Source organism: Argiope bruennichi, chromosome 4 (genome assembly GCF_947563725.1).
Source record: "Argiope bruennichi chromosome 4, qqArgBrue1.1, whole genome shotgun sequence".
NCBI classification, from domain to species: domain Eukaryota; kingdom Metazoa; phylum Arthropoda; class Arachnida; order Araneae; family Araneidae; genus Argiope; species Argiope bruennichi.
The window spans coordinates 57,070,085-57,195,135 of NC_079154.1; the positions used below are offsets into that span (position 1 = coordinate 57,070,085).

General features: G+C 27.1%; 3 protein-coding genes across 3 annotated transcripts; 1 reads left to right on the forward strand and 2 right to left on the reverse strand.

The window, feature by feature from the left end:
* Positions 1-30,437: 30,437 nt before the first annotated feature.
* LOC129966161 (peroxisomal acyl-coenzyme A oxidase 3-like) lies at positions 30,438-56,209 on the forward strand. Its single transcript, XM_056080557.1, has 15 exons — positions 30,438-30,840; positions 33,605-33,838; positions 34,383-34,457; positions 36,000-36,089; positions 37,330-37,562; positions 39,619-39,715; positions 43,977-44,159; positions 44,303-44,425; positions 45,913-46,033; positions 47,540-47,662; positions 48,769-48,879; positions 52,048-52,199; positions 52,426-52,558; positions 53,675-53,829; positions 55,378-56,209. Exons 1-15 carry the CDS (start codon positions 30,703-30,705, stop codon positions 55,492-55,494), a joined length of 2,085 nt encoding a protein of 694 aa, XP_055936532.1. The 5' UTR covers positions 30,438-30,702; the 3' UTR covers positions 55,495-56,209.
* Positions 56,210-58,530: 2,321 nt separating this feature from the next.
* Positions 58,531-87,065, reverse strand: LOC129966655 (dynein axonemal intermediate chain 3-like). Its single transcript, XM_056081155.1, has 19 exons — positions 87,060-87,065; positions 80,423-80,587; positions 78,800-78,997; positions 76,678-76,835; positions 75,054-75,162; positions 74,895-74,976; positions 73,778-73,902; positions 73,528-73,686; positions 68,754-68,861; positions 68,577-68,647; positions 67,148-67,253; positions 66,025-66,109; positions 65,883-65,941; positions 64,221-64,281; positions 62,271-62,401; positions 61,707-61,908; positions 59,727-59,818; positions 59,457-59,582; positions 58,531-58,921 (listed from the first exon to the last, which is right to left on the reverse strand). Exons 2-19 carry the CDS (start codon positions 80,582-80,584, stop codon positions 58,769-58,771), a joined length of 2,187 nt encoding a protein of 728 aa, XP_055937130.1. The 5' UTR covers positions 80,585-80,587; positions 87,060-87,065; the 3' UTR covers positions 58,531-58,768.
* Positions 84,264-87,029, reverse strand: LOC129966654 (lysine-specific histone demethylase 2-like). Its single transcript, XM_056081154.1, has one exon. It carries the CDS (start codon positions 86,656-86,658, stop codon positions 84,373-84,375), a length of 2,286 nt encoding a protein of 761 aa, XP_055937129.1. The 5' UTR covers positions 86,659-87,029; the 3' UTR covers positions 84,264-84,372.
* Positions 87,066-125,051: the final 37,986 nt, after the last annotated feature.

A 125,051-nucleotide genomic window follows, 5' to 3' on the forward strand; every position in this document is an offset into this window, starting at 1 on the left:
ATTATGCTATGGTTATGTGAAACTAATAATTATACAAAACTTCAGAACTCTAGTACATGAGACAATAAGTGAAAAACTGATCACAACTCTATCCTTACAATATGAAATATGCTACGTAGAAGCGTTTAATAAGACGCAGGATCTGTATGTCTTGACATTAGAAATTGATATAATAAAAAGAAGAAAAAGGTCATTTTACATCAGACAATGCAAGATTATGCCATCCTTATCACGAAATGTTTAAAAAATTGCTTTTATCACTGTCTGTAGTAAAAATCACTCATTTTTGTATTTTTAAAGAGATAGTTGAATCATGTATCTTGTTATTAAGAAGAAATATACGTCCTTTCATTTAGCATTTATTACATTTTCCCTTTCAGTTACAATAATATTTAAACTTATACATACTTTTTAATATGAGCGGAACGTGATTTTGACGTGGGAGCAATGTATTGATTATGTAATCCTGTAGTTGCAACGTCACCAATTTAGATAGATCATAAACAGTTTAGTCATTAAATTTTTGCGTCATTATAAGAAAATTAGCTTCGTTCTCACCCTTTCCGTGCAAAAATTACCTTCCATTTTTATTTGTTTATTATCGATTTTTAATGCCTTTCTTAACTTCTAGATTCAACGAGTTTATAATGATGTTGGTCATGTACACATCTGTTAATACATTCCAAGTACTATTTGACTATCAATTTTAGATAACATATCCATTTTGAAGGTATTATACCAAATGTTTTGTTGAGTTATTGATGATGTTGACAGAATTTTCATTGATTCATTGAACTAATAGAAATGGGTATAACAATAAATAACAGAATGCATCCTGTATCCTCCATAAAGGTTTTTTAAATTAGAATAGCTAATGATTGAGGAAAGGAATGTTCGAAAGTAATTAAGGGCTTATTTTCACTTTTAATGCAAATGGCAGATAATTTAGGAAAAAACACTAATGATTATCTAACTAAATTATCCGATAATGAATTCGAAACTATTTATTTGTAGGCTGCAATAAGACTATTTTGACTAACATTTGGATAAATATAATTGCAGTTTAAATATATGTGCATAGTGACCGATCAAGAATGCTTTTTTTTTTTTGAAAAAAGTGAAGAGTGGATCTTTTATATCTAAATACAAAGAAACTCCACCTATTTTAGTGATCACTATTCGTTTGTACTGATTATTATATCAACCATTTAAATATTTTTATAAATGCCCTTTAATTGTAAAAAAAAAAAAAAAAAAAATATTATTTCAAATTCTCTGAAGATATTATAGAAATAATTTTTTCACTTTTTTTTATTTCATATAAAATTTAAAAAAGTGGAGATAACTCTTTTTCGAACCGATCGATTCAAAGTACTAAAAAAGCGTTTACTTACAAATGCTTTAGGAATCGAATGCTAATATTAGATTCTACTTTCTCGCAAGTGACGCATAATTAAAATTTTGCTCGAAAGCACTAGAACATAAGAAAGATTTTAATAAAGCATTTGTGATAATTAATTAAATCGCACATTTTCAATTAGTGAAAAACGTGAAAATTTCACACCGAGCAACGCTAGTTATATCAACTAGTATGGGAAAAAATCTTGTGAAAGGAATCTTAGTTTGGAAATAAATTTTACAAGTATAGCGAGAAAAAAAAAAAAAAGCCCAAGTTTTTATCACTATAAATAACACATTAAGTTTCACATTTATGTAAAGAAAAATCTAAGCAATTTTAAATATACTATCAAATGTCCACAAGCCCTAAACGCCCCAAATTTTGCTAAAATAACCATAAGAAAATATGTGAAATATTAAAATGAAATTACAGTTAGGAAAGAAAGGCGACTTTTACAATAATAACCAATTATGTATCTAGAGAAGACTTAATACAGGCTACTTAAATATCTCAACGTCATAATTTAATATATATATGCGCTCTAAATATTGAAATCCAATTTTCATCCAGCAAATGCGGATGAATTTCGGTGATTAAGAACTTTTAAGGAGAAAAAAGTCCCATTTTTACAAATTTATTTTAATCCTCACAAATACAAGGTGCCCCCCCCAAAAAAAAATAAAATAAAACAGGCATTTATTTTCCTAAATATTGTCATAGTCACATTCTTCCAATTATAAAGCTTCCTTACATAATAGAGGCAATTGCATGAAGCTGCTCTGGCTTCTGTGGGAATTGACAATAACAAATTAAAAAATTGAATTTTTATACGATCCTCGTAGTGAAAAAGTGTCATTAAATAAAATATACATTTTATATTCATCTATGCTCACACGAAATTTCACGCTTCTATCTATAAAACTTGCAGACACGACCTTATTTTAAAATTTAGAAGACAGAAGCATTTGTGGAGATGCGAATTTATTTAAAAATGAATTTATTTATGTCTATTTTTGACATAAATAAACATGTATCACCACTGGATAATAACTGATGTACATTCAAGCATACTATAATTAAGTAATTTTAGCATTGCAAATATATATAAAATTTAAAGGTTTCGAATTTCCATGCACATATTTTCAAATGTTTTTTAAAAATAAAAATATAAAAATAATTGTTAATTATAATAATATATTATAATTTTAAAAGTAAAAAAAAAAACATTTATGGACATTTCGAAAAGCATTTGAAATCCTTTTGCATTAACTTTTAAAGCATAAAAGTACTTTAAAAAATATAAAATTATCACTTGTTTCTTCCCTTTCTTTTGTAATGCGACTTCTTGTGATTTATTTGAAAACCAGAAGATTTGCTGAAAAAACATATTGGACTTTTAAAAGAAATGTTAACGTTAGAAACAATCCAATTTCAAAAACCAGAAGCTGAAATCGGTTTTGAATTCATCTCATTTTAACTTTCTAAATAAAGCGGGATTAATGAATAACAAAATCTATTAAATTCACCCAAACATTAAACTAAAACATAAAGGCTATGTATCCAATCTCATTCAATTCAGTAATTTGAAACAAAATGTTTTGCTTCTCTTCATTCTCATGAGCAAAATTTGCGAATCAATTCATACAGGGTCACGTTCATAGGTATAGCATCTTTGTGTTTTTTTAGATACAACAGAAATCATATATTATAAGTAAAAATCCGTAAATGTGACGCTATTCTATTGAAATGGAAACAAGTTATTTAAATTTAGAAGACCAAGTACATGTACGGTACTTTTACCATCTGCTTGGCGCAGCAAAGCCAAACATGGCTCTTGCGCCAAAAAAACTGAACAACTAACCAACCAACATGTACGGTACAATACTTTTTCAAAAATTCATACACAGGTTTGAAATACTTTTTTTAACCTTGAAAGACCATACAAAAAATAAAAATAAAAAGTTTTCAATTTTCTTACCGTTTGAGTTCATCTAACGAAGGTGAAGCGACAAATTGCCTCCAGACTAACTATTTCTTTGTCCTTGACCCTTTTTTATCACATTTTCTAGAATTCGAAGCTTTATCGCCCGTGGGTATAACCTTCCACAGACCCAACAATATATACTGGTCACCTTTAGGAACGAATAATGGTAGCTAAGATTTTTTATTAAATATTTTATGTCATTTGGTATTTATAACTTCTTCAGCAATATATTTTTAAGTTTTAAATGGCGAGCTTTGATAGTCATATAACTCACAATATTTTAAAACCTTACGTCGTTTGATTCATTTCACTATGCATTTTTACTTCCTCGCATACGAAGTATAGAGAAAGTATATTAATCGTCAAACATTCGAAATCGAGATTTCGGCGAATCTTCCCGCTTTAGACCTCCTTGAGTTCAAAAAACACATTTCTGGAAAATGTCCATCTGTCTGTCTGTGACAAAAATAACTCAAAAAACGCTTAAAGATGAGTGAGTCTGAGATGAGTTAATTTTTTTCATATTTGAACTTGATGGATGAAATTTGGAATACATGTTTAAAAACAAATTCGTAGATTTCTATCAAATTTTGAGCAAAATACATTCAGGGGAAGTCTGTCTATCCGTTTGTTCGAATATGTGTTAGCTCAATGGTTATAAGACGAAGAGAGCTACATAAATAAAATTTAGTACGCAGATTAAGGATCTTTAGATATACGCCTGTCAAATTTTGAACGAAATTCAACAAGGGATTGACCGTCTGTCGATCTCTGCTTTCAGAAACATGTAAACGCAATAACTCAAAAACGCAGTGACTTAAATATATCAAATTTAGTACTTGATTTTGAGACTTTAAGTGTAGTTTTATTTCGAGTTTTTGTTGTAATAAGATGGGAAGTCAACCATCTAACTCTCCGACCCGCCCGAAGGCACACGGATTTAAACCATAAAACTGAATGACCGGACCGCCGCAACAGCAACATTGGCGGGAACTGTGGTTGAGTCCAAAGGGCCGTCACCGGCCACAGTACAACCCTCCCCGAAGGAAGTCATCGTTGGGAGGAGCCAGATCCCACACCTATTAGTGTACCTTCCAGGGTGGCGAGATCCAACCACCATGCCGGAAGCATCTCATCCTCATTTCGAGGTGCCCCCCCCCCGGGGGGAGTAATAAGATGGGAAGAACGCCTGAAATCCACATTCGACTTAAGCATACTTTTGACCGCATCCTGGGAATTAATCACCAAACACTCGCCAAGGATCACACAATAGATACAGTAAAAATGCTAAATTCATGCCAAAAGTTAATATTTCGTAACTATTGCCAGTGCTATGCAAGGCTTTCACTGAGATAAAATCTTTACTGCAGTGTATACGAGAAAGTTTCGAGGAGACCATTGCTGCTTGTTCTACTTTTTGTCATCTGCCCTAAAATTTGAACTTAATTTGAAATGAAAGTGATTAAACTTCAATTAACACATTTTTTTTATGAAACCAAACATAATTTTTTAGAATTATGATTGTAGAAAATATAATCATTTTCACCAACGAAGTCTATTGTCTACCATAGATGATATTTCTCGAAAGCTTACAATTTCTATACGATTATCTATAAATTTCTCTTACTCATCGCACAATTCAATTTTTTTCAATTATGTTTTCAAAAGGATTTAAACAACGTAAATAACAATAATTCATTTTATTTCAGTCAATAAATATACTTTTGAAAAAATATGAGAATTAAATTTTATATACTAGTTCATCGTTCTATGAATCAAATTTAGTAATATAATTTTGGAACACTAGCTTTTAAGTAAAAAAAGTAAAGTATTTCCGTCTTCTGCGTCCAAATCTGACCAAGTTATGAGTAATATCGTTATTTTAGAAAAATCAACAATTTTATAATTTTAGATCTATGAGGTTTGGGAAAACTCCAGGCACTGATTAGAGTATTTTCTTCATGACAGTCAATGGATTGATATAAAATCGCACGTTTTTATAAAGTAGTGATATTCAAATTTTCATAACTCAAATCAGTCGTTGTTGCAAAGGAATAAAACTTTTTTTTTTTATTAGAATTAATCGTAATATGACTCAAAAGATAATCATAATAAAATTGAAATTCTGTCATTCATCAGAACATTTATTAACTCAAATTATATAAAGTAACATTCTTTTCTTCATTTAGATAATATTTCTTACTATATGTATATCCCTATTACTAATGGTTCAGAAATTGACTGTTCAACCCTGATTAATGGATATCCTCTATATATTATTCTGTTGTTTTGGTGGAAATCGCCCTCTTGAATCAATGCTATCTGAAGTTCCAGAATAGGCTTAGAGGGGATGACGATGTACTCCTTCCGTAGTCCGAGAATATAAAACGAAAAAGGCTGTCTACTACCAATAGGTGATATTTTTCAGGTTTCAGGTATTCATTCACAATGACCACGCGGCAAGGAATTAAAATTTACACCCATTACATCTCTGAACAAACGAACATGTTATTACAAAAGGACATGTTCCGCATGCCATTGTTCTACTTTGAACAAAGAGATCTGTTCGAGAATTGAGGATGATGACATCACAGCATTACTGCAACGGTGGCTCTTAATGGCATTTTTTAATTATTATAACGGGTTCCTGATACTTTTCATACGACTAATATGACATGAGGGAAATTGCCAAGAAAATCTAGATTCTTTAAAAAAGAATAGACATGTCCAAAATTTCTGCATTCAGTTAATATTTTCTTTATATCATGCTAAATGGCACCGGTTGTCAGCGGCTTGATGCACGTCTGACAAGCCTGATGGCATGTAGATTACACTTTCCCAACAGGGTTTATCTCGAATCTGTGGTGTTTGTGTATGCCAATAGCTCCCGTGACATGATTGCTGCAATACTTCATCTGTTTCTTTTGGAAGTTACTCCTAAATACCGGCTGGCTTAAGGAATTGTATTTAGAAGCAATCGGTGTTTATGTGTCTTCTTACTTTTCCATCTTCTTGGAGTTGCTTCCACAACCTAATTAAGACACTCTGTGAAATATCTTGGATAATTGTGAAGATATTTCCATCTGCCTTCAGTCTCATTCTAACCAACTACTATTTTATCATGTAAAAAATAATCCACGTGGCTTCTTTGACATTACTCATTTGTTACATTCTCAGATTCTCATAGTTTTGAATTTCCTCTTATGATAGCAGTGATTGCTACTATATACGTTTAGAATTCCCTGAATTCGAAAAGCGCATTTTTTGCCCTATTTTTGTCTGTCTCTCCAAGAACACGATAACTGAAAAACACTTTGAGCTTGACGGATGAAATTTGGTGTATGGACATAGACCAAATGTGTGGATTTTTTTCAAATTTTGAACAAAATTTAATCATAATTTGTCTGACCTTTGATTGCAAGTATACTTGATAACTCGAAAATACAAAGAGTTGGGTTTATAAAATTTAGCACAGAGAATTGGCATCTAAAACATTATTATTATTAAATTTTGAACCATATCTGTCAAAGGATTGATACTCTGTCGCTCAGTACTTTTGCATGCATTCATAGGTAGTAACTCATAAACGGAACTCCATAATTCAATGAAATTCGGTATGTCATCTTGTGACTACAACTGCAGTTCCTCGTTAAATTTTGGTTGTATTCGATGGGAAAAAAGGCGTTCAAAATACGTTCTCGCATGATAGGTTTATTAAAAATGGTAGATTTACGTCAAAGATCTATATTTCGTAACTATTGTTCACAAATCCCATGCAAGGTATTTGCGACCTTACACAAGATTCATAATTTTAACAAGAGGAAAGGATAAGACTTCTTTCGGAGAGCATGCAAGAAAATTTCGGGGAGATAACCTCCACTGGTTTAACATTATTATTATTATTTTACTAATTTCCAACTATAGATTATATTGTTACCCTGAAATTCAAATTATTTTATTGATTCATCAAATATTTAAGCATGTGATTTTTTTATTATTATTTTTGGATTCTGTTTAATATTTGTGTTGTTTATAAAACGAATCGAAAATGAAGTAACAGTAGCGCGAAAGCTAGAAAATCTACGCTTTTAATATGTGACATCTACGCTTTTAATATGTGATATCTCATCAGACCAACATTCAAAATTAACGAAGCTTGTCCTAGACAGGTCCTACCAATATTTCGAAACGAACTGTAATTATAGATAATTCGAATTTCAAATAAATCAAAATAAATTTGTATATTTCTGTTTTTTATTCCTACAGTGTAGAGGCAAAAATAAAAATTAAAAAAAAATCTAAAATGAACTTAATGTAATGTAGAATGTAAATATTCTAAATGTACATAAAGCAAAAATAACTTTTGTATTTGGGAATTTGAAATCAATGCTCATTAAGTAACGTGAACTGCCTAAAATCGATAAAAAATTCTATGAGAAACTTAAAATATCAAAGAGAGATATAATTTTTTTTAAGGATTTCAATATGCTGTCAATAAAATCAAATACAAATTATCAAGTACGCAATAGTAGTATACTTGAGTAGTAGTAGTAGTAGTACAATAATAATTATCAAGTTTTAGGACCCTTCTTTAGTTCACAAACAACGTGATTACAGTGTTGAAAAATCTTATCAACTCACCAAAGCATTATAACGTGCCAATACAAGTTTTCTATCATAGTTCGCAGCTGTTATTTAGACGAAAAAAGAACGAACTTCTCAAACTGATGACTGATACTCTGGAATTTTTACTGAAATGATAAAAATGTTTCTTTTGATTCCCATGTGTGGTGAAAAGCGTTCTTTGCTTCTCTCCGACGTGGTCCGATAGGTTGTCGACCTTACATGCTATGATTCATCATCATCATAAAAAAAAAGAAAGAAAGAGGGGACGCGACGTATTTTATGAAAACGCACGAGCGTACAGCGGAAACTTAGCCTATAAAATATTGTTGTTTCAGAGCTCATTTATTTTTGTATTTGAGCTTTTTCTCTTCAAAAAGACATGCGATCGAATAAATTTCACGAACACGGAGGAAATACACTGAGATATTTTATGGCTTTGTAGAATACCTCCCCCCACCCCCACCCCGAAAGACATGGATATTAAAATCGAGCAAAATTTGAATTCCCATTTCATTTTTAAAATAAATATGTAATAATTTTTAAAAAAATCTGATGAAATAGTGCGTTTATTTTTAAGTAAATTAATTTTAAAGCGTTTTAAATCATCCTCTTTGGTTGAAATAAAACTTCAAATTTGATTCTTTAAGATCAATCCAGTTTGCTTATGAATGAGGTGGTGGGAAGGATGGGAAAACAGTTAGGTGTTAGATAAAATAAAAATAAGAATCGATAGAAAAAAGGTTATTAAAAAAATCCCAAAATGAATGTAGAAAACTTTATTCTTTTTTATTGCTTATTAGCTGGTTTACCGAAGATATTGGTTATATTAAGTTTCAGTTATATCTTTTAGATATTTCATGTCCATGATAATGTTAAATTGCCAGACATTAAAATTGTGTTATTTTAACTGTCTTACATATATTTTCTGCTCATTATATGCATAAACTTTTCTAATGGAGATACCGCTATTTTATAGTTCTATTAGGAGCGTATAAGTCAGGTTCATCGATTTTCTAGCTTCCGTATTACTGTAACTTCACTTTTCTATTGGTCTTGTAAACTACAGATGTTAAACAGAATCCAAAAATAAAAGTATATCATTTGTTTAAATATTTGATGAATCAATAAAATGGTTTGAATTTCAGGACAACAATGTAATCTATTGTTGGAATTAGTAAAATAATGATAATTTTAAACTAATGGGAGTCTCTCCGAAACTTTCTTACATATTATACAATAAAGGTCTTACATTTTTAACTTTAGTGGGATTTAAAGCAAAAAAATGTGAATAAGTGACTTAGGTTAAACCCCCAATTTTCTATTCTCAGTACCGCTGTTTCTATTATATAACTGGAAGAATAAAATCAAAGATACGCTTGAATGAAGACGCGATCGATTATTATCAAAATCGTTCTCTTTTTTAAAAATTATAATTACTACAGCTATTCCAAAATAATAATCTATTTTCTATATCACAAAAAAAGAAATGAACGAGCAGGAACGGGATTTTTGTTTGTTGATAGCTTTTCGAGAATGATAATGAAATGAAAAACATTATTTTGTTCGGTAAAATGTTTTATTCATGATGAGATAAATTATTTCACTGCTTGAATTTCAATTGTTCAAGGAAATGAAGGAAATGAGTTGCACTGAAATATAAAGTTTTGTTTTCTGTTTTATGCTGGGAAATTTCCTCCTTCCTTAGATTTCGTAAGAATTTAAAAAGGCGCAAGAGTTAAAGGTGAAATCAGGGTCAGGCTTTCTCTAAGATGGATACATATATGTATATGGATGTATTTCCTAGGAAGATTCGATATCACAATTGAATAGTATTATATTTGAATAGCATGTGTTAAGATCTCGAACTAGTTTCGGTGGAATTTAAAAACAAACAAATATTTTAATGTTTATACTATGTGTTTTTGCTAATATAAGAATAAAATGATGAACAAAACTGAAATTATTTAACTGTATATGTAGCTTTTGAAGAAAAAGCATATTGTGGTGTAAATTTAATCATTTATTTACAAAAACTAGAATTGCTTTAGGAAAATAAATTGTTGCAGTTTTTCGTTTTTCTTCATAATATTACATATGTAATATATCTTAGAATGTAACTAACTGTTAACTAAGAATTATATTCAAAAATAAAATTTGTTTTGTATTTATATAAAATTATCGGCGAAATTTTGGAATTTTTTTCAATAATATTTACATTACAATCATAAATATACTTCTAAAGCATTCAGCCTTACATACATAGTTCATTACATTCTGCATAACATAACGAGCACTAATTAAAAATTTCATTAACATATCGGGATTATTTTTTGTGATATGTATGTGCTCGTACAGTAGAATTACGAAAAAAACTCGTTCTTCTGAAAATGTATTTAAAGTTATTAAATGATTATAAATAAGCATCACTTACCCGTCAATAGTTTATTAATAACTTGTCTTCTAATTGACGTAGAGACAAAACAAAACTATCACTGGAAACAGAAGCGAACCTGTTTTTTAAAGCTGTAAAAAAATAAGAATGCGAGTTTTCATCCAAATTCATGTTTTTAACCTAGTCGGATACCCCAATAATAGTATTAAAATATGATATTGAATGTTTTTAAATGTTACCTTTTTATTTTATTTTATTGTCATTAAAACCACTTACTGTCATTAACGTGTTTTGCTACGTCTACATTGTTCACATTTTGTATTTTCTGTAGAAAATAGCTTTTTCTACTTTCTAATATATGAAATATACAAGAGAAAGTAGTATAATTTTTAAAAAATTCGAATCTCTCCCTTTCAAATCATCCTGAGTATGAACATATTTTTGAAATTATATCTAGCTTTCTGTCGCTCTGTGAATACGATAATTCAAAAATGCTTAAGGATGGTCGAATCATGTGTTCGGTATGTAATTTTAACAACAAATTTGTAGCAATTCGGTTTTATAACAAAGATTATACATTACAAGAATGGTGTTGGAAAATTTAAGAAGAAACCTAATTTAGGTAAATTATCTTCAAGTTGTTTTAAATTTTGATAATTAAACAATAGTTTAAAATTTCTTATTTTTAATGTTCACGCAATAATTTAAAATTTCTTAATTTTTATTTAATTTAAAGTTAGTTAAAATTTTAAATTTCTGTCTTTAAATTCTTTTTTCAAATAAAAACTGACATAAAAATATTGCGTATTTATTCAATAACCAAATATCTTTTTTTTATAAACAACGACTGCTTCGCAAAAATTTCGTTTCGGTCATGCCTTGTTAATAAATATATTTTTATTCAATTATTATTTTTTTGAAACAGTGACAGTTCTTCCTATTCTGTTGCTATATCAAAGAAATATACATCTATCTATTCGAATTCTATCTGTCCAAATATTATTAATGAATCTGCAATTGCTTTAAAATCAAAATTTTCTTGAAACTACCAAGAATATTTATACTCTGATTGATTTATAATTATTCAGAACATGTTTTTTGTGATTTGATTATTCGAATTACAAAAGATTGAAAAGGATCTATATTTCAAAGTGAAGAAATCTAGATTGACATTACTTTTTTTTAAAGTTATATAAGTTCTAACTCGCAGGAATCATTTGTGTTTAATCAGTTCACTTGTCAGATTTAAGATCGGCTTAGTTTGAAAACCAGTTTCTTGAAAGAAAACTGAGATAACACATAGAGATAAAATTAAGTTGATTTTACAGTAAGCAAAATTTACAGTAAGCAAGCGACAAAGAACATAAAAGAAAATCGTCTTTTATTTGCGGATCCGAAAATGTTATCTCAATGAAGTGAAGGGGTTAACGATCAAGTTTTCTGATTTCTTTCAAACCGTTTTTGCTGCTATTGACCTTCATAGTGTTCGAAGGAGGAAATAATTTCCGTTTCCTCGGAAGTTTGATTAATCTGCACATCCGACAATGTTTCCGAGAAATATTTTTTTTTCAGATTTCATGTGCGAGGGGAAAAATATTAATCATTAAAAAAAAAACTGACATGTAACATTCACGTGACTGCCTCTCGTGAATATGCACGCGCAGATCTTTAATGGTGGCAATTTATACGACGTCACAATTATACGAAAAAATGTGAATCTTTTAATACCAGAAGGCATTACATTTAACTAAATTGCCTTAAAATGGTGTTCTTTTTTCTTGTTCACGTACTTGCAGTACTAATGGCAGTAGTAATTTAATTTTTAAATCTATTAAATTTCTCATGCAGCTGAAAAATGAATATGACGTCACAATTTCCCAGTGATATTACGTACAATTTGAGGCTGGATGACATGCAATTATGTTTTTCATGTGATTCTGGTAACTTTATATATTTATAAAGATGAAAAAATTTCTTTTCCAGAAGTTTCAATCTGTAAATTTTCCTTCAAATTTATTCTAAAGCTTAAGTTTTTTCCCCCACGTATTTTTGATATAATATTTTATGATGGTTTTAAGTTTTAAAAATATAATTTAATTATTAAGTGGCTTAAAAACTGAAAAACCCTGCATTAAATACTTTGATATAAGTGATTCAGGAAATAAATCACCCTGTTTGTTTCGAAGAATTAATTCCTTAATTTCGACGTTTGGATATTTAAGAAATAATATTTTGGTTTGCTGAAGTGTTCTAAACAATTATATTAAAAATCTAGACATGATTTCAAATTTTGTTGTGGAATGTTAATAGTTACAAGCAGAAGTTTTAAAAATAAACTTCAAGTCGTGAAATGTTTGCTTAAATTTTTATTTTAAACCTTATGTTGAGCTGCAAATTTGTCACAGCGTTTTACAGTAATGTATCTTGGCCAACATACTAAGAAAGCATATTAATTTGAAGAATACATCAGTTTTTTTAAACCATTATCACGGATTATTTATATTCAAAAGCTTCTTCATATCTTGTAATGGGAGTTTTACGTACTTCCTTTATTACCATTCTCGAAATATTTTTCAAAATTGTCTCTTAGCAAGGTGAATAGGAAAGAGTGAAATGTTTTCGTAAATTTTCCTGACCTACACTTACAGGTTTCTTTGAAGGTAACCCTGATTCACCAGTTTGTTTTCTCGAGTTTAATGACAGGTTGAATGAATGTAAACGGTATTTTTTAAAAATAATTACTGCTCTAAGCTATATCTTGTAATCATAGTTATTCGACGTTTGTTTGGAGTTTGAAAGGCATTAAAAATAAGAAATTGAAATATAATATGCAAGGAGAATCGGAATGATTAAATAACAAGCCACTTTTTAATTAAAAAAATAACTAACGGTACTTAGGTTTAATGATTGTGAATCAGTTTAAATACTTTCGAAACGAAGTGATATGCTTTTATATATATATATATATATATATATATATATATATATATATATATATATATATATATATATATATATATATATATATATATATATATATCCTATTAAATTACAGAAAAGAGCAACAGTCTTTAAAAATGAACGGGGTTTCGTTATTATTTACACTCAAAATTAAATTTTAATTAAAAACGCAGCAAATTTTTAAAAAAGATAAAGCATATTTTAATCAGAAAACTATTTAACAAAGTATCCTTAATTATTTCCAAAGTAACAATACAAAATAAATCAGAATAAAACATTTGTAGCACCCATGAAAATTATTTGAATTTCACCCTCAAATAAGATTTGGAATTATGTTTTTATTCTAAAATATAATGTATTTTAGCATATATCAGCATATGTTTCTTCTTACCGTTGCAAGCATTGCAAGAGAAAATACAGATTTTCTTTTTGCAAAGAATAAACATTTATATATAAATTCTCCAATTTATCTTAATTGTCATTGCAATTCCCATACTATAATTATTAATCAGCCGTATTTATTAACAAAAGCTCCATATCTGATTTCCATATAAAAGATTGTTTTTTCTTACATTTTAACAAATACAGAGGACCGGGATTAATGCTAAGCGATTTATGATTTTATGCCCACGTAACTGTTAGGATTATAACGATTATCAGATACAGGGGTCCGGGGCCGCACTCTATCTTGTTTTTCACAGGATTTCATCAGTGGTTACGTTGCAGGCTTTTCGTAACCACTTTTGTACCATATAATTTTCAAAAAGGATGTCAATCTGTCTGTCAGTCTTAAAGCAATGCTTTATTTTAATATATTTTACCTTTCTTTTCACTTAACAATTTTCACATCTCCCAAAAATATTGATATTATACCAGCTTAGAAAAATCATCATGTTAAAACAGATGGAATGATCACTCCAAAATTTCCTCATGTACTCTCTATTAAAGGTGTTATCTTCTTTTTTCGCATTAAAAAAATGTGAATGTTGAGCAAGCGCGAGATGAAAGTTTCCTCACATAACGAGTTCAGAAATGTTTATTTTCAGAGTTCCATAAATGAGCGTTTTGTGCTTCTTAGTATAATGAAGAAAACTGAATAGGAATTTAGGACTTCTTTTGGTGAATGATAAAAAACTAAATTTATCACAAAATACAATTTTGGTATCAATATTACGAACCAAATTTCATTTATTTAAACTGCTGCTTTTTTTTATAGTTATCATGCTTGCATACCTGCAAATGTAGAGACAGGCAGGCGATCTACACCTCGATGGATTGTAAAGACCACGTACAAAATTTCACCCGTCTAGCTCAAAGTGTTTTTGGTTTATCATGTACATAGACAGATTTAATTCTAAAAATATGTTTGTCAGATATAGAGAGGTCTGTGATGTGCAAATTCGTCAAAATCTCGCAATCAGAATTTTTTGACGATTACAATATTTTCTCTTTGTTTATTTTGTGAATGAGAAAGTAAAAAACTAGACAAAAAAAATCAGAAAGTTAAAATTTAATCTATTTTAAAAGGTGTAGAAGTCACGTGGAAAATGTTTAAAGAATTGTAATCTTAACTCAAGAGTGATAATATTCTCAATGCAAAATCTTTATTGACATTGAGATATGCTTAGTTAGCTGCACGTTTCCGGACAGTTTTTGAAAAATGCTTTTGTGATGCATTTTATAACAACTTATGTGTCAATGTCTCCTTATCTCAATGATACATTTCTCTTCAAAATTGAACCTTCAAACACTACAAAAGTGACTTTTATGCCTTTTCTTAATATTTTTTTTATTAGAAAAAAAACCTTCGACTAAGTAAACATATATTTTTTTTGCTTACTTATCAGAATTTTACAAGAAATCTTCTGCAATGAAGACTTTGACATCAAAGATCACGTGCGGTGAGAAAAAAAAAAAAAAAATGAGGAAAAGAAACGTGGGATGAATTTGCAGAATAAGAGTTTGAGAAATGTTTCCTTAATTTTGAAATGAACTTTCTTGTATATATAACAAACGTTGTGAAAGTGCAATAAAATATCGATTATGCGTCGTTCAAGGCAAAAACGTAACTAAGACGTATAATCGAAATTTTAATAATAACTTTTCTTTTTAGAAGTTTAATGCTACTCATGCAAAGTCATCTATAAGTAATAATTTTTGGTCCAAACATATTTTTGGAATTATGCCTGTCTGTCTGTGAATATGATAAACAGAGGCATTGAGCTAAACTGAAGAAATTTGATATTTAGTCTTTACAACAAATTTCTACTAAATTTTGAATTAAATCCATTCAGAGGAAGTCTGCCTATCTTTTCGAATATACGTTAACATGATATCTACAAAATGAATAAAACTAGATGGATAAAAATTGATACACAGATTCAATATCTAAGGTATACCTATCCAGTTTTAAACCAAATCATGGGGGTGGACCATTTTTCTTCCTGTACTTTCACAAGCATATAAACGCGATCATTCAAAGACGCAATGACTTAAATATTCGAAATTTGTTTTGTGATTTTGTATCTATAACTGTAATTTTGTATGAACTCATGGTTTTAATCGGTCTGATAAGAAAGCTCCTAAAATGTATATTCGGTATTCCAGCGCTTGTGTATTAACCACATCCCGACGATTAATTGCCCAAAATCGCACACTAATATAACGTAACTATTGTTCGCAAACGGCATGCGTTTGATAAAACACTAGTACGTTTATTAGAAAGTATGCGAGAAAGTATCGGGGAGACCATCTCTTTTTGTTAAGATATTAATAATATATTGCAATATAGTATAAAAAATAATAATTGTTTTAAAATTAAATATTTATCATAAAAGTAGCATACAATATACCTTCCATTTAATACTCATCTCGTTCTCTGTTTGGGCATTTCTGTTTTATATGATTTATGTGCATGCACTTAGAAATAATTCAAAATGTCTTTAATCGTCATTTGCTTTGAATATTAATTGCAGCACTATGTTCATGAGTGTTTTTTTCTTCCTCATAGGTGTAAGAGCAAAACAGAAAGGCGAAATAGCTTCTTCTTATTCTTCATTAACATTGCTTAATCGTTACGGATAATTTTTCTGCTATTAATTCATCAATTTCTTTTAATAGCAAATGAAAAACGAGTGTCTTCAGACTTGATCGTTTGATTTAGAGCTATTTAATGTCATACAAATATAGGACGTATATTTGCGCCACAGAGCTCCATTTCAGAACTACATTTTGAAGCTTTATTTATTTCAAGTAATTAAAATTTAAGCTATATCTTTTCCACCATAACTTCCTGTCTGTTAGTTAAGTTAGTCAGTTAGTTATATCATCGCACGAAAGAGATTTTTGAACTTATCAAAAATTCCTCTAAAAATATAAATATATTTTATGATTCCAATTTAACTGTCATGAGTATATTTTAATATAACACTTTTATTAAAAAAAAAATATTATTTTACCAAAAGTAGAAAGGAAGCGAACAATCGATTCATCAGATAGATCTGTTTGGGTGTATATTAGACTGAAACTGTTTTTATATCTAACATATATGATATATTGCGTGTAACAACACGAAAGAATGAGAACTGATTTCTGAAATTTCTGAGAATTTCTGAAAATAATTATTTTAACCCTTTCTAAGGCCGTGGGAAGTATGCTTCCCACCAAATTTATCAATCTTTGTATGAAATTATGTAGGTTGGCATAAATTCTGACAAATTTTTTTAGAAAGACAGAAACTTAGATGTTTTAGTTCTTTATTTCACACAAAATGATGTGTCTTGGTTTGTCACTTAATTATTAATTAACCAAATTAATTAATTAATCAAATTAAATTTATCTAATAAGCTAAATGAATCCCTTTTCTTATTCTAACTTCAAGCCTAAAAATATTTTAACATAATATGACTAGAAAAAAATGGCCCTTTAAAGAGTTAAATTTCTGAAAATAATTATAATAAAAAGAAAAAGGGTTTTTTGAAAAGTTGCAGTGAAAAATGTTTTAATACAGCTGCTGCAATGATGGTGATAACACAGTAAAATATTATAATTGTAAAAATACAATTAAGTAAAAATATGGACGAAAAAAGAAAAAAAGATGATAAATGCACGTATGGATCAAATGCTGATATTATATTGTAATATACTTCCAATCTTAAAAATGCATAAAGTCACTTTTTACTAGTAAAGATCCCTATAAAAATTCTATTGAATAATTTCGCTCAAGCAAACCTTACATTTGGGAGTTAAACTGAGTCAACTGGTATTTTCTTATTCATTGTTCGAATGCGATTAGAGTAACCTAGTCGAACAACTTGTTTTAATTGAAAATTTTATTTATGATTCTGTATGTCATGGACATAATAATCAAAAAGAGTTTTAATCATTAGAGCTTTCTTTATTATTCTGGCTAACTTAGAGCCTAAAGCACTTTGAAACGAAAAAAAAATTTGGAGGACAGATCGATAATTTTATATTTCCAGTGAAAGGTTAAGCCTATTGGGAAGATTCTTAAAAGAAAAAAAATATCGGGAAAGATCGATAATTTTATGTTTCCAGGGAAAGGTTAGGCCTCTTGGGAAGACTTTAAAAAAAATTATTGGGAAAGATCGATAATTTTGTATTTCCAAGAGAAGGTTAAGCCTATTGGGGAGCCGTTTAAAAGAAAAAAAAAACATTATTGGGTAAGATCGATAATTTTATGTTTCAAAGGGAAGATTAAGCCTAGTAGGGAGAGGCCCTTGACATTAAAGTGCTCTGAGCCCTTTTGAAAACATTGCAAATATGATTTATAAGTTTCCATTTGTCAATTACAGTGTTTTAAAATGAGATAATGTCCCAGATTTTGAATCATACTTATATTTTTATTACTAATAATTGCCCTTTATAATTGCTCTAATGCTTAATTTTAATTGACTAATTAATAAGTTTAATTACACTTGGTCAATTATTAATATACTATAAATTTAGCAATTTTAAATTTATACTGTAATTCAGTGTATAAATATTTTGGTAAAATACTAATATTGTAATCAGGTTAGGATTCATTAGGCATAAAAAGTATCTCGCTTTTCTTTTAAACAAAATTTAATATACCTATAATAAATAACTAAATAATAATATACCTATAATAACTAACTAAATAATAATATACTTATAATAAATAACTAAATAATAATATACCTATAATAACTAACTAAATAATAATATACTTATAATAAATAACTAAATAATAATATACCTACAATAAATAACTAATTAAATATACCTATGAAATAAATAACTAAAGAATATTCAGTGAGCTATAAATCTTAAAAAGGTAATTAATTTGTAATTATATATTTAAATATGATAAAATAAGAATACCAAAAATAAAGAAATGTAACTTTTAAACTTTGATATCTGTAAAATCAATGCCTCTTTTTCATTTTCTTTAATGCTCTTATTTGGAAGGATCACAATTTATCACAAAATATTTTATCACTCCTTTTTTTACTAATTTACAAAATTTTAAAAGACCAAGTGCAAAGTAAATATGCTTTGAAAAAATTATTTGATACCATGGTTTAAAATAAATAGAAGATTTATATTCAATTCGAATCCTTCTGAAACTTGTTAGGAATTTTTTGCAGCTGAAATATTAAGGACTTGGAATTCATTGATTGGATCTACTATAATAATTAATTCATTTTCAGATACTTAAAATATCATCCTTTAAAATGTATAAGAGATATAGTTGGAATAAAGCACGTTTTAAAGAAAAACATATTAATTGCGAAATACGAAAATATAAATTTAAAATTCTTGTCCATTTTTATTAATATTCTACTTTCATTTTACAAAAATTTAAAAATTATTAATTCTAGTTGAGTTTTCTAATTAATGATACATAATGAAAGACACATATTGTCAAGTGTGAAATCTGTAGCTAAATTCTCACTTTCAGTTGCATGATAATCTCTATCTCTACTTATAGTAAAGATTAATGTGTGTGTCGTTTGACTTAGAGCTATGATGTCATGGGATTAGTATCCATTAGGAAAGTTCATATACACAACAAAAAGAACATATGTAGGTCTATTAAAATCAGACGGCTTTATTCTCTAATAGTTTGAGAGACTAATGGGCATGAACTTTTATTTAAACGATTTAAATGAAATTAAATATAACTAGTATTTTTGGCGAACCAGCTGGTCGCCAAAGATGACTCGTATCAAAATATGTAATAGCCTAAAAGATGAATTTTACGTTTCATTTACATTAAAAGAAGCTCATCTATATTATTTTATTTTGTAATTTGTCATAAGTTTTATTTTACATTTAATGATTTAATTTAAATTCTATAAAGTACAATTGTTAAATACGGCTTTATATATTATTTACAAATTAATATCAAATGTCTATTCTTAAATAATTATTTCAAAATCAAGGTGTAATTTAGGAAAATTTTAAAAAATCTTAATTTACCGCCAAAAATTTTAATTTAAAAAAAAAAAGAAATATTTATTTTAATCCGAAAGTAAAATAACTTTGCAAGAGACCAGAAAAGATAAATTCTTGAAATTCACTATGCATGGGAATGAAAGTAGAAGCCCTATTTTAGATCATATTTTCAAAATAATAAATATTGAAAAAATATTTCTTTAATTCAAATTATAGTCAGCTATTTACAATTTACAAATGTAGTGAAGATTTTAACTGGGTTATATTTTCACAAAAAATGCATTGTTTATTAAAAGAAATATCTTTATTGATTTATCAGTTTAGTTTCCTTGGAATGGCTGATTAATCTCTATTGATCTTCGGAACTAATTCAGACAACAACCTTTTCCATTGTAAAAAACTTTGCCAAGAAAAAAAAAGTAATAATGACAACAGAATGCAGATTATTATCTATTTAATATTTAGCTTTGTCTCTCCTAATAAAAAAGGAGAATGCCACTACATTGGCGCTCTACAAAGCAAGTTGCTGGACATAGAGTTACGAAGTTTAGCACATATACTCTTTCGGTAATGAGAATATGCACTTCGAAGCTATTTTTTGATATTTTAATTAGAATTCATTTTTAATGAGTAAAAGTTAAGGATTTTTTCTCGATATTTTCAGGAAATATTATTGTTGAAAGTGATTTTCTTACATCATTTTTTCAATTTTGTAAAAAATTAACTTTTTTCAGTAATATCAATATTATTGTGCATTTTTTACAGTATTTAAATTTATATTTTAATTGAAAACTTATATTTATTTCTAATTAGTCGCCTTTGGTGATCCGTTGGTTTGCCAGAATTATTGGCTTCATAAAATTTAAATTGAATCTTTTGTACATAACTTACTCTTAATGATTTCCTTAGAAAATATTTTTGTACTTCATAATTTTGATAATCATGTAACTCATACTATTTAAGGGATTTTATACCATTATTTTCATTGCGCTGTGAGGCTCCTTAATTTTCTGTCATCTCAAATAAAATTTGTACTTAAATTTCGAAAAGACAGTGATTAGCTTCACTGAATCCATCATTATGTTTGTGGGCCTGAAATATGTTCATAAAAAATATATTTATTTTTGTAATTGTGTATATTATGAGAATACATTTCATGATTTAGGTAATATATCAGAAGATTATTGAATGAAAATTTTTCTGAATTAATAATAATAATATAAAAAATATTGCTGCGATAGAGAAGCAAAGCGTTAAGCTAAAACAATAAAATTCTAAAAATGTTTTAAAATATAAAAATGTTTAAAATTTGAATATTAAAAATATTCAATTCATTGTTTATTTCTGAAATTAAACGTTAGCAGTAATTGCCAGAATATTTCAGAATTTTTTATTATAAGTGTACCTGAGACATGAAAAATAAGCTGAATCATAATAGGTTGATAATCAACAATGAAAATCAGTGGGTATGATCTCTCCGAAACTTTTTTTTATGGGCCGCGGTGGCCTGGTGGTAAAGTCTCGGCTCCGGAACCGGAGGGTATCAGGTTCGTGACCCGATTCCACCGAAGACACGTCGTGTAAGGGGGTCTATTGCACGTTAAATCCGTCATGACCAAACGTCCTCCCACTGGTGTGGTATGGTGTAGAGAGGTGGGTGCTAGTTCAGGTGTCGTCCTCGTCATCTGACCGCGGTTCAAAATTACGAGGTCCGTATCAAAATAGCCCTAGTGTTGCTTTAAACGGGACGTTAATATAACTAAACTGAACCGAACGCAAGGAGATTTAAAGCGCGGAGATTCATTGAAATCTCGAGTTGAAACTTTGTGATGACTGCTACACTTTCTCTATACTACGTATACGAGAGTGTTCAAGTAAACTGCCCGAAACTTTTTCTCATTCTATGTACTTCTGTATTACTCACCGAGCGTCATTGGAGAGCAAATAACTACGAAAAAGCCTATTAGAGTGTCATCTTTGTTGATTAATTGTTGGGATGCCGTTAATAAAAATACTACGAGACTGGATATGTATTTTGGACAACTTTCTGCCGACTGATTGAAACCCTAATTTGACATAGAAATACAATTGTAGTCACAGATTCACGTACCACAGTCGCAGATTTTATATATTTGACTCATTGCGTTTTCTTGACTTATCGCGTTCGCATGCTTATGAAAGTACTGACCAACAGACGATCAACCTCTTGATGGATTTAGTCCCAAATTCGACGCATATCTGCATTTTAAATTATCAGATTTTATCTGTGTATCAAATTTTATCCATCATTTATCGATAAACGATGGATAAAATGTGATTTTATCTTTTTGAATAACTAATTAGACCTTTCCTCTTCGTTTTATAAAGATCATGTTAAAGATCGGACAGCCGGACATACAGATTTCCTCCGAAGGGATTTTTATCAAAATTTGAAATAAATCTACAATTTTAGAGCCAAACTTCAACCGTCCAACTCAAAATGTTTTTGCTTTGTTTTTATAGACAGACATAATTCCAAATATATATATATATATATATATATATTTTTTGGACTCGGAGTTGTCTGAAACAAGGAGAAAAATCAAAATCTTGAGCTCAAATTTTTATAATACTTTTATTTATATACTTCGATTGCGAGGATGTAAAAAAATCTAGGCTGAAATATTAGTAACTAGCCGCCTTTGGCGACCAGCCTGTTCGCCAATATTACCGCTCGCCATTTTTCAATTAAATATTTTAAGTAACTGGTCTCTTAATAGATTCTCAAACAAAACATTCTTAATCTTCAAATTTTGATAGTCATACCAAACTTATACTGTTGTTTAGATTGTTTCGTTCAATTTACTATATATATTTTGCTAATTTGTTGTCATTTCAGGTAAAACTTCAACTTCAATTTAAAGTGGAAATGATGAAATTGCAATTAATATACAGATATTTTTTAATAAAACCAAGCGTTTTATTTTATTTATTTATTATTATTATTATTGAATATGAGTACTGCAAACAGTATCGCTCGGTATTTAAGACTTATGTGAACTACAAAATATTTTTCATAATTTATGTAATATCTCAAAGAATAATTCAACAAAAATTTCTCAGAATCAGCATAAAATTCAGTTTTTAGTTTTGCTTTCAAAAGGATTGAAATTAAATCAATAAAAATATTTTCTTCCGGCCTATAAATATATTTCAAAAATTATGAAGTCTAAATTTAATGCAATAAGGTATCAGATTCTGAGAAATATTCTGGACACACCAAATTTTAAATAAATGAATGAATGTTTCTATTTTCAACGATCAAGTAAGACTTATTTATGAAGTTTTGAATGTTAAAAATTTTAAAAAACTCAACATTTTTATAATCTTAGGCCAATTAATCTTGAGAAACCTGCGCGCTGATTGGCGTATTTTCTTTGAAACGATCGATGAAAATCTAAAATTATCCTTTTTTTTATTGAATAGTGATATTCAAATTTTCATCAGTCAGTTTAAGTGATTGATTTAGTTGATTGGAAATTAACTCTTTTTATTTAAAATATTAGCGTTTTAAGAACATTTTGTTGTTCGTGATTTCCACAGCAGAATCTTTATGTAAAATCAAAAATTCGTTATTTATCAGAGCATTTATTGCATCAAGTTACATAAAATATAATCATTTTCCATTTAGACCATTTTAGCAGATCTGTGTCTTACTAAAGGTTTATAAATTAGCTGTGTGGCCCTGATTTGAATGGATATCCTGTTCATATTAAACAAAATTTGCCTTAAAATAAAACTGATTTATTGGATTATTAATATAGAGAGTGTAAAAGATCATAAAATAATTTTTCTTGAATTTATTTAAAAAATAATAATAATTCATATTAATTTAGCTTTAATCAATGTGATGGCAACACTTTGAAAAAAGCTAATTTTTTCCCATGAATGCGAAACGTGCTCGTGCAGCTTAAATTTTATTTTTATTTTGTACGAAAAAAATTGTTGAAAAATATAGTTAAAATATTTATTTAAAAATTCATTAAAAATAGAAATTCAATTTTAATGTTAAAACATTGGTATCATTTAAAAGATAAATTTTTGATCTTTAACTTCATGTAAAAATCTTTTTTGTGCGGTGATATTTTCGGAAGTTATAGCAGAAACACGCCAAAATTTCGCTTAATTTTTGAATAAATAAAATTCCAATTAAAAATTCGAAAAAATAACCCCCAGGTGCACATTCCCGGCCTCCAAGGTATACACGTGCCAAATTTAGTAGCTGTAGGTTGAATGGTCTGGTCTGTAGAGCGCCAACACATACACACACACACATTGAGCTTTATTATAAGTATAGATAACAATAAAAACGATTTGAATTTCACTTCAACAATGAAACATATTGTTGCAAAATGCGTTTAAATATTTTTTCAAAAAAAATGAGTAATTAGATTTCGTCTCAAGATTAAGCGACGAAATATTGATATCATTGGAAAGATAATTTTTTAAATTGTAAGAGGATATAAAAGACACTATTGTGCTTTAATATCTTCGAAAGTTATAACAAAAAAAAAAAGGCTAAAAATTCGCATAATTTATAATTATTTAACATTTTATTCAAAAATCAAAAAACGCTTTCAGATGCACATTTCCACCTTCTAAAATATATACATGCCAAGTTATATAGCTCTTGGTAAAAATGACCTATAGGGCATCAATATAACACACACAGACGCAAGTCATCTTTATTATTATTGGAGATGAAAGAGACATCTTAACTCTGAATTAGTTTTGCTCCTCTATAATATAAAAATAGCATTCTTAAGATTTTCATATGAAATTCATAACATTTTTAGAAAAGAGCAATTTCTTTCAAATATATTTTATTATTTATTAAGTTATTATACGAAATGAATTTCACTAAAAAATAGTTCGCATCTTTCGAGGTTTCTTATACGTGAAGTTTGACATATTTCTTTCTGAAAGTTTAAAAAAATTATATGTTTCTTTTTTCGAGTGGAAAAAAATGGTATAGTTCATAATGTTTTTTTCTTTTTTAAAAACGAAGAAATATGAAAATGATTAGACTGTAAATATCAAAATTAAAACTGCGTTTTCAAATTTTTTTTGTTATTAACACACAGTTTTTATATTAAATACTTGTTTTTATTTATTACAAATATGTAAAGAGAACGTAGAGTTGATTTCTGTTTAAATCTCTTAAAAGAAATTGTCAGTATTTTGAGAGAATAAAAGTAGACTTTGCCAGAGAGGCAGACCTTTTACTTTCATATAAGGGAGCATGCAAAGAGAAAGGTATGTATTATAATTGTCAAAAATTAGTCAGAAATATTGATGAATTCTCTCATTTTAGGCCTCTCACAAATGTAAAAAACATATTTTTGGAACACTGTACCTATCAGTCGCTCTGTTTATCTGTGAACATGGTAATTCAACACACTTTGAGTTATAAAGTCGAAATTTGATATGTGATCTTTACTTGTAGATTTGCGCTTTCTCTTAAACTTTAGACGAAAATCATTGATAGAAAAAGTGTTGTCTGTTTGTTCAAGTAAAAGTGAACATGATAACAAAAAAAAAAGTGTTAGTAGATAGATAAAATTCGGGACATAGTTTTATTATTTGAAGATATTTCTCAAATTTTGAACCGAAGCCGTCAACAATCTACTGCTGTGTGATCATCTGCTAATTTGTATATTTGAGTGTAAGTAAAACCCATGATTCAAAAATGCAACTAATTAGATAAATTAAATTTGATATATAATCCTGATTCTCAAATTGTAGACCTGCATCAGATATTGATTTCAATAAAATTATAAGAGTCCAAAATGCACATTCTGTTTTCTTAATTACACTAAGTGCTTACAGATGGCAGTATGCTAAATCATCGTGTGCGAGAATCAACAAGGATAAGTTAAGTAGTTCATCTGTAATGTCGTTCTCATATTTCGAAGATAAAAAAAAATCTGATGAAACTCAAGATTTTTTGTCCAAAGACCATTGTTTATATGGGATCAGGAGGTGAATAACACCTTTATTAGGGAAAATATGGGAAAGATTTGTGAGAATCCCTTCCGTTGGATACAGACAGGGAATGAAAAAACCCCAGCTCTCCCCCTTCAAAGCAATATCATCTCTGTGGTAGAGGATTGAGGACTGATCGTCAGTAAACCACCTTTTTTTCCCTTCTCGGTTAATTTGAGTAGTTGCTACTGTTTTAATTTTATTTATTTTATGACTGTAGGGACTGTAGACTACTGATTTCTGATAAAGGTAATCAACTAAAAAATGAAACAACGGTACTGATCTGCATGAACATTTAAAAAAAGAAAATAGAATTTCCCATTGCTTTTGAACATTTCAATAATATATCTCTAAGAATTGTCGATGCTTTGAATAAAATATTACGTTCAATTATTTTTTTAAAATTTGCTGACAGATGAGGAAAACTCTGTGGGCGTACAACATCCCCTGACTCAACTTTTAGCCAAATCTTTTTAAGATGAATGTGAAAAACTAAAATTTATATATATATTTTTTATTATTATTTTGTTTTTTCATTCTTTTCTTTTTATAATTAAGATAAAATTCAAAATATTCAGTTTTTGAACCATTCTTCTGTATATGGTAAATGTAAAATACCAAGTAAAGATTAATAAGAATTACCTGTTTTCTATATCTATGTTTGCTAAGGAAATTCCATAGACTTTTTATTGCATATCTGCGATTGTTTTGTATCAGATTACCTAAATATTTAAATCCACTGAGTTTCAAATTCATAGAATTTCTTAAAGGAAAAAAAAAGGAGTGTTATGGGAAAGTTTAAAGATTATATGAAAATAAATATAACAGCAATATCCCGATGTTTTTCGAAGTGAAATCAGTGATTAAGTCTTAAAGAAACAAAATAGCAACAATCAAATTCCCAGTAATGTCACAATATTATAAAATATTTTAGAAATTTTGTATAATATTTTGAATACCGAAGAATGTCAAAGGCCATAGCAACAATATTTTAAAATATGATGAAACAATATTCAAAAGAAACCAGACTTTTAAAAAGCTTTCTTATGCAAAGTTTCTGACAAAAAATAGTTCCTTTTAGTTTAATAATTCCTTTAATTTGAGATTTTATTCCAAAAAATTCACTATAATAATTTTTTATTAAAATTGCATTATTTTATATTATAAAATGTTGTGAAATGGACATTGAGAAATCTGCATTGAACAACGTTCAATAATATACTGGAAACCATACACTAAACAACATTGAACAATATTCCAAAAACTATACATTGAAAGCATTGAACAATATTGTAAATTCTACGTTGATCAACGTGGTGATAGCAAAAACTGTAAATCGTTTGTTTCTAAATACTAATTAACGTTGTGATAACAATACTTTAGATTTTATATTTGTAACATAACAGTTTATTCTACATTTCTAATGTTGGTTTGAAGTGACCAGAGAATGCGGATGCCTTCGAAGATAGTTTATTTTGATTGTCCCTGTTTAAAAACATCCGTTTTTCTAATATGTAGATAATCCAGAAAGTAAGTTCCGATTTCCGTTTTCACCGCGGAATAGCTGCCTTCGTTAGTTCAAACATGCACATTTTTTCTACTGAACATTGACGAGCAAGGAAAGACATTTCAGATCGCTGACTTATGTGGCGTTTGTTTGGTGAGAGTTTAAAATGTTTAAAACAATAGAGTGTCTCACCACATATGAGATACGGTAGGAAATCCAATTTCTCAGTGCGAGGAAGACCGAAGCTTGTGAAATTCACTGAGAAGGAAGTGAAGTGTTTTGTTGGTGAATTTCATGGCATATGGACAAACAGCTTTATTATTTGACGTTACACTTAGAAAACTGCGTTGCTTAATACATATTAAGCGTCATGGCATGCTGTGGGAAGAAATTTTGTTCATTTATAACGATGAACAATTACATAATACGTGTAATACGCAACAATGCCTTACGAAGTTGGGAAATTTCTGACTGTGCCCTATAACCAGGATGTGGCACCAATTGATTTTCATATTTTCAAGTAACTAACGGACTTTATTTCTGGAAGTGGTTCTGGATGAGAAGAGGCCAGATCTGTTGTTACCCAATTGTTGCAATCACAGGTGGCATCTTTCTTTGACGGTATCCAAACTCTCATGTCCGGCTACAATACATAGCGATATCTTTTCGTTACTATTGTTATTTAGGCTCCTTTTTATATCTAAATAACAACAGCATCTATGTCTAAAAATACTCTGACCATTTTAGTTCATTATTTAATGTTAATTCAAAATGATTAGTTCCTTTTTTGTACTGATAAACGGAACTCACTTTCGATATTTCCCTCGAATAATATTATCTCGCCTTTATTCATTTAAAATATAATAAATTAATTTTAATTAAAAGAAGAAAAGTATGGTTCTAAAATAATTTGCATCGGAAAAATTTTCCATCCTAACTTTTACTATGTATAATCAGCGAGAGTAATCTTTCAAAAATTTTCACGCATTCTATCTAATAAAAGTGTTATTCCCCACCAAAAAATTGTTGACCTTGGGTAAGGTATAGAACATCTTACATGGTAGTAGCGTACACTAGCTACAAAATATTAACATTTGGCGTGAATTTAGCATTTTTACTCAATCTGTTATGCAATCTTTGATGAGTCTTTTTGCAATTAATCCCTAGTATGAGTTAATAGTATCCAAAATTCAAATTTGTGTTTTAAACGCGTTTTCCCTAAATAATTGAAACTAAAAAATTAAATGTAAAATTAAATATTTGACATACATTCATAATTGTAATCACAGCATCACATAATAAATCTGACATCATTTGAATCACTGCATTTTTAATACCGCGTTTACATGCTTCTGAAAGTACATACCGACAGACGAGATCAACTCTTGTTTGATTTGGCTCAAAATTTGATATGTATCTAGAGATGTTAAATCTGTGTACTGAATTTGATCCATCTAACTCTCTTCGTTTTGTAATTATCGTGTTAACTTATATTCGAAGAGCCGGTCAGACTTCCTCGAAATGGATTTTGCTCAAAATTTGATAGAAATCTACAAATTTGATGTAAAAATCATATACCAAATTTTACTCTTCCAGCTCAAAGCGGTTCTGAGTATCCTTGTCACATACAGACGGACATACAGACTGACATAAAACCAAAAATATATATTTCGAACTCGGGGAATTCTAAAAATGGAGATTCGTCAAAATCCAGGCTTCGAATTTCTTGACGATTAAAATACTTTCTCGATACTTCGTATATGAGAAATTAAAAATGTTATCTTGCTATTAAAATGTTATTTAGTATGTATATACAAACTTATAATTTCTTATATACATTTATAAGAAAATTATTTGATTTATGAAAGCAATAAAGAACTTTGAGAAGCAAACCTTATTTTACTGAGGACTTTATTTCACAATTTCTTAATATGAAAATTTTAATTTTCATAAACAAAATTAAAGTAAAAAGAAGTTAAATTATATCGATAAAATAATTTTCTTAATATCCTATATTTCAAAAGTCGTTATTTTTGAGCTTAAATTTTTAAATTTATCCCAATAATAAATCTTAGTTATGACCAAAAATCAATCCATTTTTTTGGCATAAAATCGCATTTCTTACTTAAAATTGTAAAAAAAAATAAAAAAAATAATAATAATTTAATTAAAAGAGCAATTAAAATAGAGCTTCATTAAACCGTAGTCTACGCTCGCTTTTCTTATCCCTGAAGGTAAATGGAACATACGCATATATAAAATGTGGAGTAAAGATAGTTAAAAGATACTTTGGAAACCAAGGCATTTTTTTTTTTTTATACATTCTAATGTATTGTTAGGTTTGATTTTGCTAAATTATAATCTTGAAAACTAATTTATACAGTGCCAGGAAAATACGCTGTTAATTATTTGTAACTATACTGTATAAGATTAAAAAACTCAATATTGATAAAAAAAATCTAATGTTTTATTCTGTTGCAGTGTTGTAAAACAATATTACACAATATTGTTTTTATAATTTTTCCAATTTAGTGTCTTTATTGGATACTCATCAATATTATTATAATATCATCGCAATATTGTATGGTATTTAGAAAATCAAGGACTATCTTGATGAAATCACAAAATATTTTTTTCTAATGAGCTTCGAGTAAAGTGAAATATTGTTTTAGGTTTTTTTTGTATTATTACAGTACCTTCCATGATATTTTTGTATATTTTCATATACATGTTCATTAAATGTAAAATGAAAATTCTTTTTTCTTGATGTCACCCCAATATTCGATATAATCTTAAAATTTGAATTTTTGTCAATTTTTATGCGAATTTATTATAACGATTTTGGATCTTTCTTAAGGGGAAAGTAGCGCTTTTGCGAGCCGTTCCTTCTCAGCATGGATGTTAGCAAGTGATAAACGCTTATGAAAAGGAAATTATATTTTTCAAAAGATCGGAACATTGATCATATAATATGTCGAATCTTATTAATAGACGATGTTGATTTGTAATCATACTATCTCTCTAATCATACTTCCATTACGTCATATGCAAACAGATACAGAAAGTGAAGAAAACAAACAAACAAATAAAAAATTGTGTTGACAACTGACATCGCTGTGTGTATGGGAACAGGTTGTTTGAAAACAAAGGTCGACTTCATCGATTCATCCTTGCGTGGTCAGAAGCATTCATTCTCCGGAAAAATGCTTTTAGAGAGAGGCGTTATTTTTTAATTTCTTCCTTTTACTTGTGCTATATAATATCATTTCTACAGTAGTAGAACAAACTTTTCTATTGAGATTTTGCGAGGAGTTGACGATCTGTTATTAAACAAATTTAAGACCCGGCAACTTAAATTTTACTGAAAAATGAGTCTGAAACAAAATTTGAAGGATTGCCTTCCAGATTTTAAACCTGGACCTTTAGATTATTATCGAAAAAAGTCAAAATTTAATTGGAAGGATATGAAAATTTTGTTAGAAGGTGAAGAATTATTAAATTTGCAGGTTCGTATTTTTAAAAATTTAATTTGTAAATATGACATTTATATTGTTTGTACACATATAAACCTGGTTATATTTCATGTAAAATTAATTGTTTAAAAATAAAAAAACAAATACGTTTTATTATATATCGCGTATATTTTGAATTAATTTTATAGGATTCATTATCTTTGAAAATCAACCGATTAGTTATATCTTGTTTTAGTGCAGTTGTACTTATATAAACATTATTATGGTCCCTTATGGAGGCTGTTTTTTCACTTATTTTTTTCATAATAATTTTTATGGAAGCTATTTTTTTTTTGTTTTCATTTGATGGTTTTTTTTTTTAAGTTTAGAATCCTCAATTATGCTATTAACATTAATTAATTTTTTTTATATTTTTGTTTTATGCTTATTGCATTTTCTTGCATGAATACTAGAATCTTAAATCTCAAAGTATGATTTATTCTATGGATAATGCTATTGACATTTATTTTCTATTTTTTATGATTTCAATTTCTTTTTTTATTTGCTTTTCCTAAAAACTTTTTGAAATATTAGTGATTTCACAGTACAATAACTTAGTATTAAAATCATTTAAATGCATAACAAATTAGTTTCAGCTTATATAGAAAAAAACATTAATTTAAAATTTTTGTTTTTATGCATATTTATTTTACCTTTTAAAATTCATTTTTTAATGAAGCAATATCTGTAGTAAAAATTAAGCTTATTTCATTACTTATGGTCAAAATTGTTTTTAATAAGACATTTGATATTTTTAAAGTACTAATTTGAATATTTTATGTTGTTGCCTTCCACAAAAGGTTTGTATTTTATTTTTCAAAATTAATACAAAATATTATAATAATTTTATAAAATTATTTTAACAAATGCAAGCTTTTAAATATGATACTTTAATAATTTATCTTTGCAAACTTTTTATGTTTTCTGTCTGTATATAGTTATGTTTTATGTGTATTATTTGCTTTTTTTAAAAAATCAGTTTGCATAGTAACTTTAAATGATCACATGTTTAATCAATTTAATGATTTCCATTCAGTATAATGTTTTTTCCTAGTTCAGCCCAATAGAAATGATTTTGCGAGTAATTTAAATTACTTTTCTGGTTTAAAAATTTAATACGTAACTTGAACTTGCTTTGAATAGGTAATAATTAAGCATTCTTTAATAATGGGATATATGGGATAGATAGAATAAAATAAAGGCTTTTATCCTTTATTTTACAAAAAGAATTCATGAACAGGCAGATAACAAAATTGCTGAATGTGCCATAATTTAATTCTTTTTCTTTATTATTAATTTGGTAATTTATCATTAATAAATTTAATTTTTAATTGTTACAAATGATATTAAAACAAATTGTTACAAATGATATTAAAACAAATTGTTACAAATGATATTAAACATATTCAAATAGTTGTATGATTTATATATGTTTTAAGTATTGATAAAAATTGTATATCATTATCTCATATGCTCATCTTTTCAAGGGATTTCAAACAGCTAATTGATTTTGAATATTTTAGTTCATTCATAATTTACAGTGCAAATTTTAGTTATTTGAAGCTAAGCAGAAAAATTTTACTTCATCCATGAGTTGTTAATAGCTTTATCATATAAACAAGCACGTTAAAATGTAAAATCAATAATCACAATTTTTTTAATTATATTGATTTTTTTAAAGTTTTCTTAATATATTTTTTTACAGTTATTTCGATTCATTGAAAATATAGCATTAAATTTTATTAGTCTTCTCTTTATCTATCTATAACTGCTTGTTTCTGCTTTATTTAATCTGTTGGTATTCTTCACAGCATGAAAATATATATTTTTATGCACTAAATAATATTTCTTATTTGTTTTTTTTATATTAAAGAAATATTAAGAAATATTTGCATTATGAAGTTAGAAATTTATTCTAAATATTTTTGTTAATACATAGAAATATGATTATTAAGAACTCCTGATAATGTTGTGAGCAGTATTTTTTCCTATTGTCTTGACTCATAATTTGATTATTTTTCAACTTGGCTCTGTTGTTTTAATCTCCTTTAGTAAGCTTTTCAGTTAGATGAATAAATACATGTTTTATTTTCTGGGCTGATATTCTTGCTATTAGATTAAACATTTTATAGGTAAAAAAAAAAATGAAAGGGGAAAAAAAACCCTACTTTTTTTTAAATTGATTTTCTAAGCTTTTAAGATATGATTATAAAATATTGAGAATTGACTGATTGAAATATGTTAATTGATATCTTTAGCAATGAAATTTATCTATCCCTAATTCTAAAAAGTCAGAGTTAGTACAACAATTAAAGAGGGGTCAAAGATAGTGTTTTTTTTTTTTTTTTAATATTTAAGAAGTTATTAGATAATAATATTTTCATATTTTATTCCAAAATCTCTTTATTTTGTAAAATTAAATATTTTAAGGCAGAACTAGAATCATAATTATGAGTGTATCATTTAATGAAAAGGTTTATTTGTTCTCCATGAGTGTAAAAAAAGAATTATAACATGAAAATATTTTTCTGATTTTCTCTTAAATTATTTATGTTTCTATTAAATTTAAAAAATATTTACATAGTTCTAATTAAATTAATCAAAACAGTTCAATTAAATTAAATGAAAACTGAAAGAAGCAAATCTTTATTCTTTCTCAGCTAAATTATATCATCTCTGGAAAATTATATTTGAAATAATTTTAAAATATATCAGTAATAGATTGGTTGAAAATTAAATATTATTTGGAAATTTCTAGTTGAAAGTATGGAACTCATTAGAAAAGGATCCATTATTTCAACGTTCTCCTTCTGAGGAACTATCATCTCAGCAGCACCGGCACTTATGCTTTCAGAGAATGAAGCGCCTCATGGAATATGAATTTTTCACTCAAGAGGAATTCTTTGCCAATCCTCTTTTGGCACAAGGTTTGCTGATATGCATTGGCATGTACGATTGGTCTTTGTGTACAAAAAGATCTGTGTCGTATGAGGTAAATGTTTGACTAAAACTGGTATTGTTATATTGAAATTATATGTAAATATATTTTTCTATTGATTAATTTGTAATCAATGTTAAAAATTTTTTCTACTTACTGTAAAAAAAAAAGGTCAAATAATTATTGCAAAGATATGTGATCTGATGAATTTTTCTCTTTCTCTACTATGAATTGAAATTTTTCATTGTAATAAATTAATTTTATGTTGTGTGCATTAATTAACAATAAAAGGTTTTAAAGATAGTTTATATCATAATTATATTTTATAATCCCTTAAAAAACTGTATTTGGTAGAATGTTATTTTTTAAAATTTATTACATTAATCTAGAGCACTTATGTGTATCTAGATTAATGTAATAAACTTAAAAAAGAGAGAGAAAAAAAAAATCTAGATCACTTATGCATATATCATATGTGTGGATACATAACATTACATTAAGTTATAAAAAAGTTTTATTATTTTTACTTAAATTTTTATATGTTTTACCATTTAGCAGATAAGTAATTAACAACTCATGATCTTATTAATTTCTTTAGTATTTTGTGGGAGCTTTAAGAAGTTCAGGAGTTAAAAAACACTTAGATCTGATGTCAGATTTGGAGCAATTTCAGGTATTGATATTATTTGTTCAGTTTGTATCATTTTTATTTTTTATTAATATTAATTTTTCCAAAATCATTTATAACGAAATGCACAAACCATGCAATTCTGTTAATTTTCGCTATTATATTTTAAACTTATTTATATTACTCCCATTTGATTATAAATTTGAACTGAAGATAAATAGTCAAGAAGAAGATGTATATTTGTATGAAGACATTTCTGATAAAATAACTCATATGTTGGAAAGTAGATGAAGCATTGCTTATTTCCCCCCCTCTACTATGAATTGAGAATTGAAAGTTTTACAATATCAGATAATTGAAAGTTTTACAATATCAGATAATTGAAAGTTTTACAATATCAGATAATTGAAAGTTTTACAATATCAGATAATTGAAAGTTTTATAATAATTAGTGCTAAAATTGTTACCATCTTATTCTATGTAGTGTCTTGAATGCAATGAACATGATTTAATTTCTGTTAAAAGTATACTTTAAATGCTACCAAAGACTTTGAGAAATTGTAAAATTCTTGAAATATATTTATAAAAATTAATAGAGCTATGCAATTTAGTTCTAAAAAAAGTAATTTTATAATTCCGAATAACTTTTTTTCTTTCTGACATTCAATTCTTTCCTCGAATAAATGCTGCTGATCCTTGAAAATACTAATTGGGAACCCCTGTATCTCTTTTAACCTCACATTAAAAATTCCAGTTTTCTTTATTAAATCGGCAATTTGCAAAGGTGCTATGGAAACTATCTAGGATAATAAGAATGATGGCTAAAAAGGGCCAATATGAATTTAAAATAACTTATATTCTTATATATGCACAGTTTATCTGAGGAAAAGCGTAGCCTTTTCTTATTTGCTTTTGACATTATTAGCATGCATTTTCTCTAAATTTGTCCAAAGCAGTGTATGAGAAACTGAATTGCGACAAAATTCATGAAGAAATTATAATCACATGATTAATTTAACACAGTCATTGGTTTAAAGAAATCAACTTTTTTTAAAAAAATATTTCAATTATATCTACATGTTGCTTATTCATCATGGATTCTGAAATTTTGTTTAATACTTTATAAATTACTTTTTTATGTATTGTAATAGAATATATATATATGTAACAATCTTTTTAATGAAGGGAAAAAATGAAATAATAGAATTGTGTGTGCAATAAAACATGATGTGTAATAACTTATATTTTTTATAACTTTTTTTTTTTGCTAGAACATAATCTAAGTTTATTATTTTTTTTAAGCATTATGGTATTTGTATTGATTCACCCGTCTGATTTTTTTAAAAATGTGAAAAGTTTATTTCCCACAATTTCTTTCTCTCCCTCTCTTTGTTTCCTTTTTATTAAAAAAAATTAGTCACTAGCACTATGTTTTAAAGATTCTATAATATAAATGTTATAAAATATACATAGCATTAAGTGCCCTTTATAAGATGTTTTTTTCTTTTTGATAGTATAAAATATTATATTTCTTGAATATATTTTTATTATGAATTTGTTTATTGAGTGTTTCTTTTTATTTTGTAGATGATTGGTTGTTTTGCTCTTACTGAGCTCAGTCATGGTACTAACACTAGAAAAATGAGGACAACTGCTACTTATGATCCTGCAACTCAGGTAATTAATTAACTAATTTTGAATTATATAACTATGAATTTCTTAAAAATCTCAAAAACGTCATCCTAATTCATTTGCAGTTTAAATTTTTTTCATCATTATTTATAGAGACTTGGTTGCAATAATTTTAGTAAAATTCTTTTCATGTGCTTCCTTAAAAGTATAACAATCAGTTAAAAAAAATTATTTTACATGGGTATGAATTTCACTTTTATATTAAAATTATTATTATTCATTATTAAACTAATTATTTTATCAAATATTTTCTCTAGCTATTCAAATCTTCCATGCCAGTATTCAACTTATTATTTGAAATCTAATTCATGTGTCCTGTGTCCCAAATTCCATTGTTTAAATAATCTTATCTGTCACTCTTTAAAACTTTGTATTATGTTTTGAGTTAAAATATATATTGAGTTGAAACATTTATCACTGTTTAGAAGTAAATCAATTTTTGAAAATTATTATTTAAAGTTAATTTGCCTATCATTCTGTTTATTAAGAATATTTTACCTTTATGAAAGACTTAAAGATATACTCATTTTCTTAAGGATATTGTTAAGTAATTTATTCCTTTGTTCTTTCTTAAAGGAAAAAGGCTGCTAATTTTGACTTTCCTTGTTGTTTCTTATCAAACAAGTCAGCAAGAATAATAGAACAAATATTCCTTTTTTTTATTTTCAATATGTATACTTTTTCACTTATTTGAATTTTAGAGGCATGTTATTGTATTGTTGTCATTTATAATTTATCAGATGTAAGATTTAGTTTTTTGAACTTTATGAGGAACTATGAGTACGTTGCATGACAACTATTTATAAATCATAATTATATTGGAAGTATTTGCTTAGTGATGTTAGTAATTGTTAACTCATTAGCTTATCATTAACTCATTATTTCCTTATGGTATTTTAAGAATGATTACTGCTCTTTACGAGTGCTTTTATATGCTTTGAACAAAATCTAAAATAAATGATAAAATCTGTATGGATTTCAATGAGTATAATTTTTAAGTTTGTGGAGAATGAATAATTTCTTTAGAAAGCGGGGAATTTTCAAATTCAGCATCTTTAGATGCTGTTTGAATTCCATTGCAAGGCAGATATCTAATATATATATATATATATATATATATATATATATATAAAATGAAAAAAAAAAGCTTTTAGAAGATTTAGATATGTATGAAAATTACATAAATAAATATTACTTGGCTGTTTTAATAAATTGGTTATTTTAGGAATTTGTTGTGAATACACCTGATTTAGAAGCAACCAAAGTTTGGGTTGGAAGCCTTGGTCAGACTGCCACACATGCTGTTCTTTATGCTCAGCTCTATACACCTGACAAAAAATGCCATGGATTGCATGCGTTTATTGTGCCTATTCGGGATCCCAAGACATTGCTTCCATTTCCTGGAATCACTGTTGGTGATATGGGACCTAAAATAGGGCTAAATGGTGTAGATAATGGGTATGTGATATTTTGATTTTTCTTTTCTTTGATTTTTTTCGGTTTTTCTGGTAATTTTTGAAAGTTGGCTGGAATTTCATGTTTAAAATAAAATAAAATAAATTTGTATGATGAAGCATCTAGAAAACGTTTTTATTAAAAATTTTTCAAATAAACAATATAAAAATTTGTGCTTATTTATAATTTGAATAACTTACAGTTATTCATCTCAAAATATGTTTATTTTTCTATGGCTTTTGCTCTATTACATTAAAGAATGTAATGATCAACTAACTGTTATGTAATAATATCAGTAAAATAATGTATATTATATCAGTAAAGTACATCAAAATTGCCCAGAAATTATACAAAGTAAATGTAATAAGACTAACATTTATAGATACACACACATATTTAATAGTTACATACTTTGCTGAATATAGAAAAATTAAATGTGAAAAAAAATTTAGCTTTTTTTACAAGTTTCTGAACAATATATACTTGAAAATATTTTATGTTTTTAAGTTTGAGAATTATTGCATTATACAAATTTGATTGATTAATCAAAATTTCAGGAATATTAGTAATAATACAACAATTTTGTTTTCAATAGTGCATTTTTAAAGTTATTTCACTCACTTCTGGCTGAGAACTATTATGTTCAATAGATATACAAAGATCCTTTTGATGTTTCATTATGATTAGCATTTTTAGGGTAATTTAAATATGATAATGTTTGTAAACTTGTATACTATCTGTAATTTGTAATATACATAACATTTGTAACATACATTGTTGGACCTACAGTTAACAATTCTGACAGTAGTTGCTTTTTTACTAATTAGTGCTCACTGGAAACTTTTTCAAAATTATATTAGATTTTTAATTAAAAATTAATCTAACTTTAGCTGTTTTTATTCAGTAACTGTAGAGCATATTACTGTACAACAAAAACTTTAGTATTACTGTAAAGTTTGAAAAATTACTTTATTAATAATTAATTTTATTTTCATATAATTTTTTTAAATTTCTATTTTGTTTAATTGTTGCTAACTTTTGTAATTATGTAACACTTTTCATTATTTTAGAAATGGCATTTATTTAAATACATTGCAGTGATATGAAACACATTTTTTATGTGCTGATCATTGTCATAATAATAAAAAAAATAATTTAAAAACAATATAGACAAACTAATCTTTATCATGCCAAGAGGTTTCCAGCCAAAGGTTCAAAATGCTTTTTTGAATACTGTGTCTTTGAAGTTATTTAGCATTCTTTAGGTTATTATATTATACAAATATAAAAAATAATTTTATACTTTTTATATTTCATAGTAAACACAGTTTTTTTATTGCTGAAATCCTTAGAAGAAAGTTATTTTTTGCCATATTATTATTTATTTGCTCTTTTGAAATAGTTAACATGGATATTTGGAAAAAAAAAATTAGTGAATACTAGATTTAGTGCAAAGAGGAGGGGGGGGGTGAATTATTTTTAATTGTTGTCCAGTGCTTTCTGCATGTCCATATATATTTTTCCTGCGTATATTTTTCAAAAGTAAACAGGAATTGATTTTGCATATACATACATCATTTTTAAGTATCATTGATTTGTATTTTAATACTCTTTTAAAAATTGGGTTTCTTAGAATTTAGAAAAGTAAAAACTTAATACATATTATTTTTATATCATTTATATGTGCATGTTATTTTTTCTATATTTTTGATATTTAAATGTAATATTAGTAAATATATAGATGTTCTGAAGTTGAATTTTTGTTTTCTAATGAATTAAATTTTATTCAGTTTTGTATGAAATGTTTGATTTAAATATTGTTTGAAGAAATAATACTTTAAACAATATGCATTCAATATGTTCAATCATAACAAGTATCTTTCCAAATAAAAAATACATTCATTATTGAAACCTATTGAATTGCAAATAAAAGTGTGCTGTGATTTTAATGCAATCTTATGGTCAAATCAAGGTTAATAAAGTGATTGTCTGTAATGTATATAATTTTGTTATTTATTTTATAAATTAATTGTTATATTTCTTTGCCTTTTTTCTTTAGGTTCATTTCATTTACAAATTACAGAATTCCTAGAGAAAGTTTGCTTAGCAGAACTGGTGATGTTACGCCTGATGGTCGCTATGTAACTCCTTTTAATGCAAGTGCTCTTTTATGGATCTTTACATTTTAGTATACATTTTACATCAGATTTTTTGCAATTAATATAATACATTATATTACTGACTTTAGAAATTTACATTATATGATTAACTTTAAAAATTATAATTGCTTAGGAATTTAAAATCTTTTTAGGATTATTTTTCATACTTAATAAAGTGCTTCTTGGAAAGAATTTGTTCTTCAGGGTGTGTAGCATCATGGAAAGAGCTTAAGGGTGCCGTATACCCGGCACCTACAATTTTCAAATGTAATGTTATCCTATGGAGAAATATTGTAGTGTTTTTTTCATTTGCTATTGTGGTTTCTTTTTTATGAAGTCATCTGCAATCGGTAGAAGGAATAAAAACGCAGGTTTCTACCAAAGGAATTTTTTATTGGACTTCTCAAGGTAATTTTAAAGGTTCATTAAAAGTTCACAAAATTTCAACTGCACTATTTTAACAATTCTATCATAAGTAAAATGAAAGTAGCAACTGAAAAACATCCATTTTAGTATCTTCTTTCCTATGCATATTTAAATTTTTTAAAAAAGTGTAAAAGCAGTATTTTAGACTAAAATTGGAAAAATAATGTGCACTCCCCCCCTCCCCAAATGCTCCTTTAACTCCTTCCATTCGCAGAGGAATACACTATAAACCCTCCCTTTACCCTCTGATTGATTGTGACTTTTATTATCTGGTCTTCACTGTCTTTAAATCTCCTACTCAGCATTATTTTTTTTCTGCCTTTCTTTTCTTTTTATTTTGTTTGCCATCACAGCTGTGATCATCTGCGCCTTCAAAATCCACACTTGTTTCTGCGAATGCTACCGCAACCTTAATTTTTATTTGAAAGTCCAATATTGCAGTTTATTCTTAAACTCAGGTTTTGCATACCTAACTGCATCTCCGGATGAGCTAATTGGTGATGATGGGATTGCCGAAGTAAAATGGGTGGGGTTCATTAACCCCACCAAACTCCTCGCGTGATGTACAAAGACAGTGTCGGTTTTCGAAAGACCTCTTTAAAGAGTAAGGGAAAGCATTGGGGGCAGTTCGGTGGGTCGGTTGCCCTTTCTCCTGGGGACTAGGAATTCTTTTCTGGTTGAGTTTTATTCGGCTTGTCAATCAAACCTTTTAAGTCTCTTTCGTCGTTAGTTTGGTCACGACCTTATCCTCCCCATCAATAGGAGGCGCTTTTGTCGACATCGGTTTCTTTCTCAGTATACGGCACTCTTAAAAAGTGCTTATATTTAAAAATCATTTTTACCTTAAAAATGCTTAATTTTTAATAAAGGTCCTTAAAAAGTGCTGAATTTTCTCGAGAAGTGCAAAGAAAACTTTTTGAGGTGTGCCAACACATATTAAAATAAAATTAAACAACTTTTTTCCCCATCCCCTCTTTCATCAACAATGTGTATTGTTGTTTATTGAAACATTGGGAAGTTTATCCCGAAGGGGCAATAGAAAGTGTGTACTATGTTATACTTGTTGTGACTTCGAAAAAAATTCTATCTTCAGCAGAATTCAAAGTGGGTAAAGTATTGCTTTAGTTATGCTTGATAAATGTATGCTTAACCTTTTTATATATTATTAAAGAAAAATACACAGATTTATCCAACAGACGGAAAATATGAATACAAGATGGTGCCCCAAAGAGATCTAAAAACGCTTACAGTGACGCCTGCTTAGTTCGTTACACATTTGATCATTGTTCTCGTTAATATTTCATTTTGGAGCAATTTCTTGTACAACTTATTAAAGAGATTTACTATACAATGTATATTGAATTCTTAATCATTGCGTTAGTCATTGCGTAAAATCCGAATATGGTGAGATTTTAACTTGAAGCCATAGATTTTCAATGATCGTGATTTCTTTCATGTGTTTTCTACATGTCCTCGTTCATTTGAAAATTGTTATTTTTTGGATCAATCTCGACAAATTTTAGTTTTTAAATGTATAAAAAAGTCTATTAGATCTGGTACTTAAAATTTCAAACAAGAATTTACAAGAAAAAAAGATTTTTAAAACTTTTATGCTTTAGGGTTCAGATTCTATTATATTTAACAATTTTTTTTTTGTAATTCATGCAAATGTATATATATATTGTTTCCAATTGGCTCTTAGGGGTTTAGCCTGATTGACAAATTATTGAAGTTAGGAATGTGAAATGTGGCAGGAAGTTGCTTCTGGGATATTAGAAACTCACTAAGAATATATTTTTTGAAATTTTAATTAGAAGTTTAATCAAAAAATTAAAACAGGATTTATTTCCGCCATATCACCAAAGCATATTATTGAATATAAAATATTTTTACACTGTTTTAAAGGTTTAAAAAGGTTGTTTGAATTCCAATTTCGCTTGAGTAAATGCTTCTTCTTTCTTTTTTTTATTTTTTTAAATTTTTGGAAAATTAATCTTCAACTTAATTTTAACGATGAATTTTTTAAATAAAATTCAAAATATTGTCAGTTTTTTCATTGAATTGTGCAGTCACATTAAAAGTTTAGCATTATGATTTAAAAAAAATGTTTTACTTGCTTTTCAAATTCAATTCAAAATTTTGAAACAAAATTCAAAAATTTAAAGCAATTCATTGAATAAAATTTTTCACTTGATAAGTACTGTGAAATTTTAAGTCAATGCAGTATTTATTCTCGCACTAACTTCAAAAATTACTATTTAAAAAATGCATTAACTGTTATTTTTTTAAATTTTCATTTTAATTGTAACTACCAAGCTGCTTTTTATCTTCAATTTGCTTACATTATTTATGAAAAATGAAAATTGTGAAATCATTTCCATTTCTTCCTAAAATATGTAATCACATTTTTCTTATTTTTTTAAAATTAAAATAGTTAAATTTTATTTATTTTTGCATAGAGGTTAAAAAGCAGGTTTCTCTTAAATTTTCAAAATGAGAAACACTTAAAAAAAGCCCTTTACTAAGCATCAGAAATAAAAAGTGATAAAACAATTTTTTTTTTATTATTTTCTATTATTATTTCTGCTACATCTATTATTTTATTAGTTTTTTTTCTATTAAAAAATTTTATCTGAAAAATTCATTTAGAACATTGCATTGTTCTATCATCAATTTCTGGCAGTTTTGCCAATCTTATGATGATATAGCCATCCTGGTATATTTTAGCTCTTAGCGTTATAAGGCAGCAAATAAAATGTTTTAAACTGCTAAATATGGTGAGTTAGAGCAGGAGGAAATTTTAATTTACATCCCAACCATATCAAAATTTTATTTGTTGCAGCATGTATAAAAATCAAATTCAAAATTTTCGGTCATGCTATGCATTTTTATGAATGCCAATATAAATTCAGAAATGATGCGTCCATCCATATTAACTGATAATTTGTTAATTTAAAAAAATGTTGGAAAAGAAGCCAGATTTTTATTGTTAATCTTATAAAAGAGTAAAAAATTTAACTGATTGATTAAATCTTGATTTAATTTTTTGTTCATGATGAAACTATGATCATTTTTGTTTTTGTCTAAACCAAATATGTTTTACATTAGACGCTTCTGCAGTGTTGCAGAAATAATTATAAAAATTACTATGTTATTGCAGAAATAATTTAAAATTTCAAAAATACACATTTAAAATTAATTAAAAAAATTTCAATAAAAACAAAGCTTTATTATAAAACAGAAAACATCCTATGCTTAGAAAATAATCAAGCTCATATGCATGAATGTAAAAAGGTGCTTAATCTTTTTTGGGTAAGGTTCTTAAAAAGTACTTAAAAGTGCTTAATTTTTGAAGCATTTTCTCTCTTTGCACCCTAGTTCTTATTACTATTTTCAAAACAATATTTATATTAAATGCAACAATATATAAAATCTAAAAGATTCAATTTCTGTAAAATTTAGACTATTTCATTTTCACTGACTAGTATTACTGTTTTATTGATATTGGATTCCTAATTTGTGGGACAAAACCCACCACTGTACAGTGATTTTTACATGCTCATTTTCTTGCATATTCTTCTACAGCTGATAGAAGAAAAAAATCAATAAGACTTTCTTAAACTTGCTGTATAGTTGTTTATAGTTAAATTTCTTTTTAAAATATTAAGATTTTCAAATTCCATTTTTTTCTTGTGTTGCAGTGCAATTTTGTGGATGAAATTAGGGTTATGATTTTTTTTTTTCTTCCGCAAAAGAGTCTTGATAGTAAAAATGTTAACGAAGCCCTAATTTATGTAATTTTAATTGATTCTTATTACATGTTTCTTTTTAGGACCCAAACAAACGTTTTGGAGCATCTATGGGTACTTTGTCACTTGCAAGGGTATTCATTATTAATATAGGTTTATCAAACCTTCAAAAATGTTTGCCAATCTCTATAAGATACTCTGCTGTTAGGAGGCAGTTTGGTCCTGCTGGAAAGGATGAATGGCCTGTCTTGGAGTATCAATTACAGGTAAGATTAATGCAATTAAAAAAAAATCTAAAAAGTTCTATGAGATAATTATAATACTTCAAAAAATTTCATTAGATTTTATTTGTATATTAATAAGGATGTAAAACTCTTGTATTAATGGAATTATGTTATTTTGGTTTTAGCAATGGAGGTTGTTGCCATATTTAGCTGCTACATATGTTCTGCACCATTTCTCATCATCTTTCAGTCGCGATTTCATTAATTTTCAAATGTCTGTTCTCTTTGGGGAGAAAACTCCTGAGCTAGTAAGTTTTAGTATTTTTTGATTTTTTAAAATGCACATAATATTTTTTATAATTGTAAGACTTGTTTCTAAAAATGTAAGATATAATACTTACTTCACACCCTAATGCCATTTTATTTCAATTTATGGTTATATTTTGCTTTTGGAGATTACAAAGGTTATTAATGCATTAATCAAATTTTTTCAGCTGCAGTTTATGATATAATTTTTTTTTTTTTAATTTTAGAAATAATGTTTTTGACTATACTGATACATCATATATAGTTTAATTTTACCATTAATTTTTTAGAAATAGAAAGAGAAAAGATATTAGAAGTGAAAAAATTAATAGAAGGGATGAAATAAAAATAAAATTTTCTGATAACTTTTTTATTTGAAATATGCTTTTAAAAAGTTTTAAAAAAATATTGTTAGCTAATTCTGTTTAATCTTCCTGTTTTTATTATCAATACCAAAAATTCACTAGGAAATATGGATTCAAACAAACTAGTTTTATTAATTAGAGAAAACCAGGTTTTCTACATTAATCATTAGTAAAAATATATAGATGAAATAAATGCAATGGCGAATAGTAATATTTCCATTTCTGAATCGAGGATATTCCTTTCCTTATTTTAGTCTATAAATTACTTGGTTCTTAGGTATTTAAGGTGCCATGATACAAAACCATTAAGATATGTATGTGTCTGTGAGCATTTTTTTTCCCTAATATTTAAAAAAATTATTTTTATGCATTGCATTTGCCTTTGTATTCCTTGATATTCTATGCTGCATTGCTTATTATATTTTATTGAATGTTTTAACTTCTAGGATATTGCAATACTAGTAGAAACAAATAATAGGTCTCATTATATATTTAGGTATAATAATTTTTTGAAATGCAATAATTATTAAATAAAAAGATTTTTTATTAAGTTGATAATTTCTGTTGAAATTCCAATATGCTAACTATAAAAGCACAAAATATTTGAAATTTAAAAATGCTATTTTATCAATCATGAAATCAAGTAGAAAAAAGTTTAAAATTACTGTTATATTATTACCTTAAAATTGATGAAAAAATTTCAATTAACCATTTTAACGTGATTCTTAATGCTTGCATGCTTTTATAATTCTGAACTAAAACATTAATTATTTTATTTGCTATTATTTTATTTTATTCATCAGGTTATCAGATCAGAAAATATTTAAATATATGTTTTATTTCAAGAAGCTCTATGTTCTACATAAACTTGGATGTTATTTGAAGATTATTAGTTAATCAAGTGTTTGAATTTTTATATATATTTCAAACATCTGCTGACATTCTTAACATAAATGAAAACTGATATTAATCGCTGGTACAAAACATTTATTTCCATGCTCTTTTTTTTTCTTCTCCTTCTTCTTCTTCTTTTTTTTTTCTTTTGTTATTGTGGAATTATGACAATTTTTGTTTATTTTAAAATTAATGTGCTATTGAAATATTCAACTTTTGCTGTATTTTAGTCTGAAAAAGCAGCAGAGCTTCATGCATTGTGCAGTGCAGCAAAACCCATTTCTGGGTGGCTAGCAAGAGATGCTATTCAGGAATCACGGGAAGCATGTGGAGGGCATGGTTATTTACAAGGTAATTGAGAAATATTTTTTTATATTTAATAAGATGATTTTAAGTCTCTTAAATTTTGTCTTTAGTATAGAGGGGACTGTAATTCCATTTTAATAATATTTAAAGTTAACATGTTTCATTTCATATCATGACTAATTTCAGGCAATTTATATTATGAATGTAATATACAAACATGCATTGACTTCTTTTTTTTACACTCATTAGTGAGCTAGAATTATAACTAACAAATATTGAAGTTTAATATGTGTTTCACTGCATATAATTTCATGATGTTGTATTTTTCAATTTTTCAACATTTAATTGTTTAATTTCTATAAATTATTGAATATATGTTTTTAATTCATGAATTTTGGAAAGAATTTCATTGACTCTTTTAATGCTTTCATCAACATTTAAGAAGAAGGAAATATCTTTTATTATTATTATTATTTTATTATTTCTGTTACTTGATAGTTTGAAGACTTGTTATTTTAAGATTTGTAACCTTTGACCATATTTCCTAGTCAGTACATTCTTTTCTTGTATGTGGGATGCAAAGATGCACCTCCTTGAATTTATGCAGGGCATAATTTTGACATCTTTTTCTAATTTGAAATAGTCTAAATATTTTAAATTTACATAGTCTTTAAATTATTTATTTGTTCTGAAATAAAATTTTATAAAGATAATGAGTCATTAATTAATTTAATAAATAACAATGAAATTTAGATATTCTAGATTTGGAAAATAACAAATATAGAATTTCAACTTTTCCAAAGTCTATTTAAAAAGAAACAGCTTTAAAAATGTCAATAATTCCATATAAAACCTTTTAGTGTGATTTGTTCTCTTTTCAAATATCCTATTTTTGCATCGTTTTCAACATGTTCAACAGTTGCAAGTCTTGCAGTGAACTCTCTTTTGTTTTTTTTGAAATCTTAGATTTTCAAAGCAGATTTTTTACATCGTTAGTGATTAGGGGAAAAAAAAAAAAAAAAAAAAAAAAAAAAGCAAGCCACAGGGTTACAACTGTAAAGCTATGACCTGTATTTGGATGTTCCAGTAATTTCTGTCCTATTTATAGCCTTTTCATATTTTACTTAAAGAAAGAATAAATGCAGTAATGATCTTGTTATAGTGTGGTGTATCTGTCGATTATAACTTCAAATTGTGTAAAGTACATTTTGCTAGCACATGGAGTTTAAACAATCTTGTGAAAATGTAAAGATTAATTTGCATGAAATGAATAATATTTGCGATCACTTTATTCACAAAATACTTGTTCGTTTTATGACTTATAAAACAGTGACAAAATGATTTGGTATCTTTGACGAAATTGCAAATGCAACTTTAATATACTACATCATATCATTGATGCTAGGTTGGCAGGTAGACACATTAAAATTGTACAATAAAAGTTTTTTTTTTTTTGTACAAATCTTGTAAATTTATCTTTCTTGTAATCATTCTTTTAATAAAATTTTATCTCGCTTATAAATTATTTACTGACAATAATTTTTACTGTAGCCGCTGGATTCGGTTCCTTAAGGAATGACAATGATGCAAATTGTACCTATGAAGGTGATAATAATGTTCTTCTGCAGCAAACAAGCAATTATCTATTGGGATTACTCAAAAGAAAACAACTTGGTAAATTATTTTCATTAATATTTATTCAAGCTAACTGCCTTTTCTGACAACTGGCCAAACAATTTATTAATAGTTGTGAAAAATTTTAATCAAATTTTTTAAAACATAATTCAATTTTAATGACTTCCCCAGTAAATATTTTTAAACTCCAAATTTTTATAGACCTGTGAATTTTACTGCTGTAGATACTTTATTCAATTACTTTACATCTCCTTAATTTACTGTCATTTTACTTAAAATTTGAACATTAATTTTAATTTAACATTAATAAAATTTGATAGTTAATATTAATGGGAAATAATTAAACTTCAACTAGTCTAATAGCATGCTTGTTCAATTGAAGTATATTCTTTGAAATATAAGGATATAAAATGTAATCAATCTGCACTGTTGTATGTACTATGGAACATATAACATTTCATGATTTTTCAAAATATCTCAAAGAATGATTCGATAAAAAATTCTCTAATTTAATAAAATTCAGTGAACAACAACAGCTTCAGTAACAAAAAAAAAGCCTGTAAGCTGAAAAAGGGATACTATGTTTTGATATATTCAATTATATTACAGGTTTAGAACTGTTTTTCAAAATGAATTAAAAAAAAATTTCATCATTGTGTAGTTCTGAAGTTAATTTTAACTCTATTTTCACAAAATTAAGAGAAAAAAATATGAACCTTTTTGTTAAAAGCATGCTTTAAACTCAAAACTCATAAATGTAGAGAAATGAACTGAATCTTCACATTTAGATCATCATTATTAGGGAAAAATTCCAAAATGAAATATTTGTTATGATAATGAAAATAATTTGAATTTTGTTGCCGTGATAAAATTATTTTAAAATATGCTTAAATATAACTTTAAAAATCAATTGAACAAGTAGTTTTATGAAATTAAATTGATATCATTAAAAAGGGATTCTTTTGAATTTGAATACTATAATATTTTTTGGAAGTAATATAATTCTCCTCTGATATTTTTGATATTGTTAATTTATATTTGTCAATCAAGAATATTTGCAATGAAAATCATTTCTTACTATTATTGCATTTTGCAGTAAAATTTTTATATAGTATGAATATTGTGTGAATAAATCTTTTCCTTAGAAAATGGACTGCAGTTTGAGATTCAAAGCGTCAACTTTCTTAATCATATGGATGAAATCTTGAAGTACAAATTTTCTGCCAGAAGTTTAGAGGATTTAATGAAACCAGAAGGTAAATATATATATTTGGGGAAATTGATTTAAATACAAGCTTTGCCCCAAAAATTCAGCTATTGTTGTTATATTTATGTTCTAGTTTTAGTTCAAAAACAGATAAGATCTGTTATCATTAGTTCCTCATCTAAAATTTCTTTTTACTCAGATCTGTTAATATAATTTTACATTCTAAGTTTAGGTGATATTTTGTTTTCTAAGAAATTGATATGTCAATTACAAATGAAATTACCAGGAAAATTGTTCTAGTAAAATATTTGTGATGATCAAATTCTATTTAGCTGAGTTATTAGCTATAGATTCCTTGTAATCCATATGATAATTTGTGTGCATTAATTAAAACATCATAACTTAGTTTGCAACATGATTATTGGAATGACCAAAGCTATTTTACTACTTATGGATTGGATGATTGTTGAGGATGGTTGGAGATCAAATAAACAATGATTTATGATGATGCAATAAGGAATAATAACACTTTATTTTTGCAACATAAAGGTTCATTGGTGCCATGAGTGTTAATAGGGAGTGTTCAAAAATATTTGATTTAATTTTATCAAAATGTTATTTATATCAAAAATTTGTAAAGATTTGACTCTCTATTCTAAAATTTTGACTTTTTTTTCTTTTATAATGCCTTCAACTAGAACATGAAAATTATTATATTTGATGCATTTAAAATTTTAATTATTCTTATGTTTATGTTATAAATTTTTTAATATTTTTCTTTTAATAATAATTATTTTTCTTTAATAAAAATGAAAAGTATTGTTTATCTTCAGTTAGGTTTTCTCTTCCTAAATGCTTTTTTCTTATCTCTCACTCAGTTTTTTTTAATGATTTCATTGTGTTTTGATTTATTCCACATTGTGTGATTAAATAATTAAAAAATTTATCTTTTAATTTATTGAAAATTAAATGTTTAATTAATCAACATTTTTTATCTTTAAAATTTTTTATTTTTTTAAAAACATGAACTGATAAATGTTTTATTGCTGATAATATTCTACATTGTACTTTTTTTTTCCTTGAAGATTGTTTTAGATATTTATAATTTTATGATTCTAATTTAAATATTTTTTTTTTTGTATTTTAAAACTAAATTTTTTTTTGTTGATTTTATTTTGTATATAAAAGATTATTATATCTATATAATAATTTATTGCATAAATTTTCTGTTATTTGTTCTTGATTATTAGAGTCAGCATCAGCTCATGCATTATAATCATTGAGTGTTGTAAATTTTAATCATAATCAGGCAATAATGTATATTTGCACCATTTACATATTTGCTTTTTAAAAAATTATCATGAATGACTTATAAAGTAGTTAATATAATAATGTCATTATAATATCTTTGACTTTAAATTGTAATTTTTTAATTGAGTAATATGCATTAAAAGTTTGAGTTTAAAAAATATAATTTTTTCAATTTCTTTTATCTTTATTTGCAATTTTTTAAGATTTGCATATAGCTCAACAATAACAGAGGTCTGAGGTCTGTAAGGTGAAAAAAAAAAGAAAAAAAAAGAAAAAAATGCACGAAGCAGAATTTTGTTTATAATTAGATTTTAGTAATTTTATGATCAAATTATAAATAAGCATACTAGGACATTAATAATTAATATAATTAAAAATAAAATCTATTCTTGTTTTGTTTCCAGTGAAAATAAAAAAAATTTTTGTTTTGAGGTTTGTTTGGTTATTGAATAATATTAATATTGCCATTCTAGAAAATTTAAAAGATTTTACTAGTGAAAATTTAATGAAAGAAAGTGTCCATATACAGGGTAGTTATAATTAAACTTCCCATATAAACAGCATCCCTACAATGCAAACATTTGAATGGATTGCTATGAAATTTGGTATATAGACTGTACACGAGATGCGCTGACGGAATTCCAAATTAAAAATTTTAGTTCCAAAATGTCCACTAAAGGGTGCCTTTTCTGGAAAAACATTACATTTTGTACAATAAACAACCAAAATGGAATACAGAAACAATATTAACAATCCAGAACAAGAATTATGAGTAATAAAATGTAAAACCGGAAAAAGCTGTAAGTTCTAGGGGAAAAAAAAAGAAATGTTGAGATTTGCATGCTTGCGAAGTAGAGGAAGCTTTATGAAAAATATGTTAGGGTATGAAACATTTGCAGACGTTGTCATGTTTTATGTCTGTGCGATTTCTGATTATGGGGCCACTTAAAAAGTCTGGTGTATCGTGGAGGTGTTGCAACATTGAATGACTTAAAGAATTTCATAACACTTCATGTGCGAAGCATCACAACTGATCAGTTACAATCTGCTGCTGAACACACCGTTCCCCGACTTAAAATTTTGCAGCTGAATGAGGGTGATCACATGGAGCACCTTTCCCTATATCGTCCTAGACGTGATTAACAATTGCTAATCTGCTATTGTTTCTGAACTGAACTATGTCCCCTCCCCCTTCAAATAGTGTACTGTTATTTTTTCCTTAATGTGGTTCGATGACAAAATGATCAAAAACTAGTCTATAAATGTTAATAATGTTCCTGTATTCCGTTTTGGTCGTTTATTGTATGAAAATTAATGTTTTTCCGGGAAAGGCGCCCACTAGTAAAAATTTTGGGACTAAAAATATTTTTTTTTTTTTTTTTCCAAATTCTGTGAGCGCATCTTGTATATGGTTTGTATACCAAATTTCGTTGCAATCCGGTCATCCGTTTGCATTGTAGGATGCTGTTTATAGAGGAAGTTTAATTAAAATTACCCTGTATATCATCTTATGAGGAAATTGACACCTTGGGAGATAACAATGTCTTCAGAGTTTTTGCATAACCATTCATTAAGTTGAATATCACAAGAAGAGTTTTTAATCAATTGTATTTGATTAGAGTTTATTAGATAGAAACTTTTGTACAAAAAAAAACATGGGGAACTCTTCTAATATATACATGTGCTGACTGTATTTGTAATAACATAAATAATAATATTTTGGGATAGGCTGTTATAATGTGAGGGCTATATTATGGGTTATCATAGGAAAATATTTTTTATTCACATTTACTTTGTTAGTTGTAATTTAATACTAAAATGTTATTCCTTTTATTTTGTGGCAAGGTAGCTGATTAAATATTGTTCAGTGCAGCCTGTAATGCAAATGAATATTTCTTTTCATTAGTATTGTTGACTTCATACAAGTGGCTGATATGTTATTTATTGAAAGAATCAAGTGAAAAATTGAAAAAAGAGCTACATAGTAGAGATCCATTTACATCTAGAAGTCGAAGTCAAGTGTACTACTGCCGATCTCTTGCATTAGCTTATATTGAGGTAGAAGGTCTATCTTTCGTATTGTGTTTTTGTTTTGCTGATAGAAAGTTTTATTATCAATGAAATATTAAGATTAATTTCGTATTATTGTGTAAATTAAATGTAATGCTTGACCTTTACTGAAATTTGAGATAACTTTAAATTAAAATATTTTATTGCATATATTAACATTTTTTGGCAAAACTGTTAGGATATATCATATTATGAACAAATTTTTTCTTTTCAGCATGAGCTTCTTCAGCGTTTTGCTGATTTTGTAGATGAACAATCTGATCCAGGCATTAAAGAAGTACTTTCACAACTTCTTTTGTTATATGGTTTGTGGAGCATGGACAAACATTTATCTTCATTCTATGAAGGTACGTTTAAGAAAATTATTTTTAACATCTGTATTGTATATTGAATTCTTTTATTTCTTTTCTTTTGATATTTTTATTTATTCGAATATAATTTCTGGATCTTGATTTATAAATAATCTTCATTTCATAATATTCTGCTGTTATAGTTTTTTTACTAAAATATTAAATTTTATAATTTAACTACTTGAAGTTTTAAAATTTTCAGCTTCTTCTAAGATTTTTTGTTCTTTGACAATGATTAGATGTTGAATTTGTATTTCAATATTTGTAATTTATTGTTATATATAGATTTATTTTATGCAAAATCTTATTCTTTTTATACTTTTGGAATTGAATCTTTTTATCAATTTATCAAAATGTTTGAGATAAAATTTCTAATTTCTTATATTTCCTGGTATAAACACTACAGTTTGTCTCAAATAGTAATGCATGGCCACCTTAATATAGAATGACATTGCTTATACGACTTTAACATTCTTCATTTTAGTATAATTTTTTTGGTATCGACAAATTTTTTTGTTTTGTTTATGCTTATATATATAAATGTTTTTATATTAACTTATGTATTATATTCAGTTAATTGATTTTGAAATTTTTATCAATTTTTTTTGCTATTTGATAATTATCTTCTATAATGATTGCTAATTTCAATAAAAAATAACAAAGCTCTAAAAAAGTGACAATTAAATACTCTAATTTAACAATAATAATCTAAAAACTCTATAATTAATATTCTTACAAAAAGTTTTTGGAATCTTAAAATTATTGAAATTGCTGTCACTGATTTTTCATAAAATTTTCACATTAGCATAAGCCTATCATAAAAGTGGAACAATTGTAACACATTCAATATTATTATATCTTGTTACCATCTATATTCTATTGTCTTTAGCTTCTAAATGTAATATTTTATATTTTGAAAATTTTAATGTATTAGCTTACAGATTTCAACCAAAATTTACTTTGCTTTCATTATTTGGATCTTAACTTTTCGAAATATATCTTTCTTGTAAAAAAATTGTTATTGTACATGAGGAGTATAATTTTATCTCTTAAAAATATTAAATGTATTTGTTATTTAATATTGTACTATTTACTATTTTTAATATTTTGCAGGCAGCTATTTCACAAGTCCATTAACAAGTAAATTGATTAAAGAAGGTATCCTACAGTTATGTGAAGATATTAAAGATCAGGCAGTTTCATTGGCTGATGCAATATCTCCTCCAGATTTCATACTTAACTCAGCTTTAGGACATTCTGATGGTCAGGTAAGTGAAAATTGTAGTCCAGTGTATGTATTATTCATTATAATCAGAGAGGTGATTCTTGTGCTGTTTTCCACTTTTTAAATATTTTTTTTTTGAAGTTTAACCTAAAATAGTTATTTTCCTACAAAAACAGTATTTGCAGGAGAATGTATTAAAAGGCTTTCCACTTCAACATTAAAGTCAAGATAGGATGAACTGCAGAAATTCAAAAAATGTGTATTGAATGCACATGTTGAATATTCTTGAAAATTACAGAAGGAGATGTCCTTGGTTAATTTGCTGTTGCAATCTGCATTAGCAATTGATCCTGTTTGCCAGAAGCATTCTCTTTCTTTGACAGTAATGGAAGGTTCTTCCTGATCTGGTGACTAATGTCATTAGTGTTTCAAAAAGAAGTGCTTATGACTTGGAGGTATACAAGCATCCTACTAGCAGTTTACAGCAACCACAGTAAGAGAAGTCAGTGAATAACTGATGAAAAATTAAGTAAAAAAATTCTAGACAGTATCACTGACATCAGAAAAGGCATTATCATGCTCACCTATTTTCATGGAACTAAAATTGAATCAAATTTTAGTATCATGTGCTCGATTGTCACTTCTGAAACTAAGGGACTAAATGCTGAATTATTTGATGACATTCAGATTGTGAAATATGCATATATTTCGAAAGAAATATATAATTCAATTATATATAAAGAAGGACTGTTTAATATACACAGGAGAGCATGTTCGGGATAACTGATGAAATACGTCTGTTTGTACCAAGTTATATGCGAAAAGTGTGAGAAGTGTTTTCCGTAACACTTTTACTAGGAGATTTTTTTTAGGGATTTCTTTGTCATGTGTTGATTTATGAAAGGGAATTTTAGGTATCTTTAAAGAAATGTTGTGGGTGTTAGGTGCTTTTTTCCCTTCTCTTGCAATAAGGGAGTTACAGATTTGGTAATTTTTTAGAGTACATACAAGAAATAATTAAATAAAAAAGTGGAAAACTTTCCTGTTCAACCTCTATTTGAAGTGCTAATAACTTTGAGTCTGAATATTTGATACACTTTCATCAATAAAATAGTATCTTTATTAGTAAATAGTAATTTAATAGTAAAATTATTTAAGAATATCTGCTGTTATTTGGTATGTAATTCTAAATAATTCAGAAGATATTATTTAGAATTACATATCAATTCCATTTTTAAATGATAAAAATCAAATATAGCAGAAATGAAATATATTTTTTTAAAATTTCATCATATATATGTTTATAAATTTTCATAGTGTCATTTTGTGTTTACAATTAATTGTTCTTAAAGGGAAGGTAGTGAAAGATTTTGTCTCATTTATGTATATATATATCTATATAAAAAATGTTGACTTCATAAATATTCCGATTTACAGCTCTTGTTTATTGTAAAAAAATTTAATTTAAAAAATATAGTAATCAAATGTAGTATTTTTATATTGGAAATCAAACGTTTGTAGTCACATGAGCATTTATTAAGGTTTTTTTTTTAATTAAATGACAGTATAATTAAAAAAAACTTTGTTTCAGGTTTATAAGAATTTGTATGAATGTATCTTGAATACACCCGCTGCCTTAGACCGTCCTGCTTGGTGGAGAGAGTTCTTAGACAAGCCTAATGTGTTGTCAATAAAAGCAAAGTTGTGATCAAAGTATTAGATAAACTTTTTAAAAAAGAGTAATACTTTTTGAAGAGCTGGTCTGTAAATCAAAAGTTTCAAATTTTGTGCATGATATGCTATATATATGTGTGCTTCACTGCATTATTATATGTATTATTTTAAATATTTTATGACACACAATTGGCTTAAATTCAGTTAATTGTAAAATTATATTTTTTAATGATATATCTATATATAATCTCTTTTAGAATGGATAGTTCAATTAAATTATTTATTATATTTTAAATGTATTTAAACAAGTTTTAAAAGGTGTTATAGTTATTTTTTGAGAACATTAAAGATTTTTAATCTGTCAATATATTTAAAGGTAATTTTAAAAATTTATAAATGTTTCCTATGTTTTTTTTAAAACATTATATTTGATAATAATTTCACTGATTTATTTGAATATTTTTACCCACAGTTGTATATGTTGGTAAATTTTCTAACAAAGGTATTGTAAAGGAAATAGAATTTTGACATTCAGATTGAATGCAATTCTTCAAAAATTAAAATATTCAATGGATGAATATACAGTGTAATATTTTTGAAATTATTTAAGTGAATTTGCCACTTAGTGGCTATAACATTCATAATCAAGTATTACTTGATATTGATAATAAATATAGAACAATTATATAAATGTTTGTTATTTTTTTAAAAGTATTTTTGATAATTTATTCACCTATATTATGATATGTTTAATAGTAGAGATTTTTAACACATCAGAAAAATAATTTTCTAAAGCAGATGGTATTAAATACAGTCTGAGTTTTTTTTCTTATATCACTGATATATAATTTCTGGTTTGAGATATGTTTTGTTTTAAATATTTTCAAATGTATTAATATTTCAATTTATTTTTACCAATTTGAATATACTTAAATATAATTAATTATATTATTTGTTAAAAAATTTGGAAATAAAAATACTTTTCAAAATTTTAATTAAAATATTTTGAGGGAATATTAATGTTAATTAATATATATTGTGTGAATTTAAAAGAAAATTAGTTTCTAGTTACTAAATATATTTTAATTTTTTTTATTAATAATTTCAGCTATTTGTAATTGTTCTTAAAGACGTTCTTTAAGGTTCTTTTTATTATATGTTATGTACATCTATATTAAGTTTGGTTTTAATCATTGATGATTATATTCATCATTACTAGTCAAAAGATGATTTTTTTTCTCAATAAAAAAATGACTGACATTTATTGAAAACCTTGGATTAAAAATTGTTAATTTCAATCTTGTATGAATATGAATCTTATATATTAGTTTATGAATAATTTAAAATATTATTTATCACATTCATACTATTGCAAAAACTTTTTTTATTTAGTTGTTCTTTTATAACTATGTATAATATATAATTTATTCTGGAAAATTTTAAAGTAGAATCTCTATTTTTTTTCTCAGTATTTACAGATATTATTTTTTGAATGAAATGTGTTATTTACTGTGCATTTCATTATTACTAAAAAGTGCACATTTTCAGTATTTTTTCACTCAGGCCAACATATGTAGTAACTATTTAATCATAACTTGATAAAAATAATTACTCAAATTTGTTAAAGTCTATTTAAAATTTTTGACCATTATGCATTTTATTTTGTTAAGTTTTTTTTTGTATATTTAATCCTTTAATCATATCTCTGTATACATATATTTATATATATGAAACTGATAATTATAACTTTTCTTAAAAGATAATTTACCATCTATTTCTCATATCACTCCTTTAAATTTCAATTTGATTTCTAACTAGAACAGGTAAAATATTAGTTTTTTTCTCACCTCCATTTGTAATTAGGGCATTAAATAGAGACAGTCAGATTCATCATTTTGTGCTGATGATAATTTTCACCTATTCTTGGTGTACTTTTAAATTAAGTATTTTTATAACTGCTTGTATAGGAGTGAGAGAATAAAAAAATGTGACCATTTTATTTAATGAATTTTATTATTCTGATTATTGAGGATTTGAATTTCAAAGACTGTTAGTTACCAGATAGTTCATAGGATACAGCATGACAACACTGTTGAAATAGAAAGTAAATTTTCATTTCAGTTATAATTGATTGTGATTAGAACTTAGGAGAAAGAGTTTGCATTTTAGTGATATTTCTTTTGTTGCTTAATTATGTACCTGTATTACTGCTCGTTCAAAGAAAAAAAAAGTACCAATGGGAAAAATATTATCACACACCAAAAAAACCAAATTCTGTAGATTATGAATGAATTTGCTATTTTTGTTTTCATATATAAAATATTGAAGTACTTACAGATTTTTGTGCATATTTAAGAAATTAGTGTTTATAAATAATGCTTTCTACCACTTCCACTTTATAAAAAATTAATTATTAAAATATTTATCTCCTTTCACTTAAAAACAACTTTAATTTCGAATTTTTTTTTGTCTTATTTAATTTTGGAGAAAAAGAACATTCTAGCATATTGTGTGTCATGCTGTAAAATATTTTATTTTTAGAATTGAAAAAAAATTATGTTTGGCATTATATAATTAAAAGAAAGTTGGGGAATACTGAATTATATTTTAAGCTGTTTTCAAATTCTTTTATGTATTTATAAATTTACAAACAAGATACACAAATATAAACTATTATTGATTGAAAATTTAAAGTGTACATTTCAAAGATTACTGTCTTAATATTTATACTGCATATATATTGTGAATGGAAAAAAAAAGTTATGATTTATCTTGCAAATATCTTTCAATAAAATATCTTATTTCTTGTATTCAGCCTTATTTGTTCTAGTGCCACCAAAGATCTGGCATTTTATTCTGCAATGAATCCAGCCATACTGTAAAATGTTATAAGTAAAAACCTATCAATTACCAGAAATAATAAGCCTTGATATCAAATTGGCATTTAATGATATGTTTGATATTTAATTATTTCAGATTTTAAAATGGAAAAGATAAATTTCCAGCTCATTGAAACTTTTTATTAGAACTTAAATTATAATCAGAAGATACATAAGAAATGTATTGCTTTCATTGTAAAACAAAAGTATAAAAATAATGAAGAAAATTGCAAAGGCCCCAACAACAATAATAAGACTTTATCTCTAATTTCTTTTTAAAATTAGAATAATCTATTAATGTACTCATATTTTGTCATGAATTTATAAGTAATATTCATTTATTAATATATCAAAATGTTCTTTGGACAAAAACAGCTCAATATGTTGAATTCATATACATAATAATTTATAAAATATTGCATTAAGATATTATTCATTTTCTTCATTACTTAGCAGAGCTTCATCTTCTTGTAAATTTAATGTCACATTCTTTAATTCTTGTTCTTGTAATGTTAAGAATTCTTCATAACTGTTAGCTAAAATAATTTCGTCAGTCACTTCATGTTTCATAGAGTCGTCAGGCTGAATTTGAGAGTAAATAAATAAATAATACTTCATTATATTTATTATAAGAAAGAAATATCAAATATATCCAAAGATTAAAGGACATTTATTATGACAGAATTTTATTTGGTATTTCCTTTTTTAATTTGCTATACAGCAGAACTACAACTATTGAGATTGGATCAAATAGAAAAATTTGATAAAGCTAATTTTTTTTTTTAAAGAGAGATAGAATTTTTTAAAAATAATCATGAAGTTCAGATATACTTTAATTGTAATTGTGAATACTTTATTATTAAGATTATTAAAAAAAGAACCTACAAAATATGTATATACACGATTTGAGTGCAGTTCCACATTATTTTCACAATTTCGATATTTCTTTTTCCTATCCAAAATCTATTAAGATAATTTGAGTGTTTTTCTATAGCCTTCTTTCATAATTTGCAATTTTTTCTGAAGGAATTTTAGATTTCAGTAATTATTTGTGAAAGTAAAGAAATAAAATAAATATCAATTTAAAAATTACTAAATTATTCATTTTTTTTCTTACTATTTTAGATGTTTCTTTTAGATGTTCTGGAATTTTCTCAGAAATCTTTGATTCCTCGAAAAGTGGTTGAATTCCTTTGAGTATTCTATTGGCTTCCTTTTCTATCATCTGTTGAACTTTTAATAACTGAAATAAATAAATCTGTACATTACATAACTTTATAGATGTAAGGTAAATTTAAGTTGTTAAGATTTTGAATGATATAGAAAAGGTATTTTATATAATAAAAGAAATATATCTTATTATAAAAATATATCTTTTTCACTGTACCTCATTTTCTTTAAGAATCCAGAAACGAGGTAATAAATTCATTGAGTAAACTACCCCTTTAGAATCTCCTGCTACTACTATATGCTCATTTCCTGAAAAAATAAGACATTTTTGAATTAGAAATAAAGCTTAAAGGGGAAAAAATTAGTTCAGCAGATAAATATAAGTACAAAGAGCTTTTTTATATTTATTGAATAATCAATCAGAAATGTGTTTATAAATATGATATATTTTTGACTATCTATTTCAAATTTTAAGTATTAAGTATCTATTTCAAATTTTAATATGTTTAGTAAAGATGTATCCTACAAGAGGCTATAACTGCGACTAATATATTAGGAATACAACTTGTATACAGAAAAATGACCACCATTTGTTTTGCACTATTGATGAATTTTCATACAATCACAAAATCTGCAAAGTAAATTTTTGTCAAACTGAATATTATTCTACAAGTTTTCTACAAAGCACTAATTAAATAGCAATTAGTAAATTTGAATGTAACTCCATTATCTAGCAGAATAAATATATTTTTCCTGCCTTGACTACTAGATCACTCATATAATTGTGAATATCTTGTGAATTATGATAAGCTCTAAACAAATTAATATTAAATAAAATGCTTTCTGCTCTGAATTCTGCCATATTAAATGATGTTTTTTAGTTCCAAATATATTATTGTACACAATTAATTTTGGAAAAATGCAATATTTTCACAACATGTATCAGTTATACATTTATTGATTTTTTTTTTTTATAGAAAGCCATTCAGTGGAGAAATGTATACAAATAAAATAAGATAGTAGAAATCTCTGATTGTTAGGTTCATAAAAGTCACATTATCTGAGATAGCTAGTTCATAAAGGAGTTTCAAATAATAATGTTTATTTTGTCACATAAGTACCAAGCTAAAAGGTTTTTCTGCTTTGGCATTTTCAAAATTAATTTAATTTCTATTCATAACTTTTTTTAAATATCTATTAGATTGCAGTATTTGATTTTTATGAATTTAATAATATACTTAAAAATTTTTTTTAGTTTCCTCTTTCTCTACTCTATCTCTCAATTAAAGGTTCTACATTAAGGAAATCAGATTTTCTTAAATTTCAAATTAATATATATAAGCTATTATTTCTTTCTGTCAACCTGAATTAATTATATATCAAATAATAATGAAAAATGTAATGATAAAGATAATAAGCACTACTAAGATTATTACAGCAATATTCTAAATACAGTGATATCTTTTTAGAACATAGCTCATTAATTTAATTTTTGCATTGGTCCTGACTTATTAATTACAGTATTAAAAATTATATCACAATTATTTAAGAATATGTTGCCTATTCAGAATTTCCAATACATTAATCTTTGAGCTCAAATAAAAAGAAGCCATATTCTTGCATTAGAGTTAATTAGCCTTTATAATAGGAGACTTGAGGTCTTAAATTTGCATCAAATAGTTAAAAGCCAGTTGACAAATGAGAATGAGGAACCAAAAATGTGAAAATTTTTTGGTATACTTTTAAAATTATCTGTGAGAAATAAAAGTAACTATATCTTCTCAAAACAAATATCCTTTTATCTATGTAATTTTTCATAATTATGCCAGCGTCTGAAATGTTAATCAACCTCATTAATGCCAAATGAGTTATTTAAAATGACCTATGAAGATAGACAACAATATTTTGGCAACTGCTCTTGAATTTCTTTTTTGTGAAATTGTTAGGAAATAAAATGCTTTTAAGTTGAAGCTAATCATTGCATTATATTGTCATTTGTAATTTGTTTGCATGTTTAATTTTCCTGTTCATTATTAGCTTATTTATTTTTTCTTGTAAAAAATTAATATTTTCTTTAGATAGTGTTGCTTATCAGTAATTAAAAGTTGTTCCAATTTTTTGCTCTTTTGATGCTATAAGCTTGGATGATATATTTAAGAAGTTTCACTTTATAATATTTAAAAAAATTGTGAAAAACCTGTGAGAGATTGAATGCAGACAGATGTTATAGCAGAAGTTGACATAAAGCGTATTACTGAAGGTTGATACAAATTGCTTAAAAGATCCCACACTTCAATGGATCCATCTTGAAATCCTAACAAAAACAATGCAGGTCTTGTTGGAGACCACTGCCCAGAAGTGATATATGCATTTCTCTCTCTTAGATATAAAGGTCCACTCTACAAGAGAATGTATATTGGCCAATGTTCACAAAATATTCAAATAAAAAAGTAAAATAATGAAGTGTTTAGTTTATTAAGGGCAACAGAGAAAAAGTACATTTAATTAATAATTAGTCTTCCTTATTTTAGAAGTTGAAGTGAGAATTGAAGGATTTCTTTCTAAAATGAAGATTTTATAAAATATTGAGAGAAAGGAGAAAATGCATAAAATTATTATTATTTTTTTATATAACACAACTATAAAAAATTAAAATATTAAACCTTTGAAATCAGAATAAATAAATTATGTAAGTTTTAATTGTGCTCATAAAATTTATTTGGAAAAAATTCTTCTTACAACTTTCTGATAGTTCACATACCTTAATATTATTTTTCCAAATTTCTATGGTTTTACCTCCTGCACTGAGGAAAATATCACTTACAAATGGGGAGCAAGTTAATACAGTCACTGCTCCTGTGAGTGTTGAGCTGAAATATTTTGGCTGTTCAGCTGTAAAAGTAATATATTCATGTCTCTATAAATAATAGAATTATACTGTAATGATTTCATAATTTTGATTTTCTTAAATGGTTTGAATTAAAAAAAATAAATAAAGATTAATGATCTAAGCACTATTCAGATTTAGAATGTTAAATTAATTTCAAGTGTTCATATTTTACATAGCCTTTTATTATACATGTGAAAAATATAGCAACATTTTCTAAATTTTTCTGCTTTTTAAAAATTCAAAATTTATGCAGAAGCAATGTAATTTGCACATCCTTTGAATTTTTAATTTCATTTACCAAAATGAAGAAGAACACAGGGAAATAAGGAAGGACTTTTTTAGAAACTGAAATTTAATTTATTAAGTTAAATCAAATGTCCATAAATGAAAAGATGAATAAAGTATTATATGAAATATTTTCTTATTTTCTTCAACAAAAATATTATTAAAAATTTTACATTTTTAACTATTGCAAACAGAAAAAATGCAAGTATAACTTTTGAAATTAATTTCAAAACTCGTAGCATTTACAGGTTGAAAATAATTTATTAATTACTTTTCACATATTGAAACACTGAATTTCTATAATTTTAAATAAATTTATGAGTAGAAAGTCTATTTAATTAAATCTGATTGCATTTCATACCATACAGTCATTTTGAAAATTTGTTTCTTAGCTCTTCATTTGAAAGTCTTGTAACATTTCCCATTTCCCAGTACTGATAAGACATTTACAGCCAGCTGTGTAGTCGCTGTTAATTACTAAACTCCTCGAGATAGCCAGATAGTGGATCTTTTCACCTGGGTGGTTTCGCATCTGTTCATTAGCGACTACAGTGAAAGACCACATGTGGGAATTCCTCGTCCAAGAGATATTGATAGTACCATCAAAGAGAAAGGGGTGTCCAAACATCTGGATGCTAAATGTTTCTCATTGTGAAAGGACTATGATAACTCCGTGTTCCAGAATAGTCAGTTATGAAAGGTGCATCACTAAAAGGACCTTCCCACGACCGACTGCCGCCGCTGAGTGAGCATATTGCTGAACCCCGATTGGCCGAAAGAGAGCTCAAATGACCAATGTAAATTAAGAGGCGGAGATTGTCGCCGAAATAAAGTGCGGAGATTTTTTTTTTTAGGAGAGGAGAAGAAACGAATTGCAGGCAGACTGTTGGACTACGCCCACGAGTTCGGAGTGCGAGAACTACCCCTGGAGTGGTCGCGTTGACTAACAACCTGTGAGTTCCCTGTGGTGTTGTTTCTCCGTATTGATGGAGAACTGAGTTTCAAGATAAATCTTCGACTTTGACTGTTGTGTCTTCTACTACAGGTGTAAATAACTATTTATTTAACCAAGATTAGAACAAGTTGTTCTTTTGCATATATAGGGCTGTAAAATAAAGAATTGTCTGGAAATTTTGCTTCGTTATTTGATCAGTCTAGATCAAGACATTACAGTCTGGTTATTGAATTGTATATTAAATTTTTAAAACATTTCTGATGGCAAGGGTGTCTTTTATTCTGATTAAAATACTTTTGAAATAGCTGAGAAATTGTTATGCTTACAGAAAACTGAATGATGATAAGTTTTCCTTCTTTTCTTATTTTTCTGGAAACATTGATGTACAAGTAATTTTAAACTAAATTAGTACATTTAACAATAAAAAATTAATTTCATAAGCGGATGGAAATATAAAATCAGACATTAAATTGATAAATACATTTTTAATACATTTTAATGGATAGGAAGATAAGCTAACTCCCGAAAGAAAAACAAATATTGCAATTAATTTTTATCAGAAGAAAAAAAAGTGTTTTTACTTATAAATTTTCCAGATTCATCTCGTTTAAGTTTAAAATTTCCACATAATATCTGACCATCCTGCAAGAAAAAAAAAAGTCAAATAATTTAATATTTATAAAAAAAAGTGAAAACATTATAATAATTCAATTTTATTAATATATATTACTTTGTAAAAAAACAACTATGAAATACAATTTAATATAGCATAATATTCTCATAAATTAAAATTAAAATTATTTAAATATTATAGACAGCACACAATGCTCATCATTTTTATTTTATAAATTCAATAACAGTTGAATGTAGAATGAGTTTTATTGATCTTGTACACTATATGAGTATAGGAGCATCTGATAAGTTGCAACTGCTAATTATATGAAATTTCAATGATGCTTTTCTATTAAGCTTTAAAAGATATTAAAACCCTCTCGAAAAAAAAAATGATGACTTCAAGAACAAAATATCCTAAATAAAATTAAGGTGTTTAATTAAAGTAATCGTAATTAGAAAAATTATCATTTTAATAGTGCAATTTTTTCTGATCCAATGCAAAACTAAATTGGAATGTTTTCTACAGTATGAAATTAATTATGATGCTAGGATAATTTCATACTCATAATTTATATTAAAAAATATTGAAGATATTACAGAAAAGAACATAAGGCTTATTAAGTTATATTTCTTAAAATTTGGCACTCAAATCAGTACAGTGTAAATAAAAAAAATCTTCCTTATATTAAAATCATTTTTACTAAACCTCCTTTAATTTTATTTTAATCTTAAAAATGTCCATAACTTTTTTTTTTTTTGGCTGTTCTCAATATAATGATGAAAAATCATATGTATGACCGGTTTTTCAATTATTGTGAAAATTCAAAAGTACATGTACATTCTTGAGTTATTGATGAAATAGATTTAAATAAAGAATTACAAGTAATAACTAAACAAGTTCAAAAACATTTGAACAGTGGATGTTCGTTTACCATATATTAACACAGAAAATAGTATTAATGTTGATAAATTGATTCAAATATTTGCAAGGTTAAAAAATTATTTGTTTACACATGTTATGAAGTATAAAAAAGTCAAAATGAAGATTTTATGACAATTAAATAAAGCTCTCATTAATTAAAACTATATTAACATGTATAAAAAAGATTATTTTAACTTCAGTGTAAGATTTTTAACTGAACATGAAAGTACAGCTTATGTAGTTAAATTGATTCAATTTCCAAAAGCAAAAGAGTATTATTTATTTTATTATATGTATCTGCTTTTAAGTTGATAGACACAATGCTCAGTCAAAATTTTATATCATTGTTCAAAAACTATTGTAACTTGGGGAAAAAGATTAATGTTTGCCAATTTTTAAAATTTATTTGGTACAGTTTAATTTTTTTTTTAAAGCTACAAGGTTTAAAAGCTGGTTATTTAAATAACTAATTTAAATTAAATCAAAAATAAAATTATAGATGATAAGAGGCTTTGCATATTATAACACTTTATTAAAAACATTTTTATATTGATATTATAGACATATAGACATCAAAATATTTTAATTTCAAACAAACAATGTATTAGATAGCATGACAAAAACTGGCAGATTATAGGGCAACAATTAATAAAAAGCCAATAAATTATTATTAAGACAATAAAAAAATAGAAAAAAAAATATTCACATCACAACCAGCATAAAATTCAGATTTTAAAAATTCATCTTCAGTTATGTCTCCATTATCTGCAATTTCAAAATTTGTATACATTAGTTTTAAGGATACTAAGATTAAATGACTTTTTTTTTAAAGCAAGCATTTTATTTACCTTCAGTTGGAGGAATACAATAATTTCTCAACATAAAACATGTCAATGATTTTCGTTTTCTAGATTCTTGTGAAAATACCTCAACCTAATATAGCATAAGAAAGAATTTTTTCAAAAAATTTATAAAGCAAAAGTAAAAATCCTAGAAGAGAACACAATCAAAGAATATTTAGCAATGGAATATTCATAAGCTGATATATGAATTTCAGTTTTAAAATTGCATATTCATAAGATACAAATGACAAACTGAACTTGTTCTTATGATGGAATGATGATTCCTTTACCATTTATCAGCTAAGAAATATTGAATTTTATCAATTACATATATTTCTGCAGGTATTATTGTTTTTTGTTATGCTTTTACAGGCATAATATCCAAATCATTGCTTCATTAGCATGCCTTTTTTATGGGTATTAATTTGTCCTTTGCACATTGCACAAGTTTTGCTACACTCCATGGAATCTCACTCAGCTCAAGTGAAAACTTTTACATGAATGCAGCTGAAGGTGTTGGCAGAGTGGTGGCCAATGAACTGCAATAAACTAAACCTCTATAATGCTGCTTGATGAACATTGATAAATGTATATGTATATGTGCATGTGTAGGAATTAAATAGTAAATATGATGTGACTGATGGTAAAGACACAACTGTAAGTTTAGGTTGAATGATATAGCTAGCTATTGCACCAAATGCAAAAGTTCAAGATAAAAATCCCTTTCACTAAGAACATAAACAACATAAAGTATAAAATTTATTACTGATTTAAAAACATTCATTATTTATTTGTAAAAAAGATGATTCAATTAATCTGGTTTCTTTTTCTCACTATATAGGATTAAAATATGCATATTCATAAAATAAAATCATTTGGCAATGTAAATAGCTTATTTAAAATAAAAAAGTACAAAAAAAAAAAATTCAAACATCAATATTTGAAACAAAACCAATTAGTAAGAGATAGTTAAATATGCCATGAATAATTACTACAATATTGGAAGGTGGTAGAAAAATCAAATTCAAATTACTTAATATAATTCAAAAGAACCCAAACATAATTTTAAAAAGAGATTGTCATTATTAAAACAAGTAAAATCTTTGTAACATCTTAAAATGCACCTTACTGAATGAAATGGCTCCCATGTTCCATTTAAATGATTGAATTTCTTAGGAAATGGATTTCCAGGTTTACTTTGAAATCCCATTCTCAAATCCCAAAAATGCAAGAAGCTATGAATAAAAAAAATTACATTGAATGCAAGGCACATGTAATTAACATATTATATTTACAAAAAAAAAAAAAAAAAAAAAAAGAAAAGAAGATTGAAATTCTTAAAGAATAAAAATGTTATATTTTATGCAACAATATTTTTGAACCAGTTCAACTGGGACAGATATTCTGAAATAATAAGGTGAAAGAAAATCATGCCCATTTAATTATAATAGTTTAAGCATATAGTTATACTAATGCTAAATTTCAGAATAAATAATTAATATCTTATTTTGTCAAGAGTTATTTATTCTATTTAATATATAATGGAGGATTGTGGATTTGAGACCCAATTCCTTCGAAGATCATTTTATATGTAGTCTAATGAATGTGAAGTGTGTTATCATAGATTAAACATTCTTAGCTTGATCGGACAAAATTTTGGAGAGGGAAATGTCCAGTGAAATATCATTTTTTTTTTAATCTGACAAAGCTCAAAATCATGAATTCACCCTCATATCAACTTCATATGGCTTCAAAATAAGTTGTTATTCTTTTGAAAGTTTTGATCCAGCTTTTGTATTATTACAATTTTAAATTCCAGGTAAAAGTAGTTCTTTCTAGATATTCCATGCAAAAATAAGATTTATTTACTTAATCGGGAATATAGTTTTATCTTCAAGATGTATATGCTCATTAGGGCAAAAAGAGTGCATACAATTAAAAATATGACAGCCTTCAATATTTTTAAGATATTAGTACATTTTAATCATTTCTCATTAGTAAGAATATACTTTTAGAATCATATAATAAAAAATATAATCATATAATATATCAATAATAGTCAATAATATTTTATAAATAATAACAATATTCCATATTATAAATAAATAATTTTACCTGTGGATGAAACATTTATTTTTTTTTATCTTTTTTAGAAATATTTCTTCTTTTTTTTCATTCTTTATTTTTTTAAGATTTTGCATTCAGTGTTAATAAAAGATTGTTCTAATACATATAAATCAATGATGTGACTAAATGAGCTTTTATTTTATCCTTCACAATATTCAAGTAGAATGGCAATATATATATATATAATATATATATATATATATATATATATATATATATATATATATATATATATATATATATATATATATATATATATATATATATATATATATATATATATATATATATATATATATATATATATATATATATAAATTGCTTTTGATTCCTTATAAATATTTTCTGTTCCATTAGGAATGAAAAATATCAACATGCTAGCATTTTAAAACATTTACACTATTGAAGTATTTAGACATTTTTTAACTTACCCATCTAAACCACATGTAATAATTTGGTATCCACTGGCAGCATTCTTAATGATTTCTCCCTTAGCTGAGATCTATTTTTTTAAAAAAATATTATACACATAATGTAATCAAATTATAACACAAAACGTAACATTGTTTAGCAACAAAATAAAAGAAAAAGCTTTCATTTTACATTACTTCGATATCTGGAGGAACCCAGAGCAAATCACTAATACCATATTTGTGCACATGATCCATACTACTTGTTGCACAGCATCGAATAATTGGAGGAGTTACAAATCCATTCTTTAGATAAATCAGAAATGTTAGCAAGAAATAAAAAGAGAAAGAAACCTTTTTTTAAAAAATAATAAAAGTATAAATATATATAAAAAAACATTATCAGTTAACTTCTTTTTTAAAATTTATATATAATTTTAATAAATTTACACATTACAATATTTACAGTTGCAATATAAGATAATTAAAAAATAGCAGATTTATGCATTCCAGTTTTAATTAAATTTGAATCTTTTATCAATTACTAAATAAAAGATAAAATTGCACATTTAACTTTACATTTGATATCATGTTTATAAAAATTCAATTTTATTGGCTGATCAACTTTTACTCAAATAAACACTAATTATTTCATATTTTAAAAATTTATGCAAAATATGGTTATTTTGAAAATATAAAACATTCAAATTTCAGATTCATCTAGGAAATTGTTTTTTCTCAATAAATGAAATAACTGCAGCAAACATCATTTTGCCCATCAAAATGATGAAAAATATTTCACAGATGCATTGCTATACTTAAAGAAAGCATAAAAAATATGATTAATCTAAAGTAATTAATGTTCTTTTCAATCAGATTGTGTAAATTAAGATATTTTGTAGAATTTCTTTATAATTTTCCTTTTAACTTTGGATCAAATCCTATAATCTCTTTGGGCTCTTAATAATATTTTGACAAAACAAATAAGGGTTACATCAAAATGTTCCAAAATTAAATTTTACAATTTCAAAAAGGGGGAGGGGAGCATTGAAATCAGTCACTTCAGTATTTTAAGAACATTAATTAGTAGTTTCATGGTGGATATGGATTACTTCAGATACAACATAATTCTTTTTCTCATTTAGCATAGTAACACAACATTTTAATAATGTGTCTACAATTTAATAACATTTATGTGCAATATTTTCATATATTCTAAATTTAATAAAAGAATAATAAAAAGAAAGACAAACTATTTTTGCAATTTACCAAATAAAAAGTGCCATTTATTTAGTAAATAGCAAATATAATTTCTTTTTCTTCTTATTTTATTAGACTGAGGATATATGGTAGTCCTAAAATGCAGTTTTTAATCCCACCTATCATTAAAAATTAAAATTAAATAAATGGCTTATAATAACATAATAAATAATAAATGAAATTCAATTCAGATTCTTGATTGAAACTTATCAAGAAATTAACTATAATGCATAACTCAAATTATTTAGTTGAAAAAAAATGATTAAATTTTTGTGATCCTTTGTACATTTCATAAGCGACAAATACTTTTGTAAGATATTTTTTGCACACTGCACATCAAAATTTCCCTTTAAATGCTATATTTAAAAAATATATATTTTAAATTAAATACAAATGATCTTCAAAATACTTAAATGCCTTAGAAATGAATTATATATAAAATTCTGGCTTTCTGAAAGTATTCTGCCTAATTTAAAATACACAAATCAGCAATGTAATAGACGGTTATAGACCCGAAAATAGCAAATTAGCAAGGAAGAATTATTGAATTAAGAATGACCACCTAGAAGACATTGCCACTTACTCAACCATATCAATCACAATCAGCATTCAAGCAGCCATGGAATGATTAAACAGTAAACGAGAACTTCAACGACTTTTAACAAAATCATTATTAAATATTTGAATATAGTATGTGCATTACTCACTGATTGGAACATAGTTTTTTCCTCTTTGTCATGCAAATCAAAGTCTGAATAAATAATGTGAAGAAAATAGGAAATACTGAGAGGAAGAAAAATGTAAATCTGAGAATACAACAAAGCTACGAAATCTTATTTTCCTCTACTTGACAGCAGATTTCATCTTCAAGTAGCTAGACATGCATTTCATGTTTGTACATGTTTTTCAATCATTCACAACTAATTTTTAATAGATTACTTTTATTTTATATTTATGCCATGATACTATAGAAAATATTTTTGACAGCGTTTTTAAATCAGTTGATTTCAGTCTACAGTCTATGAAATATCTATTTTATTTTAGTAGCTCACATATCTACCAGAGAAATTAGCCTTTTCTGCAAGTTACACTTCAAATGAATATATAAAAATGCTGTATGGGCAAATCTATCATTCCATATAATCCTGATATTCTACGTAATGTCTTATGAAGAAATGTGAAATATTACACAAAAGATGTTTCACATTTAGACATTTTTATTTTTCAAATTATCAAAATATACAGCATAGAAGTATTAAATTTTATATAAATATTTCCAGATTTATACAAAAAATAAGATGAATTCTCATACTCAATTTTGAAATGATAAAAAAATTTCTTTAAGGCTAAACATATAAAAAGGAAATAAAATCAATCTGAAAGTTAGAGAATATGATTTTTTCTTTAATAATATAAAGTGTTGGAGATTAACTATGATAAACTAAAATTAAAATATATTAAAACAAAATATATTGAGGGTGCATTTACTAATATACATTCTGAGAATGTCTCAGTTGAGACGGATTGGATGCAGTTGAAAGAAAAGTATGAAGTATGACTTGAAGTATGCAGTGTTGCTGATAGCATTAAAAAATGCTGGTAGCTGGTAAAAAAAAAAGAGCTCTAATAAGGATTGGTTTGATGATGAGTGTGCTGCAGCTACGGATATTAAAAATATTGCTTACAAGAAAATGATTCATACGAACACTAGATTTAATGCTGATGAATACAGACAATGCAGAAGAGAGGAAAAAAAGACTACATAAGAGCAAGAAAAAAACTTTTGAGGAGGAAAATTTTCGATATAGTGTCCCTGAAAATAAATGAAAGCAGAACTTTCTACAGGAGAATTAATAGAAATTGCATGGATTTTAAGCAAACATCTAATCTCGGCAAAAGTAAAGATGTTCTATTTTTGACTGATAAACAGGCTATTCTTAAGAGATGGAGTGAACATTTCCATGGGATATTCGGTGGACATGATCCACCCTGCAGTTCTGAAATTGTTTTTGAAAACCAAAATTGTGATATTGAAACTACTATAAAAAAGTTAAAAAACAACAAAGTAAATGGGCATGATGCATTGCAGCTGAGCTGTTGAAATATCATGGACCAGTACTTCAAAAATTAATCTATAATCTTATTATTGATATCTGGAATGCTAAAATACTGCCTTCTGATTGGAACATAAGCATTATATGCCCAATATATAAAAAAGGTGATACAAAGGATTGTTCTAATTATAGAGACATCAGTTTGTTATGTACCATTTATAAAATTTTGTCTAAGATCTTATACATAGGACTAACACAATATATACACCCTCAAATTGGAAGTTATAAATGTAGTTTTCACAAACGAAAATCTACTTAAGATCAGATTTTTACACTTAGGTAAATTTTGTAAAAGAGCAGACTTTGGTATTACTATACATCATCTTTTTATAGACTTCAAAAAAGCTTTTGATAGTATTAATAGAAATCACTTGTATGAAGCTCTGGCTGAATTTCAAATACTGTCTAAACTAATTAGACTTTTAAGTATGCTTAAAGTATTGGACATACTTTGCAAGTATGTCCAATATCACTTGCAGGGTAAAATTCTTAGAATCTTTATCAGAAGAAATTAGTGTCAATAATGAAGTTAGGCAGGGTGATTCTTTATCCTGTCTTCTTTTTAACGTTGCTTTAGAGAAAGTCATAAAAGATTCAAGAATTAACATCAGTGGAAATATATTATCAACACAAACTTTGGTCTATGCGGACAATATTGACATCATTTCAAGAATTGTTTCAGCATAAAAAAATGCTTTTCCTTCTTTAGAGCATGCTATTAATAGCATGGGACTTATCATAAACAGCTAAAAGGCCAAATATATGCTTGTACTGGAATGCTGTAAGTAATGGAACCTCCCATGAATCCTATCTAGAAATTGGTTCTCACAAATTTCAGGATATTCAAAGTTTTACTTATCTGGATTCCGTAGTTACTGATGACAATTGCATAGTCAAGGAGACTCAAGGTCGTCTAATGAATGCAAATAAAGCCTTTTACGTACTAAAAATTTTTTTTAAAATTCTCACTACTATCAAGAAACACAAAATTTTTACTATATAAAACCTTAATTAGATTAATACTTACCTATGGCTCAGACACATGGACCCTAACCAAAGCTAGAGAAAATAAAATAGCCGTTTTCGAAAGAAAAATTCTGCGAGCCATTTTTGGTGGGATAGAAGTCAACAATGTTTGGAGAAGATATAACTTTGAGCTATATAAAATCTATAGAGAGCCAGATATAAAGTTCATAAAAATAAATTGGATGAACTGGGTAGCTCATATATTTAGAATGGATGATAATTCCATATTAAAAAAAAACTTTTAAATAAACCTCTAACTAGTAAGAAAAGGGATAGACCCAAAATGAGATGGATGGAGTCAGTGGAGACAGATTTCCTAGCTATCCAAGGAAGAAACTGGTGCACAAGTCTCAAAAGTAGAAAGCAGTGGAATAGAATTCAGAGGAAGGCACTGGCCCATCCTGGGCTGTCTAGCCAAATATGATGAATATAAAGTTTTAACATATATAAAAAAATTCTAAAATAAAATGAAAAAAAAAATCAGTTGGCATAAATTCTGATAATGTAAAAACAATTACATGCAATGGGAAATCAGTATATTATCAAAATATAATTGCAAACACATTGCTCACTGTTGAACTGAAGTTACTAATATTATAGTTTTTATCATAAATTTCTTGTTTAACATCCCATAAAATCAGTTGCCCACTTAAACTACCAGCAACCAAAAGGTTTGGTTTTGATGGATTAAACTTTACAATGGATAAATCATCAAAATGCTCCAGAACAGCCTGCAAAAAAAAGAAAAGATATATAAGGCAAGAAAATTTTAAAACAAAAGAAATAATTAAATTTTCAAATTACTCTCTATTATTTACACACCTTTGGAAAGAATTGATTTTTTGCATTCCACATGAAAAATAAGACAGTATCACATTGCAAACTCAATAAATGTTCTATTCTTTTTTCAAGAGTTGAACAACATATAGTTGAAGTGACAAAAATATCTAAGAGAAAGAAGCAGATATTAGCACAAATGAGCTGAATTAGAAATAACTAATTTATAATTACAAATGAATTCAGTTTCCATTAAATGATTGATCCCTCTAGTCATATTGATATCTCCTCCACCCATCTGAAGTCCACCACAACTCTACCAGCATTTCTGTTCTTTTAACATACATCTATTCTGTGCCTCATTTAGCTCATTGATCAAATCTGAATTGCTAACACAGATTTTCAAAACTGAAGTAAGATATCACAATGGAATACAATAAGGAAATATAACAGAAGTAATGACAATAAAATTTTTACTCTGTAAAATTTTAGAACTTCAAAAATTTTACAGAACTATTTTATAATAAATAACACAAAAACATTTCAATAGGGATTCTTTTTTTAAAAATTTTTGCTTTACATATAAGAATATCACATTTTTTCTTAAGGAATAAGTTTATAATATTAGAAATATATACACATTGTAAATACAATATTAAACAAAGAACAGAAACATGCAGACATAGCCACTCAGTTATTTTTCAAAATTTTTACCACTACAAGAAATTGGAAAACTTTTTTTTCTAGCTAAAGATCATAAACACATGTTGAGCCATTTGCACAGAAGCATATTACATGAGCATGTATCAAAGCAACCTTTTAAAACTGCAATTTTTCAGCCAATATGCATTAACATCCGATTAATATATTTTACCTTTCAAACAAATTACTTAAACTGTTTATAAAAAAATGGATAATATAGCAATAATAAAAGCAATAACGATAAAAAATATAGTTAATATGCATAATAAGCTTTTGAAATTATGTTTTAGACTGCAATGGTGATAAATCGAAATGCATATTAAATGTGATAATTTCAAAGATTCAAAGACATTAATAAATTATTATGAAATATAAATTTAGAGCAAATTAAATATTATAAATTTTAACTCTCTGTACATACAATTTATTAGAAATAATATGTAATGTATCATTAAAATACCTTTGTGAGAAGGATGCCAATTGACAGAGCTGATCATTCTATCATGTTCTTTGCTCTCTGTACAAGAAAATGAGCCACTGATCTACAAGATATTTTCAATCCATTAAGATTTCCGAAAGCTGCATTACATGCAAATATTATCAAGGAAGTATTACTTACAACTAAGCTCTGTTCTTCATCCTGTAAAGAAGTTCCTTCGTCATATAAAGAAGTAAGATCCCAGAAAAAGCTGTCAGCAATACTGTTTTGTACTAAAGATCCCAATATACTAAAATAGATTATTAATGATAATTTTACAGATGCATAATGGAACCTCTTAAATTAGCTTGAATTTCTATATGAGAACTTCCCCATAAAAAGACCCCCCCCCCAAAAAAAAAATCAAATACTCCTCAGTTTCAAAAAGATATTGAGCTGTACTTATTTCTGAAAATATTATATGCACCCATATATACAACCAAATTTTTATTATGGCAATTCAAAGTGAAGCAAAATTTAAATTACATAATAAATATATTTAGTGCTTGTTGATAAAATATTTATTTCCAAAATTTTTCAAGATGTAAGTGGTTTCTTCCCTCTCTCTCTGCAGTTTTTAAAGAAAATTAATAAATCATTACACTAAAATATACAGCAACGTTTTTTCAAAGTAAAAATACAAATCACGAAATCTAGTTTAAGATAAAATAAATATCTCATTACACATATATGGAATAGTACCATAATTCATACAACATTTTGTCTATATTCAAGTGATTTTTATCTCCCAAACTTCTTTTTAGATTAAACAAAATATTCTAATTGATAAAATCATTCTGCATTTACAATAAATGAAAAGTAAATGTAATGAATCATATTATGTAATAAATATCAATAATTACATTCTGAAAAAAAAAAAAATCAAAATTTGACCTTACCAGATAGATAACATTTTGATTCTGTCTGCAATGCCCACTAAAATCGTACAGTTTAATGTAAAAAAGGTCGGGTAGATGTGGTTTATTGATATATTGTTAGTGTTGGGCATGTATTCTAAAATTTGTTTTGCATGGAGTGTGATTATATGTTACCAGGTTTAGAAAAAATCTAAGTTTTTAAAACCTTTTCTGTGGGTTTAAAAAAATATTTTTTGAATCATTAGTTTACAATTAGGTTTCAAATTTAAACTAGAGAAAACTTGCTACTGTCTGAAATCAATTTTGTAGCCCATAAAGTTTTAAAAATATAGTGGAAGTTGTAGATTTTTTTTTTCTTTTTTTTTTTTTTGCTGTTTTAATACAATAAGACATTGAATACAAAGATAAGTTGATATTTTTCTACAGATAATTTTTTAAATTCTTTCAAGTCACTTTTTAAGCAAAAAATTTATTTTTTAAATTCAAACTCTTGTAAGTTTTTTCTAATTTAAATTTGTAACATACATTTGTAACCAACTACTCATAAAATATTTTGAATAACTTAGAAAAGATAAAATGTTTTGATCTATTTTTGGTACAAAGTAAAAAACAATCATGGTCCAAGATACAAAACTTGAATTTTGAATATGGACTGATGCTAATGACATAGAAAATTAAGAGTAAACACTTTTTTTTTCTGATAATTTCCCTGAATCTGGAAGTCATTTTATACAATATATATGTTTGCCTCATAAAAATAATTAATACCACAATGTAAAATTAATGTTAGATATTATATTAACTTCATTAACATTGACATATTCTTATATCTATGAAAGAACTAGTAGGTTACACAAAGTAAAAATTTAAATTTATGCATGTCATACCTTTTTTCAGTCTTTTCTCTGAAAGTCTGAAATGATGACTGATTTAGATGATTTTGAATTTCTTCTTCAGTAAATAGACGTGGTTCATACTGTGACCAAGAATTAACTAATCTCCTACGCAAAGTTTGTGCCTTACCGCTTTTGAATTCAATAGAAGCCTTTTAAGAAAAATAAAGTAGATTAAACCTTTCCTTTATATAAAAAAGTATAATTTTTAGTATTAAAAATTTGTTTCATAAATAATTTTAGCACTAAAAATTTGGTTTCATTGACAATTGAAGATTCATGAATTAATTGAAGTAATACTAAATTAAAAATGCTCACAATACACAAAGAAATGTTTTGAAATGTGATAAATTTACATTTCATTATTTAAAATTAATTTTAAATATTATAAAGACAAATATCCTAAATCAGTATAATCAAGTACATTAAAATTAGGTACATATATCTCTTTATTATATACTAGCAAACTTCTGTGACTAGCTGTTTGTTGGGAATATCAGTTATCTTTAATTTAAGTTAAACTGTCTAGATATAATTTCATATCATGATACTATAAAATTATCACATTAAAGATATGTTACTTTCATGGTTTTATATATGCTCTGATCATTGGGTACATGAAAATTTCTAATGGAAACCAATCCCATGATATCATGAAAGTATTAAAAATGTAAATGTAAGATTTATTCATTTTATAAATTTCGTGGTATTGTATCTTCAATTTTTTTTATCTGTCTTATAAAGTTCACAGAGATTAAAACAAAATCATTCCTTTTCAGCTTTTAGTATAAAGAAATCAAGCAATTGGATAGTAAACGAAACAAGGAGAAATAGTTCGAACCTCAGGGCAACAATGTCAAATACTATTGAAAAAAAAAAAAAAAAAAAAAAAAAACTGGTAAAATTCACTTTAGTTTTAACTTTTAATTTAGCATCATTAAAAGACAATTTTTTAAATTTTGAAACAATGTACAAATAATTTCTGTGATATAATATTTTCAGAAGTTATCACAGAAAAATGTCCAAATTCAGATTAATGTTTAATTAATTAAAATTTCAGAAAAAAATTGCTCCAAAAGCAATATACACACATTCATCTTCATTATTAGTAGATATAAATTATAAATAAATATTAAAATGATAATAGAATGTAAATATGTGTTATAAAATGCTTTAACAATATGTTTTGCATTTCTTCTCTCCCCTTTTTTTTTATATATATATTAAATACTTTCTTCTATACAGAAGTTTATCTTTAATTTTTATTTGACTTGCTATTTATGTTTTGACAGATATGTATTTTGCTGTTACATTTTTACTTTTTTCCCTTTTGCTTGTATACTATTTTGTTTCTCTCTATATATATGTTTATTTCACATCATTTAATTCCAAAATGATTTCCTTGCTTTTCACCTTTTGAATTAATTTAAAACAAGAAATTTATTTAAACAAATTAATTTTTACAACATATACATGCCAGAAATTTTAAATTCATTAAACATTTTTTTCATTTGTATATTTTTTTTATTCAATCACCCAATTTAATTTCTATAAACTCATTATAGAAGAAGCTAAAGGCATAACTGTCAATTAAGAAAACAGTATATAACTGTAATTATTTTTATACTTTTTGGGTTTCATGATGCATTACTTATTTATTCATATTATTTACAGCACTTTGTTTTATAATTTGATTGCACCATGCACCTATTTTTTAAAAGCACCCAATTTCAAATTACTTTATAAAAAAAGTTAATCAAAATTTTTCTTTTCAATTAGTATGCTTCGTATTTTCATTTTAAAAATCAAATTTAGTGAAAATTGATCTAAAATATTGCTTGTACTTCAGAAAATCTTTCTGGTTTAAAGTGTATAAACTTCATTTGATAAATCTATTGAAGACAATAAGGCTATTTCTATCTGTGGAAAATTTAAATACAATCAAAAGTAAAGATTTTTGTTGAATTCATTCATGAAGTGACTACAATAGTGATCACATTTTTCAACTAGAATATTTCATACAACAACCTATTATTGATTTATAGTATTATTTTATAAAAGCTACTTGGTCCCAAAACATAGTTTCACACAGTATACTTGTAAAATGTATTCTTACTTGTGTTCCCTGATCTACAGTTTGTCGAAAAATCGGCTTCTGTACTTCAACTTCTTCTGGTGATGTTTCATCATCTACAGCCTCAAAAATGATTTTTGGCAAAATTTCTAAATGCATACCAGGACGATCAGTAGTATAGCAGTCAGACAATAAGCAGGACCTTAAATCATTTTCTCCAAGTTGAACTAATATTTCAATCTGTAAATGTTTTTTATATGTTATTACGAATTTTATTAAAAAATTGCTAATGTGAATAATTTTAATACTTTAAAATACAATTAAATAAAATTTTGCTACATTACAAGCTCACTGAATGGTTCCAACTTCATTCCTTTATAAATTTCATGGGAGAGGGGGGAAAAAAACTAAAATACACACACACATGCATTTTTTAATTTGTTTTCTATTTTTCATGGGGAATAAAGTCAACAAAATAAGGAAAAAAAAATCTGATATTATTTTAAGAAAATAAAATTAATCAGTAACTGATACAATAATTATAAGAAAAATTCACATTTTTTAATGAACATTCTAGATCATAATTTTTATTTTATCTTTACAGTTTGATTCTAAAAAAAGTACAACTAATAAAAAGATGAAAATACAATACATTGTCAAGCATAAGTAATTAATCAGCAAAGTAATGAAAAAGTGAAAAAAAATTAAGTTATTAGATTGAAGTGTCACAAAATATTTCGTCTTATTATTATTTATTAAACCTAAAAACAATAAATGTGATTCATATTTGTAAAATGTTTACATATCTTCTTCTGATATTTATTTGGAAAAATTATGAAACATAATCAAATTAAATAAGGTTGTTGTAAAGCATTGAGAGAAAATATGGAATTATTTTCTTTAAATAAGATACTTGAAATGTAAATATCATTCAAAATTTGGGTGAACTCTAGAATTCTGAATTTATGAGAAGTGTTTAATTTTAGAATATGTAATAAGAATTTTATATGCTTTTTTTTAAAAGGCTTATTAAGTGTTGCTGTAATTTGGGTGGAAAAAATCCCCAGTAAACTCAGTTTTCTGAATGCCATTTATTAAAAATTGGAATTTTTGTCGATTTCCATAAGCACACAGTATCATATATTAAAACCGAATATTCATATGCAAAAACTAGTAAAAATTAAACTTGAACAGGGTTGAAATTGCTAGCATTAGCAGCTATCTTTAAGATCAAAAAGTTAGCATGGTTACATTTAAAAGCTTCAGATTTGATATAATTTTAGGAGTAAAAGATCCATAGGATGTAATATTTTTGATATGTAATATTCAACTGTTTAAAAATGGGAAAAGTAGTATACATCTCCTTCCTTTTTAGCTTTATGTATTAACCACATTAATCGTCAAACATGTCATGCTAGTCTATTGACAATGTTTTGCCAATGGCATATGATTAAATCTGAAGTTTGCTTATATCATGCATTTAGTCAAAATTTTGATAAGGCATGTAGTTAACGCACAAATAACTTTTTTTTCTGTAAGAGAAAGTGCACCAAACCGAATAAAACAGAGTATAACACATGTATTTCAGTAAATAAGAATGAAAGAAGTACATTTAACAGCAGTAGCTAAAAGAAATTAGTAAATACCAATAAATAGAAGATTTACCTTTGTTTTAAAATCACTGTACTGCTCATCTTTGATTTCTTTATCAATTTCATTTTCAGTCTCAATGCTTTCATGTTCATCAATAGCCATTTGTGATTGTTGTTTTAATTTCTCAATTTCTGATTCATCACTGCTGTCTGTTGTAATAGGATCAGAAGACATTTTCTGCAAGTATAGATTTATGATAAATAATTTCATTAATAAAATTAATAATTCATCAGCCTTTTCTAAATTAAATTTAAAAAATTGCAATTACAGGGAAGACAAAACAGATTCTGCTATCCAAATAGCATTAATTTAGATTTTAATTAATCTAAACTAAATTCTTTAAGAATATCTACTCTTATTTTTAAGAATGTTAACTATTCTTACATAATCCAAACAAACTGTAAAAATATTTATCAACTCTGTATCTGTGCTCATTTCTTTAGACAAAGCTCTGCTTCTGTCATATAGCTGAAATTCAGAGGATGAGATAATATGTGATCAGCTATCCATATAGAAGGAAAGATTCCATACTGTTTAGGTGCATGAAAAATTACCCAGCTTTAGAGGCACTGGAATTCTCAAACTTGTTGAGCTTGCAGAGTTCAAGATAAATCATTTTGTTATAGTTTAAGACTGCTAATTTAACTTTTAAAAATAAAAATAATTAAATTAGGTCTTCTGGCACAGATTTTGAATATTAAGAACTCATATATTTAAACAATGGCAACTGACATGAATAGTTATTTTCAGTGATTTATCTTTTATTTTATTTTAAGATCTAATAGGGACTATGCAGTTTGAGGGAATAATAAAAAATATATACACAGTCATCAAAGTAGTATTCTGAAAATACACAAGATGAAACAAATTTGATTTTATTTATAGTGAATCATTTGTGTAAGTTCCTTAACAAAACAAATTATTCTTTTATTTATCTGAAGAAAAATTATTAATATCATAATAAGTCTATGGAAACCCCCTTTTTAGAATGATAAAATTGGTGATGAAAAATGTTTTACTGTAGTACTTGCAATATTTTATATTATTTTTCTAAAAGAATACAAAAAAAAAAAAAAAAAAAAAAAACACAGTGCATACATAAAAATAATAATTGTGCTAACAAATTAGAACAGTATGTTGCTGTTTGTCCACAAATACCACTAGTCCAACTTCATTATGTATCTTAAGTATCAAATAGCAACTCATGAAGTGAGTTGCAAATTTGATAGCTCAAGCAAATGAATTTTCTACTCAATAAGCTCTCAAGAAAGCTGGGTAACTTAAAAAATTTGAAAAACATGGTATGTCTAATGACAAATTGAGAATCTAAGTTAAAATTTATAGAAGGGAACCAGACATTTTCACAAAATTTTAATTTTAGATTTGTAGTGTTTTTTGGATCAGAACATACATTCAAACTAAAGACAGAAAGTCCATTTTCTTGTATTAACAGTGAATTTCAAAGCTAAAATTGCAATAATTCAATTCTTACAATTAATGTTATTAAGGATGGCCTGATTTACAATTAGTAGAAGTCACGATACATTATTATGTTGCTAGACGGTAAAGTAAGAAAAATATTTGCTCAATTTCCATCTTCTTTTTTGTAATATTCAGAATATCTGATGAATTCATAAATGAACTAAATTAGTTAGAAACATTAGGAGAACCAAGAGTAGTATGCAAGTTTATCAATAGTTTAAAAAAACTTTTCATGAAACAGATGCTATTACATCAGCACATCTCTCATCATGGATAGTGAAAAAACATGAGTATGTGCATCATTATAGCTAGTAAATTGGGGAAACATTTCATAAAATTTGATTTAAAATAAATTAATTTATCTAACACATACTTTGTAGTTGTAACATACATTTAAAAATATATATACCCTTTCCCAAATTGATGCAATAAGAAAAATAATACTAAAAAATACAAATATTAGTATACTAAAAAAAGTACTATTTTTTTCAGTATATGATTGATTTAGAGATAAGTTTATGGATTGTTTTAACCTAGCCTTTATTATGCTTTGTTAATTCTTCCAGTTTTTATTTTAATTAACTCTAATTTACTTTAAATTTAAACTAAAATGCTCAATTACATAGACATTTTTTTCAAATTATGTAAAAATATAGCTCATTTATTTTACTAAGAAAGCATGAAAAATCTTAAAAACCATTAAGTACCTAATAGGAAAACTTACAATATAAGTTATGTAATATATTTATATATGATTTTAAAAATATAAAAACAGTGCAAAATAAGAATATTCAATATAAAATGTTAATTTAATTTAATTATGATTCAAATTAATTGATTATTTTTTAAAAATTTAAATTTTATTGATATTAGAATAAAATGATATACTGAAAGAATGTCATTGAAACACTTATGCACAGTAAAAGATTTCTACGCATTTTATTTAAGTGAATATAAAATTGATTCAATAGAAATAAGCACTACTAAATTTTTTTATTACTAATTCTTATTATAGATATATAGAGCTTAAATGCATTTTCAGTATTGAAAAATACATGAAAGATTTTCTCTGGATAAAAATAAATGAAATGAAAATTGAGAAAGATAAATTTAAGAAACTGAAAAAAGAAAAATTTTATTCACATAAATTTACATCTACAAAATTCTGTACAAAAGTGTTGGAATATCAATTCATCACAGAAAGACATCAAAGGACTATAAGTAAACTAAATGGATTAATTGAAATTTCAGAACTAAAATATAGTAATAATTATTGTTTTGTTCTTTTTTTTTTAACATGTCAAAGAAATGGCATATTTCTGGTTTATTCTTTTCCCTAATAATTTAGAAACATATAACATGGATGCCAATAAAATTTAAAATTCTTAGAAATACATAAATATAATATGTAAAAATGAACAGAAAAAACTTTTTAATCAACAATAGTGATTAAATGTCTGGTGTCATAACTAAAAATGCTGGATTTTTAATGTTGTATACTATAAATAATAACTATCATAAAACAGAAGTTAAAAATAATCTTTAAAATGTAAGATAGTTAAAAATAAACAATCAATTTTAGTTTTCTATTTTTTTTTAATAAAAATAATTTGCAAACACAGTTAATTTCCATTTGCATTACAAATTATTAATGGTATATTATTTTTAATTACTTGTGGCAGTCATACCACGAATTCAAACATATTTAGAAAATCAACTCAAAATCAATAAGTTAAAGTGTTAATGAGTTTTATTATTCATTTCCACATGAAATGAAAATATATATATATATATATATATATATATATATATTAAATTCAGACAAAGAATCATGGATTGCGATGACACATTTCAATTTTATAATTTAGAAAAATATTTTTTAAATTTATGATAATTTAACATTGATATCAGCTTTAACTGCACAAAATAACATTGAATGTTTCTGTTATGATGCAATTACATAAATTCTTGTTTTACATACTAAATAAAATATAAATAAACATTAACCAAAAATGTTTTAAAGATATATTAAGTGACTGATTTACCAATCCAAAGTCAATAAATATTGCATACATACATTCTATTCAGATGAAGTCAAATTCAATAAAAAAATAAATAAAAATGAATTACATAATAATTATATACTTTTCACTCTAGGTTATATAGAAAATGGGAGAAAAAGTGGTGACAACAAATGTATTATACAATCATCATATCATTCTTCAAGAATACATGCAAATTTAAACAAAGAAAAAAAGCATATATAATACTGATAAAATAATAATTTAGAATATTACTGAGAATTGTTTGTAGTTAAAATAATTTTGAAAATGGCTCTTTGGTATAGAATATAACTTTTTAATTAAAATTTTCCTATTTCGAAAAAATTATTCATAATACTTCAAAACAAATACAAATAATATGTATAATCATTTAATAAAGTAACAAAAGTATTTTCAATAATGAAATGAAAAATAACTTTAAATATCTAGTGCTTTAACGATTTTAGCTGCTTCTCTTAAACCACTTAAATAAGCTCCTGTTACAGTACTTGGCAAATTTCTAAATGTTGCTTCGCCAGCAAAATACAATTTATCATCAACACTTTTAGCCATATCATCATAGGCTGTTTGCTGACTTCCAACTTTTAAATAACTCCCAAAAGAACCATATTGCACTTTTTTTCTCCAGTGTGTTAAATGCCAATTTGAAGGTTGTGGGATATTTCGACGAAAGGTACGTTTTAAAAGAGCTAGACATTTGTCAAAAATTTCTTTATCTTCTAGATCTTTTATTAAGTCAAATGCCTTTTCTGTAATAAAAGTTACCAATGTTGGTTTAGAACCAGGCTTTTCATCAGTCACATCATAAAATACCTCGAAAATTGCCTCTGATGATAAAATGCCAAATCTAGAGAATGGTTCATTAACATTTTTAGTCCAAAATTTTCTTGGAAATTCTAAAATTAATTTTTCACAGTTATAAGTACCTAAATCACAGATGGCCTTCTTTTTATAATCAGGTAATTCAGGAATAAATTGAATACAATCATTCTGTAAAACAGAAAGTGGCACAGTAATAAGAACTTTTGAAAAAATTGATTCCCCATTTGTAGTTGTAACTTTTACTTTATCTCCAATATAATCAATCACTTTCACTTCATTGTTGTAAACAATACTGTAATCTTTTGATGCTAACTTAATCAGAAATAACCTCATCCCTGATGGTATAAAGCCATCATCACCAAGTGAACACACAGGGAATTCCCAATTCAAAATTGACATGTTCTTAAGATGAGCTTTAAAGTCAATTTCGCAATGAGTAAGTAAATGGCTAAAAATATCCGCATTTTTACAAAATGGAGTCACTTTCCTGAGATCTTCACAGCTTTTTGTAACCATATCAAAACAGTTATCATCAGTTTTACTAACAGATACTGATTCAATGACCCCTTGTAATAAATTATTGAGCTCATGTTGCGTCTTTTTAATAATATCATTAGAAATGAGACTTCCATTTTCTTTAAATATCACTAAATTTTTCTTTAGATTTTGATATGGCACATTAACTTGTAGACCAAATGTAGTCAATGGATTATTCAATAAACCATGAATAAAAAAAGCTCCAGCCCCTAAAACAGGCACATCTTTTATACGACCACCTAGATCACCTTCTGCTTCATATACAGCAACATTGACACCTAAATTATGAAGATGACTAGCAGCAGCCAATCCAGAAATACCTGCCCCAATCACAAGTACTTCAGGTTCTGGATTCTTCTTTAGAAGTTTCTGAGATGGGTTATTGATGATTCCATGATTAATAACAGATTTTTTTGTAAGTAGATCCAAGATTTGTTCAGCTACAGAAACAAGATAAATTCTGACCAATCCTCTGCATATTAAGTACTCATTGGCCTTCTGAAATGAAAGCCATTCATTGGGTTTCAAATTCCATAATGCAACAAGGAAGTTACGTAATCCTAAATAAGTAGCAGGGGATACAAGTACTTGATTTGAAAATGCAATTTCGTCTTCATCCATCTCATCTGGTTTAATCCAAATACATGACTCGCCACACTGTTCCATCAAAAATGGTTTAACATATTCATGTTCCTTCAAGGCAGAAACAGAATTATTAATTGGACAAAGGCCAATATCTTCTGATAGAAAACGTTTTAAAAAAGGTCCAGCAGGTGAATTTTGAAGATGAGGTTCTTCTATAAGTTGATTCATAAATGATGTATCCAAAACTAGAGAAACATCTTTGTCTTCAGGGGCATCACATGGTGATTTGTGTTTTGAATCTTCTGGACACTTAAAACTCTTGATGAATTTCGGATCTAAAACGTGATCTACACGAACCATTCTCCACTTACCACACTGCCGTCGAGTACATTTTACCCAATAAGGTAAAAGTTCATTGGCAACAAATCTTTTGATAGTTGGTTTACTAGCACGGGCAACTTCTGCCCACTTATTAATCCACTGGTTAAAAAGTAGATTTCCTGTTTTACCAGAAATGTAAAAATTACAAAAACAGTTGTTACAAAAATGTTCTCCAAGAGACATATGATACCACCTAGAAGTATAGCCATCTTTAGTACATGATTCACAAGATAATAAGCAACACGTAGGTTCAGAAGCATAACATCCGGTTTTTTCACAGCTGCGAATTTTTTTTTCTTCGCCAACATGGTTTTCAATAGCATCTCTTCTTTTAGCAGCCCTATTATAGGAACGACGAATTGAATTGTTTTCTGACATTTTAATTCAGCAAAATGTACAATGATTTGATATTTTCTGGATAACTAAATTAATAAATTTTTCGGAAAACGGATGGGAATTTCATAATTTTTTTTGCAAAGCATAGTACCAGATCGCAGAATGTTTGCATTATGTACATTTAAATACCTAAAAATATGATTATTTTTTTCTGGTCCGAAAACATAAAAACGAAAACGTGTTTCTAATAATCAATCAATCACAAACTATCAATGTCAATAAAACCCCCCTACAAAAATTCGATCTTCGAAACTGTGAATTTTAGAGATTTTTCAGCAACATATCATTATGAATTAGTTTTCAAAATAATCTGAAAGATCCCATAACAAAATAAAAAAGAATGTCAATTCGATTTCGCGCTAAATTATAAACAAAATTCTTACTCGTATTATGTGCTGCCAAAAGTAGTCATTATTAAGACAATAATTTCGGTTTTTTTTTTTTTTTTTTTTTTTTTTACTCCTGCAATTGAATGTTTTTTGTTTTTTTTTCAATTTGAAAGCATAACGTGGATTATTATTTTGGAAAAGGAATTAAAATAAGAGGCAGAGATCTTATTTATAACAATTTCACAGGAAAGATCTAAAAACGCTTCAACACAGATATTATTGGCTTCTTTCGAGATGTCCTTGTGTTTAGAAGCATAGATTTTTCGTATTTCTGTAAAATCGTGAAAACAATGGAAAAAAAACAAACCTCGTTAAATATTAACAAGAGCAACAATAAAAAACAAAAGAAAACACCAACTAGTTAGGCTATTACATTTGGCAATTTATCGTTTAAAAAATATTTCAGTTTGGCGATAGTGCCATATTCTTTAGTTTAGCTTAGTCACCCACTTTTTTTTATTTTATTTATTTTTTTATTTTGAAACTTCAGTTTTTGTTTCCTCATTTCAATATGCACATGTGCAATTTGCCCCTCAAAATCCAATCAAACGCAATCTACCGTAATGTAATTTGAGGAAAAAGAACACTGAAAATTCGGGATTTAATGGGGTCAATTCATGTGACGTAAAAGTCACATGTCATGTACCTCTTGCGCATGGCATTTAAGTTTCATCCGCGCCGCTCTCGTCGGTCAGTCTGCCATTAACGTTCTCCGCCAAGTATGAAGCGGATTTTTTGTTTACATTTGAAGTTATAATTTTTGAGTCATTTTCTTTCCTCTTATTATGTGTTAACAGAGGAAATACTGGTGTGCTGATGGATGCATGCTTTAATGCGAAATACAAGAGTGACTGTCATGATAAAATGTTTTTTTATTTTCCTTTCAACAAACCTGACTTGGGTTGATAGCTTTGGTATAGATTTTTTCAAGCCTTCGAAGTCAATGATATGCTCCGATCATTTTGAAGAATTCCTTCAGTTTGTGTCCATTTATTAAATATAGCTGTTCCAGTAATTTGTTAGAAAAACTCTTCGAAGAAAAAGAAATCGGTAAGCGATTTGCCACCAAATACAATCAAACAAAATCATGAGTGCATTTCTAATTTACTTCATTCACATTTGATGAAATTTCTGATAATTTTGAATATGCTTAGAAGGTTTTAAAATGTTTACATGAGTATTACATTGCATTTTTTTACAAAATCTTATCTAAATTTAATTAACGTAAGTAAACAAACTCCTATTGCAAAAATAACAACTGCTATAATGCTAAACTTAGGTGGAAGTGAATATTACTAGCTTTCTAATTACGTTTGCAGATTTGTGATGGATTCAAAGTGAATTTATATCAAAAATCTTTTCTATTGTTCAAAATGAAATGTCAATAGTCTATTGTATTTAAAGTGAAATTCACTGTTATCATAATATCCTGTTATAACACTGTGCACCTCAGTGATTTCTGTTTTAATAAATAAAGGTCTTTTCATTGAAAATCAATTTCCATATCAGCATTTATTATATAATTTTTATTCCCAACTTCATTGCTACATGCATGTTTCACTTTTTTTTTTTTTTTTTTTTTTTTTTTCTATTTCTGTAACATATCAATTTTGAATTATAAAATTCTGTGAAAGCATAAAAGTGTTTCTTTCAACTCCTCTTTATATCCTATTTAACTTCTCTCTCTATATATATATGTATGTATATATATCATGACCTTATTGTTGTTTATTAAATTTACTCTATTATATGTTTTTGTTTTATTTTATGATATTCATTCAATTTAATTATTATCAATGTAACTTTAGCATTTAAAAAAATTTCATAAATGTTCTGCTTTAAAAGTATACTGTTCAACATTATGTTTTTGTTAGTGATAAAAAAAACTGTTCTTTAGTATCTAGGATGTTTCTGTTGAATAAAATTGATTTCATCATTTACATTGACATTCTTGTCATACTGTGTTTATATTATTTCTAAGTGTCTAGAAAAATAGATGTTGATAAATAGTTAATAGTTGTTTTTTTTTAGTTTTTTGTATTAGTGAGTACATTGAAACATACATTGGATCATATTTTTTCAACTAATTATCACATATATTTTATATATATCTCTCTCTTTTTATATATATATATATATATATATATATATATATATATATATATATATATATATATATATATATATATATATATATATATATATATATATTTGTAATGTGTAAATAAAAATTATGAAAGTGTGATTTTGTTTGTTTTCCTTTAATGATTTCTACAAATTAAAATGAAATTATTTATTCATAAGTTGCATAGATTTAAAAAAAGGTATCCATACCTTTTATATTTCATAATTTGAAATTGTAAACATAATTTATTCAATATATACTAATTTGAGTTTCATGTTCTTTCTTCTAAGCAAACTGAAAACATCAAATAACTAACTCTCAATATTTATAAAAGTAATTACATAAGAAAGAAAATACAATAATTTCATTAGTAAGCTTTAAAATATTAACTTATCTAAGAGTAATAATTATTTTTAAAAAGAACTAACTGGGGGAACTATATTCATAAAATTCAACATTCAATACTATTTAAATAATATGTAAAAAAGAACATATGTAATTTTTCAAAAACACTGCCATAGTCATTTGTCAAAATGTATCCTTCGGATGAAAAAATGGGGGTGGGGGGATATGGGAAAGGAAAGAATAAAGCGGTACCAGACGAATTAAAAAGCGATGTTAGTTAATTTTGCATAAACAATAATTCTATTGAAAATATTAATTGAAATTTTAATATAAGAAATAAAAATATATAACTAAGAAAATTTGGAGAAAATAATTCAAAATAATATCTTTAAAAAAAATCAGAAGTTTTTAATAATTGATCGGCTAGCTTAATATTTACTAAACAATGTCAACAATAATGTAAACAGTGTCAACGTTATCGGCAGACATCACGACATGCGCAGAACGGTTGAAAATTGAACAGAAGCGGTTTGTTTAGTACCTGACACGTGACCGTGAATTGACCCCATTCCGAAATATAGCAGCATTCATTTATCTCCGTTTTATTTTTAACTTTAGTTTTTAATTATGTAGTAGTAAAAAGGAGCATAAAAAATTATATTTAATAAACTATAATTCGTACAAGTATAAAAGCATTAATTAAAATAATAAAATTTTTGTTCCAAGATATATTATGCTTAAAAATAGTTAAAAATTATTAAAATTAGAGAAAAAAATTGTATGAAAATGAAATTTGTGTCCACAAAAGACTAATTCTGAGAATTTAAAGCGTTATAAAAATACTTTTTTTTTTGTGTGTGATATGATGCTCCTAAATTATTTAGAAAGCGATAATATTTCTATTCATTTTTGTTTTAAAATTTTATTAAAATTTTCGAAAACACATACAATTTTAAGAAATGGTTGTGCAAACCCAAATTTGGTGGTAACTAGCACCTCTAATGGTCTGCTTTTACAGCAAAACGTTCTTGCTCTTTCAATATACTTTACTGATGTTTCACAAAAATTAAACAAATGTGACACCCAGATGGATTAGATTTTTAACATGAACATTCATTTTCAAATTCCGGCTAACTTATGAATTTTTTTAAATTGGAAATTTAAGTATTTCATTACATTCTTTAAAAAAATATTTTCGAATTCGTCTATATGGTTTATTCCATTTATACCCATAAATTTTTATAGTGAATGAATTGCTTTGGCTCCAATATTTTAAAGTGAAATGTTACTTCGTTGGTGAAAGACTAATTCGAATAATGATATTTTATGTCTTTATTTCAAGGTTAACATTTTATGTTCAGGTAGAAACGATTGTTAATCAGATAGGAAATTCATTAACCATAGAAGTTCGTTTTACTGGTGATAAAGATATAACACTTTGATTTTAAACAGATTCCAACAATATTTTAAATAACTTTATGATTTTAATGTTTAATAATGTTTGATTCAAGGAAAAATTCATTTGACTACTTCTGTTAAAATAACTGCATACGGGTGAGATTTATGGTTACAATTTATGGTTATGAATATAATATGGAGCAATTTCCCTGCTTTCAGTATTCTCACTTATCTCACTGGAAAGATGTCGCTCTGTTGCTTATATTATTTCTTTCTCTCTTAACCAAATCTCTTCAACTGCTTTTTACTATAACACAGAATACAGCCTCCATTTGCTCCTTGGAAGTGCTGATTATGTTCTTCTACCAGATGAATGATACCATTGCTATGGACCTCTAATTTCATAATTTTGGCCCGTGACAAAAGATTATTGATCAAGGCATCACAAGCCTTTGTTTAAACACCTCGGAGTATCGTTCTACAACGTATTTGGCCAAGTTGTTTACCATGTAAATATAAAGGCTTTCTTCAAACAAGTGCTTAACACGGACTGATACAAACCAATCCAGCTTGTGACCTCACGGTGTTTGCTTACTACTCGTTCTGCGAAACATCGCTCGTTAAGAATTACTTTTTTTTTACTTTTTGTTTTATTCGTAAATCAAAGTTTGGCTATATACGACAGTACGTTGTAATCGTCTAATAGCTTAAACCAGTCAATTTGCTAAAACTTCGTGTTTTAGACCTCACCAAAGTAAAAAAAAAAAAGAAAGAAAAAAAGAAAGGAATTATGCCCTTTGTTTACGAAAATGGAAATTTAAAAACGGAAACGGTTAGAGTAGTTGAAATTTCGACAGCAATGTGTCAAGTAAGTTTTGGTTAATTTTGAATACAAGAAGCTAAGATGTCTCTCCCCACGAGCACGTGCTCATGGAAACAAGATGCACGAAAAAAGGCCGGATGGATGGAATTTGGTGTAAGGTTTTATCAAAAGATTTAAAGATCTGTATCAATTTTTGGGTCATCTCTGTCAAGCGGTTGATTGCCTATTAATTTGTTGATTTTTGAATGTTCAAACGAAATAGCTCAAAGACACAATAAATTAAATATTTGAAATTCGACACATGTAGTTTTATAATGTGTCGTATTTTCAATTCAATCAGTTAATATCCAAGAAATGCCTTTTTATTACTGTAACTAGAACATTGATTGCATTTTTGAATATTTTTAGTAATTTTTTTGCAATCTAGCCGCTATATGTATACTGCCATGAGGGTAATCACTGCAAAAAGTACTAATAAAATAAGGATAAAGTGGCCATTAATTTGAATATGAACTTTGAGATATTGCAGTTTTACATTTGAACCCTATTATAGGCATGCACCAAAAACACACAGAAAGAAGTACAAGAACACCATGAGCATGATTGTATAAAATATAAACTTCAAATATAACATCGAATTTTTAAAAATATTATTTTATTAAAATCATTCTATTTAATTTTGTCGCTTTTAAATTTTATTTTATTTATCTTCATATAATAAAAGTTATATGACGAGAATAAGTGACTTATTACATAGCTTCAATCAGAATGACACTGGTATTGCTATTGGAAATCACTCACAACCAAATTAACTTGAAAGAATAAAGAGCAACATTTTAACAATATAAAGCGAGATTCAATAAGAAAAATGGCTAAAAAGTTAATATGCTTGGAAGAAAAGAAGTACACATTCATGTCACAAGAGAAGAAAATTATTTAAAAAAGTTATTTAACAATGGTTTTAAATGCTACTTCTGGTATCAGCATTCCAATCTTCTAAAATGAAGATATCTATGAATGTGATTCAGATGAAGCGCGGGGGACTGAAGTTCTCGGATTGAAAAAAGTAAAAATAATTTTTATTTACTTTAATCTTTTTAATAATTGACTGCCCGCTATTTAATTTAGATTCAATGATTTAATTTCGTTCACATTTCAAGCAAGATTGTAATTTCAACCAATGGAATATCTTAAATAAAGATAAAAGGCATTCTTTTTAGTTTCCCAAAAAATAAAGTTTTTCAATTTGGAAAACATAAATTTTTAACTATCTTTAACTTTGTTTATAAATAAGGCAATTTTAATCGACCTTATTTCAAATCTTTATGCCAAACGAAAAAGAAAGAATTTAAACTGTAGGATTGATGCTTAAATTTTATGTAAAAATTCATAAATATGCAACACTTGTACAACTAGTCATTGATCATTAAATCTTAGGGAAAAAAATATAATAAAATATGAATGATTCGTTAAAAACCACAATCCAGCAACATAAGTATTGTTTCTTCTAATAAAAATTCTTTTTAATATTCTATAACTTTAATATCAACTGATTATAGATATTATTTAATTTTGTTAAGAAAGAAAATTCCACTTCATATAAAAGTCATCTGATCTGGAAATTATGGTGACAGTAGTTAAAACTCATATATCACAACGCATAGATCAATGGAAATAATTAGAAATGATATACAGTTCTTCAAGAATTAAGCGTGTCAAGGTTTTGCCAATCTACAGTGGGAATTTCGCAGTTTTTTGTAAATATTAAAAAAAAAAAAACTATTCAGATGTGAATGTAATTTTTAGGATTCTGTTGTTTTAATATTTCAGCTTAGCTGTCATGTAAAAATTTTATGTTCTACACTACTGGTCAAAAGTATTGCAAGTTTGAAAAATTTCATGTTTTTTCAAGAATACGCCCCCAAAAAGTAATATTTTTTTTCATTTAAAGTGATACTTCTTATATCAGTATGTTAAATTAGTCTATAGGCAAGATATAATGAAGTTATTGAACAAAAAAAAATTATTTAATTTCAAAAAGAATAAAATGCAAACAAAATGTGCAAGTTATCAGTATCGGAATCCATTTTGGTTCCGATAATAAAATGAAGTAAAGAAAAAAATTTCAAGTTCTTTTGATCAAAAAAGATAATAAAAGAATTCAAGTTAACTGAAAAGCATTTAATATTTGGTTGGGCATTCTCTGCCTACGATTACAGCAGCCACTCTGTTAGGCATGGAATTCACAAGGTTTTGCAACACTTTTTTCAATATTTCAAGATGCCAAACTTTAATCATTGTTTCCGGAAGTTCTCGCTTTGTTCTGAGATGATTCTCAGTTATTTTCTTTCAGATTATACTCTATAAATTGTCAATGGGGTTTAAATCTGGTGAGTTTCCTGGCTATGCGAGAATATTTATACTATGTTTTGCAAACGCAGCCTTAACCTAAAATAATGAATATTTCAACATAGAGGTCAGAACTGAAATGAAATGAAACTTTAAATTAATTGTAATGTTTGTCTTACCTTTTTCGATGCATGACTGGGTGCTAGATCTTGCTGAGACACCCATTTCTGCCTTGAGAACATGTTATGTGCACTATGAAGCAGTTGTTCCTTCAGCATACCAATATACTTGTCACCATTCATGGTTCCCTGTACAAAATGAAGTCGTCCAGTTGACTGCTATGACATGCATCTCCCCCCACCACAATTACGCTTTCTGGGTGTTTTGATGTACGAATCAGGCATTCTGGCCTCATGATCGCCTTTGCTTTACGCCAAACGTGGCCAGGTTTCTCAGACATTAAAGAGAAGCGTCTTTCGTCGCTGAATATAACTGCATCATTCCGAAATACTCCAATTTTGTTCACCTTGGCCCCCTCCAAAAGTTTTTTTCCACATTGCTTTCGTCAGCACTGGGTTTTTCTTAGGTACTTGTGCACTGTAGCCAGATTCACAGAGCCTTCTGCAAACTGTTCTGGGACTGGCATGACAGACGTGGACTCATTCCATTCTCTTGCAAATGTAGCAGAACATGAAGAATATATTTTTACGGCTTAATCTTGTGAATATAGCATCAACACGTTTAGAAAAATAACCTCAGATGACCACTTCTAGGTGTTTTTTTTTTATCTATGGTTCCTTCGGTTTTTAATCTCTTTATGAGGTGTGAAACAGTCGACTCACTGCAGTCGTTCTGATGAGGCATCCTAAGATTTGAAATGTTTTCTTGGTGCATTAAAATAACAGCCTGGCGCTTATCTCGAGTTAATCCACACATCTTAAAAATAAATGATCAGTTTAAATTGAAAAGCAATGCACAACGAACGCACTTAGACAGCGCAACAAACGAAATGAATTCCTTCGCAGTCGGAGCTATTTTATAATAAACTTCCGGGATGACATAATCATGGCAGACGATTACTTCACAATGAATGGCACAATAGCTTGAAACTTCTCCACCTCATTTATACTAGAAAATATCACTTTAAATGAAAAAAATATTACTTTTGGGGGCTATTTAATGTAAAAACGTGAAATTTCTCAAATTTGCAATGCTTTTGACTAGTAGTGTATGTTACAATTCAATTTTTTATTACAGTCATGTTTAAAAAATTCATAAAAATTGTAAAGTTTTTTAAACTTACAAATTTACATCATCCATTTTTGTAGTATAATTATGTTCTTTAAGTGAACCAAAGCAATTTGAGAAACATATTACAGCTCTGAGATATCGTCAAAAGTTTTTATGATTCATTTAACACTGGATAAGTAATTTTTTGAAATTCTATTACTCTCAAAATATTTATCAGTAGCTCATAATTTTTTTCAGTCGTTAATTTCATGATAAGCAATCGAAATGAGCAAGTGTAGTTGGAAAATTTTGAGGTACTAATTAATTAATTACGTTAATTAACTCAATTAATAAGTATGTCGATCTAAACTAACCTGCCTCTTTGAACCAGTTCCATCGATACCAATTTGTGAAAATGCTACAACAAACAGCAAAGTTACAGATTATTTTTGTTGACAACTGTAAGGTTTCTATTCGTCAGCTATCACATTTAAAATATTTTCAATTGTTTTTACACATTTTAACTGTAGTTATGTTAATAATTGCTTTTTATAACAGCTGTAGTATTTATTCTCATATGAAAAGTTTAATTGATCTGTTTGAATAATTAAGATTTATTCATTCGATGCTAAGCCACAGTTAAAAAAATATTTCTAATTATAATTACTCAGAGTTAAACAACTCCCAATCCCGTTATAACATTTTTTCTTAGGGAAAAGGGTATGAGTATAGTAGTTTTAGAACACTATTTTTGTATTTGTCCAGGGCACAATTTTATGTAGGTACATTTCTGGATATTGTATAATAAAATGCACGATTAGATATGTTCATTAATATTTAGTTTTTCTCCTTGTATCAATAGAAACAATTCATGCTCAGATGAAATATTCCGCTTCAATTTAAATTTACAATCCGTACTGCTTTTTACATTTGCTTTTCATATATTATACAGCAGCTATGAAAACATGCACGTTCAAATCAATCACGTTCATGTGACAATTACCAAATATTATACGCTTAACGCTCCTTTATGATATTTGTGAAAAAATGTGTATGCATGCAACCATCAAAATACACACCCATTTTGATGGATGGATTAAAAAAATTAATACTTACTCTAGAAATTCATTCAATTAAAAAATAGTTTACCTGACAATCATCAGAACGCTTTTCGTTATTGTTTCTAACAAAATAAGTCATCTATACTTATAAAAGAGCTCAATGTGTGTGTATGTATTGGTGCTCTACAGGCCAGACCGTTCTACATACAGCTATCAAATTTGGCACGTGTATACTTTGGAGGTCGCGAATGTACATCTCGGAGCGGTTTTTTTGAATTTTTAATAAAAATTTTAATGAATTAAAAATTAAGCGAAAGTTTGGCGTTTTTCCGCTATAACTTCCGAAAATATTACAGCAGAAAATTGATTTTTACATTATTGAAGTTCAAAAAATAATCTTTTTAATGATACTAATATTTTAACGAACAAATTAATTTTATATTTTTAATGAATTAAAAAAATCATTTAATTATATTTTTTAACAATTTATTTCGCGCAAAATAAAAATAAAATTTAAGCTGCAAATGCAAATATGGTTTAATATGTACAAGATATCTATTCTAATTGGAGCCTAACAGCTAATTTGTAAACCTTTAGTGAAGACGTACATTGTTAACAAATGGTCTAAATGAAATGAATAATTATATTTTATCTAATTTCAATCAATAAATGCTGATGAATTACGAATTTTAAATTTTTATATATATATCCTGTGCCTTGTGAGGCATATTTAACAAAATAGTCTTAAGACGCTAATATTTAAACAAAAAGAGTTGCATTCCAATCAACTAAAGCAATCACTAAAGCTGACCGATTTATGAAAAATTTCAACATTACTATTCTATAGAAACGGGGGATTATAGATCACTTTATCGACCGTCTCAAAGAAGCCAATCATCTCCCAGAATTTCTCAAGAGTGATTAGCCTAGATTGTTCTAAAATTGTATTATTCAAAACTTCATAAATCGATCAGATTTTATAGCAGAAGAGAGAAACGCCCATTTATTAATTAAAAAGTTGAAGTGTCAAGAATATTTCGCAGAATAAGATTCCTTAGGACCAAAAAATTGTATAAAATTTAGGTTACATAATTTTTTGAAGAATATTTATAGACCGAAACAAAATAAATTTCGTTATTCATATCATAATAATTCTTGAGATATTACATAAATTATGAAAGATGTTCTGTAATGCACTTAAGATTTAAATGCTGTACGACTCTGTTTTCATTACTCATATTTTTAAGAAATGCTTGATTTTAATAAAAAGTGCTTTCTAGATTAATGGCATTTTCACTTTAATTTAAAATAGAAATTTTACGGGAGTTGACAGAAATTAGAGAGATACATACTACATTATGGCTTAAGGCCTTTATAATAGTATGAGTTAATAATATGACTATCAAAATTAAGCTTAAAAATATTTTGATGAAAAAGCTGTTAAAAGATAAGTTACATAAAATATTTAACTGAAAATTTTTAAGAGCATTAAGAGTGGCGAACCGGCTGGTCGCCAAAGGCGCTAGTAAATTAATAATCAGTATTTACCAGCCACCTTTGTTATTATTTTTAAAGATTGTCCCTTTTCATTGTAACTTTTTCATTTATTTTCCCAACATGGTGCTGCCTTTACATGATAGTGAACATGAAAATCGAGTATCCATTTTGGAAAAGCATCCTTCCATTTGAACAATTTGATACAAACTTTGAAAAATTTCAATTTTTGGGAAAATATCAAACGCTAAAAAGCATTTCCGTTGTAATAATCACGTACATGCTAATAGATATACCTACTGACTATCAAAGAGATGATGGCAAAATGTGATCCATCTGAAATTTCGTTGAAAAAGTTATATCCAAACTTAATATATAAGACTGGTTGAAATTTTATCTTGTACAGATAGTCAGCTTTCCTTCCGATGAATCTATTTCAATAATAATATTTTCAGAGAGATTTTGAAATTTGGTATACCCCCCGCCCCCACTTTATTATTAGAAGAGATATAGATTATCATAAGTAAATATTTCCTTAAATATGTTGATGGATTATTAATATCTCTACTAATAAGAAAATGAATGAGTAGATATGTTGGCATTCTACAGTCCAGACCGTTTGACCTGTTGTTACCAAATTCGGCACCTATGCATCTTGAAGGGCGGTAAAGCGCATTTCGGAGAGATTTTTTGTTGAAATTTTGAACAAGAATTTTAATTAAAAATTAAGTTGAATGTTGGAGTTTATCCTTGATAATTACTGAAAATATTATTGCAAAAATATAAATTTCCCTCTTTTCCGAAATTTAAAAAATTGATTATTTAAAGATACAAATTTAATAGTAGTGAGTATTTTTGTTAATTTTGGACACTTTTAAAAAAAGCATTTTTTTGCCTAGTTTCAAGCAATAGATTCCATTGTTGTCCTGAAGCTCAAATCGTTTTTCTTGTGTCATCAACTATCTGATCGCATGATTTCCTTTCATTGTTGAAAGTTAAAGAAGAAGAATTTTGTTTAATGTTTATGTACACGATAAGTATAGTAAAAGTGAAGTTAAAATACTGCGAAATTTATAAGAAGAATGATCACATATTTACATTTTTAATAGTGCTATGATGTCATGGGATTGGTCACCATTAAGAAGGTTCTAGTTCACAATAAACGGAACATAAGTAAGTCAGTTAAAATAATACAGCTTTAAAGTCAAATGGCTTGACAGAATTATGGACATGAAATTACACTCATATCCATAAATTAAGGATAATTTAGAGTCACTCGGAAATCTAACTTTAAAATACATATATCACCCATAAAATGGCTACATACATCTTCAAAAATCATATGCAAATTGCAGGAAGCCACCAGATGACGCCGATAATACGTCATCTGGTGGCTTCCTGCAATTTGCATATGAATTTTGAAGTGACGAGTCACAATGACGAGAGTGTATGTATAAGGAATACAGGCAAAGAAATAAAATTGTTCTCAAGCTCTTTATTAGCCTTTCAGTGCAATAACTGCATAGTTATGACACAAAGAACGTATTTGGATGATTTTTCTACGTGGTAGAATTATCGGTCGTCTGGAATGTGGGTGTACCCAGCTGGAAGTATCCGAGGAACTTGGAATCGCCCAGAATGTCATCTCCAGGCTTTGGAAACGATTCCAAGATGATGGTAATATGAGTAGACGTTGCAGCACAGGTCGCCCCCAAGTTAAAACGCCGAATGAGGACTGGTATTTGGCAGATCTGTCTCGTCAGTGAAGAGAGTTGACGAGAGAGCATCAGACCTGTATCGTCAGCTCTCTTCAGCCACTGGTTTCAAGGCAGACCGTGTACAGATGCTTAGGGCAGATTGGTCTATATGTTCGTAGGCTTGCCAGATGTGTCCTACTTGCTGCAACTCACTACTGCTTGCGGTTAGCCTGGAATAGAGTGCATGCATTGGGAACAACGCAACAGTGGGCTTGTGTGATGTTTTCCGACGAGTCCAGGTTTAGCTTGCAGTCTGATTCTCGCTGAACTTTCATATGGAGAGCGCCAGGTACCCATTACCACCAAGAGAACATCATCGAACGACACCGTTACGGTGGTGCAGGATTGCTCGTTTGGGAAGGAATTATTCTGGGTTCCAGAACTCATCTGCATGTTTAAATTGGAACTCTGACAGACAAAATCTATCGGAACGTCATTCTGGAACAACATGTACGTTTGTTTCAGGGCGCCATGGGCAACAGAATTCGTGTTTATGGATGACAACGCCCGTCCTCACTATGCAAATATCGTAAACGAATGCCTTCGATAGGAGGATATCACCCGTATGGACTGGCCAGCATTCTCACTGGACTTGAATCCAGTAGAGAATGTGTGGGACATACTTGACAGACGAGTTACAACCCGTCAATCACTTCCTACATGTCTACCGGAACTTCGGAGAGCATTGCTTGATGAGTGGTGTAATATTCCCCAAAATCAGATCGATAATTCGATACTCAACATGCTTAGGCGTTGTACGGACTGTATTGCATCGTCTGAGAGACATACTATGTATTAACCATCATACAAACCATGTAATACTGGTTTTTGTAAATTGGTTTTTTTTTGTAATTTGCTCCAGGGAGCAAATAATCGCAATTTTTATTCATGATATCAAACATATAGCCTCTTTTTTGTTTTTTACCTTTTGTTTAATAAATAGGCTTTACAAATAAGTCACATTTGTTTTGCCCCTGACTCTTTCTTTTCCTGAACTTGCATTATTCTTAATTTATGGACATGAGCGTATATCGAAATGAGTTACGTGAAAACAAATGTAATCAATATTTCTGGCAAAACAATTGTTGCCTTAGTTGACTAGTCTATACTTATATAAAGTTCAATATGTGTGTGTGTTGGCGTTCTACAGGCCAGACCGTTTGACCTACAGCTACCAAATTTAGTACACGTATACCTTGGAGGTAGGGAATGTGCACCTGGGATCTCTTTTTTGAATTTTTAATTAGAAATTTAATTATTAATTAAAAACTAACTTTCCCGCAAAAAAATCTTTTAGTTTTCCCCACCACCAAATGAGTAAGACTTCAGTTTTTTCCCCCGTGCTAATAGGGCTAGGCCTAACATTTTTCGGCCGATTATTTCAAACGATTCTGTTTATTTTCTTAATGTTTGATGCATTTAAAATTAAGCTTTGTTAATTAATCTATCTTTCAGATTCATTCTGAAGTACTTTTGATTTAAAATAAAACAGAATAAAGGAAAATAAAAATTTCTAATCTGCATAGCGTTACCCCAACTGGCGTAGAAAAATTCATGCATTTGCGTTACCATAACTGGCGTTGAAAATTCACGCATGTGCATTGTGTTCTGATTGTTAACAACTATTATCAACGGATGCGGACTTGATTTAAATTATTTTTAGGTTAGTTGTATGTTTTTGTAATTAAATTGTATTTATATTAATTATATATTTTTTGTATATGCTTATAGTTTTAAGTACATCATTTTTTAAGTAGTTTTTTAACATGTTTTCAACTGATTATTTTAAACGATTCGTTTTAATTTCTTAGTGTTTGATGCATTTAAAATTAAACATTGTTAATTAATGGATCTGCTCATGATGAATCTGAGAAAATTTTGTTGACAAATTCTTGAAATATTACATAAATTAAGAAAGATATTCTTTAGTGCCCATAAAGTTTAAACGCTCAGTGACTCTGTTACAAAATCATATTACAAAAAATTACTTTGTGTCAGTAAAAAATATTATTATATTAATTGCAGATTAATCCTTTCCACTTTAATTTAAAGTATAAATTCTACGGGAGCTAACACAAAATTAGAGAGATACATATTACGTTATGACTGAAGGTCTTTATAATATTATGAGTGAATTATACGAATATCAAAATCTGAAGTTTTAAAATATTTTGATGAAGAAGCTATTAAAGTAGGAATTGCATAAAATATTTAGTTATTAAAATTTTAACGACCATTAAGATTGGCGAATCGGCTGGTCGCAGAAGGCAGCTAGTTTAAGATAAAGCTAAATGAAAATAATCGGGGGGGGGCATTTTCAGCTTTTATGAAATTTTAAACACTTATTTATGAACTAAAATCTAATTTTATATCAAATCAAACTTTATGTGGATATATTACGCCAAACAGTGCATTTGAATATGTGTTGATTAGGGAACCGGTATCCTAGTATTAGTTCTGTTTATCCCATTGGTTATGTTGGAAAAGTTTTGGAAGCTTGCTGAATCTGACGAAAACACTTGGATGTAAAATCCTAGTTTGGATTAAGAAAAAATATTTTTATGGGAATTTATAAAAACAGGAATAAAATTTTTAAATGGAACGAAAATGTGACTTATTAATTCTGTGGGGAATAAATAACAAAATTAAAGTTAATAGCAAGAATTAAAGTATCTGTTTCTCAACATTGAAAAGATGTGAAAAATTCCCAAAAGAAAAATGTTAGTGGATTATTTTTCCTTTTTAATTCTTTTTATTAATAATTCTTATTCTTTGAAGCATAAAAATTTGATTAATGGAAGAATAAGAAATGTAGACAGAATTTACCACTTAAAAGAAGCGTCTTTCATTTAAAATGAAAGCAACCAGTGTGAGCGTGTTTTTTCTCCTCATTAGAAGCAGAAAATCGCGATGTTTGACAGATGTGGACAGCAAGAATTGTTCTTTAATTATATCTTTTTTTTTTCGAAAACAGAATAGTTTTATTAAACGACTCTCTTAGAATAGAATCCTAAAAGATAAAAAAACAAAAACAAAAAACCGATAAGTGTGTATAAAAAGCACGTATCAAAGAAGATTATTAAAATACATTATAAAAAAATCATTTACACCAAGAAAGTTGAGTAGTTCAGAAAATATACAAATATAAGTAAAAATTTTTTTAAAAACTATCTGCAAAAACTTACATTTCATCGAAATTTTTAATTGTAATATAAATTTTGAAGAAATGATTTTCTTCTCTAAATGATCTATATAATTTTCGATCAAAATGATCTTCTATTATAATTATAATACAGATATAATTCTAATTATTGAAAATAATATCAGTCTATTTTCAGATATGCATTCAAAATTGGTAATGAAGCTTTTTTTTTCAGTTTAAAAGAGTAAATTAAATTTAACTTATTTATATTTCACCGATATCATTAAATCTTTTAAAAGAACAATATTGAATTATTGAAATTATTTTGGAAAAAAAGAAATTTATCTTTTTAATTTTCGCTGTACAAGAATTATTAGACCATTTATTCTCGTTCATTAGGCTCGAAGTCGTTTGTAATTTAAAAGTTACTTTTCAATGTTATCTAATGTATTTAACAGGAATTCTACTTATCTTTAGACTCTTTTAATTGAAATACTAACAGGAAACAGCAAACAATTGCTCGAAATTCTTTGTTCCCTTTTCAGACACAAAAGATCTTCCTGGAAATTGCCGTCCGCATTTCTAGTGAAAATCAATATCAAAGAAATCAGCATTAGCCGCCACAAAAAGTTAGGAAGCCTTTTTCCGTTTATAAAGGGTACCGAGAAACGATTCCCAGAAAGGTTAAAAGAATAAAGTGAAGATCCGTGGAATATTATTATTCCTGATTCGGGCAAATACTGCACAAGCTTTCTGTAAATTATTACTATCCAGATTCGCTGACCATAATAGGAGGATATTGAAGCCATTGCCGGAAAATTGAAAAGATTCAACCTTATGTAAATAATCGCTTACATTGATTTCAGTATAGGTAGAATGATCTTTAGTGTATTCAGATATAATACGAATGATATATTCAAAATAAAATTTATAAATATATTTAATTTAAAAGTGGATTAGCAATAATATATGACAAAAGCCAGGACTGTTTCTACTGATAATAAATGAGAATATGTGCATTGGCGTTCTATAGGGCAGATTGTTTGACCTAGAGTTACCAAATTTGGTATAATTATACCTTGGAGGATTGAAAAGTACACTTAGGAATGATTTTTTTAATGAAATTTTAACTTTAAATTCAATTAATTATAAATTAAGTGATATTTTATCATTTTTCTATGGTAATTTTCCAAACTATTGCATAACATAATTTTTATACTATTTTAAAATAAAAAAATGTTTTTCTAATGGCATTGATTTAATTGTGCAATTTTTTCTGATTTTCGACAGTTTTTAAAAAAATATTTAGACAAACAATAGATTTTATTATTGGAAATAAACAAAGAAATTTAAACCATTTTCATTGTTTCCCCAAATATTTAATAGAGTGATTTTTCTATTGTTGACAGCCAAAGAAAATTAATTCTATTTAATATCTGTGTAATTTATCTGAGGAATAAAAAAAATGAAGTTTTTGAGCTGCTAAAGTTAAAAAATGGATGAATCGAATAGTTGTGCTCATAATAGTACTGTGAAGCATGATACTTGATTCCATTAAAAAGATTCATGTATACAATAAATAGGACAAGTGCAAGGCTATTAAAATAACACAATTTTAATATATGTTATGATTTGATACTTATAAATTTTTTTTTCTTGTGAGAATCATGAACATCAAATAATGTATGAGGGATTTAATTAAAAAACGTAAGATTTCCGGCGAGATAAGATTTGTCAATAAGATAAGATTTGCCGATAATATTTCCGATAAGATTTGTCGCCAAAAGCAGTTATTATAGAATAATCAGAAACATCACAGCATTGTTAAATGTTCTGACTTTCATTTTATGAAAGAATGAAAACTGTTGCATTTAGAGTAGATAGAAACCAATTTTTTTAGGGAAAAAGCTCCTCATTGTAATTTATGAAAAAGGAATTGATACCTGGATATTATCAAATGAATATTTTAACAAAAAATAAATGTCCTTACTCTGTTTTAGTTTGTGACATATTCTAAGATTGCGATTAAACAATTTCCTTTTTTCAATTTTTTTGTTAAATATTTTTATAAGATTAAACTTTTAATAAAATTATTTGGAAAATTCAAAATGATTTTTTTTTTTTTTTACTATAAGCGAACATTTTTGAAATTAACATTTATAGTGCTAAAAGATGCGTTATAACGGAATTAAAACGAACTTTTAATATTAATAATGATTAAATTGTACTTTTTTTTTTTGTCAAATATCAATTGTGTCAAACAATCCAGACATTTATAATGCAATATTTAAAAGTAAATTTCACACGATTTTTTTAAAGAAAGAAAAGGATTGACAATGCTAAAAATATTTATCTTACAATATTATTAAAACAGCTTATAAGCTAACGAATAATGACGAATATTAATAATAATAACATATTGGATGAAAATTGGAATTACTCAACGTATTACATTATTAGAATAATCACACTCATTTGCAAAATGACAGCAAAGCCAAATTTTCATCGAAAATCCAAGTCGAGAATACAGAGATCAGCATTTCCGGGAACGAAGATTCTACTAGCAACAATACGCAAGAAAATGCCAACAAATGGGAAATATCTTTAACTTCTGGACCAAGTTTAAGCCAATTAGAATCACCTTAGCGCCGGTGTCTACCAACATCGAGATCAGGATGCTACAAACAGATCCAGCCAAATAGGGCCCATATTTCTCAACACTAAGTGCGGGAATGTTCAATTCCTTCCTCAGAGGATTTGTTTTGAGAAGAGTTGTTGGTTTTCCTACAATCACTTTTCACTTTCTCTGCACAAGACTCACCTTATTGCGTTTTGGTTCTTCCGAATCATTTAGCCACTTTTATATGATGATGAATTTTACCATATAATTCGTTCGAATTATCATGATCATATAATTCCTCCGAATTTCGTTATTTACTTCTTAGATTTAATTCTCACTGTTTACTTCCTCGATCTTCCTTTTTGAAACTTGAAGATCTTTTTTCACTCCCTGGATATCTTCCTCCGTTCTTCCGGCACATTTGTCAATAAGATTCCTAATTCAATTGCATTAATTTTTGACGAATACTTCTTTATCTCTTCTTTTAAAATTGGGATCATATTCATCATTTTATTCGTCATTAAACAGCAATATATATATATATATATATATATATATATATATATATATATATATATATATATATATATATATATATATATATATATATATATATATATATATATATATATATATATATATATATATAACCATAAATTTTAAAGCATAATCATGGCCGAAGACAGAGAAAACGCTTTGAATTTTTAAGTTCGCTTTATTGCATCCCGGGAGGCATGATTTATGTACAAGCATAAGCTACGAGCACATCAGCACATCAACACAGAATGACACAGAGCGAAATGAGAAAAAGCTAATGAAATTTTTTTTCTCTGTAAATATATACTGTGAGAGTTTGGTACAGATTTCCTACATGTGTCGAATTTAGGTAAGGGAATTAGAGAAATCTTTTAAAAGAATTTTTTCAGGTCAGAAATTTTTTATCCCTTCACTTGGAACGTGGGAATGCTGACGAAAGCCTTTTTAGAAATAGATTGCATTAATTAAATAAAAAAAATTTGAATTAGATCAGGTGAAAAAATAACATTTTAGAATGAAGTTAATATGTGCTGAATTGAGCTAAAAATTAGGAAATTAATTAAGTTTAAATTCGATTTAAAAATATTATTATATATATATGACCTTATGAGCTATTTTCGTTTAAATCACATACACCGAAATATTCCAGTTAGGACACTAATGCTCCAAAAGTTTTCGAAAAACCGTGAAAAGTTCCATAGATACAATAACGGATAAAGATTCTTTATTCTACACGAAAATAAGAACAACAAAACACATCCGAAGCATACGGAAGTACAGCACTTGTAATAAACAGTAACAGAAAGCAACAAATCTGTAATAAAGAACTTAACAACCTAACAGCGCACAGTTCTCAGAGAAAGCTCTCAAGAAACTTCGCATGATTAATAATGCCTCTTGACTCGTCTGCTACTCTTCCTAACTTCATCTCTATTAATCGCCTTTTTACAGTTGAAAGAAGCTTCAAGAAAGATAGTCGACCTAATAGAGTTAGTTATCTACAAGATTTTTGCAATTTCTGGAATTTTCAATTTTGTAGGCAAAAGTCACCAAATTTTGTTGGTATGTCACAAAATGTTTCCCAAATTTGTCGCCAAATAAGCGGACTATTAATTCGATATCCATTCAACATTCATGAGAGGTATTTGTCAAACTGTCTTCCATAGATGAAATTAATTGTACTAAGATATATAATATGAAAAATTTGTAGCAGAACAGTTTTTTAAAGCAAGGAACAAAATTTCAATATTGTATTTAATTTCTTGTAGGCAATAACTTTTCTACAGGTTCACATATGAATAAATTAAAAATGGAGTCTAAGCTGGCAGTAAAAGCACTCAGTAATGATCACATGAAGAATATATTTTTTGATACAGTTTATTTATAGTTACATATATCTCAAAAACATGTTCAGGGGCCTTCAAATAAGCTAAAAGCATACATTTTGGTGTATTCTTATTATCAAGTTTATTTAAAATTTGATGCATGATGATAAAATTCGAACTAGATATAGTTTGGCAATTCTAAACTAATCAACATTTTATTAATCTAAAGCGTATAACTGTGGGCCAAAGACTTTATCAGTTTACCTATCTATATATTGAAAATAATTCTTATTGCAAAATATTATTCCTACAGCCTAAATAATTATATCACTTTCGAAATTTTTTATTTTATATGAAAACTTATGACTTCTAAATGTTCTATGAATAGTTATCTGTTCGCCACCTTCCTTTATTTAAAAAAGATTCTTTAAAAAATTTTTTATAAGAGAAAATTTTTATGGCCGCCAATCTTAACTATTGTGTAGATAACACCATTTTTTTGTACTATAATTAATATCTGCCCTCCAATCATATTCGAAATTCCACAAGAAATATTTAAAAATAAAATTTTGACAGAGTCTCCTAACTTCAACAACTGGATCGATTTTGCAAATTTTTTGCTAGCACAGTTAACCACTCAGAATGTTACATGTTTACTGTGAACATTAAAAGCATGATTTTATATCTATGTTCACTTTAATCAACAAGGTGTTTTGAGAATATTGAAAAATATTCTTTTATTATATTCTTTTTCTTCTTCTTTCTTTTATATTTTATTTTATATAAATATTCTTTTTTATTTTGAGCAACATTATACTTATTTATTGATCTAAAAACTTTTATAGTGATGTAATAAAAGCTTGCAATACAATATTATCCATCCCAATTTAAAGACTAAAAGTACTTTGTTGAAAAAAAAATACTAAGAATATTGAGTTATAAGATATTTAAATAAAATTAAGCATAAATCATTATCTCAAATGAGTCAATTGATCACCAAATGTGTCTAATAATAATGCAGTATTGAATTTCATAAACACGTGGCCTTAATTTTTTTAATGCTTCATGCAAATAGCCGTACCTCAAAATGTCTTTTTTGGATTTGTTCCTTACTACATAAGCCATTTATAAATTATCACCCAGTAATGTTGTTATTCCAAAGCATTACGCAAATTTGTAAATATTTGTATAGAAAAGTTTGTTACATTCAGTACTTTTATACAAACTATATATCTAAATAAAAATCGCCACCATATATTTTCAGAATTATTTAAAATTTCATCGTGATGCGAGAGAAAACATAACGGAAGAGAGATGAAATAAAATTTAGCGGCTTCCGTGGGTGGTGAGAGGTTTTGATAAATTGTTCCCCTCAGCTTTGGAGATGGCAGTTGTAATTATTGCCTCCTCCGCATATAAACAATAAGCGCAACCATCCATCTAGTTTTTTTCTCTATTTAATTTTCTTTGTTTATCATTTATGTAACAAAGTGAGCTCACGAGTATGTTGTACACTGTTTACATATGTGACTTGAAAAAAACTCACTTCTGTAATGGTAAAGTAAAATTTAAAGGTCAGGCCATAAAAAAAGGAGAATTCTTTTCAATTTCATAACAGCATTAATCAATTTAATCTTAGCTATCTTTTCAACGTTTTCTTTTGCAGTTAGATAATCAAAAAAATCTTCATGTGTATGTATTTTTCTTTCATATTTCAAATGCCAAATGAAAATTATATTTCTATAAAGTATTCCCAAAGCTTAAAGAAGCATTAAATTCTCGATGTAGTATTTAAATCTGAGAAAGTAGACAGATCCTGTGCAAGCATTCAAGGAAACTCTAACTTTTTATTTAATCAACAGGGAGGACGAGAGATATTTTATTTGAAAAAAAAAGGAAGAGAAATTCAACTATTGAAAGAGCATGAAAATTTAAATTTATATTTTTCAGAAAAATCTTGGAGAGTGATCTTATTCTATTTTTAAGTAAATTAATCATGTATGTCAAATTTTACGCAGTGATTTGATTATTCTATTCTTCGAAGAAGGTTATTTATGATTTTTTTAAATTTTATTTTACGTAACAGAATTTTTTTTGTTTAGTTTTCTCTATAAAAATGTTTAATAAGAAACGATGTATGATTATTCGAATTTATATTTATAAGATTAAAAAGTGTACATTTAATTTCATACGAAATGTTTTACAGATATTGAAATATAGTATATATCTGAATATATTGAAATGAGAATATACCTGAAATGTAGAATATATCTGAATATCAAAATGTATTGAATGTATTCATATATTATTGGTAATTTAAGGTATTTTTTGTAATTTTATGTGACAAATATTTACAATATTAATATTTACAACATTCATATTTAAAATGAAAGAAAATTTTTTTTATCGTGATAAAAAAAGAATATTATAAGATATGCAAGTAATAAAAATTTAAAATAATAGATTTTCATTCCTTTATAAAAATTTAATGAATTATCATGGGCATGCTAAGAGAAAAAAAATCTTGCAAAAATTGTAGTATTTCAGAGCACTAATTTATTCTAAATTTAAGCTATTGTACACAATTGCAGTCATTATTAAATTTAAAGTAAATGGAGTTTTTAAAATCCCCAAAATTAATGAGATATAACTTAAAAGTTTTAATATTTTTTCATTCATTTTCTTCCAATAATTGAATTAATTTGTAAAATATATAAAACAACATTTAATGAAGTACTTTCCTTCCAATTATTGCTTGGTTGATTCTAAAATATTATATAATTTATTTTATGGTTTATAAGTTTATAATATACAGATAGTTTGCTTTTCCAACTGTGAAAGAATGGACTAAAATAAACATTTTTTTTTCTTTTTCAAAAGTTTGTTAACTGTATTGTACTTTTTTCTGAAATAAAATCTAAAGTTCAAAAAGTTTTAAAGAAAATTTAATCCACAATTTTTTTGTTCCGTGTCGATTGATTTTTGATAATGTAAGTCAATAAACAAAATTACTATCTTTAAAGTCGCAATCGTATCGCAAGTGTTCGAGCCTGGAAGATCGCAGGAGTCCCAATTTGACAGAAAACTGACATGATGCCTGTTTTGATCTTTTAAAGGAAAAAAAAATATAATAAAAGTTCCGTTGGTATGGTGAAGACAGCTTGTCGTTTTAGCTGTTTCCATAATCACCTGAACATGGTTCAAAATTACGAGATACTTCCCAAAGTACATTCCACATAACTTCAAAACGGGACTTAAAATAAAACTGAATTAAACAAATGCAGTGTCAATCTTTACATCGATTTTCTATGAATTTGTAAACAAAAACGTATACTATTTTTTTTTACTCTTTGCAAAGTTTTTACCAGCAGAAATGGTCTCCTTTAACTTTTTCACATACTTTTTAATAAATGTCTCACCCCGTTCTTGCATAAAATCGCGTTTGCATGCGAAAGTACAGGCCGACAACCCTTTGACTGATTTAGTTCAAAATTTGATAAAAATCTATATTTTTAGATACCAAATCTAAGTATCAAATTTAATCAGTCTAGCTCTTTACGCTTGTAGTTATCGAGTTCATTGTCTTCGATAGTAATAAGCATGAATCTGCTAACAAATGTTCTAAATGAAATAAATAATTATGTTATTTGAGTCAATAAATATAGATGAATTACGAATTTTAAATTTTTACATATATCCTCTAATCTGTAAATCATATTTAAAAAATATTCTTAAGACGTTGATATTTTAAATAAAAAGACTGACATTCCAATAAACTAAATCAATTACTAAAGCTGATCGATTTATGAAAATATCACATTTAAAACTTCATAAATCGATCAGATTTGAACGCAGAAAATAGAAACTTTATTTATTTATTTAAAAGTTGGAGCATCAAGAATATTTGGTAGAATATGATTCCTTAGGACCAAAGGACTGTTTAAAATTTAAGCTTCATGATTTTTTGAATTATATTTATAAACCGAAAAAAATATTATTATTGATAGAGTTTATGTACTTTTAAAAATAAAATTAAAAACTGAATTTCTCTTTGAATCCGTGAAATTTTAGTTGAATAATTCTTTGAGATATTATAAATTAAGAAAATTATTCTGTAGTGCACATAAGACTTCAATGCTGGGAGACTCTTCTTCCAGTTTTCATATTCTTTTTTAAAGACATGCTTGGATTACCTAAAATGCGTCTTTATATTAGTTGCAGTTTCATTATTTTCACTTTAATTTAAAATTGAATTTTATGGGCACTAATCAAAAATGAGAGAGAGGTGAGTAATACAATGAACAGAACTGCGTAATATCTACATAATAGTTTAAATGAATAATATGACTATCAAAATTTGAAGTTTAAAAATATTTTGTTGAAAAATGTATTTTGAGAACAAATTACATAAAGATTAATTGGACATTTTAGCGAGCATTAATATTGACGAGCCGGATGGTAGTATATAATAAACTAAACTTACATGAGTTTTTTAAAGTCAATTTTGTGGAAGGAAGATGATTTTTTTTTTTTTAAAAATTTATTTATATTTTTGTTTGGCAACTCAAGAGTATTTTAAACAATCATCTCATTGTATTACTGTAAATCTGCTTTTTAAGTTTGAATGTAGTGTAAATGATGAAATTGAAACTCTCTATCATAAACAAAAGCCAAATTAAATCTTAAATCTTGTAATTTTTTAAAATTACAAATATAAGTGTATTTATTTGAGAAAAAGTTATAATAAAAACTAAATTTTCTAATGCAGTTTTTTAAATAAAATCAAATAAATTTAATAAAACGCGAAATTTTTAGTAAAATTGATGTTTTATTCATGAGAATGAGAACTTAAATTTACAAAAGTTTAGTTTAAATATCAGATGCACTAGATTTCAACTTAAATATAAAAAAAAACATTATTAAATTAATTAAGCATCGTTGGAATGAAGAAAGCCAATTAAACAGTGAAGCTTTAGTACATTAATTAAGGAGAAATGAAATAAATTTTTGCTTAATAGATGCGTTATATAAATTTTTCAATAAACATTTGGATTAGATTGGACTAGAATAATAGAATATTTACAAAAAAAGAAAGGAAGAAAAAGTTAGATCAAAATTTAAAAAGCAGTTTTCTATTAACAGTTTCCTTATGATTTCGAAATTTGGTGCACGCAGATTTATGAAAAATATCTCAAGGTTATTAAGAGATATTATATTAAGATTTTGTAACTATATTTTATTATAGGGAATTTCTCATGCATGGAATTGGGAAAAATCAATACTTCTTAATTGCGGTCATAAAAACATATCCAATTAAAAAAACTGCACTCATGAATTGTACAAGTATGATATATCATGCAATTATGATTAATTTTGTTGTTTTAAGTTTGATAAAACACGGGTAAAAATCACAAATTTTCTTTCTTCCTGAATCCTAGAATAACAGCTTTCTTAACACAGTCCGTATATTGCGGTAAAATTACTTTTACAGAGAATGAAGACCCTTCAATGAGGTTACAGGGTTATGCTCAAAAAATGTATTTGTTATAAATAGATACGCGATTTTTAAATATTATTATATATTATATATAAAAATCTCGTGTCACGGTGTTTGTGTTCGTACTCCTCTGAAACGGCTCGACCGATTTTTATGAAATTTTTTTATGTATATTTGGTAAGTATGAGAATAGGTCGTAAAGTAAATTTCATAACGCTAGGTAATTAAGGTGTTCCTAAATTGCCGGTACATCAGCTATAGTGCAGTTGCCTGGCGTATCTTTGATTTCCCAATTCATGAACGGGATCCAGAAGTTATACATTTAGCCGTCCATCTTGAAAACGGCCAGTGCGTATTTTTCATCAAAGAGACAACAATCGGGGTGCCATAAATTCACCAAAACTACACTCACCGAATTTTTCGAATTGTGTAATCGTGCGGATTCTTTCGGTGCCTTTGCACGAACACTACTCTATTCCGAAGTACCACACTACTTCACATGGAATGAAACAAACAAACGAAAAAATGAATGCCCCGCAAACAAGGCACACCTATTCAAATCAAACACTTTGGTCCGAGTATATACAGTCAATCCAAGGTAGATTGAGTGCTTCTATCTGCGACAGTTGTTAGTTAATATCACCGGCCCATTGTCATTCCAAGATATACGCAAAGTGAATGGACAACAGTATCCAACATATAAAGATGTATGCCTTGCACTCGGCTTGCTCGAAGACAACAATCACTGGGACGATATGCTTGCCGAAGCAGTATAGGGTTGTACCGAAACACAAATTTGTTCACTATTTGCTATAGTGTTGATTACATGTTTCAGGGGACGAGCAGACACTTTGCGGGAGGGATAAGCACAAAGATTAAATGACTGACGATATATTGCATCGAATTCGTACACGGTGCAACGATCTAACGATTACATTCAGCAACGCTATGTACAATGAAGCATTTATTGTTATCAAGGATCTTTGTGTTGTCATTGCGAATTTACCACTCTGCCATTTCGGTATAAGTTCGCCGAATGGAAGTGCACCTGATTTAATGGACACCGAAATGAATCGTAAACTGCAGTACAATACTGAAGAAATGGCAGCTATTGTTACTCGCAATGTCCCACTACTGACGCATAAGCAATAAAAAAAAAAAAACATTTACGACCGCATTATGTTAGCAGTTTCGGCGGGACAAAATGGATTCTGTTTTTTGGAGGCACCAGGTGGAACTGGCCAAACATTTCTCATTTCGCTAATTCTCACCGAAATACGATCTAATAATGACATCGCATTGGTCGTTGCATCATCTGATATGTCAGCAACTTTATTGGATGGAGGCAGAATAGCTAATTCAGCATTTAAGCTGCCACTGAATATTCAAAATAATCCAGACGCAGTGTGCAACTTAAAAAAACAATCGTACATGGTCATGGTACTGAAAAAATGCAAAATTATCATCTGGGATGAATGCACTATGGCACACAAACATTCTCTTGAGGCGTTAAATAGAACACTCAAAGATATAAAAAACAACAACAAGCTATTCGGCGGCACTCTGTTACTCCTTTCAGGTGATTTTAGACAAACACTTCCCGTCATTCCATGTTCAACGGAAGCTGATGATATCAATGCTTGCGTGAAATCCTCGCCACTATGGCGTAACGTTGAAAAAGTCCAGCTAAAAATAAACATGCGCTTCCAAATGCTACAAGATCCATCTGCTGACACATTCTCAGACCAATTGTTAGATATCGGCGATGGAAAAGTTGCTGTCTATGAAAATACTGGATGCATAAAATTGCCCACTCATTTCTGCACTATTGTTGATTCGCAAAATGCTCTCATTGACCGCATATTTCCCGATGTACGCACACAATATATAAATCATGCGTCGCTGGCAGAAAGAGCCATTTTGGCAGCAAAAAATGTGGACGTCGACGATTTAAACTTCACGATATAGCTGTCGTTGCCAGGCGACTTGATATCATACAAATCGATCGATACAGTTTGCGATGCTAACGAAGTTGTAAATCATCCAACAGAGTTTTTGAACTCAATGGATTTGCCGGGCATGTCACCACACCTTCTACGACTGAAAGTTGGATTTCTGGTTATTTTACTTCAGAATTTGAACCCATCACGGCTGTGCAAAGGCACGCGATTGATCAGTAAAAAAATGATGAAAAGCGTTATCGAAGCCACCATTTTGAATGGCAAATTCCGAGACGAAAATGTTTTGCTGCCACGAATTCCAGTGATTCTCACAGACGTACCAATCGAATTCAAACGCGTTCAATTTCCTATTAGATTGGCATTCGCAATGGCAATCAATAAGTCGCAAGGCCAAACGCTGTTTGTTTGCAGCTTAGATTTGGGCACACCATGTTTTTCACACGGACAATTATACGTGCATGTTTTCGCGTGGACAAACCATCGAGCTTATTTGTGTTGGCTAAAGACGGGGTGACAAAAAATATCGTACACTCAATTGCTCTTCGAAATGAATTTTGATTTTCTTTATTTCATTTTTTATACTTTAGGATAAAACATATATTACTTTCTTCAATTTACTTTTAACTTTTAAGAGATCAAACAATGTATATGTTCCTTTAGTTTATGAAATACATTGTATTGAGAAAATGAATGGTCGGTGTTCTTTTGTTTTTATTGGCGATCATTGTCTACAGCGCTCCAGTCCTCTTTCTGTCATAGATCCCATCCCCACACACTTACAATGCATTCATTATTTTTTAATTAACAACCAAAATATTTACTAGAAATAATTTATATGGCAGAACAACGTTTACCGGGACAGCTAGTAACTAAATAAAAATATATCTCTAATCTACATTATCAGTACCATTTAATTAAAAAAAATCATTAAAGTGTAATTTCTCCGAGGCTCATAAATTTATTTTCTAAATTTTTTGCATGCCGCTGCGTTTTGTTGTTTTCAGTTTGCATTAAAATGATTTAAATTGAATAATTAATTTTCAAAGCACTAAACCTAAGATATTTCTCTTGTAATGGTTATAAGGAATTAACCCGTATGTAAAAGATAGCTTAAAATTTTAAAACTGCAGTAATAAAATATCTATAATTATTCCAATTTGCATTTAAAATTATGTTTCTTCGACTTTTGGAAAACACAAATAAGCTCGAAGGATGGGATAGAAGACAAGTTTTTAGAACAATGATTATTATTTTAGTCTGTTTTGAATAAAATTACATAATTTATTTCGAATTTCAGTTACCGTTGCTTCGAATAAAATACTGTTTTTCAGAATCATTATGTTTTTAGATTTTACATAAATAAATACCAGATTGGTATGCCAGAAAAATGGCGGTAAATTATTTTGAATAGAAAATGAAAGTTAATTTTGAATAACTATAGTATTAATTTTGACAAAAGATGTACTTGAATACATTTAGAAATTTTGAAACTTGGTTCCAAAATATTTTATTTCGACACTATTTGTGGAAGTGAAATATCAATAAAATTTGAAGATGTTGCACTAAGACGCTATATTTTGAAAACTATTAAGTTTAAATTCAAAATTTCTGAAAAATTCCGAAATTTTCATGTAAGACAAGTTTGCGCTATAGTTATTGCATGCATTTTGGAAAAGCAAATTTTTGGACAACGAAATAATAAAGGAAATATTTAATAATTTTATGGCATGGTAACTAAAAGAAATAAGCAAAGATATGCGCATAAAAAATATTTTTCTATCATAGTATCGTAAGCAACGCTAATTAAAAATGTATTTCTTCGCTGATAAAAATATATTATCTTTTCTGTAAGTAAGACTTACATTTCGAAGTAATTTTTTTTCTGTAATTTATGATATGCATTTATGCGTAGTTATTCTATTAATACAGAAAAGTATCTATATTATACATAAAAATAATGAGAAAGTATTAAATAGTTTTGTTTAAATGTGGTATCAAGCCTTTTTTAGGGTATTTGAGATCGTACTAAATTCGGCGGTAACTGTTTTTTACGATAAATTTATGCGTTGTGTATATAAGGAATTTTATTTGAATTTAAGTTAATTGCTTCAAATTGTAAATTTTTCATTGAATACAACTTTTTTTCCCAACAAGATTGTGCGATTTATAAATACAGCGTTTATTATTATGTTTTGTGTAAAATACATAAGACAAAAATTTTTAATTTTTATTTTAAGTATTTTATGTTTTATGTATTTTTTTTTTGCTTTTCCAAAATTTTTGATGCAAACAACATTACTTGATAAATAAGACATTCATTTTATTGGTTAATTTAGAATATTAAAAAAATATATATATATCATTTTTTTTTGTCAGAAAGTGAGTTACTCTTAAAAATAGATAACTAATAAAGTTAGCTAAAAAATTCTGTTTTTTAAGAATTTCCATTTCAATATTGATAAAAAGAAAAAGGCAAAATTAAAATAATTTACAAAAAAAAAAAACAAAAAAAAAAAAAAACAGAATGCACTGAAAGGGAAGATGAAAACAAAGCCCGGTTCATTTTGAAGTGTAAGTATAATTTTTTAGTACATGAATTAAATTCTGATACGATAAGCTAATGTTGAGATGTATCGTTGGAGGAGGGGATGCTATATTTATTTCTGGATGCTTAAAAATAAAATTAATGATTTAGCTGTCTTAATAGCATTGTTTGTAATAAGCCATTATAAGATAAAATTTATTGCAAAAAATGCTATAGTATGCATTGCTTAGGCAAAAAATTGCCCCTTATGTTTTATTAATATGAAGAAGCATGACTCATTGCAATACATTTGAAATGTTACAAAATGATAAATAGTTTTTTAATTAGCTGAATACATTTCAAAATGAGGGCGTTCTTTACCATTAACTGAATTTTTTTTTTGTTTATAAGAATGCATATATTTCTTTGGTTAAAACATTGGCAGCAAATAATCTAAAATTGTAATAAAATCTTTTATAAATGATGCAGATGGAATTTATTATTTTTTTTCACATTCACACTAAAATCCTATTTTGTTTTCAATATTGTTTTAAGGTGTTCTGTATTTTATTAAATTACTTTTTAGCATTCGAATGCTAGAATGAATAGCATTATTCTCATTTGCATTATGCTTAGTATCACATTAATAATAAATTAACATTTCATTTTATATTGCGGTTCTGCTTTTTTCAAATATAAAACTGATAAGGTATAAATGTTTTAAGTATTGCAGTGTTAAAGTATAGGGATACAGAATATTATAAAAAAAGTATAGCAATTAAAAACAGCTACAATGTCTTCTAAAAATGTTTGCAAAATAAATTGATGCTTTTCTAAATATAATGCAACTTAATTAAGCAAAACCCGAAAATCTTCAAATTAAAATGCTTTTATGGATTATGCTGCAATTTTTATAAACAAAATAAATTATATTTTATCTTTCTATGGTATATCAAAACTTTTGAAAGAATTGCAAGAATTAGATAGATAAATGCTGAAGAGCAAAGAATGCAAAAATCTTTTGCAAGCAAGAAAACATTAAAACCGTTTAAGCAATTTTATATCTCCTAATTTGCATATGTATCAATCCATTTTCAAATATGTAATAGAATGCACCATATGTTAAACAATTCGCTTATAAATATTAAATTTTACAGTTAAAAATATGCACCTGCAAGATTAAGTCGTATTATGCATTAAAATTTGTTATTATGCATGCAATGAGCCAATTCCTAGTACCAAAGTAACCTTGCATCCATTTTCAGCATGCATTGCATAGCTTACATAAGTCCCCAAAAATATGTATATATAGCATGCACCCCGCAGCCCGGATCCCAAATCGAAATTTGACATTTACGGAATTCCCTCTACATTACGGTCCAGGCCTGGATGCATTTTTTTTTCTCGCCGGAACTCCGTGCAGACACGTGGTGCCGGACTGTGACGTCACGGATCAATCCTCGATTCCAGGGCTGAATACCAAGACACAGAGCTCCTGCAAATAATGGTTGCCACATTTGGCGATACATCGGTATAGATGTGTCTTTTAGCGAGGGGAGGTCGTGACATTCTCGGAGTACTACAGTAGCGAGAAAGCGGTTTAATCAGGTGTCTAGAGATGGGTAGACCTAAAGGGATAGGGGAAAGTTCATTCCCACGCTAGTGCGGGCACGTGGGGTAGGAGAAAAGATCACTTAGTAGCCAAGAGGCTTTCGATGTTTTCAAGGGATAATTCTAGAAGATTCTTTTAAGGAAATTTGATTTAAAAATAGTATATGAATTAGGCATGGAAAATTTTATCACACGTTATATTCGCACAGTCTTCCCAAAGAAATTAGTCTTCGTAATTTGTCTTTAACTGTAATTACCTAACAATTGACTTGCAAAATCTTTATCATTAATTACCATGAGAACTATTAATAATATTTTTTATAAAAAATACTTTTAGATTTTAAAAGAATTCAGTGATATTGAAACGCATTTTTTATACTGTAAGACTATTATTAGAATTTAAAACTAATTTTTATTTACATATTTTTTAATTATTCTTAAAAAGATTTAAAGACTTATTTAAAAGCTGATTTTAATAATTAAAAAATTACGTAAGTCACAAGAATTATTTCCTCTACAAAAAATTAAACTTAAAAATATTATTTATTTATTTATTTTTAGTGCATGGATTATGTTTCACATTATTGTAAAGGAGCTTTGGATACATTTTGAATATGTAAATGTAGAAAATCATCACCAAAATTGCATCAATTTATATACACTGTTCATAGCTCCTTTTATGAGGCAAATTGTTTGAATGACTGTATTATCTACAATGAAGGATCAGGAATCTTACAATATGAATATGAGAATTCAAAATAATCGAAAACTCAATTATTCTATTTGTTTTGCATTGAATATTTATTTTGGACTAACATTTGTGCTGCTTTGATAATATTATTCTGACAGAATTTTAATTTTTAATTGCCATTCCAATGTATTTATAAAGGATCAGATTCTCCTGATTGTCAATTATTAAACTGAAACTAAATCAGTCATAAACGCTATAACTCAATATCAAAATATACGAAATCAATAAACATCTCAAGCATTCAATGGGTCATTAAATGAATCAATATGGTCACACATTCTCAAAACAAAATAATAGATTTAGCAATAAATAATGAAATAAATAAATAAATAAATAAAATAGTTGGATCAAAATTCTGCGTAATAGATAATAAATTAATTAGATTATATATGTTAAAATTTTTGTTGTAGACAAATGAACACTTAATATTAACAAATCAAAAATAACAAAATTTTTATAGAATTTTGCAAAGCGATAGTCAATCTAACATTAATTTAGCATATTTGAAAAAAAAACCCCTCACATGGCATAAAAGGCAAATAAATTAGAATTTTAAATCCCAACGAAATGAGATTTCTTTAAGGAAAAATAAATGAATATGAATTTTGCTACATAAAACTAACAAGAGCACCCGAATTCTTTCTTCCTCAAAAAGTATTTAAATTGTATGAATCACAGCAATAATTTGAGTTAAATTGCTCATAAAACAATTTAGATAGATCGTTTGTATCCCTGCAATCACGTTATGGAATAAGGAGTGGGATTCTAGTATCTCGCTAGTTTTCCTATGTTTATCGTTTTAACATTCTCATGCATACAAAAATTTAAATGTTTACCGCATTCTTTATAACTAAGATATTCTAAGAAAATGGAATGTTTAATCAAAATTCTCATTATATACATATTATATCCTTTTATTATTCACATATGTGAAAAATATCTGATACATCAGATATAAGTAAGTAATATCAGAGTAATAATAAAAAATCTTATAGAGTTTATGATTTAAAGTTATTTGATAACTATTTACTTTCAGTGAAACCAAACATTCAGCAATTTGAAGTTTAAATATCTTAAAAATTGACAACAGCAATACAAAAATAATGAGTTTCAAGTACTTTACATATAAATTCTTTTTGGTGAATTTTTGTTTACCAAATTTTTGGAGAATAAATTGAAAACTCTAAAATTATTAATTGAATAGTCTTAACATATATAATAAGTGTATTCAAGACTTAATAATCTAATTTTTCCCCTGGACTTGTTTCTTGAGTTCAAGAAATTAATAACTTGAATTAAATTTAAAATGGTATAAAAAAATTTCTACTGCAAAATTCAAGCGAGTTGATTTTGCTTGAACTTTTGAATAGCTTATAGAAATACAATAATATGCCAATAAAGATATATCTTTAAATAACATTATGATGTCATCATAAATATGATATTGCGCTATTTCATGTTAGCACTACAAATTTTGTATTTCTAAGAAATGGCAAATAAATAATATATATGCAACATATATAGTATAGAAAAACCAATAGCACATGTATAGAAAAATTAATGATATATTTCTACATACTTTGATTAATGCAATTTGAAATCAGTTATTACTCCAGATGATGAAAATGCTGCTGATTGGTGAGCAAGACTTGAGAGAAATGTCCAAGACAAAATCAAACTAAACTAAATTGAACTACTCTTCAAAAATTTCACAAGATTAACTATTAATAACATTATTCCATTAAATTTCTATTTTAAAAACAAATTAAAATTAAATATTTGTTTCATTGGGAATATGTTAATGTCAATTATGAAAGATAATTCTGAAATTAAATATACATACTAATAGAAAGTCGTATTCTCACTGCCTGACGTTATAACTGTGACAATTTATTTACATGTCATCCCGAGTCATTACCACTCAGATATCTACTTGAAATGGGCTGTTTAAATGTCATGGTGTGAAAATTGATCAATCTAATTGGATTTAATCACTGACGTATCTCGTTTTGGTAGAACATTTTATCAAGAATTGTTGATGCAATTTGGGACTGCAATTAGGATCATTCTATTTATTTTTCGTTATGTTCTAAAGGAATGCCAAAAGAAAAGAAAACTATGCAGTCTTTTTAAGGGATTCTTCCTTTTTCGAAATATGAGAATTTGGTTTGATTTGAATAATTTATAAGAGAATTAAAATTAAAAAAATTTAAATGTTTTATCAATTTTTAAATTCATGCGGTATTTTGAAAGCATCCTTTTTATGTGTAATAAAGCTTCCTAAAGCGAGTTGTAACCCCCCCCCCCTCCACTCTTTAAGGTTATTTGTGCTTTTGTTTTGAAATTTCCTTCATACGATTATCTTATGATATTTTTTTCATTAAATTGCATTGAATGACAGATACTTATAATAAGAAATTGGTATTAAAATATACAAAGAACTGTAAATATGCTGAAGCAAACAGATTTGAAATCGAATGTGCATTTACTTAAATACTCATAGAAATTTGTTAGAGAAGAAGAACTTAACTTGTTTTACTTGTTACTTCATTAGTTCAACTTAACTTGAGGGATATAGGGAAGGAATTAGTTTAAAAGGAAAACTATTTAAAATTTATATTTTTTAAAAGTCTTTTTTATTCTTAACTTTATTTTCAAACCTTTTTTCTTATTCCTAACTCTAATACCATTTAAAGAATTCTTAGCAAATACATTGCTATATTTTCATATAGCTATAAAGGCAATGAATTTAACTCTATTTAGTTTGGTTGCTCAGATACAAAATATGTTTTTATTGGCTCTTACAGGCAAATTACAAACATTTGCTAATTAAAGGGTTTATCCGGACTCTTATTACATCGCTTCAAGAGGCTAAATAAAATTTCATTGGCATTAATAAAATATTTGGTTTCACAATGTTTTGAAAGGGTCTGTACTTGAGATTAAAAAGAATCTTTTGGGATTTCACAAAAGATCTCACATGGATTTTGAAATTATATTCTTTTTTTAGAATCGGACTTATTGATTGATCGCTGTCTGTTAAAGCCTCCCGTATTTTGATCTACATTTATAGTTCTATTGTCAGTTTAAAGATAGCTAATATTTTTTGTGTTTTACTTAGCATTAAAAGTTATTATGTAAGTTTGTACCTTTACAAAAATATCTTATGCGATGAATATGATAATAAACTGGATAAGGGGTATTTAGTTATCCCGAATTATTAGATTTTGTTATCCTTAGTCTTAAAAACTATCGCTGCTATCTTATACCATCTAAGGCTATGGCATAATTATAAGGTGGTATTGATGATCTAAGGGGGCTTCTATCTAAGATGTTAAATTATAAAAGTCCCATAGACATTGTTACAAACTAAAAACTGTTAGAGCTAAAAATTAGGACTTTATCACGAGCATCTGCTTTGGGCTTCATACTGTCTAGTAATGTCATTGATCTAAGGACTCTTTAAAAGTGCAAGTGAAAGAAGAAAATATGTGGATAAGACCGGAAAATATTTTAGAAAATTAAATAGATAGTTTAGGATATAATTGAAATTAAATTAAACTTAATACTAAAAGCTAAAGAAAAAGAAAATTATCAAAGGAAGAGAAAAAAAAGAAAAAGAAAGTGTTCAGATTTCTTCAATTCAATTTTGAGAGTTTCTGTACTTCAGTACTTGAAAGTGATGTTAAACTTTGCATAGAGTCGGTATTTCTAATACTTAACACCCTAAGGCCTAACAACCGGGTGTATATCTTGTGTTCCAGATGTTAGTGGTGCTCAATTCGAAATAATCGAATGCGTAAATCAGAAACTTTAACAAGATTATGACATTTGATTAAATTTATTTTCTGTACTTCCAATTCCACAAAAAAGCATAACTAGAGAAGATGCAATAATAAATTTTAGTATTCTGTATAAAAATAAAGGCGAAGTAATTAAAATTTTTTTAAATTGAAAAAAATGAATTGCATAGTTAATTATTTGAAATATTTTTATTGCGTATAATGTTGCGTTCGACTATTTTTATTTTTAAGTTTTTTTTTATTTCATTAGCACAAGTATGATAAATAAATTTTCTAGCCTGAAAAAGGAATGGGACATTTATATTCTTATTTTACTTCTTCAGTCAGAAACAAAATTTATCGAATGATAAAAAAAATCAGTTTGCTGATATTAAATTAATGAAAATAAAGTCACGATTTTCCATTTATACTAGAATTATAGTATTAACATTTAAATATTATCGTTTAAATATGATATTGATGTTCTATATAACGACGTGCATTAAAAATTAAATATTTTATTTACTTCTAATTTTTTAAAAAAAATTCTGGTTGCCTTTCTTTATAGTACTGCCAGTGGTTCAAAACCCAGATGGTGGTGATGACATAAATTACAGGAGAATGAAATGGCTATATAATAAGCAATAAGAATAAGTAGTAAGTAAAAGATTTATGAGAATCAGTAATATTCTGGGGAAGTTACTGAATTTGTGAACAGTAAGGAAAAGTTAGTATATTTTCATTAAACGAGGTGGAAGTTGCTTGGAAAAAGACTTTCTTCTTTCATTTGATGATTCTGAAGAGTTAAGATTATCTATTTTCAAAGCTATTAAATGATTGTGTCATTTTTAAGGTTCCAGATTTACATTTATTCTATAGGTTAGTAGCTTATATCTTATGATCGACAAATTAGTTCTTCTAAATAGTTCTTAGTGTAAGTTTAAATCATTCCAGAACAAGTTATTATACGTTCTTAAAAAATTTAAAAATGAAAAAAAAATGAGATTTAAAATGTTTTTATTTAAGATTTTTATTTTTTATAGATTGCAAATTAATACAGGAATCAACGGTCTAGTTGACTTTTTTTTAGAGCAAATTAATTTTACATCGTAATGTTCATATTTCGTATATTATGTTTTTATCATAACGGATTATTTTTTGATCATTGAATTGCATTTAATATCTTCGAGCTATATTAAGTCATTCAACTATTTAACTGTTAGATTTAGCTTGAAAGATATAAAGAGTATTTAGTATTTAAATAGTTTGTTAGTAAGTTTATATTGTTTAAAAATTTTTTGACTTGCACGCATAGTAACCTATATCTTCTAAAACCTCCCTAAAATAATGTAATGCCTGAATTTCAGAATTTTCTCTACAGTGTTCATACGAAGTCATAAGCAAAATTTATTATGTTTCTTGCTATTATTCACATAATCCTGTAAATTTACTTACTTATGTGCTTAAAGGATTTCAAAAAGGATATTATAAGTTTCTAAAATTATTTAATTACCTAATTTTCAGTTACAATTACAAATCGTACTTTTTTATTTTTAATATATTTTTTTAAGCTTGCACTTAAATGCTGTTAAATGATAAAGGAATAACAGAGATAATAAAATAATTTTCTCCCTACTAATTTTAAATATTAAAA

Coding starts and splice junctions, on each gene's coding strand:
- LOC129966161 (XM_056080557.1), top strand. CDS start 30,703: ATGAGTCTGAAACAAAATTTGAAGGATTGCCTTCCAGATTTTAAACCT. Junction 46,034..47,539: donor AGGGCATGGTTATTTACAAG/GTAATTGAGAAA, acceptor TTTTTACTGTAG/CCGCTGGATTCGGTTCCTTA. Junction 53,830..55,377: donor TAGGACATTCTGATGGTCAG/GTAAGTGAAAAT, acceptor ACTTTGTTTCAG/GTTTATAAGAATTTGTATGA.
- LOC129966655 (XM_056081155.1), bottom strand. CDS start 80,584: ATGTCTTCTGATCCTATTACAACAGACAGCAGTGATGAATCAGAAATT. Junction 65,942..66,024: donor TTGTATTCCTCCAACTGAAG/GTAAATAAAATG, acceptor TTGAAATTGCAG/ATAATGGAGACATAACTGAA. Junction 62,402..64,220: donor TGAATCTGGAAAATTTATAA/GTAAAAACACTT, acceptor TTACTTTTACAG/CTGAACAGCCAAAATATTTC.
- LOC129966654 (XM_056081154.1), bottom strand. CDS start 86,658: ATGTCAGAAAACAATTCAATTCGTCGTTCCTATAATAGGGCTGCTAAA.